Here is a 144179-nt window from a genome sequence, read left to right as displayed (position 1 = left end):
ATGTCCTTGGGGACTGCATCTAACCTTGATATTAGAATTCCCATGGATCTTAATAAGAAGCAAGAGGAGTTGTTTGTCTATATTAGTGCACAATAGTTTTCCCCACAATCTAGATCTATTAACTGAATATAATTGTTCTTAACTGGTGTGATTGTAAGTGATCTACGTGGTGTCATGTCAACTTTGGACCTTAATGGCATATGGAGCAGATATGTACTATTCAGCCTTGATGGGAATGCACACCCCAATTTATATTAGAAGACACAACCATTCATTTCACTAGGATATGGATGAGTCCAACGATGTACGTGCAGATGTTCATCTGAACCTGCAAGTGTTGTATACACAGAATACATTTTATCAGTGGATTTTAAAGTTGAGTCTATATTCATTAAGAGTGTGTGTGTGTGTGTGTGTGTGTGTGTGTATAATGCAAGGACATCAATAAAATAAAACAAAACACCATATACAAGTACCTAAAGGTTCTCTGGCACAATTTCAGGAGGAAGCCCTTGGAATGAAGGAGATGAAAACCCTACACCTGTTTTCAGTTCACTGGGGAAGTGGCATAAAGTACAAAGAGATAGCGAGCAAAATCTGAAAGAAATAGTATATGCTCAGAAATTACCAAGCATGCTGAAATGTGGAAATATTAAATTTCCACAGATGGCTTTTAAAAATGAATGCTTCCAGCTTTTTTTTTCAAAAGCCCAGGAATGAATAGATCATGTGCAACTCAGCTGAACTTCCTTCAGTAATACAACCTTGTATAAGGGCAAAGCTGGTAGGTGGAAGTTACAGTGCTGTCAACAAAACAGAACCTAGGTAAAGCTTTGTTGATGCTAATATGAACTGAATTGTCCTTTCTTAGGAACAAGAGCTAATAATGGGTCTTCATATATTCAAGGAATGTACCAATAATTTTAAAAGAAACTCTTTAGCAATTCCCTTTATAACCAAATAGCACATTAATGCATTGAGTAATAGTGTAATCAAATCCTGCTATGAGACAGAGGAAAGTAATTTTTCTTCTTTTTTTAACCGTAGGAATTTAGCAGCCTCCAGTAATCACATTGATATACACTAGGCTCATGCTTTTTCCCCGAGAGAGAAGCCAAGGGAATAATAACAGATGCGAGGCTGGGTATCAGTCTCATGTGAAATTAAAAACAACATTGACAGTTTGGAGTGGGGAAGGTTTAAATTCAGAAAGTGTTGGAAGATCTAGTTGAAGATTAGTATTAAAACTCATGTGGGGGAAAAGGAGGTGAAGTCTTTTCCATAAATCATCCAGATACTTAATTTGATATCAAACATGAACCTTAACATGTGTCATATAATCTGACTTAATACACCCGGGGCTTATTAAAATGGTGTGAGCCAAAGAGTATGGTTATTTAGACAAGTCTGAACAACTCCTAGGCAAGCAAGGAAACCTACCTTAAATTTGAAATTGTCTTGGAATTGTCTCACATAAGAGACACATAAGAAAGAATTTAGAAGACATGGATTGTGTTTTTCCTCCCACCAGCTTTAACATTTGGAATTTGACTGAACAAGAAACAACATTAAGAATAAGGAAGACAAGAACAGGTAGTGAAGCAAGCTTTCAGCTGAAGAAAGCATATGGCTATACTGATTGTCATGCTGGAGACAATGGAAGAAGACCCAAAATATAGTTTATTAATGCATTCATGTGAATGTTCAAAAGCTAAAAGTTTATTAGAGTGTACACATACAGGCCCTTTAGTGCTTGGCACACATGGTGGATAAGGAAGGGTTCTAGTCATGGGGAGATGTCTAATAATTCAGCCAAAATTATGCAGAGACTCTTTTCAAGGCCGAATCTGCACTGTAGAAATAATGCAGTTTGACACCACTTTAATTGACATGGATCCATCCTACAGAATCCTGGGATTTGTAGTTTTGTGAGACCCTGTAAAACAAGAAATCCCAGGATTCCATAGAATGGAGCACTTAAAGTAGTGTCAAACTGTATTATTTCTATAGTGTAGATGCACCCTAAGTTCACTAAAGCATAGACACGGGTAGGCAACCTTCAGAGGATGGGGATGGCATATTGCTCCCCTCTCCCCAAGTACTTGGAAGATTATATGTGTTTCCTTGTAAAAATAATTCAAGGCGTTTTTGTTCCACAAAATGCCCACAAAATGAGAATTTGCCACCTTTTTGTCCTCTTCCAGGCTATTATTGGAACAGGAGAACTAATTTTAAAAAGGAAGTGACCTGGACATTAATTCCTGCTCACTTGCTGTTTTTAAAAAGGCATCTCTTGAGCCTAAAATGATGCAGGAGGACCTAAAAGCATGGCAAAAATGCTCCCATGGCTTCTAAAGGTGGTTGTGGAGCATTGCCCCCCCCCCCCAAAAAAAACAGTGACCTCTGGGAGGAGGGTTGGGCGCTGTACCTAGTATAAAGAATTGCCAATATGTGTGGGAACACTGGAGTATGTGACTTTTGTGTGCATCCATTCTTCTTGTATATTGTTATCTTTCACATATTTGGATAAATGTCTGAAAGAGGCTAGGAAGTTCCAAGGGTCAACCACATTATGGTGAACAATCTCAAATGCAGTTTTGACATCAAAAAATTATTCCAGATTTATTTTTTTCCTTCCATGATCAGGTGAAATCAGGTGAAACTGAGAGAATTAGATTAAACTGGCAGATTTAGTAGCCTTTCAGTGGTCCCATATTAACTGGACAACTTTCCATTTTTATCTAGCCTTAGTACATGATTTAATCAAGGCATATTACTTTTAATCCATTAATGCAAAGTGATTTTTTTCCTCTAAATGGGACTGATTGAGAAAAACAAGACATCAAAAGAAACTGAAACTGACAGATTTTGTCAATTTCTTATTTGATTTAACCTGATTTAATTAATTGTTTTAATTACTTGCCCTACACTTAAAGAGCACATATACAAAGAAACTACTTTCAGGGGACCCAGCAAGGTGCAGAAGAGAAAGAAGTTTCAGATAATACTGAATGGTTGAAGTAAGAAACATAATTGAGACTTTTGTTTCTCTGGATAAACGTAACAAAAATTAGCCTTAAGCAGTATCCATGTTAGGCTGTTCCCAGGAGAGATTTTAGCTGTGTGACATTTCCTTAAGGAAAGCACTGTCAGCTAGAACAATATATGTTATTGGAAATCAGCAGAGGTCAGTCCATGTGATAATCCTGCTCCTGAGTTGATCAAGACATGTTCAAGAGCCTTGTGGTGGAATTATTTCTTATTCAAGCAAGAGGTATTTCAGATTGCATTAAGTATTTGTTAAACAGAGGTAAGGCAATCAGGTTTAATTGCATTTCCAGAGACTCACACTTTCCCTTTTTTGGAAACACAGTTCAGTCAGCACCACATTGTTCTCAGTATAACGCTTTCAAAAGTCTTCAGTCTATATCAGGACACTAACAGATCTACAGTTTCTCTTGCATCACATCCCCCTAGACGATAGCATTAGACATTCAACATGAGCCTTTTAATGACAGAGGGAAATGTGTGCGAGGTATATGGAGCAAGGGTGAAGAGAGGAGAGAAGACCTATGGTGGTGTCTATTTTCTTTGGGCAGGAGACCTAAATATTGAAATCAGATATGTTTTTACAAAAATCTACCCAAGTTCCTTAAATTTGTTAATGAAGCAGTACAATTTTAAAGTATACGTTGACACTGCATGTGCTTCTGGAGAATATGTTTTAGCTATGAAGTGTGATTCCTAGCTATTTTCGTGTTGACATATTATTCTGTTTATTTACTCGATACACAGTGACTGTATTTTGCATTATGACATAATACATTTATGTTGCTATGGCAGTGCACAAAATGTTGTCCTAGTTGTCCTAGGAAACATAGAAACAGTTCCTGATTATGACTGTCACACTGTAGTTTCATCCAGACCATTCAAGCCTCTGTTCTACAAAGCAGCATGTTATGCTGAAGACTGCGCTACTGAAATAATCTTAGTATTAAAGTGTTATTAACAATTCAGACAATACACGGCCCCTCCATATTGCTCTGAGGCTGCAGAGCTCCTCGGGCTTCTATAACACTTCTGGGAGGGGGCATCCCATTGAATTCCATGTACTTATTTCTGAGCAGATATGTATGAGATTGCCCTATCAATAGCCCTACTCCTGCCATTCTGGAATGCTCCCATGGAACATGGCTTTTTTCCCAGTGTCCAGCTCTGAAGAATTCTCTGAGCCAGACAATTTGGGTTGCACGCCCTGGGATTCTCCCTGTACTATGGCAGTTAGCAATCTCCCAGAACATTCCACCTATAACACCTGGCTCTGATGAAGGACAACTCCAAGCCGGGAGCCTAGAAACTGGCTGTTTGGAGAACAATACTGGCAATTTTCTGCAGCTATCATTGCCCTACAGCAAGGTTTCTCAGCCAAGGTTCTTTGGAGCCTTAGAGTTCCTCAAGAGTTCACTAGATGTTCTGCCAAGGGATTGTGATTGGGGGGAAAAATAAACATTTTTTGAATTATAGATATAATAATTTTTATGCAGGGGTTCCTTGAGTGTTCCTCTGGGGTAAAAAGATTGAGAAAGGCTGCTCTACAGAAGGCCTTCCAGCCATCTGTCTCACAGAGAGAGCTCAGGCAATGGGTATGGGTGACAGTAATATACTGGGCTGGAGACAACACACCATAATAGTTTGAGCATTGGACTATGACTCTGGAGACCAGGCTTTAAATCCCTACTCAGCCATTTACCTGCCATGGAAATTCACTGGGTGGCCTTGTGCAAGTCACACACCATCACACTATCAGCCTCAGAAAACTCCACGATAGATTCCCCTTAGGGTTGCCATAAGCCAGAAATGACTTGAAGTCACATAACAAAAACAATACATTGGGGATGGTGGCAGCAGTGGGGCAATGGAGACAATAGGAACAGTGTTTCTCTTCTGACCGTAGATGATGAGAGATCTTTGAACATTTTTTTAAATAGGAATTTCAGTGAATGTTTTGTTTGCAAACAGGTCTTCTCCCACTTATCCATGTCACTGAGAAGGGCTATCATTGGAAGAAGATGGGCTGCCTTTTACATGACTAGGCTTCTTGATTTGAGCATGAAAAAAAGTGTGTGCACTTCCTGATGGTGTGTCCCATAATGATTTTTTTCATTGGTTCTCCATCCAGTTATGTTGTTGATCTTCACAGTTTCTCAATATATGCTGCCCCAATGTTGTGAAGATCCACCACATTATAATGTTGCTTTCAGCATTGTGCATGTGGGAGTAGGTACAGCCTTTGTTAAATATGTCTGGGTGTGGTACCTGTTCCTAGCTGATATTTTGAATGGATTCAGCATTGAGAATCTATACACAGAGCCCAGCACATCTGTGTTTTCTGGCATGGGATGGTTTACTTCATTACTCGTAGTTTATTACAAGTGAGGAGGATAGGGAATCTGGTCATTAGGGGAGGAAATCCATTGAAGAGATTTTGCCAAATTGAATCATCCAATTAACTGTACAGCATTTAGCAGTCTCAGTGGTATCAGTTCATGAACATATTAGACAGTTCAATTATAGCTAAAGCTGCAATAATATACACCCTTATTTGAGAGGAAAGTTCCTTTCAATTCAGCGAGGCTCATTTCTGCATATTTATGTGCTGGTTCGTGCTGTATATAATGTATTTTTTATATATAAAATTGGGGCTTAGGGAAGCATGGCTTTAACCTTGTGAGATGATCATAAAGAACTTTAAAAGATACTGAAGAAAGTTAAAATAATTCAGTAGGATGAATACAAAGCATAAGATATATTAAGGTCCACCTGTAAGCTATTATACGCTTGCTTTATGAACAATTCTTTTAAACATGCTAATTCCATGACATCTGAACAGTGTTTAACTTTCATGCACCAGGATAAAAGAAAGCTTTTATTTTATAAGTTCTGAGGTATTCTCTGGTCAATGAGAATTGAACTGTATTCCAGAGTATAAAAATGTCTCAGCCAAAGGATTATTTGCCATCCTGACCATACTCTGCTATTGCTTAGTCACACATGTCCCAGTTTTCATGTTTGAAATGTTAGAGGTTATGCTGTAAGAAACTATGCACTTAACTTGTATATATTTGGATGGTACAGTTTATTCTTCAAAGTCACATTTTGCTGCAAAATTCAAGTAATATCACCCCTAAAGGGTAGGCATTCTGCCACATGATGTCATGAACAATCATATATATATGTCATGAAAAATCATATATACCCCCCCAATTTCAGCCTTTTCCCATGTATAGTTTATTTCTAATAAACATAAACTAGCCAAGACAAAAATAAAATACCAACAAATCTATTGCTATTTGTCACTGATGTACTTGTAGACTCAGCTAATGTTTTGGAACAATAAATATGATCTTTTCAGCCTTTTTTCTTTAAACCCTGATGCAGCAAAAGAGAAGCTACATACTCTGATTGTCTGCAGGTTAACCGATATTTCCAGGATATGGCCTCATAGGCTGAAATACCCACAAAAATATGGATGCAGCCATGAAAGCCTTTTACTTCACAAATATTGTACACTTCTTTACCTGACATATCTTCATGGCTGCTCAGCAAATTCAAATGTTTCTGACTACTCGGTCAGTAAAGGCCAGCTCTGTTGTAAAGTTTTGCACAAGAAAATGTGTTTCCATATCAATTTTTTAAAAATGGTACTTATAATACTTGGCATTTGTCAGGCTTAACCAGAGTAGACTCATTCAATCAATTGTTGAATGGTGACTTAGAATCACAGAATCATGCAATTGGAAGAGACCTCAAGGGCCATCCAATCCAACAACCCTGCCATGCAGGAATACACAATCAAAGCACCCCCAACAGATGGACATCCAGCCTCTGTTTAAAAACCTCCAATGAAGGAGACTGCAACCTATAGAGTGAATATATAAAGTAAGGATAGATATTATAGTTTATAAAACTGATGAGGAAGTAGATTTTGGAATGTATATAGAAAGTAGGAGTAAGTCTATGAAGGTGTGGGAAGGTGTACAAAAGTTAGAGTACGCGAGGAAAGGTTGAGTAAAGGAAAGAGATGTGAGTGTGGACTATGAAAGGAGTGTTGAATTAAGGAATGAATTGAGAAGGGAAGATAAGAGAGAATAAGGAATGAAAGAAAAAGGGCAGGTGAGAAAGGTAAGGAAAGAAAAATCAGAGAAGGGAACAGAAGGGAATTGACTGGAATAGAAGGGAGTAGAAGAAATTTGAAGGAAACAGGGGATGTTGTAAATTGTGAAGTGTGGAAGATAATATGCAAGAAATATCTCTTTTTTAAAAAATGAATGAGTTAAGAATTAAGGGTTAGATTATATCTATTAGAGGTCTTTTAGATATATGATTATGTATGTTATGATGTAAGTATTTATTTATTTTGGTTTGTTTCTGTTTAAAATCAATAAAGATTTATTTTTTAAAAAATAAAGGATACTCCATCACTCTCCGAGGGAGTGTGTTCCACTGCTAAACAGCTCTTACTTTCAGGAAGTTCTTCTTAATGTTGAGGTGGAATCTCTTTTCCTGTAGTTTGCATTCATTGCTGCATGTACTTGAAGGCACAGAGCAACAAATAAATGGGAATTGTTCTCCTAAAGCTTCTAGCCACATGTGGATAGGGAGATTTTTGTTCAAATTACTGCTGCAGAAAGAAGTCATAAGCTTTCCTTTTCACACATGGGTTGGTCCTTCATTATTCAATCATAATTTAATTAATGAAAAGGGGGCACATCTATATATAACACATCAAGTGTAATTACATACATTAGGCATAGTCTGACACACACTTCCTCACCTTTACCAGTTGGCACACTGCTTCTCTGTTCACCTATTACATCTGAACTTTGAAATACTCATCAAACCCTGCCTATACAATGGAACAAATATTTTTTTCCTGTGTTACAATTAGAGTATTGATATCCCTGTCTTATCACTTATTCAGAAAAGCCCCTCTAGTTAACTTACCATTAAAGTGTTTTTTTTAAAAAGAGCTCTTTAAGAAGTTACAGAAATTGACTTTCTAAATAGATGCATCAGAATATATTCAATTTTGTACTTAATATATTTTCCCTTCAATGATGTAATGGAATGCTTGGAACAAAATGGGTGCCCCCTAGTGGGCAAATAGTACTAATTAGTTCTAAATGCTGGTGATGTTTAATTTGAGATAGACATTAGTAAAAAGGATTTCAAAACCATTCAATAAACATCCAGCAATAGTATTTCATGCATTGTGATTTTTTTCCAAATGCATCTCATTCAACCCTGAAAACCCTGGCTTCACAATACCACTGGATCATGAACACTGTGCCATGTAAAAAGGACTGAGCAATATAATCTAATTAGCCATTCTAACTTCATACTGGGAATCAAAGCCCAACGTCAGAATTTGTATATGAATACAACTGAGTCAAGCATTACAAGCTGTCAGTATTATTACTGGTAATCATGATGGTAATCATGACAGAGGCTCTCTTCCTGGGCCATACCGCTATATTGTTTACTGCTTTAAATGTTAAGTTATTTTGAATAGTTTATTTTTTTAATTAATTTGTTTAAATTGATTAGAATTTTATTCTGCTCTGAGATCCTGCAATGTAAAGTAAGATATAAACATTTTAGTAAATACATAAATAAATAAATATCTACCACAGGCAAAATCTGCATCATAGAACTAGTACAGTTTGACACCACCTTAATTGCCATAGCGCAATGCTATGGAATTCTGGGATTTGTACTTTTTTGAGATATTTAGCATCTGTAAGGAAACTCTGGTGCCTACTGATCCCAGGATTCCAGAGCATGGAGCCATAGCAGTTAAAGTGGTGTCAAACTGTATTATTTGTGCAGTGCAGATTCATCCACAGTGAAGCTGCCCATTCCCCACTGATGTTCAGATGACTCAGGATCTTATCGCACACAGAAACATAAACGTTCTAGGGACGGGAGGAGGACTCTCGTGTGCGCGCGCGGCCACCCCAAAACGGATTTTATCGCACACAATTCAGTCCTCCAAGAGGCCCCGTTCCGTCCCCCGTCGCGCACCCGTTCGCGTCCAGTCCTGATGGGCGTGATTTTTGCCTGACGGATTACCTTCCGTCGGCAAAAAATGGCGCCCGTCAGGACTGGATGCGAACGGGTGCGCGACGGGGGATGGAACGGGGCTCCTTGGAGGATGTCTGCGTGTGCGATAAAATCCGTTTTGGGGCGGTAGCACGCGCACACGAGAGTCCTCCTCCCGTCCCTAGAACGTTTACGTTTCTGTGTGCGATAAGGTCCTCAGAAAAGGTGGGATGGTATGGGTGGGAGCATGCTTATACAGTAATACAAATCTTGTACTATCTCTTCAATGAGAGTTTAGTTTCTTTAAAGTGGAGGATGAGCATGATATAGCTTGCATGCTAAAAGTCACACTGCTGGCCATTTTTGCAGTCTATAATCTCAAAGCTGGTGTCATGAATTCCAGTTTTGCGATGGTCCAGAATTGAAAAGGGATGCATTTTCATGTGAAATCAAGTTGGGAAAGTTAATGCATTCAGGGATGCATTCAAGGAACTTTAAAAGAAAGCATCAGCTCCCCAGTTTAGCATAAAAGTATGCTTTAGGGAAACTGGAAGGGAGGCTTTAGCACTTCAGATGGCACCCAGCAGGGCACCTTTGGCCAGCAGCAAAGAGGCACAAAGTGGTACCTGGGCCTGCTGAACTTGCCACTGCTGCTTTTGAGTGTCTGATGTGTTTTGTGGTCCAAAAGTGATGTTCCTGTAAATTTCATCATGGCGGGAAGATGAATTTCACTGAGGGAAAGACAAATATCTTTCAGAAAGACCTGTAAAATGAAAGAACATATGTTATGCTTTGTACATATATGGCAATCCCGCATGATGGACGGCCTGAGAATGAGAAAGAAGCTTTCAGAAAGGTCTGCTGCTGAGAGAATGTTAAACAAACACTTCAACCAAGACAACAATCTCTCAACTCTGCTACTGACAGGGGGGAGAAGCTGCAGCTTGGCTAGAAGATTTTGCTGGCTGTCTTCATGCTTTTTATAAGCGCTGATCTTCAACCATCCTCCCTAGAAAGAGGGAGTTAGAGATGGAAAGGTTATGCCTCCCTTGGGAGAGGAAACTTGAGATAATCTGAAATGAAGAAGAGATGGACTCTGGTGAAATAACAGTGATGAGTTGAAGGCACAGTGTACCTACAGATGAGTTTAACAGTTGAGCTCCTCAGGAGTGCAGGAACCTTATTTATGGCAATGCAGCTGGAGGCTAGAAAACCTAGGGATTTAGCAGGCTTTAGTAATGGAAGTTTGCACTGACAAAAAGTTGGCCAGCAATTATCTTACAGGTAATTCAGGCTGTCACAGGGCTGACTTATTTAGACGGGAAACGGCTAAAGCTATCAATTGTATAGGAAATTCAAGGTATGTTTAAGAGCTTGACAACACAAGTCTGCTCTTTGACCAGTCTCAGAATGTGCCACCCAGAAGCCATGTTGTGGCCACTAAACCTACCACAAGTCCTTCTGTGGTTAAGTGCTCCACAATGAGTCAATGAAACCCATTTAGCTTCTTCAAGTCACTTGCCAGGAATAAACTATCATCTTAACCTCATAACAGAAATTAATAAGAACTAAGGAGAAGAAAAACGCTGGGGGAGTTATTATCTGTCTTCCAGATGCGGAGGGTGAGGAAAATATGGGAGGAACTGTATATATTTGGGGAAAAATCATATTCCAGTGGCCATGATCCAGGACTTGACTAATGAATTTGAAATGCTGTGGACAGAAGTTAAACAGCCATCTAGATGTAGATCCATAAGGGAGCTCTTGATCAAGGAATGAACAGGGCCAAAAACAAGGGAAGTTTACAGTTTGAAACCTAGCCAAAAATACAAAACTTTGACTAAATTTGTGATAGTACCAGGTAGTAATATAGAAAATGGATTTTTGTGACAATAAGACATAGGTTAAGAGAGCAGAGATGTCAAGAAACCAGAAGACTGAGGCTAAATGGAGTACCAAGTGGTCATACAGATGAAGGTTCTTTAGCATGTTTGGCATCAGTACTTTCATATGTCGAAGTTTTGGCCTTGAACAAAATGTTCTGAGAGGGAGATTTTCAAAACCCCACCACACTATTTCCAATGGAAATGGTTTATTTTGGCTGATCTAGCAGGGACCTGGTCCATCAAGTACAAAATGCATAGTAATGAGTTGAAAAAGGTCCACTGGTATCTTGCTAGAATCATCCCAAATATTAATGATATGCTCAAAAGTGTGTGCATTTAAATGAGCGAGTGATAGAAACACACATAGCATAACAATCTGCACTGCCAGCACCAATATATATTGGCTTCTGTATTAGCTACTGGTGTGTGTGTGTATATGTATGTGTTGAGCTCTGGTGCCAGAACAAACTACAATCCCCAGAATTCCATCACATTGAGCCATGACAGTTAAATTGGTGTCAAAATGGATTATTTCTGCACTGTGGATGCAGCCTGGGTTAAATATATACCTTTCTTAGTTAATTGCTTTAGTTAATACACTTAATTAAGTAACCTCTCCTGGCCTGATCCCCACTACCCTAATAGAAACATCATTCACCTGTGCTCTGATCACCAGCAGAATGGATCTTTTTCTCTGCATGCAGCTGATTTTTTATTTATTTTATTTATTGTATTTATACACTGCCCTTTAACCCTAAAAGCTCTCAGAGCAGCTTACAATTATTATTATCTTTAATTAGACAGTTCCCTGCCCTCAGGCTTACAATCTAAAAAGACACGACAGAAAAGGAGAAGGGAATGGTGGTGGAGAAGGAGATCAGGTCTAGCTGTTCTTCCCTCCCCCTGAGGCCTGGACCAAGGCAGATGGACAGGAGGGAGGGCTCTTCTTCTTAGCTCAGGCCAGGCCTGATGGAGCTGGGCCTGCATCTCTCCCTGGCTGGATGGCACCAGATGGACTGGAGGGAGGGCTGATGACCAGGAAAGCAGGTTGCAGAGAGTTATAATGGCAATCGTAAAAAACCCTACCTATGTTGTAGTGCATCCTCTGCATGGGAAAAATGAGATTAATTTTGCCAGTGATGTGAGCATTGGTGAATAGAATTTCCATCAAATTTGGGGAAGGAATCAAGCAAGAAGTGGTTACTTAGTTAAGTATACTCAACTTAGGGGTCATTCACATGTTGCCCCCCCCCCCCCGCCCCACTGCTCTCTGGAGCCAATGGCTGCCAAGTGACACTGGGGGGCAGGGGGAAAACAAGAGATGGAGAGACTGACAGAGGGGAAACACAGAGCCACGCATGCAGCGGTTAAATGCCAAGTCTATTTGGATCATTATTTACAATGTCAATGATGCAAATCTTTTTTAAAATCTTGGAAAAAAATCCAGTACCGATTATGCAAAGTTAAGTGTTATTTTTTTGCACCACCTTGCCCCCCAAATTGAATTGAGTGCATTTGAGATACATGTGAACAATAAAGATTCAACCTGGATTCATCCTGGATTCTTTTCATAGTGTGAATAACCCCTGAGTTCAGTATACCTAAGTATACTTCTGTAATAAAATCAATATCTATAACTAAGTAGCTGCTATAGAATACTGGGTGGTGGTGGTGGTGGTGGTGATCATCATCATTATCATCATCTTATTACTATTATTACTGTATATTAGCGTATAGTATATTACTATGTACTAATAATACTCCCTTTTTACCAGAAAAATGGCCTTCAACATTTCCCATACAACAGAAAAGAAAAACAATATATAAATCATTAAAATAAAACAATTATTGAACAGCAGATAAAAGCAGGAAATGCAATAAGTATCAGTGAAAACATTTAAATAAATACAGCTTATCTATTAAAGGGGTTAAACACAATGGTAGGCAAAACACAACCATAAGAAGCAACATGATCAACTACCAAAAACTTGGATGAATGAATACCACAACCATTGACCTGTATCGAAAAACAGTTCTAGGTTGTCGTCTCTTAGCAAAGATTAGGTAGATGTATCTGGTTTCATTTCTGTTTCTACACTTGTTCTAAAGAATTGTCTTCTGATATTTCAAGTTTCTTCCCACAATTTGCCACAATGGGAAATACAGATGACTTTGTACTGCATATCAGCACTTAATTCGTTGTTGAATTCTCTTCACGACTTAGATGTCTGCTTCAAGAATCAGGTAATCTGATCTCCAATTTCTAGTTTGATCTTTACATGACATACATAAAGACTGAATTTTAAATTATGGAAATTTTTTAAAAAGAAATGTTTTGTGTAATCTTGTGTTGCAAATAAGTATTTATCAAGAGGTTTTATACAGGAAAGAAAAATATGCATTCATGGGGAATGCCTGTAAGAATTAAAAAGCAATGACAAACATTGGCAGGCAAAGGCTTAATGAAAGACAAGATATTATGTTAAAGACACAGAATAGCCTTGCCTGTCTAAGAATATGCAGGTGTGCAATTTCTGAACAGGCATTATACTGGGCTCAACGTTCCCCACAGTGTCAAGTCAACAGGTCTGTAAAATAGAATGTCGCAGATTATTCATCACATTTCCTTATGGACTATGTTGTAGTGGCCATAAATGAAATCATTTCATTCTGCAGAGTGATAAATGTTCTGTTTCTGAGAGCCTGCTTTTCAGTTTTGATTTGGGATGCTAGGAGCTCCATCTTTCTTCATTTGGGCCCTTGGCCAGAATCTTCCAGTTTGCATGAATCTCATCCCATAACTTTTAGAAAGTTACTTTTCTAGACTGCACTCCTGTAATTCCCAGCAGCATGGCCATTGCTTATGTTAGCTGGGATACTGTGGGAATTGTATGCCAAGAAAGTAACTTTTCCAAGCTCTATCTCATCTCACATCACAACTGGATCTCTCTCTCCCCAACCCAACCCAATATCGAGTCATTTAAATGAAGTAAAAGTGTTTTGCGTTCCATTGAAATCTATAGGAGAAATTCATTGTAACTCATTTATACCATTAATTTCAATGCGACATAAATGTAGTTAACTTTTTTCCTAAGGAACTACATCTCATAGCCTCGAAAATCAGGTCTTACTTACATGGTGACTCATCATTCTGGATTGAGTCCCATGTCAATGGGATATGTAAGTTTATATTATTCTGATCCTTATTTCCAATTCCAACCTTACCCTCAAAAATAAAACAAAATTCTGCTGTTTGAACTAAAACTGATTATGCTAAGAAAAAAACTGAGTCCATACCACTGAACACAATGCATGTCAAAATTTACCATCACATTATCAGAAATAATTTATAGTCCCTTTGACTGAAGCTGGATTCACACCAGAATGATCTGAATGAAAAGCCACCCATCCTTTTTGTAAGCCACTCCATTATTTTTCCATCTTTTAATGGATAAAAATATGCTCTGGGCTTCTCCTTTGCAAGTACAGCTCTTCCTCTTTGCACAGCTGGTAGGTCAAGATTGCACCTGTCTTCACCCTTTCTCAATTGACAGCCATTTCACTCCCAACCTCTTAGTCTTTCTTCAGTGGAGTTAGCAATGGATTGCTTACATTTTCCAGACAATGCCTTTAAAAGTGATCTTCCAAACCATCTTTAGCATATGACTGTTATGCATAATTTCTTTTAAAATATGTGAACTGGAAGTCCCATCTACAACATATCCACCTTGCCTGGTCCAGCAAATGGAATTTAAATTACAGCAGCACTTTAGGAGCATTTTAGACTCCCAGCTACATTAAATACATCTGGTGTCATGTGGTGGGAATGGAGGCTGTTAAGAATTCGGCAACAGCTTGATCCTCAAAGCTCTCCACTGGTGCCAGGCCTGTTAAACTGAGTGGGGCCAAAATATATGGCAAACAACCACAAATGACACCTTTGGGACAGTGGAGTCTGCAGCTGTGGCCATCCACAGCTGGCAATTTTTGCTAAAGGCTCAGCAGACTGACTGAAACTGTGAGAATACTGAGATGCACACTGGATAACCTAGGTCTAATCCGCACTGCAGAAATAATGCAGTTTGACACCACTTTAACTGCCAAATCAATGCTCTGGAATCCTGGGGTTTGCTGTCGCATGAAAGGTCTCTGACGGGTAGGGGAAGATATCTCACAAAACTACAAATCCTAGAATTCCATTGAGCCAAGACAGTTAACGCAGTGACAAACTGTACTATTTTTGAAGTGCAGATTAGATGACTAACCTAGAGGTCTTTCCCAATCAGGTGCCATCCAGATGTATTTTATTATGATTCCCATAATACTGATTAAACATGATGGCTGTGATCCAACACTCTTGAAGGGTGCTAGGTTGAGAACCGTGGATAACACTTGCTAGTTCTTCAACCATACACAGTCATACAGAGACTGTCAATCTGTTTTTCAGTGAATTGCACCCTGCTGTACTCTAGATCAAGAGATTAAGGGGGAATACAGACTTCCTCATGCCTTATAATAAAACAGGGCAATACCATGGTGATGTCATCACGCCACACAGTTGGGTGAGGATCAGGTGTGGAAGGAGGGAGGCAGATAAGAGGCTCCTGCTTTGGGGGAGATTTGTTTCCAGAAGTCGAGCCTGGGTTGGGCCTCAATGGAGCAGAGCCGGGAGGAGGCCAAGGGCAGGTGGCAGGGGACCCTCGTCTGCCACCCTTGGAGCCCCCTGGCCACAGGGATGGAGATCACCAGGAGCAATTTTAAGGATAACCTCAACAAAGTTTATGAATCTATTGAGACTTCTTGGCTATCGATGAAGAGTTTTCAGGAATTAGTGATGGATCATCCGTTAGTGAATTAACCAATGGCTTTGACACACCTCAAGAAAGGTACCAGAAACTTAAAAAGCATTCCATGGACTTTTCCAGTTCAGCCATTGCACTTTTAAGTATGATTGTATCTCACTATATGAGCTAGCCTGGGCTCTGAGACCCTCAGAGGAGGCCCTTCTCTTTATCACACCATCATCACAAGCACGGTTAGTGATGACATGAGAGAGAGCCTTTTCTGTGGCTGCTCCTAGACTCTGTGCAAGGAGACCAGAACAGCCCCTTCTTTGATGGCCTTCTGCCGACAGGTGAAAACCTTCCTCTTCAGACAGGCATTCAAAACAGAATGCTTTTAAAGAATGACCTGGGGTACTATATTGTTTTAATGTATTTTAAACATTTTATCTTTTAAGGTATTTGATATTTTAGCACTGAATTTGTTTTAATTATTGTAGTAATTTAATCCTATTTTAATGTATTGTTTTTGTATGTTTTTAACTGTATGGTGTTTTTTAATGTTGTAAGATGCCCTGAGTCCCAGTCTTGGGAGAAGGGCAGGATATAAATAAATATAATAATAATAATAATAATAATAATAATAATAACTTGAAGAATCTAAATACATCATGAAATCATTTGATTTCTACATCTTCCCCAAACCTTTCAATAGAACATCACCAGATGTCAAGTTTATCTTGTATAGACTTTTGTGCAAAACAGGGATTTGATTTTAATAAAGTTTTTCGCAATGGAATCTCTTATTTAAATCAAGAAGAGGAGCGCAGGAGCAGTATGATGAGAAGTGTTCTCAGACCAACAGAGTAAGAAGCTTGTCCTACATCTCTCCCAACACCACCACATGCCCTGTGACAATACTGGAGCACCGGAAGAAATTCATTGACAAAGTGGTAGAAAGGGTAGATGCTCTCTTGCAGAATAAAGAAAACACAAATTTGGAACTAGAGCCATGCATAGGATTTCAGAGGAACCTAAGTTACGAGACATTAAGTTGGAAGTATCAAAAAGGCATCCATGCAGAAACACTGGAAACAGAGAAGAAGGAGTGATACATTATTGTCAGCAAAATGAATGAAGAAGAACACAAAAGGCAGAAGCAGCAGAAGCAAGCAAAAGAGCAGGAGGAGCTGAAGGACACAGTGGGGTTCTCCCGATTTATTTGTGCTATTGTCATTTCCGGCAAACTTGTGGTTGCAATCTCTCTCTCTCTCTCTCTCTCTCTCTCTCACACACACACACACACACACACACACACAGAGAGAGAGAGAGAGAGAGAGAGAGAGAGAGAGAGAGAGAGGAGTGTCATACCATGAAAATAGACTGGAGGGCCTGGCTAAGGTTGTCCAGTTTTCCAACCTCAAATATGGGCTTGCCTTTTCTGTTGCCAGGCCAGTCAAGACTGGCTGGTACACCTGAGGCAGGTCTTAGAAGGCTCCTCGTGAGAATTTCAGACTCCTGCAAGATTAAAGATCTTGTCAGGAGCCCAAAACTCTTGAGAGAAACCCTTTGTGTGTGTGTGTGAGACTTGAAGTGAACTTTATATATAGCACTGTGCTACACACTACTCAGCTAGCTACCTGGGCCTGTAGAGCTGAGTGTGGGAAGACTCGCTGGAAACAGGTGCCTGCTGGTTTGCAGCAGATTGATTCCCACAGTATTTGGTATGTAATCTAAGGACATTTTGCTGTTTACCATATGTTGGGAGGTCACTCTGTTGTGACCACAGCTGGCATCTGCTTTTTCTGATTATACCCCCATCAAAAAGCAAGGATCTGGGTCTGCTCTGCCCTAAAGATTAAAACTTAAGCAATATACCTGGGCTCTGGGCTTCTTTCCAGATTGCCAGTGCCAGGCCCCAGATATTTGTACCGACTCAACCCCCTCAGTCAGCCCTAACCATGAATGCATATAAAGAGGGCGACACATTACACTCAGTGTTCTTCTTCCTGGTTTGCATTCATTGTAACTTCTGAATGCAGTTATATTTTATCAGGGTACATACAATTACCCATGCAATTGGTATCATTTTGGGAATAGTATGCTTTCTGACTTTGAGAAAAGAGGCTATAAGGAAACAGCATGTATGTATGTTGAAGGGAGGAGCAAAGATAAAGGGTAGATTTCTGTTCCCCATCCTCTACCCCCTCTATGTGAAGTCATCATAATATGCAGGGATTGTTGGATCTAAGAGAAACAGTGCAATTGCCGTAGGACAATTTTTTTGCTCCCGAGGGACGACGCAGCAGCCAAACCATGCGGCGTCCCTCTGCACCAAAAAGAACCCGGAAAAATGGGTTCTTTTAGGTGCGCATGGCCAATGCAACAAGTGCACCATTGGTACACTATTGCATGTTGATAACGCGAGAGCAGTGCCGCAATGTGCAGATGCTGTGCTGTACTTGTATTATCATGGTGGGCCCCATGGGGATGGGAGGCCCATATGGACTAGGGTTTGGGAGTGTGCAATCAGCGTCAGGACAGCACTTCCCATCCATTTGTACCGGGCAAAATGTTAAGTCAACACTTCCTTAAATCCCATGTATTCAGTCGGTCTATTCTAGTTGGAATTGGTGATTCAGTTCAGAGTTTGAGAGTTTTAAACGAGAAAAACTGAACGAGATAGAAACTGAAACAGATAGATTTATTCATTCCAACTCAGAACTGTCTAGTACTTGACTCTGAAAAGTATATGATTGAATCACTATGTATTCAAGTAGGTTTGTGGTGCTGAATTAGGCTATCCTCTTCTTTTTCTTGAAAGTCTTGTCTTCTTTAATACCTATTATCCATTGCCTTTCTCATGCAGGGAATAGCTGTACCAATTCAGTTAGGCCAATGGAAAGAATTTCATTTTGTTTTTCATTTTGGAAAAATTTTCTAAAGCCAACAGATTTTTTCCAATTCTGCACAGAAAGGTTTACAAAATTCAGATATGGGAGAAAGTGAAACATACAGTCTTTCCTATTTTTATACTGAATAGAATAGAACAAAACTGAAAGGATGAAGAAACTACTGCTTATAATGCAGCCACTCTATTGATGGAGCAACATGAGAGCCTCTCCCTGTATAAAGGTACCCAAGGACTGAGATCTGGAGGAGCCATCCTCTATGTCTTATCAGTGGGAGTAATGTACTGTATAATGATGTGGGAGAGAGCCTTGTCTGCTGTAGCACCCTGGTTATGCAATCCCATCCCTTTGGAAACCCAATCATATCCAACACTAGTTTCCTTCTGGTTCCAAGTCAAAACTTGTCTTTTTATTAAAACCTTTGGGGCCTAATGCTTTCATCCAAATTTGTACACATATATAGTTTTAAACTTTTGAAACTTTTGGAATAGCTCTGTGTTTTTAGAATGTTTACATTATTTTAATTGGTTTAAATTTTAAATTGATTAATTTGAGTTTATTATAAGCCAGCCAGAAATCTTAGGACATAGGGCAAGATCCAATTATTTTAATAGACAATAAGTAAATAAATATCAGTACATCACTTTCACAGCGATGCCAGATTCAAAGAAATGAAGAGAGAGAGATGTTTAGCTCACACCATTTGAACACTCTGTAGTCCTATAGAAAAGATAAAGTGCTGTTATGATGAATGTTGGTCAGTGTCTTTCCCAGCCCACAGTAGCCCCTTGCATATGTTCTAGGAGAGATCTGTGCACAGTAGCCTATTTCTGGGCACTGTTCTTTTCTCTCTGGACTGAAGCCAATGTGTTTAGGCTTGAGAGGGTTAGATGTTGAGGCCAAACTGTCTGTATTGTGTAATCCAAGAGTGCATCTAGTGAATGCTGCTCTCTAGGCCCATTTTGTTTCCATCACTTTGATACACTTTTTGCAGGTTTTTGATTAGACAGGATTATGTTGCAGTCCTGCTGTTGCTGGGAGTTGTTTCATGAAAACAGATACCAGAAAGAAACCTGAATCAGGTTTGAAAAATGTGGATCAGATTTTAAACATTGGGTAGAAGCCTCTTTTTTACATTGGTTCCCTGACATGTAACATTATGATGATGACATTTGAATTGTCCAGTCCAGGATTTCAAACAACACATGATTGGCTCATGTGAACCAAGAGTCTAAGCCACTACAAAATACAATGAATGGGAATTAAAAACAGAAAGAGACTGAAACCAGAAAGACAACTCTTGAAGAATGCAAGACTAAATCTTGAAAAACTGATCCAAAACCACTTACAATTTTTACAGGGGAGACACAGAAGATCATGTTTCATCAGTTGCCTCTGCTCAGTCTGGAACTCTTGCAGTAAACATCCCTTCCCACTTTGACTTTCACATGGTTAAGCTCAATGCAAATTGTTAAGTTGCATCCGTTGGAAAAATGATGGGTATACTGTTGGACATAGTGCTGGGCCTGTGTGGTGATGGGGGCAGATGAACTAATTTTGAAGGGAAAATGTAGATATTCCTTGGATGCCAGAAACACTGGTCTTAGGCTTTCAGTTTTGGATAGAAATGCCACCTCCTCATTTCAGATCTTTCTGTAAGTTGATAGATATATTTTGATTTATCAGCCAATAGCCCTTAAAAGGCAATCTGAGTTTATCCTTCCTGCTCTTTTTGGTCACCTTTTACGAATTTTCTCTAACCATTACTGAACAAACCTCATTCATTATAATGGGACATTTTTATCTCTCAAGTCATATTTTGTTGCAGACTCTACTAAAATGTAGAGTGAAGGCATTCAGTGGGATTGTTTCTGGCATAGCTATAAATGATGTTCCCTAATTTCTCAGCTGGCAATGCTCTCTGTGCTTGTCTGTTTCTTGGGATTCTTGACCTTCAGGCTGGCTCTGTTTAATATGTCCTTGTCTTACCCTCTTGGTAAGAAGAAGAGCCCTCCCTCCAGTCCATCTGCCTTGGTCCAGGCCTCAGAGGGAGAGAAGAATGCTGGACCTGATTCCCTCCCCCCTCACCATTCCCTTCTCCTTTTGTGTCGTGTCTTTTAGATTGTAAGCCTGTGGGCAGGGAACTGTCTGTTATCCCCTCTATTGTAAACCGCTCGGATTCCCAGTGATTGGGCGGTATATAAATAAAACCTATTATTATTATTATTATTATTATTATTAGTTATTTGGACCTCTGGCTTCAAGTTACAGATTCTAGACTATCTGAGACCCTGTCCCTGTGCCTCTCTCATCTCCTATGAACTTGCAGGATTAATCCTGCATACATTGGAGTGGCTTGATTTACCTGTAGCTGCTTCACCTGTGATAACTTGTAACTCTAAGTGGTGGCATAGGCCAAAAGGGGTATATTCCATGGTATTTTTCAACTCAAAATTAAACAATGAAGCAGAAGTGGCATGTTCCCCTTGTCCATAGATTTGGACGAAACAAATCTCATCCACTGTGAGGTGTTTTTGGTTGTGTGTGTGTGATATATGAATATACTTGCCATCCCCTATGCTGTATATGGGGCTTCATATTTTCATATCTGGAACCAGGCATATTCTTAAGAGGTATTGCCCTCAAATGCTGTCTGAGCCATCCCCTGCTTTCATAGATTTCTCTTCAGGAGTGGTAAATATCACCCCTCTTCAACCCATTGGAGGGAGGAGAGAATTACAGTCCTCAGCATCTAGACTGAAAAACACTGTACATTATACATACGTATACTTAACCCAGACCTTAACCATAACTTTAACACTTTGTACTTTATAAATCTCATTGGGAACAATAAATATCCCACCACTTATTGAGTGAAAGTGTGGCAACAAATAGTGAGGTAGCAAATACTTGCTTATTGACTACAGTAGGGATTCAGAGTAAATATGCCCATAATTGAGCTAGAAATCTTAGAGGTATAGAGAGACTGAAATTGTTTGTAGTAAGTGATTAGAGCAAGTATGTTTTTCAGGTAGTGGCTTTGGGCCAGTTCACACATTACAAAAATCACCTGGGAAGTTGTACAAATTCCCACATGGAGATCATCATGTTTTACATGTTTGTAAATCACTGTGTACACATGCTGCATTGTACATGTGTACGTACGATTATCACATGTGGTGATCTACATGTGGGATTTGTGCAATTTCCTACACGGAAATGACTTTTCATGTAGGATTCTTGTACTCTGTTGGGTGGTCATTATTCACAAAGCACTTAGTGTTTGGATAGAAAATATATTAACCACAAGAGGGTTAGGAGTCTGTTGTAATGACTAAAGGAACCCAATGCTTCAATGTTCTCTACAATAAAGGTTATAAGTTCAACTGCTTAAGTGAGAATAAATTCATTTTAAAGACAAAACTAAATAGTCTATGTTTATCCATGAGAAAATACACTCAGAACTGTGGCCAAAGTTGTGAAATTGTGATGTATTCTGAAATCTCCTGATTAGGCAAACTGTTAGAACAATATGATTATGAAGACAGAGGAAAAAAGACTACTATGATGCTGAAGCTGCAGTATCCAATCTGATTAGAACAGTATTTATTTATTTGTTTATAAAAATATTCATATCCTGCTTTATATGCACAGATATCTGAGATGCATGCAATAAACCCAATATGAATAACTCAAAACAATTTAAAATACTAAGTAGTAAAATAAATACAGTTATAAACATTAAACAATATAGCAAGTTAAATAGCTAAAGCCTATGTACATGTTCTGTGTAGAGGAACAGTGGCAAATAAATGTAGCTAGTAAATAAATAAGAGCCGGAGTGGCATAGTGGTTTGAGTGTTGGACCACAACTCTGGAGACCAGGATTTGATTCCTGGCACGGCCATGAAACCCACTGGGTGACTTTGGGCAAGTCACATGTTCTCAGCTTCAGGGGAAGGCAAACTTTTGAACAAATCTAGCCAAGAAGACTTCATGATACGTTCATTTTAGGGTCATGCTAAATCAGAAACGAAGGCATACTACACACACAGTAAATAAATACAATGTAGATATTTTGGGGACTACATTTTAACTTAAATGAAGTTAAAGTGGTACCACATTTATATGATCAGTACAATTAGCAATAGTAATAGCAAGTACATTTCTATACCGATTATCAAATTAATTCGGTTCAAAGTGTCTGTGGGCTCATCCAGTCACACCACATGGTTCGCTCTAGTGATAGGTTTCTGTGCTGTATTTATTCCACCCCTCCAATGAATGCTCCATTTGCAGGCTTCATTGTTCTTATTTTTTAATTTTCCTCTCTGACTTTGGTTGTTCCTTTTTAAAACTGACATTGTAGGAATGACTGTCTTTTGATTCTTTCATAATGTGGTTCATAAAGTGCTTCATTTCATTTATGAGTGTCTCCTGGTGATATGAACTGGGGTGTTAGTTAATTTCCTGACTTCTCTCCTCATTTTTAGATCTGTTTCCATTTGTACTTGGTGTTTGAGATCTACACACTTTCCATCTCCTCTGAGGACACCTGTTTCATTTAAAAAAACAAACAAACCCTGTTCACACCACTAAGACAGCAAGCTGAAACACTCTTGCTAGTCAGTGCAATAATAAAGAGCTCACAGTACTCCCACGGAAGCCTGCCCCATCCAATTACATTGGTACAACTACTGTGGAATTTTTATCTTTATGATGACTCCTCATTTTTCAAAAAAATTCCCTTTATTAGCAGTAGATCATCAAGCATAAATGATGAACTGGGAAGCAGGGCTGGTGGAGGAGGAGAGTTCATATCTTCTGTGAATTTTTTCACCCCCCTCCTCAACTGAGAGAGACAGTCCTGAATTGAAGTCAAAGGCTTTCATGGCCAGCATCCATGGGTTTTTCGGGCTATGTGACCATGTTCCAGAAGAATTTATTCCTGACGTTTCACCAGCATCTGCAAAACATCAGGAATAAACTCTTATAGAACATGGCCACATAGCCCCAAAACCCACGAAAATCTACAGTCTTGATTAATCCTCTGCTGTCCCAGTTTTTCAGAAGCTTTTACAATGTCCTGGTTTCTCTCCTACCCTCCCACTTCCCCCCTTTTCCTCATTTTACTCCCATTGGTATGTACTTACCGTATATCCTCATCTAAAAGTCTAAACATTTATGCCCAAAAATTGACCTCCAAATCCCAGGTCAACTTATTTACAGGTCACTACGGTAATTTGATAGCACCTCTTTCAGATTTCCTCATGCAGTTTCTTTCTCTCTTGAGCCAAGCAGAAAGAGTCCTGAGTGATTGATTGATATTGCTGTTTAAGAGCCCCTCTCCTGCCCTTGCAAAGGCTAAAATGAAAGCTGAATGCTGAAGCAAAAAACCTCAGTGATAGTCCCTCTTGCTGCACGCACATATACACCAAGTTTTACCCTCAACCTATCCACGGGTCATGGCAAAATCCATAATTTTGGCCCCAAAACCTGCCCTCGGCATGAGGTTGACTTATAGTCAAGTGTATACGGTAGTTAAATGCAAAAGTAGTTTGCACTCAGCTCAATGGAGGGAGAGGAAAAGAGGGGGCAGCATCATGCCCTTCCCTCTAGATGGCTGCAACTTCTCCAAGCTTGTGTGTTCCTCCTATTTTACTACTATTTCAAAAGCAAAGTGCTGCAGTTTCTCCTAGCTTGTATTTTTTCTTCATCTATTACTTTTGCCATCTTGACAACACACTGATGTTGCTTGGCCACATGTGTCCTGGTTTTACTGCATATCCTCTGTAAAGGTTTTAGTTCTCTTCACTTCTTGCTGGAAAATCTTTTACTCTGTGTGTGTGTGTGTGAGAGAGAGAGAGAGAGGGAGAGAGAGAGAGAGAGAGAGAGAGAGAGAGAGAGAGCATGTGTGTCCATGTGTATTTGTTGTGAATCTAGCAGCATATCCCCACAAATAAAATGAAACAAGCTGCCTATATGAAGCACACTATTGAAGGTTTGGGACTGGTTGTATATTTTTAAGTCTGGAGAAAACTGTAAGCAGTATTTGGAAGGTAAGTGACAAAAAAAATAATAATTAAAAGTTAGAGAATGGTGTGCTACAAATCACCCAATATGGTACCCTCTAGATGCACCTTAAAATGAGAAGAATCAGATTTGTGACTAACATTGAATGTAGCCGCTATCTTGATCTGAATATAGGCGATATATTGCTGAGACTGGCTCAGTTACTTTTTTGAACTACAGCTCCAAAAATCCATCTGCCAGAATGCCCCAAAGTAACTATTCCAAATTCTGCTGAAAAGATATTTATATATTAAAAATAGATGTATTCACCAGAATCCTTCATGACCTTACACACTACAACTATGATGCAATGTAGTGGTTTCCAGCCAGACTCCTCCAAACCCACTTACCAATATTTAGCCACTGGGATCAATGGATCCATTCCTCTGTTGCCTGAGAAATGGCTGCCTGATATTCCCAACCCACATCCTGTGAATGATCTCTGGTACAACAGCAGAAAAAGGACATGGGCACAAATCTCCATCATGCCAGAGATTACTTGAGCAAGGGGGTGATAAACATCAGGCAGCTATTTCTTCATCGACAGAGCAATGACACCCCCCCCCCCATCAATCTCAGTTGCTGATTACTGGTAAGTGTGGTTTGGGGGAGAATTTCACAATCTCTATGTAGCCCCTAGTCATGAATAACTAGCAGTTTTGAATGCGTAAGTTTAGGTCATATATTTGTAACTGTCCAACAGGATTCTGCCCATCTGTTCGAGATACACAGCCACACTGAGACAGACACATAGGCCCTGTGCAGACCGGCCTTAAAGGCCAGCTTGGGGGCGGAGTTGGGGTGTAGTCTCCACATTATGTTTGCCCTGAATCTGCCCCCATGGTGGCATGATGCTGCATGGTGTTCCACACGGCATGCGGCATCACAGCCACACAATGCAGTGCTGAAGGAGTGCCGTAAAGCCGCAGCACCATGGCTATCGCATCCTTTGCAGGGCACCAAAAGGAACCACTTCTTGCGGCTCCTTTTTGCTCTCTGCAAAGACCAGACTGGGCCCTCAGCATGTGGTTGCCACAGCCCCAACCTGGCATAAATGGAGGCGGCTCAAAGCCGCCCCTTAGGGCGGTCTGCACAGCCCCATAGTCTTTGAGCCATATCCAGGTGAATCAGAATAGTTGACAAAGGACAGAATCAGTAATTGAAAGAAGACCCCAGTTAAAAACCATTTTCTGGATATGAATCTTACAAAAGGGTGAAGGGAAGAAATAAAACCCATCTTAAGAGTATAATGAAATAATGACATTTAACCAGTACACCAAATGCTAACATTAAAGGGGCCTATCATGCCTCCTGGTGAGGTCATTTATTGATGGCAGTTTTCTGTCAATAAAAAGTTATGGGGCCATTCCACTTCACTGATGGGAGAAGGACTGGATGAGAGTGATGCCGCAGGACATCATCTGATAATCTTCCCGCAATTGCCTAATAAGGTCGGGAGTGTTCTGCTTCTCTTCTGTCCTTTTTTTGCCATTTGGTAATCTCTAAAGGCCTATATGGCTCAGGTGCACTTTATCTGAAGGACAGTCCATGGAGGATACAATGTATAGGATTCCACATTTATCCCAGCACATATACACTCCAACTGTCCTATATTCTCCCAAGAGAGCCTGCCCATGTTTTCTTTTAATTTATTTATAATATACACATAGAACAAAAAAGCACAAAAAGTGTTACCAAAAACAAACAAACAGACATATACATTAAACACTCTTACTTAAATCTACACATACAACTACATAATTATAACATATAGCCTGCCCATGTTTTGAGACCCTTTGCCTTCTCTCTGTTCCACCACACAGGGCCTTCTCAGTGGCTGCTCCCAGGTTTTTGAACTGTTTCACAGAAACATTGTACTGGACTCCTCTTGTTATGTGAAGTCAAAGGCTTTCATGGCCGGCATCCATGTTTTTTTTGTGGGTTTTTTGGGCTATGTGGCCATGTTTTAGAAAATTTTCTTCCTGACATTTCGCCAGCATCTGTGGCTGGCATCTTCAGAGCCAGATGCTAGCAAAACGTCAGGAAGAAAATTTTCTAGAACATGGCCACATAGCCCGAAAAACCCACAAAAAACCATCCTCTTGTTATCTTTCTACAGACATGTGAAAACTTTGTTTTGGATTGTTTCAGTAGGCCTTTGAAGATTGCCCAAGATGAATGAGATTTACATAATGTGCTGTATTGTCTATTTTTTTTAATGGCTGTGTTTTAAACTCGCTGTAAATGTCATTGATTGCTTAATTTACATTTTTAACTTCTGTATTGAGGTAGTTTTTTGCTATGTTTATTTCAGTTTTTGTAAGCCATCTTGATTCCCATACTGGGAACTAGGTGAGGATTTGTTTTTTTAAAGTCTGAATGAGGTTAATCACTCTTACCTTGTAGGCATCTCTCTTTCTCCTCACCTTATACCTATGAAAGAATGAACCAAGAATACAAGTGGAAAAAAATGGACACTTTAATATATTTAATCTTATTATACATTTCTTTCTAAATTACAAAGTCAACAAGTTGGCAAGTATAGTTTGCTACAAAGCTTTTTGTATGAAATATCTTCTATAAGAAAATACATCTTATTAAACATTTCCTGTAAATAAATTACTTCATACTAGATCTTGCAGGATAATGAGAGGAAGGACACGCAGAAGCCATCTGATAACATTTAAATGAGTGGGGAGCTTCACTCTGTAACAGTTGTCTATGCTTAGGGGACAGGAGATTCCTTCCTATAGTCTCACAGAGGCAAAAGGATTTGAGATGTGCACATCTATGGATTTAAAGACAGATTGGTCATCCATGAGAACATCTTACTGAAACTCTGCACTTGTTAAGCCTAGTCATGCTTTTCATGGAGCTAAAATAAACCAAACACAGCTCCCTGTATCAATCTGTCAAAACAACAACCTTCAGTAAGATGCAGAATTAATTTTTTACTTCTCACTGTTTACATAGGACTTCTGTATATAGTTGCCCCCCCAAACTCACGGATCTGAGATCCGTGCCCTTGAATATCTGTGGAGGGGCGACCTCTGCTATTTTCATTGGCCTGTGCACATGGGGGCACACCATTCAAGCCTATGGGGTTTGAATATGCCTAAGCCTCTGTTTTTGTGAGGGGGGGGTTGTAATGGATCCCCTGCAAAAACGGAGGGCCAACTGTAGTCTAATTATTATTATTAATTTTTTTTTTAAAAAAAGGTCAAACATAATGACTCAGGCTTAAAAAGATATACAGTTTGCTCCTGCCCTCAGCTAGTAGCATGAAGTAATCTATGGGCAAAGTATGCTTTGCCTACAAATATTATTAATGAATGAAAACCTGTCAACTTTAGGTCAACTGTTTTAGCTGAGATGTAGTACCATGAGGTTACAATTTAATGGCACAGTGAGTGTATAATACAGATTCAACTATTTAAAATGAGCGTGCATTTATATCTAAAGCAATTAATTTATCCCTAAGGTGCATTCCTGCCAAGGATTTCCAGATGCATGTTTCTAAAAGTTAACACATTTCTGGAACTGCTTGGGGAGACACAATAGATTGAAATTTTTGGGATGGATAATTGGAAAGGATAGAGTGTCTCTCACCATATTGCTTCTCTATTGTCTTTCCAGGTTATTTTTCATTTTTTAAAAAAAAAATCTGTCCAAGCTTCATCAATGCATTCAATGCCCAGTCTGCTCCCTCTACATCATGTATGCTACTCTCAGTGACATGCCACTTATGAACATTTGTTGGTACAAAGAGGATCTCATCTGAGGTCAAAGCACATGGATAGGTTAGCACTATGCTATAAAACAATTTTGTTTGTATATCTTTCCTTGCATCCCATGCAGGATGCCTGTAACATAGACACAGCACCCTCATCGGCTTCTTGTCTTCTTTAGGAAGAAATGATGATGGAGTGATTCAAACCAAATTTCTATTTTAGAGCTACAAGGTATTCTTTAGGTTTCTATTTGGAAATGACTCACTTATTCTCCTTATATCCAGATATATGAGGGTTTTGTTTTTGTTTTTAAATGAAAGATAAAATGTAGTGCATGGCTTCTGTTTACTGAGCAATTTTGAGTTACAGATATTAATTACAACTAAATCATAATTTGTCATGATGTATTGCTGCAAGGTATCTTTGGATGGCCAGGACAGTATGGCTTGTAGAAAACATGTTAGCTTTTATAAACTGGTCTTGAGGCTTCATTTCTGCATGATCCTAGTACTGCAATTGGCACATTGTGGCAAGAAGAAAAACTGTAGTCTGACACTAAACCCAGAGTGACACAAAAATTAAAACAAAGAAAGAAAAACATCATTCTTTCAACCTGTCAAGCATATTGCTTGGAGAGCAATGCAACCCTTCCATTTCTTCTTTGCTCTTCAGCTTAAACAAATAACACATTTGAAAATAAGTGACTATAGTAAGAGAAAATGCAGATGTGCTGCTGGGAGGGAAAAAAACAAGATAGTGAAACGCATCATTCATTTCTGACAGTCTATTAATACTGTTATGGAAACAGTAAACCTCTAAAATCCACGTGAATCTGAGAGCAAATGATGCTTCCTAAAATAATCATTATTCCTAAAATGTAGTTGAAATAAAGTAATGTATTCACCATTCCTAGGTTATTATAGTTCACCCTTTGGTGAGATTTTCTGACACAGCTCCAGATTGATCCTGATACCTTCTCTGTTCATTTCATTTTCTTTTCACCAGCATATGATCCTTCTGTTTTGGGGTCTCCATCTCAACTATAGAAGATCTATACTAAACACCCTGTTTAGTTATTTATTTAGACATTATTATTTAGCAATATACAGTCAGTGGATCCTGGATAATTTCTTTTGAGGCAAAGCAAAAGAGTTCGCAATAGAAATGGTCAGTACCCCAGTATTTACAACTAGCATTTCAATATCCTGTTCCTTTCTGGATACACGCATGGACAGTTTTCTTTATCTGATAAGTTCCATGTGTCTTAGGAAACAGAAGCCCTTGGCTGTTGTAACTGAAGATGAAATAAAATGTATGTTGTAGTCTAAATATTTATATCAATATTTGAAACTAGACCATCATCCCTGCTCCATGCCACCACTGAAGTCAACACCTATCTTGGTTGTGGTGGGTGCGATTGCTGTGCAGCTGATATTTTCCCACCTCAGTTTCCTCTTGCAAAAACGTGTCTCTTTCAAGTGACAGTCTCAGATTGTTAAAGGGTAATATTAACAGTTACAGATATGCATAGTAATTTATCTCCGATAGCTTCAGTTTAATAGGAATTTCTTTGGTAGTTGTTCTGTATTTAAGAATACGTAGTTAGCACAGTCCTTTGGCAAAGCACTGCTCTGTATTGCAAATAAATTCTATAGCATTATTTTACAATTGTCATAGAAGAATCTAACCCCCAACTAATGTGGAGATGTCATGAGGCCATAAGCTGATCATGGTTAAAAGCTTTCCCACAAACATTTGGCATCACTGGTAGAATGACACCACATCGCCAAGAAAGGTCAGCTGCCATTGTTTTCAAGGCAGAAAAGGCAGTTGTTTGGGATGACGCTTCTTCCCGTCACAGTGGATATTTGGCCCATCTAGTTCTTATTTACAATCTGTGATCCATTATGCTGCAGTGTCTGCAGTACTGATCAAGGATCTTCATAGCAGTGATAGTCTTCAGAATCACCATCAGATCTTCTGGCACACGTGAAGTCTTGCTTTTGAAGAATATGTGGCATCTTTCCAGATTTTGCAAGATAGCCCTTTGGCACAGTCACAGCGCTGGAAAATCTCCAAGCCATGGGATCCTTTCTTGCGCTGTTTAGTGCACACCTCTCCCTGGTGCAACACAGGCTTACAAATTTTTGTCCAAAAGTGGCGGGCACAGCAAAAACCCTCACTGCAGTCAGAAGACCTTAAGCAGGGGTCTCCTTCATGACCTAAAGAAAACAATCACATAGAATTAGTTAATATGGATTTATTTATTACAAATAGATCACACCTTTCTGTTTAAAATGGCACTCAGAGCAGCAACAACAATAACACTGGAATAAAACATAAGCCATAAAAACAGATTAAACTTAATTTGAAAATTAATTTGAAAAACAATGAGAGGAAAAAATAGTTCTCATCAGTTAAAACAGTTAAATACCAACTGTCTGTTAGTCTTGGTTACTAGTGGGATGGAAACTAAGAAGGGGCCAAATTAATTTCCCTCAGCAGGTCATTCCATAGGCTGTATGTAACCAATAAGTAAGTTCAAATGAAGAGCCAATGAAGGGTTTAAATATCAGTTTTCTACATTCTGACAAATATAAAGTTCCGTACAGTTCAGATGTTTTCTGTGGTTCATTCAGTTTGTCAAATTTAGTTTATGGTACAGGTTGAGTGACCCTTATCTAAAATACTTGGGACCAGAAATGCTTTGGATTTCAAAGTGTTTGGGATTTTGGAATATTTGCATATACATAATGGGATATCTTGGAGATGGGACCCAAGTCCAAACATGGGATTAATTTATGTTTCAAATACACATTGTACACATAGACTGAAGGTAATTTTACACAGAACAGTTTAATAATCTTGTGCATGAAAAAGTCTGTATACATTGAACTGTCAGAAAACAAAGGTATCACTATCCCAGCCACCCACATGAACAATTTTGGATTTGGGAATATTTTAGATTTTGGAATTCCAGATATGGAAGATCAACCTGTATTAAAACTAACTCTTGCAACAGAGTTTAGTGTGGTACTACCCCCCAGACACCATTGGTTGATTGCAAATAGCAATATGTCCATCACTTAGGAAGTGCATTTAAGATTGCTGTTCTTACAGAGGTGTCCTATACTTACTTTCTTAAACACTGCTTTGGGTTTACCAGATTCACTAGCAGTACTATTCTAGTGAATTTGGTCAAGGCAAATAGGTCAATATCATTTTTTATCTCCTTTCAAAGTATTTAACAAATTTTGCAAATCATGTAAGCCAAAGAAAACTGAGGTTTTAAAACATATGATGATTCTTTTTAAAAGATGATTGTTACCTATCCCAGTACATGGAGTCGCCTGGATCTGCTCTTCCCCATAGAATTACATAAATGGAATGGGTCAAATCTAGTCCAATACTGTGCCATGCAGGAATATACAACTAAAGCACTCCTGAAAGATGCCCACCCAGCCTTGTTTTTAAACCCTCCAAAGGAGAGTTCACTGCCTTCTGAGGCAGTCTATTCCACTGTTGAAAAGAACTCACATTCAACAAGTTCTTCCTAATGTTTAGGTGGAATCTCTTTTTTTGTTATTTGACTCATTGGTTTGTGTTCTAGTCTCTGGAGTAGCAGAAAAAAATTTGCTCTACAGGACAACCCTTCAGGTATTTAAATATGACTAATATATTATATGTCTATCTTCTCTTCTCCAGGCTAAACATACCAAGTTTCCCTAAATCATTCCTCACAAGGCTTGATTTACAGACCTTTTACCATCTTGGTTGCTCTTCTCTGTACGTGTTCCACCTGTCAATATCCTTCTTGAACTTTATTGCTCAGAACTGGACATAGTATTCCAGATAAGATCTCACCAAATCAGAAGAAAGTGACACAGTGCGCCTGTGCCATATGCTGAAGGCGGGCAACAAAAGAATGAATGGTGTGCGCACCTGTGGTGCACGCGCTCTGCCGTGCTGTGAGCATGAGCCCCATTATATTGAATGCATATGCATTTTTGCATTACAAGGGGGCGGGGGGTCTGGTACGGATCCCCTGCATAATGTAAGGGTCCATTGTACTAATAGTTTCCTCGATCTGCCACTATATTAATGTTGGTACAATTTAGAATCCCATTTATGCAGCCTCCTTGTGTACTATCTCCTAGAGTCAGGGGTGGAAAACGGGGGTAGAGCCTCAACCACTTTTCTGTGCCTAAGATTGTTTGGAGGCCACATGGAGTTCATCTCTCAAATGTGGATGACCACAAGCACCCTTCTTCTGGTTTCAAAAGAATGAACAAGCAGTGACGGAAACAAAGGCGGGTTATAGACCGCCCATTTGGGGCGGTCTGCACCCGCCCCTTTCCCCGGTGTATCGGGGCCTCAGTGTGCAGAGCGGCAGCCGCTGAGGCCCCGATCCGCCGCTTTTCAGGCTGCGGGGAAGCAGCAAAACGCCGCTTCCCTGCAGCCTGAAAAGGGGTGTCCCTGGGGCTTCAAGCCCCAAGGACACCCCGCGGCGGCGGGGAGAAGGAGAAAGGGGCCGCTTGGCCCCTTTCTCTTTTAGTCCGCTGGGCACAGCCATCTGAAGGCTCCGCCCAGCAGACTAAACCAGGAAGGAGCTCCGAAATGGAGCTCCTTCCTGCTCCGTGTTTAGGGCGCACTAAGCGCCCTGGCGCGGAGCAAGGACATCACGTCCGCGCTGCCCCATCTAGAGGCGGCGCGGTCGTGACGTCCTCACGGCGGCGGCCGTATGGAAGGGCCGCCGCCGCCGTTTAGTGCGTGACGAGCACGCACTAGGGTTAGGGCGGTGCAGAAGCACCGCCCTTTTGTAACCCTAGTGCATGCTCGTCACGCACTAAAGTGCCAGTCTGTAACCGGCCAAAGAAAAAGGGCACATTTTCCTTGCCTTATTTCTCTGGGCAGCCAGGTGTGTTGGATCCAGAAGAAAGCATAAGGGTATGTACTTGTGTGCCATGACAACGGTGAAAATATACAATTACCACCCACAAAAATGAAGAAAAAGGGGATACCACTTTACATAAAAAACTGTTTGTATTACAAATGTACACAGAATTGCTATAAGGTGGATTGGCAAACCATTCATTTCACCATAAGGGATGACAAAGAAATTTTCTGGATTTGCATTTCCCAATGAAAATATTCATTTCACAGCTCCCAACACTGGAAATGGGACCAAGCACATCATGCCTTGCATATCTGTATGTTGTTAAGGCTTGTGGTACATTTTGGTGAATAAAAATGCACACAATTGAGTGCAACCCAACTTCACACATTTGAAAAATATGTGCAGAATTTTTGTCAATGAGAAAATGCATATATTCAGAACAATGCATACAAAAATATGTATTTTGCCAAAACATGCACATGTGCAGTAGACAGCAATACTGATAAAAGAGTAAAGATACAATGGCTAATGAAACTCCAGGAAAGACAGGAAAGCTCTCTAAGGGATACTAAGCTAATACAGAAAACTAAGATAGTTTCACTTTTAGTAGAAGTGAGAGAATAAGCAGGTGGGGAAAGCGGATGTGGAAAGATCCCTAAGAATGCCAATTTAAATCTCAGAGGGTTTAGAATAGGTGGATAGGAGACAAGAAGACGTTTGGTGACTCAAAACTACTTAACCGTACCACTGCTGTTCTGTCTAATATATATTTACATAACCCTTTAAACATGAAGTGTTATTGCATTTTCAACATACTAGGAAAAATGTGTACAACTGTCAGTAATTATTCATAAAGACCAAATTGAATAAATGGACCAAATAATGTGCTTGTCAGCACGAAATCCAAAATAATACAGTAAAATAATCCATCACAGCAAGTGATAGTTCAACAAATATGGAAGCAAGACAGCAACTGGAATACAAACAGATATATCTCTTATAGATTCTGTCTCACTTCCATATTTGCTAAGCTACTGTTTGCCATGACATACTGTTTTACCATACATTTCCATGAGTAAAGGGTGTGAAAAGTATCACAACCTAATGCAGAACTGGGACATGATAAGAATGCCAGTGGAGCTGGACTGGACAGCCCTCTGATAACCATTCAAGTAGATGACTGTGTTCTGAAATAGATCTGAATCTTGATGGTTTTTCCAACTAAAGCAGATGCAGCGAATCATCTGTTGAGTGATAAGTCAAAACCTATGTAAATCCTATTGATTCCATGTGTATATCAGTAGCTTTCAGGCCATGAAACATAAGAAAACAGAGAGCACCAACAGGGAAGATGACTACTCAAAGCATCTTCTCCAGCCTTCTTCCTTCCTCCACCTAAAAAAGGAACTGCCACAGAGTCCACAGGATCCCTTTTCAGTACATGGGAGAGAGGAACCTGTGCTGTTGTGCTGCCCACTCAACCTCTGGCCTCCCTGTGTTGGCAGGGAAAGTCTGAAAAAAAGCTCTAACTACACACTCAGAATTCCTAGGGCTTCCAGTCACATGGAATCCTCTGATTATATACAGTCAAATATAGTTATACCTCCTCTTCAGACTGTCCATGTCAACATGAGAAGGTTGCGACTGGAGTGGGTGAAGCTTCCTCTTCCTAGTAAGACACTGCATGGTCAATGTGTGATTCATGGGACACTTTGATGCACTAATTGTTTTCTGTAATGGCAATGTAATGCATTTCATAATGTCCCCTTTGAAGAAGACTGCCACAAGATGGAATACAATCTTACCTTTCAAGTGTGTCAGCTTGGTTTGTCCTTTCCCTAGATTCTGCCAGCCCACGTCCTTGGTAGGATAGTGATTATTTTTCTTGTTGCGAGGTACTTCCAGGGCTGGGATATGGGGTGTGAGAATACTCTCAGTCACTGGTATACAAATACCTAGATCAATGAATACCGTGAGTCAGAATTGGTCACATTATGGCAAAATGTGATTCCATCCACCACCCCCAGAATGGTACCAAGAAAAGGTATTTTCATTCACTTGTCAGCAGACCATTTGATATATTTGACATTTCAGTCAAAATAAAGGTGGGGCAATATTATTATTCCCATATTGCAGCTGTGAGGAATGAGTCTCATCTAAGGTAACTTGATTGCTTGTGGCTGAGATGAGTTTTGAAGTGAATCATGTTCTTCCTAGCTCATAATTTTTGCAACGCAATCTTTTGCATATTTATTCAGAAGAAGGGATGTAAATCTTCATAAACTTCATTTTGACAGGTCAGAATGAATAATTTTACCATTTTTTCCTCTTTGTTATGAGAAAGACAGACCAAAAACTGTGCAGTTTTTGAAAACTGGTTGCAGTTTGGAATTGACACTGTGCACAAAAATGACAGTTTCTGCCAGAAAATGCATGAGGAGTTTTGCACAAAAAAATGACAGCTAGCATCCTGTTAGTAAGAATGTTATAAATTATACTTTCATCCTTGTAACTTATTCACATTTATGATTGAAGAGCCATTGTCATGATGCCCCTGAAAACCACCTTAAAAGTCAGCAAGCCAAACCAAGGGATGGAGTTCTGCAGCGCTGGTGAGTAGGGAACTAACGGATGACACATCCTGCTTCCTGCCAACAAGCAGCTGTATACTAGTGAATTGCTACAGTACCCTGCAGATGTTACTGGTTTGGCTGGTGCACTATCGCTCACTGCCTGGAGGTAGTTAAAATATAATCCTTCAGCACCCTGCTTGTCAGCACCTCAGAACTCTGTCCTTTGGTGTGGCTGGATGCATTTTAAGGTGAGTTTTTGGAGCCAGACCTAGAGAGGGAGCATAGCCATGACACAGTGACTATTTATTAAGTTTATATCCTCCTTTTCCTAGTATTGGACCCAAAGTGATGCACAATACATTAAAAAGACAATTCAATTTTTAAAAACATTAGTAATACAAAAGTTAAAATGTAATTAATCTAACTTAAGATCTAAAACAATAAGCTAAAACAGCATTAAAAATAAATTTAAAACATAATAAGTAAAATAGAATAATTACACCCCCTCTCCATTGAGAACCTCTTATCTATATGTGTAGCCGGCATTTTCCACACAGCATTTTCCAAACAAACAAACATTTCTAGCACAGAAAACCAGCTCCTTGCCCAGAAAATGTTATTTTCTGTGCATAAAAATGTGTTTTCTGTGTGCTAAACTTGTTTTCTGGGCAGAAAATCCCCTTTTCTGTGAAAAAAGAATTATGCAAAATAAATCCCAAACTGCATATTCTTGCTTATCTAGGATTCAACTTTTCTGGGTTTCCTAACACCTAAAATCTGTTTCAAAACTTTAAAAATAAATATATTCATGTATTATTTACACCCCTGTTCAAAAACATGTCTCTCTAAATCCAGTAGGGCTTATTATCTGGTACACATGCGTAAGGTCATGATAGCAGCCCAGTGCTTCAGACAGTGATAGCTGTGGCTGCATTATATAACTTCACACTGTCCCACTAAGTGTCTTACAAAGATTTCCCTGCATAAGGAAGATTAGAGGCCAAAGTGAAATACTCCTTGATATATTGATTATTTATACAGAGCACTTTTGATGTGTATTTGATGTGAAACAGCTCAAGCACAGTAAGCATCTCATTCACTAGTTAGTTCAGAATAAAGTCAAAAGTTATCACAAGTCAACTTCTGGCCCCCTTGAACTCCCAGGTTTTGGAGGACTACAGTTTCCTCCTCTCATGTCCTCTCTCTGCATATCCTATATCACAAAACATTTTATTCTGAAGCCCCCCATTTACTGGGAACTCCAGAATAACTAGCCTGAGGACCATGCGAAAATACATTTTGCCATATTAATTTATTACAATGCATGAAAATAGTGCAGATACCATTGTTGCAGCGGTTTCCAGGGCAGCACATTCCATCTCTGTGACAGCGTTTCTTTTTTCTCCTACAAATCATGCAGGCAGATATTGCTTGATGAGGACTATGGCAGTATTTCCCAACTTCACATTCCTTGTCATTGGTACAAGGGTAAGCCTAGAGATGGGGTAAGAGAAGAGAAAGTAATTATTTGACTGCTTTTGCTGCAGATAAAGTGAAAGATGTGGAGGAAATAAAGGGAAGTACACACAAGAGTAATTTGAGAGGTGAAAGCTACTTCAGTTCTGAGTAATCGAAAAGGAAAGAGTTACTTTTAAAACTGAAACTATGGTAATAATTTAGGGTCCTTGCACCAGTAACTCTAAGTAATGATTTGAAAAATAACTTTCCATATCTTTGTAAACCTTTAATGGTAGTAAAAAAATCTGTGATAATTAAATCCAAAATCCACAAAAGAGTGATACCTTTATTCAACCAGCCAAAACATACAAAATACATGATGCAAGTTTTCGAAGCTCTACTGGTTTCTTCATAAGGTAAAGTTGTTTTTAAAAAATCATGCAGGAGAAAATATATTCTAAAATGATGATATTAGTCACAGGCTTCCATTTTCTCAGGGTGTTGTTATTGTGTTGTTCTGTGGAGGGATACCTATGCAAACAGGCCTCTCCTCCTTCTGGCCATGTGGCACTGGGAACAAAGCATTTCAAAGTCCAGGAGATAAAATTTGAATTCCATTAGCAATACAAAAATGTACTTCTAATTGAAGTTTTAATTAACTTATAATTGAAGTATTGCTAATGGAATTCAAAATTTCCTGGACTTGGGAATGCTTTGTTCCCAATGCCACATGTCCAGTAGGAGATGGACATTTGGCTGAAGTCTCTTGGCCATTTCCTACAGATTATGTCTTAAAAGGCAAAAATCATACCTCAGACATTAGCTCAGTTCATATTTTGTGCTAAACATTAGTTTAGGATCATTATAACAGTAAACTTTGAGCTTGCATGTTTCCCTTTTTATTGAATCATAGAGTTGGAAGAGACCACACGGGTCATCTCTGTTTTGTTTGACTGCAGCTAATCATACTATCCAACCTCACAAACAGTGATTGATATTAATTATAGCAAGCTTAAAACAAGTCAGCTTAAAACATTGGTCTTGATCCACTATGACGTCACAAAAGTAGGTATTTTTGTACACAGTTTTTTAATGTACACAATTCTGTATGCATTCATCCATTTTCTAAATGCACATTTTTGGATGAATTTTTACAAGCACAACAATGTACAAATTCCCAGGACACAAGCCTCAGAAAATGCAAAATAAATAAATAAATAAATAAATCCAAGTTAAGATAAGTTCCATTCCATTGGCAAGCTCAGGAGCCATAAAATGTATAGAGAAATGCATATAATATATATTTACTTTCTATTGCTGCCTGTGTAAGTGGAAGAAAAATTAAGCTAAAAATACTGAAATTATACTCTGGGTTGCCTTTATTTCTTTCATCATACTAACAACTATACTGTTTCCTGAAGAACATTAAACACTATATAAAGTCCTTCTCCTATTTCCTTTGATGCACTCATACATCTATATAGCCACATTCACATTTTCAACACCACAGTTGGTAATAAAGGTGATATTTCCTGGACAATCATAAAAGATGTTGCTGGCTAACACTGCTGCATCTGATTAATCCTTATAAAATTATCTTTTCAACTACATAAGCAAATATATATGAAGTTATCTCATATTTTATATTAATTATTTCAAGATTTTCAACCCACATGTTCTTAGGTTACTAGACAATCTTCATAATTTAAATTCAGAAGGTTATCATGCTCCTCGGGAAAGCAATGGTTTAAAAATACATATGGAATTTTTTTAACACCATGAAGCTATTTCTCCTCGCCCCTCTGGCAATGGTTTGTTGCTATCTACACTTTGCCTTTCAGCTTATTCAGCATACCTTTACCATCTTAACTTTACCGTTTTATTTTATTTATAAAATAATTAATATAAGATATGAGATAATTAATTAATATGCCACCTTTCTCCCAGAAAGGGAACCAAGGTGGCCCACAAATAAATACTTTAAAAACTTATTACAATAAAACTATCAAAACATCACATAAAATCAATATAAAATTATAAACAATAAAACCACAATAAAAATGTTAACATCTTTCAGAGTCCAATCACTAAAAACATACTAAAATATTACACTGGCCATGATCCTGAACACTTCCCATGCTTTTGTGGGTCAGGTTGTTATCCTTGCAAAAGCAGGGTGATAAAAGTCACACCTTTAGAGAGAACAGGCACAATCTTAAGCATAGCATAAATATCCACCAGCAAAGTTATGTTATGGAATTCCTACCCAATACCAATGTAGTGCAACCTATGTGGATCAGTGTTCAGTATGGTCAACACAGTGGCGGAAAATCTGTTGTGCAGTTGCAATGCACAATACACAAAAGCAATGTATAGAAGCAATGTGCATTCACATGCTACTCTGTGTACTTGAATGTGCTGCCACATGTGCAGTGGTCCCACATGTGCAGCTCTACCTATGCTACCATCAGTGGGATACAACTGTTCTACATTGTTTTTTAAAAATCCACTCTGCATGAACAGTGCAACCTATGCCTTTGTATGTCACTGTCATACAATTTCTCCCTAGATGGAAGCTACTTTGCTTACCTAATTATTTCTCTAAGTACCTCAGGAATGACCCCAACATTTTTGTTACCTGGGGAAAAACACTAAATCAAAATGTATAGTACTAAGGTATTTTGGCTCATGTACCAGAAAATCCCAAGTGCAACTTGACTAACAACAACAATGCTTTCTTTATTTCTTATTCTCCTTTTCCCAAGGCTCGAGGTGGGATGATAGTAGAACAGTTGGGTCTGGTGCTGATTATCAATATTTCCTATTTGACAACTTTCTCCAGCCGAATGATTTGTGGAAGTTATCTTCTGAAGGCAAATCATAAAAGGGAAGCAATCTTTTCCCATGACAAGCCAAGCCGTGAGAACTTTGTATTCATAGCTCCTCCTTTGGCTAGAATGGAACCTTTTCTGTTCATAATCAGTTAAGCACCAACATCTAGCCTTTGCTTTATCTGTAGATAGAAATGCATCTTAATATTCTCACATAAATTTTCCCCTTCACCAAGGAGCCATGTTCTGGCAAAACATGATAAAGCTGAAACACTTATCTGAATTTATTGCTGTTTCTTTGATCTAGGAAACTTGGCATGAAAAATGTCTTTCTTTTGATAATCCCAGTAGGGCACATCTTAATTTAAGGAGAACAGGAAACACTACTAGGGAGAGTAAAAGATGCTCAGTAGGAGCATTTGAAAATGTACAAAATGGAGTGTGATTTTTTAACATGATCTAATATTCTGCAGCTTCTAAAGTTATGGGCAAGAGGGTTTTTTTTTCCAACTTGTACTTTCTTTTTAAAAAATATTCTTGTGTGAGACAGAATGAAAATTGGAAAAACAGCCTCAATTTTCCATTTTAGAAAGCCATTAATCTGTGTCACTTCATGGCTTTATCTTCTTCTTGTCTTCCTTTTCCTTCTTTCATCTCTTCCCCCCCTAAACAGGGTGGAGTTTGGTCTGTATTCCAACTATCTGGCCGTAGATGCTAAATTTAAGAGAACCAGCTGTTCCCCCCCCCCCCCCCCCCCCCAGTATCTGAAACTATTGGGATTAAATTAATTTCTGAGATAGAGATGTTCTGTATCTTATGTAGTGTCTTGAAATCAGCATGTAGCAGAAGAAGACAGTTCATAAATCACAGGCCAACCATCCAAACTACATATCATGTGAAGGTAGTGTTTGTTTTCTCATTTTTTAAACCTGATCATAAATTAACAAGAGTTATCCTGCTCTCGTCTGATGAGTTCAGAGTCTGGAATCCAGAATGCTTTTTGGATAGGATCCCCAGAATCTCCCGGCTGGTGGACATGGTGAATAGAGGGATTCTGGGAGATGCAAGGAACTCTCTTCTTTGTGGTTCCATAGTTATTAGTGTTATGTTAAGAAATCAAATCTTTTGATTTCTCCATTAGGTTTTAAAAATTAGATGATTGTCAAATATTCAACATTGACAAATATTATGTAGAGTGACGTAACTTTCCAAGCTCTAAATATGAAATCTCTTCTTCCACCTTCCCCAACCAGGATCAAATATTTCAGTACTGAGAACTGGATATTGCTACTTAGAGGAGAAGCAGATGGTGCAAATGGTCCACACCAGACCCGCATTGCTGCCACTTGCCACAGGACCGTGGCAGCTGCACACTCCTGGCCTTAATCTGGGCTGCCTCTACAGTCTGGAACCAGTTGCCAAAAAGAAGCAGTATTTTACTGCTCCTTTTTGGATCAGTTTTTTCAAGATGAGGTGCACCCGGGTTGGCTTATGGCCACGTTTGGGGTCTGTGTCATCTGAATGCCACATTCAAATCCCTTGGTATTATAAGCACAACTTAAGATACTATGCAGCCTGACGGCGGCCCCTTTATGCTATACTGGCTTATGGATCTGTATCTTTCTTGTAATTTTATTTTATTTAGGTCTTTAAGATTTTACCTTCAACATTCATCTGTATATCTTGAAGATTTCTGCAAGCAAGGTCTGTGCTGTTACCTTATTGGGTACATGAACATTTTGGAAGTTTGCAGATATGATGTATACAGTTGCAGAATATGTTGTATTGTTTCTGGGTTGTTGGGCTGGTGCATCTTCTTTACATTTACAATTAAAACATTGTAATAAGCATTCACAATATTAATTTACTATTATAAAGTAACCATATAGAACCCAAAGGAGTGGTACATCAATACACAGCATGCCATCAGAGGATGTGATGAAGTGAAAAATTACAGCATTTACTACTCTACATTACATACATCTGTGCATTCTTTGACAGTAGAGTGCAATATGTTATTTTCCTAGTCTTATTCAGGCATTACTTTCCAGTCTGAGTCAATACACAAACAGGGGGAATGGCTAGACCCATCACCTCCATTACTGGTTTCATCACATGGAAAACAACATGCCTGAAAAGGATACATTCCTGTCCACAAGGAGTAACTCCATGCAAACCCTGATTTTTCACCATCCTTGTGCAGATTCTCAATCCAAACAGCAAATTCTCCTCTTCAGAGTTTTCATCTTCCACATGAGGAAAGCCACGATGGAAAGGAACAAGACTAGGCATCCCTTTCTTCTCATCCCTTTCTTGATTCAAACCAGGTATGGTGCCTGAGCAGAGCTCTTCCCACTGTATAATTCTGTTCTCCATCTCATTCTGTATGTCCAGGAAAATGGCATATGTTGCAAGTAGAGCTGGCCCTGCCATAGGCATGTAATTCTTTGTTAATATCATCCTCAAAGGAGAAATGAGTCTTTTGCAACTTTCTTCCCATTCTGAGAAAGTCTTCAAAAACTGCAGTCTTTAAATTCTATTTGCAGTTCAGGACTTTTTCTGTACAACATTTCACACATGGTTTTTGGGATGTCTTTTTATTTAATACAGAAATTTATTTTATACAGAAAACAGTATAATTTTTGCACAAATCTAAAATGTTGTACTTGGAGATTTATTCTGAGCAAAATTCACAGATTTTTTATGTGTGCAGATAACAGCATTTGCTGCGTAGGAAATGTTGTCTGCTGCACAAGAAATGCTGTTTTCTGGCCAAAAAGCAGTGTGTGAATTTTGCACAAAATATATCCAGAACTGCAAAAATTCTTATCAGTCCAGAGTTGTCCTCATAAGGATTTCCCAATACTCAAGAAACATGTTTTGACTATTCTTTCAAAAATATATATTTAAATATTCTTCACATCCTTATGGTCTGCCATTAGAAATAGTGATGTCATTTCCTCACGCAACAGAATGCAGGAAAAATGAACAGAGTAGCCCGCCAGCAGTTGCTTTCTGTTAGAGTACAATGCTTTGTTTTGGATTCAGTCTTCCATAAAAACTAGCCTTCTGTCCTCAGGTGGGGTGAAGGGTGATGTCCTATAACCAAAGTTGAAGAAATGTTCAGCTCTTACCCTTGTCAGCTTTTGCTCGTGGAATTTGTGTTGGTTTGGGGATCTTGTCCTTCAACCCAAGCAGTAAAGTCTTTTGGGTCAGGCCCAATAAAAAATTGGCAATGCCTATGGAGGAGTAGAAAAAGTCTGCTGCTATAAACTTTATAATACTGTATAATCAGCATTAGAAAGATGGCAAGCTCTACTTGACAGAGGAAGAATGTTTCTTGAAGCCTGTCTTTCTTTTCTGTCAGATCACTTGGCATAAATAGTTTTGAAATATTTATGGAGAGACAAAACTCCTGCAGAAATAGATATTTGTGAGACAGATGTGTTGGGAAATTAGTTCTGTTACAAGTTCTGCTAGTGGGAACATCTAAGCTTTTGAGCTCCACAAAGATCTTTTCCAACAAATCCAAGTGCTATTATTGCAAGTATTTTAAAATGGAAAATAGATTGGTTCATTTCACTGCAGACTAACTCTTGCTTGCATCCAGGACTTCTGGCTTTTCCTTATGACTTTATAATTTCCCCTGGGTACCCTTATGGTTCATTCAAAGCCCTTGGTATTACAAGCACAACTTAAGATACTATTTTTGGAGACTGCTTTTCATGGCCAGGCCTCCTCATGACTTGGCTGGCACATTATATTCCTTGAGGAACAGTCCAAGAAGTACATGCCATGGCACAGAATGAGAGAAAAACTCCCAAGAGATTCCCTGAAAAGCCTTCACTTCATATCTCTCAATGGTTTAAAACAATCAAATGCTGGAATTCTCTTTTTGCTGTTGTAACATTAGGAGTGCTTGTAACATACTAAAAGTATAAATGCTTTTCAGCCAGAGTGAAGGGAACTATATACCATAAACTGAAGGTTATTTGACCACATCCTGAAAGTCAGATCTAGGTGGATTGTTCAAAGGGCTCCTCATGAGGTTCATCTACAATGTAAAAATAATGCAGTTTGACATTTAAGTGCTGTGGCTATCCTATGGAATCCTGGGATTTGTAGTTTTACATAGTCTTGAGCCTTCTCTGCCAGAGTACTGATGCTTCACAGCTACAAATCCCAGGCAGCTAAAGAGGTGGAATTGCAGTATATCTACAGTGTAGATGCACCCAAGGATAGAGATGGATGAGTTCCGTTCCAGTTTATTTGTATTTGAATTTTTTTCTTACAAATCTCCAAAGCCTGTACTGGTATCCTATTGTATTCATCCTTATTACTGATGAATTAGGGTTGCCACCTTTTCTTTTTCAGAGTGACAAATCATTTTTATCACCCCAGATGGCATGCAGGTCCAACATAGTCCTTTCCATGGTAGAAGTACCTGTATCTATTGAGTTTTGCCATTGCGGTGGGGACACTGTTTATTTATTATTTCATTTTATTTCATATTATTGAGTAACTTGCCAGTATTCACAAATCTCTTCCTATCCAGAATGGACAGAATGTGAGAAATACATGTTTTCTCTACCTGGTCAGAGATTAGATTGCAAATCACTCCACTTAAGGTAACATGTGCTGTAGCATGTAAGTGTGGAAGGATATATATTTTCCCCAGTCTTTCTGAGCTGAATTTAAAACAGGGCTGGTCCCACAATTAGGCAGTGTTTGACGCCTTTGGCAGCAGGTTGTGGTGTTGTGAAAGGGCAGCAAGTTATTTATTTTTATTGTCAGAGGTGAGCTTGTCTGTCTCAGTCTATCTCATGTGCCAATATAAATTGGCTGGTTTTGAGTACTGTGACCATTTATTTTGCTGTGGGGGCACCATTTATGTTATGACCTCAGGCAGCAAAAGGTCTTGAGCCAGCCCTTATTGGAAGGTCCAAAGAAAGACTCCCAATACATCAGATTATCACAATGATAGTCTTTTGCATGATTTGCATTAACCTATGAAATCCAGGGTCCCAATCACCTAGGGGCGAAGCAGATGGATGGCTTGGAGGGGCCTCCCCAAGCTGTCCAGCTGCAGTCATCTCCCAATTGGCCCAAGACTGTAGCAACTGGACAGTCCACTCTTGAAGTGATCGCAAATGAGCCACTGCCAGGAGTGGATTTAATCTGCTCCTTTTGCCAGTGGCTTTGGGCCACCTTAGCTGGTCTCAGAGTGGAGTCTGGCCACTTCGGGAGTGTGCATCATATAAATGCCATGCCCCTGAAGTGTCTGGAAGCCATTCTATTTGGCCCATCTGTTTCAGGCCATCAACAAATATTTGTTCCCATGTCCTACTGAACAGACTGCTGCCACATTTAATTAGATGTGATCTCAGCCTTTCTTTCAAGTCTTCCATCCAGGGAGAGGCTAAGGATCAGGGGCCCATTCACTACACAATGATACACCATATTCCACTTTAATTGCCATGGCAGAGAGATGGTTTCTGTGAATCCATGATCTGGATCAGCCTCAGTGTCAGTCTCTCAAGTGAAACTAGCTCAACTCTGATGGAGTAGAAAGGAAACAGCATGCAATTATTTCTTTTTGTGGCAAACTGTACTGGGGTTCTATGGCGGTAATAACCAGTTCAGGTCTTGAAATTTTTACTTTTTTGGACAACAACTTCCAGAATCCCCCAGCCATCATTGCCAGTGGCTTTGTTTTGTACAACAAACCTTATATTTTGTGGGGGAGGGGGTTCTGCTTCTCTTTAGCAGTGTCCAAAAACTGTTGTGTTGGATATAACTTAATGGTTAGTTTGCTTAAAGGGATTTTAAAGAAAGAAATAATGAATTAGTGTCTTATTAAAAGGAAGAGCAGGTGGTGCTTAAGGGCCCCCAGAGAGCAGAGTTAAAATGTTGATTAAGTAAAAGTAACAAGTGAAAATGACTCTGGTGATCTCAGTTTTGTCTCTAGTGGACATTTATTCCTCTCACAAGACTACATTGCTTCTGATAAAATGCAGTTATTTCCTGTTTTGGATATATGGAAATAACATACTATATTTGTGGGTCAGCAACTAAATGGAAATCATTGTGGTTAGTCTAACTCTTATTAGCAGTATGTGATAATTACTTGGATGCCTGTATCCATTACTTTGACCTAATTCCAATTCCAAAAGAAACAAAAAACAGAGAAAAAGCAAAATAAAGATGAATTTATGTAATAGGTTGCTGGAAATTAACAAGCTAGTGCCATGTTTCTTGCACAGGAACACAGAAGGCTGCCTATTGCTAATGACAGTATTGGTCCTTCTAGCCCAGTATTTCCAATTCTCACAAGCTGCAGTTCTGCAAGGTTTTGGGCAGAATTCTTTCCCACCCCTACCTGGAGATACCATCCAACAATGAATCAGGTTCAGTCCTGTTTAGCATCCCAAATCAGATGAGACCTGGTGTGCTCAGGGATGATATAATGATACTAAAGAAGTCGTGCTTCACTGGAGATTTGAAGCTGCAGCCTTGGGATCCTCAACTGGTCAGTCTTCTCCTTCAAGTTTCACCATATGGATCCAAGACTTAGCCTGTAGAGAAGTCAAATCACAGGCCGATTCAGAGGCCTATCTTGTGTGTGAATGCTGCTTTCCCATCATAAACTTGAAAGGCTTCCCCAGTAGTTTGTGTAGAGACACAGCTATATAGGATCATGAGACTACAGAATAAAGCACCACTTCTTGGTGAATTGCAGGCACTTCTTCCAGGTGATTCAGCCTCTTAAAGCCCTGACAACCTTTTTTAAAACGTCACATTGTTCCAGCCCTTTGCTGTGACAATGTCTTCCTAGAACCCAGCTAGCAGAATTATATGAGATCTGGTTGATCCTCACTAGAAATTACTATTTCAATAGTACACTGAGGCGCGGGACAGACTGCTCAAAAAGGATGGTCTCCTGGTGTCTAATTTTGGTCCATGAGGAAGCCGCAGCCTCCAGACTGCGGGACTTCCCTGCGGACCAAAAATAACCCGCAAAAAGCGGATTAATCTTGCAACGCCATTATGACGTCGCAGTGCGCCAATGGTGCACTTGCAACATCATAATGGTGCTGTGACATGCGGACGCTATGCGTCCGGCATGTAGCAATGGCAGCACCCATCTGTACATGGCACCCCCATTCTGATGCCCTCGTCACATGCGAGGAGTGAGGGGCGTCTAGAAGCGCCGCCCCTCGCATGTGACAAGGGCGTCCTATCCTTTCCGTCTGGACCAGGCCAGACTTCCTTCAAACACATTTGTCATTCAGTGATGTACCTCAACTTAACCTAACCATTGAAAAAGAACTTTGAATGTCCAGTACGCTGTTACGAGGAGGGCTTATTCTGTCTCAGCCCCTAGACTCTGGAACGCACTCCCTAATGAGCTCCGCATGTCCACTTCCCTTGATGTTTTCAAGGAAAACTTGAAGACTTACCTTTTTCGTCAGGCATTCCCCCCATGAATGTTGGTGTTATTTTTCTCCCCCTGAATGTGACGTTTTTCCATTCTGTCAGCCTTGTAATTGTATTGTTGTTTTTATCTTGTTATTTTATTGTATATTGTGTTTTTAAATTGTTTTTACTATGCTGTAAACTGCTATGATCCATGGAATAGCGGTATATAAATAAATTTTATTATTATTATTTATTATCTGTATGTCCTTTTATTTGCCCAAAGGGTGAAGGTCTATCACCATCCCTAAATCCCCTTCCTAGCATGTTTTAATGCTTTAGAGCACCGACAAAATAATTCAATCAACTTTTTAGAAAGGTCAGATACCGTGCCCTTTAACTTTAGCAATTTGAAATTTAAAAGACATTTAAAATAATAGACTGGGATTTTTTCTTTAATTTTTCAAATCTCTCTGCAGCTCTGTAGGCTATGAGAAAATATCCAGTGCGACAAGAAGACGTTTGATTTTATGTCATCTCTGAATGCATCACCAAAGACTCCTTGAAAGACCAAGTTTGTTCTTACACTTTGTTCTCCATCCAGTTTTTTTTCCACTAGTCTTTCATCTCCTTCCCACCCCTGCCTGCCAGTTTTCTTTTTAAATTTAATCTCTGTTATTTATCATCATTCCCAGGACCTCCTCATTTTTGAACAGCATAATTTCTTGTAGCGAAGGACAGTAGCTCAAAATATAAGCATAATGTACCCTCCGAGATGTGGAGGCAACTTTGGTCAAGTGTTCTAAGTGTGTCCAACACCTCCTCCTTATTCATTCATATTCCTATTCATTTATGTGCCTCTTCCCCTGAACTCCATACTACCTCCCAGAAAACTGGGACAATGAAAGGCAAAAGTGACTACTCCATCTTGTTGCTCTTTGCATTGCTTTCTTGCTTGAAGAAGGTGAATAGGCAATGACTGCAAAAATAACCATCAACAACCATTACTACAGTTGGCTTGCCATAGCCATGGATTCAACAGCCATGGATTCAATCAACCATGGTTTGAAAATATTGCCCCACACACAAAATTCCAAAGAAGCAAACAGCTAAAATGCTGTTTGAAAACACTGAAATTCAGGACTGTGCCAACAACTATCAGGTCATTGAAATCCACAAACACCTGGACAACTTCAACAGGAAAGAAGAAACCCTTAAAGTGAACAAAATTTGGCTACCAGACCCAAAAAACAGCAAAATCAGGACTCAGCTAATGCAAACACAAAACCACCCTGGACCAGGGGTTTTCCCAGCAGACAATGATCACTAATTAAGCAGAAACTAATCCTCCCACCCTGAGGCCTTGCCATCAACAACAGAACAATACACAGATTTACATGGAAATCAGTCTTCCCTGCCTAGGGAAACACAGTGTGTGTGTGTGTGTGTGTGTGTGTGTGTGTGTGTGTGTGTGCGCGCGCGCGCGTGCGCGCACGCGCACGCACACACACACCCCTCTCTTCCATGCCAGCATTCTCTGAAGATGCCAGCTAAAGATGCAGACAAAATGTCAGAAATAAACTCTTCTAGAACATGGCCATATAGCCCGAAACCCCCCCCCCCCCCAAAATGTTAATGTCAGTCATGAAAGCCTTCGACTTCACAAGCCAACCTTTTTATCACACTATTTTACTATTTTACCACACTATTGTGTATAATAGCATCCATGGATTTTCATATCAACCCGAGGGGGTGGGGGAGGTGAAGGAAGTCCTAGAACCAAACCCCAGCAGATACCAAGGGACTACTGTACTTATTTTTCACTTACAACAATTATTCATCAGTGTCTTTGATATGTTACGTAGGCCTGATACACATGGGCATAAAACAGCATACCGCTGCCGATTCTAGGGTTCCAGACTACGTGGCAACTGCATGGTCCAAACCCCTAGAATGTGTGGATGCCATCATCATGGTGGCCTCCAGTTCACACAGTGCCACTATGATGACGTGAGTGACACACAGCATCCGCATGTCTGCAACATGAAGAGATGTCATAAGGGCTGCAATGCCGCAGATAAGTTGCCGCAGCCCTTATCACATCTCAGGAAGAAGCTGCTCTAGGCAGCTTCTTCCTGCCAGCAGATCACTGGCAGGGCAACTACACAGCCCCGCCAACAATCCTGAGGAGAATCATCTTTCTCATCTGTAGGGCCGGGGTGTATGGGGGCATGAAGCCCCAAGGACACCCCTTTTTTTGAGCCATGGAGAAGTGGCATTTTGCCACTTCTTTGTGGCCCAGAAAATGCCAGACTGGGGCTGCAGGGCTGCCGGTGAGGTTGTCCTGGCCCCAATTCAGCGCAAAAATGGGCGGATGCAGGCCGCCCCTTTTGGGCGGTCTGTACAGGCCATTATTAAGAAGGTTTGCAGAAACAGCCAATGTCCATTCCCTTTTGCATAATGAGACAATATGCTCACACACTGGCAGATTATATAGTTGGTTATTGTGTGTGTGTGTGTGTGTGTTTGTGTGTGTGATTATATAGATTATATAGTTGGTTGCACAATGCTGGTATTCAGCAGAAGGGTGCTGTAGTGTAACCACTGATAATGATAAGAGTGCACTACACAAGCACAATGTAGAATCTCAGCTCTTGATAAAAGATAAAGTGAACACCCAGCCAATTGGATCCCCTTCAACAACAGACCAGCTTACATGCTAAAGGATTTCTTGAATAAAACGTTGCTTGTCAAACCTCTTCACCTTTTGTGTGAAAACAAAAGAACACAAAAGAAAAGAGCAGAAAAGAAGGGTGGGTACGTGGGTGCGAGGGAGGAAGGATTTATCTATTCATCATGAAGATGTGTCCCAAGAGAATATTCATCCTAAGAGGGGCAGGAAGAACCCTGTGAACAGCAGGATGTGAGTGATGGATACGTTTTTACGGATGGGTACATCTTCATAATGAAATCCATGTCACTTATTAGGAATATGGCAGTAAGCTATATTTCACTGAGACCAAGTTCAATAAGATTCTATCACAAGAATAAAGAAAATCAAAGCAATGGTTATACATCAAGGGTGGGAAACATGAGGTCTTCCAGATGATGTTGGATGACACACCCAACATTTCTAACCATTCGTTTCCTTGCTAGGGTTAATGGGAACTGGATTCCCAAAACATATAGAGGGCCACACAGATTTTTCTACCCTCTATATGATTATGATGCAATCTGAATGGTTCTAATCTGTTGTTTTCAATACAGCATTTCAGTTTTCAGTAGCATGAAGTCTTTTGTCTAGGACTTTTATCTAGTTAGATTTAGGTCTGAACACGCCAAAAGGCCCAATTCCCCCCCCCCCCCCAAATTTTTTTTTGGTGTCCTATTTAGACAATGCATAGCCCAAATCCCAGTCCTGGCGTGAGCAGTCTAGACAGTTTTTGGCATGTTCTACATCAGAAGTGAAATATAACATCCTTAAAATAGTTTTTAAAATATACCTCTTACTCCAGATCTTCCAGTAAGATTTGGAGCTCTTTGCAGTGGTGGCAGACATGCCATGTGGTTCAATGGCACACTGATGCAAATAGATGCCATGGCATGGGAAAGGAGGGCCACAAAACAGGAGCAGCTGTGGGGCCAGGATACTCTGGGCTGACCCCCCAGTATCCTGGCCCATGCAGACACAATCATAGACATACAACCATGGAAAAAGCTACAGTAAAAAGAAACTTACCGTAGCCTCTGGCCCCACTTGACCATATATATTTCTGAGGAACAGAATGATGGGGATGCTTTGTGAACAGGCAATGCAGATGTGAATATAAGAATATAGTTATGAAATCATAAAGAAATTGTGAAACCTAAAGTTAACAAAGAAACTTTCAGCACCAGTAGGGAAACATTTACATTAAAAAGACATTGGGTTTATTATCTTATCTAGTCTCCAAATAATTGAGAATAATATACCTGGTCTTCTCTCCCCCACCTTTATTTTCACATCCCAGTAAGGCATTGTTAGGCTGAGAGATACTAACTGACCTAATGTTATCCAGTGAGTTTCAAGACTGAGTTAAGATTTAAATCTAGTGTGATATTCACACTCCTGTGCTAGCCATTCCCAAATGTTGTGTTAGACTACAGCACTCAACACCCCAATTCTGATGCTTGCTGGGAATAATGGGAATCACAGTCACCCACAGTGGCCAACAGGTTTGAGATGGCTTGATCATACCATCTTGGGGTGGCTACTGGCAATCAATGGCAATAAAGTAAGTATGGGCCCAAACAGACAGGCCAAAATAAAGCTGCTTTGAGTCACTTTGGAAATACGCTGTTTAAATGACACACAGATCTTAAGAGGCCAGAAGCTGCATCAAAGCTGTGTTCCAGTCCTCACCTCCAAAGTGACCCGAAGCAGCTTTATTTTGGTCTGTCTGTTTGGAACCTAAAGTAAGTAAGTAAAGGCCAACTGAAAGGCATTACAGGTGCAAAGTACACTGCAGGAATAATCCAGCTGGAGACCGCTTTAAGTGCCCTGGCTCATTGCTAGGGACTTCTGGGAACTGTAATTTTGTGAGGCATTTAGCCTTCTCTGTCAGAGAGCACTGGGGCCACAATAAATGACAGTTCCCAGGATCCCCTAGCATTGAGCCAGAGCAGTTAAAGCAGTCTGAAACCGGATTATTTCTGCAGTGTGTCTTGGACCACAGTTCCAAACAAGAGCCTGCTGTAGCTGTGAGTAAACATCACAGGGTGCAGATTATAAAATCAGGCTGTTAATCTTGTTTTTCTGCACATGACAAGGAAATTTAGCCAAAACACTCTTTTCTTTTACTTTTAGAAAATAGGCATACATGATGAAAACTAAATCTTGCCTTTCTGTGAGTTGTAACCTAGGAATTCTGTAATTCGGTCTGTAAAATATAATCTCTGATCTAGTCACCATTTGTAGAAGGTGTTCAGAGGTTTCAATCTGTTTTGCTTTTTCTGCTCAATCCATCTCACAAAAACAACACCCTCTTGGTCTTATTTTCTTGATCAGTAATATAGGGGCTCTCCAGACCTCCTCAAAGGGGTGGGCTGGAGGGGCCCAGTTTTCCTCTGGAGGGATGCCACAGCACTCAAACCATGCGGCGTCCCTCTGGACCAAAAAGAACCCGGAAAACCCAGGTTCTTATTGATGCACAGGGTGCACTGTGACGTGTCCACGACGCAAGCATGGAGCCCGGAGGTGTGGACGTGGCACCACGTTTGCATCCTGCACGCGTGCCCCATATGGATGGCACTGCGTAAAGATGGTGCTGTCCATACATTGTAGGGTTCTGGAGCATGCGGATGCTGCACGCTCCAGAACCCTAGAATAGGCCCCAGGCTGTTGCAAACCAGCGGTTTGTACCGGGACATAGATAAATGACCACTCAGAGTTATTTTTCAAGATCCTGTTTTTAATCTGAAAAGTATTTTAGTTTATCCATACATTTCTGTGCCTTTCTTTCTTCTAACTGACTGGGCAAATGGACATTCAAATCTCTGTTCTCCTTCTTCTGATGTTCTTTCTATTATCAGTTTTATCAATACGAGCTGTTATTTACAATTGCAGTTACAAATGTGCAACTTAGATGTATGCCTCTTATTGTTGTTGTTGTGTGCCTTCAAGCCATGTCCAATTTATGGCAACTCTAAAGAAACCCTATCATGTGATTTTGTTGGCAAAATTTATTCAGAGCGGATTTGCCATTGCCTTCCTCTAGGGCTGAGAAAATGTGACTTAACCAAAATAACCCAGTGGGTTTCCATGGCTAAGCAGGGATTTAAACTCTGGTCTCCTAGAGTCCTAACCCAGCACTCAAACCACTACACAAGAGTTGATTCATATTCATGATTATTTCATATTCACAACCATGCCAATAGTGTAGGGAATATGTACGGAAGAGGGGCGCCCCAAAGAAGAGATACAAGGACTCCCTGAAACAATATCTCAGGCTTGGCCAGATAGATCACCAACAATGGTCCTCCCTGGCCTCGTATCAGGAGGCATGGAGACACACTATCCATGATGCTGCAGCCATCTTCGAAAGCTCACGCCGAACGAGCCTCGAAGAGAAACGACAACGCAGAAAGAACCGCAACCTGGAAACATCACCCAAGGAGACTTTCTGCTGTGCTTTCTGCAACCGGACCTGTTTATCCCGAATTGGCCTTTTTAGTCACCAACGCGCTTGTACAAAGCGCGGGATGAGTCCTTCCTGAATCTTCATTCGCGAAGCAAAGCCAGAGAGATGTAGGGAATGTAAAAGTCTCCCAGTCATGCTTTACCAAGCACCAGCTACTACAAGCAACAGTGGTCTGTTTTACTGTTGATAAATCTCCAGTGCAAGGAGGAATCACAACAGATATCCTGCTTCTACTTTCACAGAAGCAGATTCTATTTCTGATTGATGCCAGGGTTGCCAGGGGTCAGGCCAAATATATTTAACTAAGTAGCTAATTTAGAATGACAGCTGCCATTATAATTATTACCATTACTGCATTCCAGTGGGCATTTCCTTTTAATCGTAGTGTTATTTTCATTTTTTACTTGTCATCCTAGGGTATCCTATGTTCAGCCAGGTCTAGGGAACATGTGGCCCTCTAGCTATAGGACTGTAACTCTCATCAGTCCAAGTTAAGGAATTATGAGAACTGAAACTCAACATCTGGAAAACTTTACATTCTCCATACCTGGTGTAGATGTTTAAAACACATTCAGTAAATTAAAATACATAAATGCTTGCCTATAACAAATGACACATTCTGATCCCCAGTGCAATGAATCTCTCAATATACTTTAGCTTATGCTCTGCTCTGTTTAACAATAGCTTTTTGGTCTGTTTTGGTATTTTTGCTTTCTTCAAACAATATTCTTTCCATGTTTCATGTAGGAATCTCTTCTTTCTTTTGGATGTCTTGGAAGCTCCTAAGCATTAAATCATTTCTTTTCATTTCATTTTTTAAAGCATAAAATCCTCTGGGTCTGGCACAACATGAAACTGAGGACTGCTTCTTTGTAGAATAAATATCCATTAAAAATTGGACTCTTTAAACACACACACACAATGGTCATCCTTCTTGTCAAGTGGGTGGCCCAACTGCCCATTCATCCTATTGTGTGCATTCTCCTCTCCTCAAATAAAGCTGTCTGTAAGAACTTGACATTCTTGTTGTAGTTTGTCTGACCAAAGAAAGATTTTTGTGGTACAATTTCATTCACATATGATGTTTGTTAGCCTTGGGGAAACAACCTTGAGAAAACAACTTCCTAATCACATAGCATTATCTTCTTGACAAGCATTTCTTATTTTCTGTTCTTTTTTCCTCCTTTCTATAAACCAAAACCTCTCTAAGAAGACAAAAAGGTACTTAATATTTATTTATTTGAATTTATACCCTGTCCTTCTCCCAGGATGGGATGCAAAGTAATATATAGAGCTGAAACAGATGGTAAAAAAGAGCCAGCTTCCTGGTCAATTGAGGGCATGTTGTTCAGACAGCAGCATGCCCCCGTTCTACTGGGAAGCCGCACAGTCAACTGCATATGTCATGGATCCACAGCATTTCAGCGGTGCAGCATTTACACATGCTGCACCAAGGAAACACTCAAAAAACACTGCCGCCACAGCAAAGGCACTCTTTTCCTGGTGCAAAAAGGAGTGGCTTTCTACCGCTCCTTTTTGTGCTGGGAAAAGACCTGGCTGGGGGTATGGGATGCGGTTGCCACAGCCCCAACAATAGGGCATTGGCAAGATCCTCCTTGCCCACCATCTGTTTTGCCCCATAGTCATTTAAAACAAAATAAAGTTAAAATCTTATTTTACAAAGAGTAGCAAAGACTTAAATAACATTATTGTTTAAAAATATGATTAAAAACACGCATTTACTATTATATTTACATTGGCGTTTTCCAGACCGGTGCTTTGCGCCGGCCTGGATACGTGCTAGAGTTGCCTCAAGGCATCCTTTACAGATGCCCCTCAACCCTAGTACGTACCTGCGGCGTGATAATGGTGGCACACTGTGTACACGGGTGCTGCCATTATGACATCACGGCCACGCCGCAGCCAAACAGTGCAGCGCAGTGGTGCCCTTTCAGTGGTGCTGGAAAAAGCTCCGAAATGGAGCTCCTTTTCATCGTGTGTATCGCTGGCGCAGCCTTTACACGGCCATGCCAGTTATATGGAAAAGAAATGGGCTGAGCAGCCCCTTTCTCTCTTTCCCCGCAGCTGTTGGGGTGTCCTTGGGGCATGAAGCCCCAAGGACACCCCTTTCCAGGCCGTGGGGAAGTAGCGTTTTGCCGCTTCCTCGAGGCCTGGAGAAGTGGCAGATTGGCGCCTCTGGGGCTGCTGTTGTGGATGCCCAGGCCCTGATCTGGCAGGGAAAGGGGTGGGTGCAGGCCGCCTCAAAGGGGCGGTCTGTATCCTGCCTATATTTACTAATAAAAGATAAGAAATACATCATACCACTTCATACACACTAATGCTACAAAATATGAATCTCAAAGGCTACTTGCTAAATAAAATACCTTCTCCCACCAGCAGGAAAGAGCAGGGAAGGGGCCAATGAGATCTCCCATGGAAGGCTGTTCCACCGCCTGGGAGCAAACACAGAGAAGGATCTTTTTGTTTTCACCAAAGGTGCCTGTTAAAGTGGTAGGACTGAGAGAAAACCTTCCCTTGCAGATCTTAAAATTCTATTATAGCCAGTTATCATCGGTGATAAAAATTAGGCACATCATTTGAGGCTTTATTCCCTTTAAAAACCTAAATTAGTTATGAATTGGCAAGTAGGTGAACAGGCAGGGTTGCTTTTTAAATAGATACATTATCATTTGGGAGTGGTTTGTACTCAACATATACGTGCACATGGATCTGCATTAGGAATTCTACCAAACATGCAAAATATATTACATACATCTCCATATTTTCATGTCCACATACAAACATTTACTTGTGATTCGGAAGCAACTTGCTATTCACATGTTCTTTAAAGCTATTAAAAACAAAAATGACTATAAATACTAAAAATAAATGTTATCAGCAGAATAACTGAACTGGAACCCACAAAACATATCTAAAATTGTACATTGAAGCAAATGTAAGATATGCGATATAATTTTAAGAAATACCGTCCTAACCATATGATGGGGGAAAGCTAGGACTAGATCACAGTCTCCTGCCAACACTTCCTTCAGTGATTAGTAATTCTGCATTACGAAAAGAGGCAGAAGTTCACAGCAGGTGATGCAACTGTGTATGAACTCTCTTGCCGGTTCTGAAAACTGTTGTAGAACGTAAACCCCAGAGAAACATCGACTTCTCACTTTCATTGCCCAGGGCATAAGTACAGCTGATAGCTTCCTTCCAAACACTGGTAATTCCAAGTTTTACACCTTTGGGACATTCAAATGAAGGGGAATGGTTGCTACAAAGTCAAACGTCTTCCTAATGCAGGAAACTGCTGCTGCTGAGAAGCATGTCCATAAATCCTTCTTCAGCACTGAGTGTCAGATGTCATGATTCATTAGTAATGATTTGTTATAGTGTAAGACATCTGTCTCATATTGTGTGTGTTACATACTAGCGAAACTGAATGCTTTGAACGCATGGACAGAATTCACCTTTGCTTCTTTGATAAACTGCCTGAAGGCCACTGTCTTTAATACTCAGGCAAGGTTCTTGAAATGCAATGCCCTTAACACAGGAATAGTAAGGCAACAAATGTCACACAGTCTCATTAAGGCTGGCCCTTCTTTTCTGCACAGTAGGGCAAGTGATGCGTCAGTAGATGCTAAATCCTGGGGAAGAAATAGTGAGACAGAACTGTGTATGATATGGTCTACTGTATGTTCTCTCTAATAGCCTGCTGACCTTAGGTACAGTGGAGAAATAAAATTTAGCTGCCAGTCTGGACAGGTTTTGTAATGGAATGGGAATGGAGTGGGGATACCATTTTGCCTTTCATTTCAGACCTGCAAATAAGATGTTCTGAGCGGGGAAGGGGGGTGATGCTTGGGGCAAGTTTCTAAATCCATTGAGTCCAAAGTAAAAATATACTTAAGTATGCCATTTACTATGGTAAGAACTGGCTCTGAGCAGTGCTTGTTCAGCTATCTGATATGGGACTAGTACGGTTTTCCTCTCCAGTGTGCCAGGGACCATATTTGTGACCACTGATCACAAGTCTTTCGTTACTGATCACTGCTAGGAGTGCACCAATATTAAAATCACTCCACTGGATGCCAGTGAGTTTATGGACAAAGTACAAAATGTCAGTTATTACCTTTAAAGCCCTACATGGTTTAAGACTAGGTTACCTACCGGATCAGCTCCTCCCATATAATCCACCCCATACGCTCAGGTCCACTTAGCCAGGACTAAATTGCTAATTGTTAGCCAAAGGACTTTTTTCTTCAGCTGCCCCTAGACTCTGGAATAACCTGCTGGGCGAGATTCAACAGTTAAACATGCTGTCTGAATTTAAAACAGTATTAAAGGGACTGAATAGACAAGCCAAAGTAAAGCTGCTTCCGGTCACTTTGGAAGTATGCGGTTTAAATGACACATGAATCTTAACAGGCCAGAAGCTGCACCAAAGCTGCGCTCCAGTACTTAGGACTGGAGCATGACTTTAGCATGGCTTCCAGCCTCTTAGAAGGCATGCAGCATTTACACAGCATACCTCCAAAGTGATCCGAAGCAGCTTTATTTTGGCCTGTCTGTTTGGGCCCAAAGATCTACCTCTTCTAGCAATCCTACCCAATCAGTTTTAAACTATTAATTTTGAATTGGTGTGTTTTTAATTTTATGTCTGGATATTTTAATGTGTCATATGTTTATGTGTTTTCATCTATGTTGTATCCCACCTTGTGCCTTGGGGAGAGGTGACTAAGAAATATTATTTATATATAACACCCCAATAAGACCAGGATGCCTAGCCAAAACTGATTGTGTGACTGTTTGATGTATATTGTTTTTAAGGTTTTTAATCTGTATGAAATTTTTGATGTATGGTATTGCATTGTATTGTAATATGTTATAGCTATGATATGTGAACCGCTTTGATCTGGAGGAAAAGTGGTATACAAATAAAAGTTTTATTATTTATTTATTTATTTCCTGGAAACTCACCATGGACTGGCAGCTAATAGGCGCCCCTTAAGATAACAATTTCTGTGGGAATAGCTCCTCTGTTACCCAGTTGCCATAAAAGTGTGTCTCATATGTGATTCAGAATTGCAGGATTTCTGCTCCAAGTTATGTTCTATATCCATTACGACAAGCCAACTGATGTAAAGAAACTTCCTGTTTTAAATTTCCCCTCCAGCCTCACCGTATTCTATACACATGTGTACATTGAAATGCTTGTAGGTTACATACTCACTGAGGAATGCACAGTAGTGTCCATATCAGCAATATCAAATACAGCTTAAGAATAGCTTTGGAGAAGCTCAAAAGAAAAACAACAAACAGCGGTTTTAATAAGAATCCATTTAGTCCTCCCCCTCCCCCCCCCCCCCCCAAACAACTGCAAAGCTATTCAGGGCAATACTTGCAGAAACTCTGGAAAATAATTTATTCTGAGTGTTCAGTCCAAGGCTTATGTTATCTGTCCCAGTGGGATGAAAATGATGCAAATGGATGGGAATATTGGAACTGACCAACAGAAGACCTCCCCCTGCAAAAGTCAAAACTAAGTCATTAATTTACTTTGAAAAGGAAAAGGCTAAGAAGTCACGATCTGTACCTAATGTGATCACTTGCATTGGCTTCTGTTGGATAGTTAATGACTTTTTAATGGTTCAAGTAAAACTCATTCATGGCTGCTTATATAATGGACCATAAAAATATTGCAGAATACAATGTCCAGAGACTGGGAACATTATATTTCTGGGACCACGAGTCCCCAAATTCTCCAGCCAGCATGGCCAGATTCTGTTTGAAGTAGTCCAAAAATCACTTTTCCAGTGTTTTGCCAATCCCCAAAGAAATCATAGATGAAAACTTGGATATATGTGGCCAAGCAGCACTAAGATTGTGGTGAGGATGGTAAAAGCTATTAGTGAGAAATAACACACAAGCTGGGAAAGGCTCTTTTGCTTTTTCCTGAGCCTACAGACAATAACAAGATTCTGCCTCTCCTTTCCTCCATCCATGACTTAATTGTGTGAAAACTATGGCCTGGTACACACTGCTAATTTGCAGTGGCCTGGGGCCTTACTAGGGTTGCGTGGTGGCAGAGCAGCTGCACGCCATGCAACCCTAGTTAGATTAGGCATCACCGGACAGTTGGAGAAGCCTATGGTGCCCTATCAACAGTGTGAAATGGAGCTCTGAAACTGAGCTCCTTTTCGGTGAGTGCATTGTTCCCGTGGCAACCAAATGACCATGGGAACAATGCTGAGGAGAAAGGGGCTGGGCGGCCCCTTTCTCCCATGGCTCTAGCTGTCCGGGTGTCCAGGGCCATTTTGCCGCTTCTCCGTGACCCAGAAAAACTTCGGATTGGAGCAGCAGGGCTGCCAGTGAGGCTACCCTGGCCCCAATCCAGAGTGAAAAGGGACAGGTGCAGGCCACCCCAAAGGGGCGGTCTATACCACACCTAATGTATGTTTGCAGTTTGAATTCAGTTTGCAGCAATTGTAGCAAGATGTGGACAAAGGGGGAGGAGAGCATTTCAAAAAGTTGGATGACAGGCTATCTGTACCAAATTGAGACAATTGGAGGATAAAGTAACAACAAGTACAAGCAAATATATTTCCACTAGTATGCTAGAAGTGATTGATGCAGGAGTCACAATGTTCACAATGTTTTGTCCAAAGCCTTTAATTTAACCACAATAGACAATGAATAGCACCTACCCAAACAAAAATGGCCCATGATGAGTTCTTAGAGAATAGGCTATTCAACTAGCTGTCCACTTTTATGTAAAACTGCTTCTGACATAATAATAATAATAATAATAATAATAATAATAATAATTTCTTCTTGTGATATTTTATTATGCTGTACCACCTTGAAAATGTTCTATAGATACCACAAACAGCTAACAAAATGAGTAAATGGGTCTTAGAGCAAACCAAGTCTGAACTTTCACAAGAAGGAAGATGACTAAACAGAGGCTGTCATTCGTTTCACAGATGAAAATGGGACATGGAGCCAAGCAACATCAGAGTGTGATCAAGATGGCAAAAATCATTAATGAGGAAGAACACACAAGCTAGGTGAGGCTGCAGCAATTTACTTTTTCCTGAGCCTTCTGGGAAGGTCAAGATTCTCCCACTTATCTCCTCCACCCCCCATGCTGAGTAAACTGAGTGCAAACTACTTTTGCACTTTTAACTAAATCTGCAGCAATTGCTGGGGACAAAGGGGGAAAGTGGGGGAGAAGGAGAAAGGAACTGGGACATTTCAAAATCAGCTGGACAACAGAGGATTAATCAGGACTGTCCCTTGCAGCTCAGGATAGCTGGTGGGCATGGGACCTAAGCAAGGCAGTTGAGGATGAGGACTTTTAAATGACTTTTACTCTTTTTTGTTATTCTTGTTTTTGTTTTTATTGGTGTGTGCCTTCAAATCATTTTTGACTTATGATGACCCTATCACCGGGTTTTTCTGGGGCTGAGATTGTATGACTCCCCCAGGTCACCCAGAGGATTTCCATGGCTGAGTGGGGAATCGAACCCTGGTCTCCAAAGCCACTCAAACCACTAAATACCATGCTGTCTTTCTTATTCATAAGTTTACCATTAGTCAAAGTTGGCTGGATGGTAAACAACAACAATAGTTTTATCACTTTTTTATTTTCTATTAACGTAATTTCTTGTGATGACATGCAGATAAGGAGGTTTTAAAGTGAATGGTAAGGCAACTTTATTCTAGTGTGGATAGAGATTTGCCTTACACTGAATCAGATAGTACTACCTGCTCTGATGTTTTTTTCTACATTCTGCAACCAGTAATTATCTTGGGTAAAAATGCCAGACAACAATTTGTGACTTTATACATGGAAATGCATGTTCTATCGGCCATTGAGCTAGAGCAGGGGTGGGAATCATGTGCCTTTCAGATGTTATTGGACTGCATCTCCTAGCATTTTTCACAATTGCTTATGCTTACTACAGATTTGGGGACTTCCAGTTCAGCGACATCTGGAAAGTTACATGACTCATAGCCTAAGTTGGAGCATGCTCCAACAGCCGTTGAGCTATCTGTTGTGTTTATTTTCCACATAAGGTTGCCAGGATTTCTGGAAATCAGTATGGGATGTGTGAAGCAGGCCTGAATAAGGCCACCTCAAATCTCAAGAGAGAATGGCCTGAGAGATTTCACAATTCCCACAGGACTTTCCCACAAATCTTATGGGAACCCAGAGACCCATGAGAAACTTGTCAGCTGTGAAAAGATGAAAACTTATTCTCCTATTTGACATCAACCCACTGGATGGACAGTGCCAATCCAGCCACAATCCCAGCAAATGGACCCTTGGTTATGTAAGGCCTGGTTGCTGCATAAAGACTAAATGCTTCAGGATCAATCTGTTGGGTGCATGATAGGAACTTCCTTTCAAATATATAATTTGGTGTGCCTTGTGTCACTCTGATACAGTGCAAGAGTCTAGGGCCCCACCTAAAGGATGCACTGTAGAAAATGGGGCACATGTGAACCCTCTTTCTACAGATTAACTGCCTAGGGTAAAGAACAAGATGCTCCACCTCATCCCAAACTTTCAATGTACAAAATCAAGTTGGGTGGGCAATGGAACCTTTGGTGAGGGAACAGTATCACCTACTATAGTTGAAAGCAGTAGGTTAGGAGACGCAGAACAAATTCTATGGCACAACCTTTCCTTCCATAACTTGGTCCCATTTCCCAGTATTAAGAACAGTCTACATCTGCCTAGTGATAGGGTAACTCTGGGTGGATCTACATAAGATTTGCTTCAATGCTGAATATTTCTAGATTTTGTCTGATGTGGCATCGTAAGACAGGAGCATTTCTACGTTAAGGAGCTCTTCCAGAAAATATGAACATTTCACATTTTCTGGAAAACAAGGAAAACGTATCCTTCCATTCCTCTTTGCAGCTTCTTCTTTAGGTTTGCTTAGCACATTTCTACAAAGAGTTTGTGCTACATGTAGGTGGAGAAGTTGTATTTGTGTGGTGGAGGGGGAAGGAGAGACACACACAGATACAGACTTTCATCCCTATGAATATGAAAGTATGTACCATTTAAAACTCGCAATATGACTCTTGGTCTGGATAAATACATTCTTCCATCCTTTCTCTACGTATTATAGATTAAATGTAATGTCATCATTGTCGCAAGCACATGTCCTTGGAATTTCCATTGGCTTCAGTATAATTTCTCTTCCAGGTAAATGGGATGAGGATCACAGCCTTAGGAAAATTTTCATTTCATTTCCTTCCCTCTGTTTGAGGCCATTTTCTATGTATTTTTCTTTCTTTTATGAGCTACCAAATTACATATGACCAAATGTACCTATTTAGTGAAAATGGGTTCCATTAGTCTGTAACTTTAGCCAAACATTGTTTTCTTTTGAAGGAAGATAATGGAGAACAGGTGGGGATGTTTAGCATCAGGCTGCTGTTTCTAGAATTACATATCTTTTGGGAGTCACCAGCAATCTCTGAAAGCTGTCAGGAGGGCTCGGGAATGACTATGATCCAGAGCACATTATGTACATAAAAAGCCTTTTTGAACATTTAAGTAGGTGAGACAGGAGGAAACTAGCTGCTGGCCATAGTTTTAAGTGTCCTTGCTTCCTTCTGTGCCCCATGGTCACTTGAACTAGCAAAAGAAGCATGCCATTGCTAACATCCTTTCAGAAAAATATCTCCCAAAGTCTTTGGGCTCTTCCAGTTGATTGCAGAGCACTGGATTTCATTTACAGTGGAATAGAAAAAGAGTTCGCTAAATGTGACTGCATGCAAAACCACTGCAGAATTAATGCAGCTTGACATCGTTTTAACTGCCATGGATCCATCTCAGGGAATCTTGCGATTTGTAGCTTGTTTTGGCACCAACATGCTCAGACAGAGAAGACTATATCTCACAAAACTATAGATCCCAGAATGTAGGCGCATCCTTCTTTGACTGGGCCAGCCAGAGCTTGAAATTGCTTCTTTGAAACAAAATAGCTACTACAACAATAATCTCTACCATAATTCCACATAATAATAATAATAATAATAATAATAATAATAATTTGTATCCCACCTCTCCCTGTATTGGATTGAGGCGGGTAACAACAAACATAAGAACAATAAAAATAGAACACAACAAACCCCAAGTAAAAACATAGCAAAGCATATAAATCCAATTCCCTATCTCCCTCCCACCTTAAAATAGCATTAAAAACAATAATTCCCAACTGGAAAGTGAACATTCCGAGGAGGTCAATTTGGGAATGCCTGCCAGAAGAGATCCATTTTTATTGCCTTCTTAAAGGCCTCCAAAGATGTTATATGGCGGATCTCTTCCGGCAGGTCATTCTTTTGGAACAGCAACAGAAAACGTCCTCTGGGAAGTCAATACCAGTCTGGTTTTCTTGGACTGCAAGAGATTCTTCCCAGAGGACCTGAGAGTGCAGGAAGGATTGTATGGGAGGAGGCATTCCCTCAGGTAAACTGGACCCAAGCCATGCAGGGCTTTATAGGCTTATACTGTGCCCGGAAGCTAATAGGCAGCCAGTGTAGGGATTTTAAGATAGGTGGTAATAGGATCAAATTTCGAACTCCCTGTGACCAATCTGGCTGCCATATTTTGAACTAGTTGCAGCTTCCGAACATGGCATGAGGGTTGCCCCATGTAGAGCGCATTGCAGAAATTGAGACGAGAGGTTACCAGTGAATGTACAAGCGTTTCTAGGTTTTCCCATTCCAGGAAGGGTCGTAGCTGGCGTATCAGCCGAAGCTGATAACAGGCACTCCTGGCTGTCGCATCCACCTGAGATGACAGCTGAAGCAATGAGTCCAGGAGTACCCCAAGCTACGAACACAGTCCTTTAGGGGAAGTGTGACCCCGTCCAGAACTGGAAAGCTTATCACTATTCCCGGATTAGGATTGCCTCTGTTTTACTTGGAATCAGTTTAAGTCTATTTTCCCTCATGATCTTAAAATGACTGTTCCAAATGCTGGGGCTGGCCAGTAAGGTGAACACCTCAGGTGGCAAACACAGGAGGGAGGCAAGTGACAATGATGGTACAGGTATACCTCAACTGACAAAGTAGATGTTTCCCAGACACTACTGTATTAACAGAACATTTGGTACCAGAGGCAGAAATAACATGGAATAAATTGGGATCGGTTCCTACACCACAAAAAGAAAAAAGAAAAAGAAAAAAAAGTAGTTCAACATTTTCAGAGAACTTTCATTCAAAATTAACAATATGCACATGTGAAACAAAACAAAACAACCAGATCAGGGAGGCCTTACATAAATAGACGAAAACACATCCAAGACCACATGAAGGCATCCAGGGATGCCTTTTTCTTTCATCAGCCACCACTCCTCTTCTGATTCCCATTTTGGTGGCCAAACTTATACATTTGTCCTTCTTTAACATGCTCTTGGGTAGCTTTTGAAGCAGGCCTATTTGCTGTCCCCAGGGGCACACTAGGGGTGTGTGGGCCACATTGGGTGAAACCCTAAGGAGGGGTGACACCACTGTTTCCCAAATTTTTGCCTTTGGGCAGAAATGGACTGTGCCATTCACCCACATCCCTTTAAAACCTTGGAGCTCAGCAGAAAAGAAGGTATGAGTGAGGTGAGGCTCAGTGGGGAAGTGAACAAAGGAGAGGCTCATGTCTGATTTTTAATTTTACTCTTTTAAAATTTTTTTTAAAAACATCACCTCTTACCAAAATTTCACTCTGATCACATGAAACTATATACATGTAAATACATTTAGGTTGTGCCTACGATATTGTAATTTAAAGGTATAATTTTAATTTTGCTAGTTGTTTATGTCACAGCTACTGCCATTACATTCAGAATTATATGGAAATTATGATTTACGAGTAATTAGTACAAAATATTACTAAGGATTCTGTATGGTGTGGTATGGGAGAAGGTCAGTGGGGTGGGGGTGACACCATGAGTTACCACAATGGGTGACACCAACCCTAGTGACTAGTACAAAGTCTTCTGGCTTCCTCTTTACACTCTGTGTTGTATATGTGTTCATGTATGTTCGGTAAGGGATACTGGAGGCAGTTGCTGCTTACTTTGCCTGTTGTACGCAGGAACACACAACTGTAGTACAGTTGGCTAGAGAACAATCCCATTACACTGTTTACTGGCAGACTCACTGCTACAATACGCCACTTTCCCAGCCTTCCTTTACCAACCCCCCAATGGCAACACTGTTTAGAAACCACCAACTAGATAGAGGACAAGGAGGAAAACTTTAGATGTGCATAAAAAGACTTTCTAAAAGAAAAGAAAAGAAAAGAAAAGAAAAGAAAGTCTCCTGTTTTAGCTGTTAAGTGGGCTTTGCCTGTATTGGCATGAGAGCAAGACTGTAAACTATCAGATTAGACTCATCAAGTTAGACCTCCAAAAACCCTACGTCTAACAGAAACAAAATATGTAATAAAAGCAAAACAACCAAATTGGTTCTCCAGCTGAGAATACAAATAGAATTGGATCAATAAAAGCCAGCAACATCTCTGCTTGTCATGCTTCTCTATGACATTAAGGCATATCAGCCAATCTTTCTGTTAGGTTTCATCACATCATCACTGTCAGGACTAAATATCACACTCACCAACATTTCACAAAGAAAACTTGGACATGTACATTACAACCATATTGTGCCTGTTCTGTGCCTTATTATTATTTTACTCATTTAATGGGTTTAACTTTACAATTTGTAAAGTTAAACTCATTAAAATTCATTAAAAGACTATATGCAAAATACAAAAAGGCAGCACAGTACACCATTAGAAGTCCATCTGAGTCACTTTCTATGCTATTCTATTATTATTATTATTATTATTATTATTATTATGGCATAAGAATATTTTGACTTGTCGCAGAAGAAGAGCAAAGAGGAAGCCATCCTACCCTCCATAAGGAGGGAGTTCCAAAGCCTGGGAGCAGCCACCAAGAAAGCCCTCTCCCTTGTTCTGATCAAACGAGCCTGAGAATAATACCTCTTGATAGTACTTCGATGTTACATCTATCGCTTATCATTGATTTTAGAGGTGCATTAGGTTAAGATAAGATCCTGTTCAGACTGCAGAACTTCTATTATTCAACACCACATCAAAAACAAAACAATCCAGATGTGTTATGGCAAACAAAAATAATTAAACATCCAATTGACTTTGACTTCATTGACTAAATAATTTTTTACAAAACAAGACAAAAACATTTTTGTTCCCCCAGCACCATGTAAAAAAGCTTTTTTTTTCTAGTTCAAGCATTGTAAAATGAAGAGTCGCAGTTCCAACAAATGTCTGAGTTTCAGTAAAACAAAAGTTTATGATAAATTACAACCTCTCTATTGAATCTACCGATCATACATCATTAAATGTGGATGGAGAATATAAACATGCATGGCATGATTATAGCTTTTTGGCATAAATAAGTTGTAAAGATTTAGTTCAGCTGGTCTTGATCAACATTTTATATGATTAATCATAGAAAAGTAGGACCAGCTATATCAGAAGGCATGGTGAAGTGACTGCTTCAGGCAGCAGCTGCTGGGGACTGTCCTGATATCCCCCCAGCTGTTCCCCTGGATGTCTCAGCTGTTTCTGTCTGTTGAAAGCCAGAACTATATATGACACACTTGTCCTGAGCCCCCCTGAATGAAGGATGGGCATTGTGGTGAGTGTAGGTACCATGTTCCTGCCCTGGGGGCCTCTGGAAGCCATATGGACTGTCAATATGTGGACATTATTTTAAATGGCTTTTAAAATACTTTTTAAAAAGTATAATTAACTATACTTTAACTAAGTATACTTAACTAAGTAGACGATCCATAATTCCAGTCTATAATAACTAAGCTCCTAATAAGTAATGGCTGAGATCCCTGTGGAAGTGGTTGGACATTTTTATCTGACACGAAAAATCTACATGCAGTTTCGGTTTGGCGTAACCGAATTGCACAGATTGCGTCACTGTACATGTAAATGAACATGTGCATGTGGTGTACACCCATGCACATGTTGTGAGCATCCAGCATCCAGCTGTGCATTTGGTTCCACAACTTTGCCTTTCAAGCACAATCAAGGCATAACTCTGCATGTGCAGATTTATGCTCTTGGCTGTAATCTTATTACCAGGCAAGTAGGTATAACAACAGCAATAGCAAGTACATTTATATATGGCTTATCAGTGGACTAGCACCCCCTAAGCGAAAGGATGGAGGGCTGAGTGGACCTTGGAGCCCTCTAGGACGTACAGTGTTGTGGCTCCAGTACCAGCATTTAGCCACTGCGCCACCAGGACTCTGTGCTACTGATGGGGTGGGAAGAATTGTCCCTGATTGAGCAGTTAAGCAGAAGCTTAATAGCCATCTACTCAAGTAACACTTAGACCAGGATGTTGTCTGCAGCAACAAAGCAGTGTTTTGGGGCTAAATTAGGGGTGAGCAAACTGCAGTCCTCCACACATTGTTAGAATCAAACTTCCAGCATTCCTCATTGGCTAATGGGATTTCCCATCCTACCAGATGTCTCTAGCTTTATACTTTATACTTCTTAGACCAGTTGATTTTTTGTTGGGGGGGGGCATGCTTTACTCTCTCACTGATATCATTGGGACTTGAAACTGCCAGGCTGTGGCTAAGCACACCTGTTATCATCCACTGCCTGTATGTTTACAGTGACTGGGGGTAGATTCCATTTTCTCTCTTTGCAGTACACTTGAGGAGATGCCAGGAAATTACTTAGAAAGCATCTTTTTGTAGGCAAATGCTTTGTATCATCAGTATCAGATTTAAGACAAATTGCAGTAGGAAAGGAATCATGAATAGGTGAACACAGAGAATGGAACATATGATTTTGGAAAAATCTCACTGTAGCATTCAGAACATAACTCTCCCGTTATTCATCAAAGAAATGAAATAGTTGATTCCCAAAGCCTGCATGGTCAAATAAATCTGTCCTGAATTATATAATTCTGACCTAGCTGGAAAACAGTATTCTCTCCCCCCCCCCCCACCACCGCCGCCCCCACATGCCACAATTTTTGTTAAGGTTCTGATACGCACTCACAAACAAATTGTTTTTTTTCTTTTTCTTTCCAGGGCTATGGTTTTGCCTGTAAAGAACATGAAGTCTCACCTTGAGGCAACTGCTCTTTGCAAAGGCTGTCCCTGAATTGGACACGGCACTTCCAGACCTCACAGCAAGCGAAAGATCTGTATCCAATTTTCAAATGAAAGACCACTTCATTAAACATTTTTGAAAGAATGGAATGGCTTTGCCAATGTTGGGCAATGTACAAGCTTTTTTATCCTGTTTCAGCGTCAGCAATTATTATTTATTTACATGTTGCTTTTGGTACAAAAACTGTTGATGGAAAAAGTTTTCAGGCTAGAGGGGCAATTCTGATTTGCAGACAGACTTACTAACTGATTTGTTAGGCCAAGGAGACAAGTTGGTCGGCAAGCATTAATTTTCATCTTACATGGATACTGTTTGTGACAATTGGCCTGAATCCAATTGTTAATCCCAAAAAGAGTAGGCCCACTGAATTAAAGGAACTTGTGTAAGTGTTGGTTTACCAACTTCCTGTTGATTCAGTGGATCTATTCTACTTAACACATAACAGTTTGATTTAGTCCTCAGTTCCCTTTTCTGGTTTAAGAGACTGATAGTCTTAGCAGAGCAAATGATGGCTCAACATTCTTCTGTTTGAAGGATTGTCAGAAGCCAGTCCTCTTCTTTAATGGCTGACCAATCCATATCCAGTTTAACTATGAGAGAGAGAGGGCAGGTATACTGACCAGCTGTTCACAGTCTTCCATACTACAATTACTACTCTTTAATTTACAACAGTTATTTCAAAACCAGCATCTATGGATATAAATTACAAAATCACATTTTATCCAAACTGTCACCTTCATTTGTCCTCTCTTTTGCTGTGACATATTTCCTCTACTCTAGTAATGTGCCACTCTTATCATCATTGGGAATATATTTATTTATGTTTCTATTTGACATGCTTTGGGTTTTATTGTCATTATGAAATAGTGCTAGGTTCATATATTGCCTTGAGCATCTGGGTAGGTGAGGCATAAAGTCAATCAGTGTTTTGATCCATAAGTAAACCTGCCATAGTAGCATGGTCACACTGCCTCCATACCCATCCTGATCATGGTGGTCATTATTATTATTATGAATGTTTTAGTTAAAATGTCTTAGCCTCATTCTTTTACAAATTTTGTCATCCTTTGATTTGCTTTCTCTCTTATTGCAGCTTGTGCTTTCCCTGGTTGTTCAGCATGTGCTCCCCCTAGCCGACTCTAAGGAAATGTGCAAGTGCTGGAAAAGAATTTTAAAACGCACACTGCAATTGTCCAGAAATTGTCTGGTTGAACATAAACACAAGAAACAGAGTAGTGTCTTCTGTATATTAAGGAAAGGGCATGTCTGAAGGCTGCCCTACTTTTATGTTGTGATTTGATATTTAATGTTGCAGTTTAAATTCACAGAGATAGTAATTGCCTCCTGGCTTTTAACAAGACACTTTCAAAAATCTCAAAATCTGTTGTTGTTTTTTTTACTACATTCTAAATATCTTTAAATATTCTTAAATTAGTGTTTTTAATTGTGGTTAACTGGCTTCAACCTTCACCATCTACTCTCACACCCATATGTAGTGATGGAAAATACAATGGTATGGACAATTCTAACTTTAGTGTTCAGTTATGTATCTTTTCACTTCAAGATCTTGTCTAGTTCTTTCATAGCTGCCCTTTCCAAGGAGGATATGAAATAAATAAATGCCATATTAAACTATTTAATTTCTCTCTCTGTGTGTAATATTTAAAATTGTCTTTTTCTAAGTAAAACAGTTATATCTTTCTTTGGCAGTGTCTATTTTCATTTGTCTTTATCAATGTGAGACTTTAAGAAACACATTAGCACATTATTGAATTTCACTGCTTTCATCAAGGTTAAAGAGGAAATCCTATATGCAATTACCTGTGGGAAGCACCACTAAACTCAAGGGAACTTACTTCCAAGTAGATAAGTCTGGGATTGTGATCTTAAGCAACACATGTTCAGCTCACACACGGAAATCATATATACCTCAAAGGTTTTCATTTTGCCAGGAAAAGTTCAAATTCTATTACTTTTTAAAAAGCTAATACATTTTTTAGTTTTAATTTTTAAAAAATGTACATGGACCAATGTAGTATAATGGGGGGGGGGGGGGTGGGAAGATGTGAGAAAAAGACATGTACAAGTTCCCACTTAGCATGAAATGCACTGGATAATCTTGGGCCAGTCATTTTCTCTCAACTTGACCTATGTCACAGGTAGTTGCAAGAAGAACATGAAGAAAACCATACCCACAGTCTTGAGCTCATTTGAAGAAAAAATTGGGCATAATACTGATTACTAGAGAATTAGTATTAAATCCAGAGCAGATTAAAAACATACAGAACATCAGTTTATGTGCATGTGCATGTGTGTGTGGTTTGAAAAAGAAATGAATTACTCTAGAATTCAAAAAGGATGTTGAAAAGCTGGAGCGTGTCCAAAGGAGGGCGACCAAAATGGTGAAGGATCTGGAAACTATGCCTTATGAAGAGACACTTAGGAAACAGGGTATGTTTAGCCTGGAGAAGAGACAGTCAAGAGGTGGTATAATAGCCCTGTTTAAATATTTGAATGGATGTCATATTGAGGATGGAGCAAGCTTGTTTTCTGCTGCTCCAGACTGCGTTATTTCTACACTGTAGATGCATCCACATCAGTTGTTGGGACTGCTGTTCCTGGAAGCCTTCAGATGCAACAATTTACCTCTTAAATAAATATGTTACATATTTCCCTCCCCTGGGCTGTTTAATATTTAAAAAAAAAACATTTTTGAGAACTAAGAGTTCCACTCTTTTTTTATTTGTTTTGTTTTTCAGTAGTCCATGTGGCCCTTTCAGGGTTTTGGTGCATAAAGGCGAACTACCACACTTGCCAATCCCTACTCTAACTATCATACCTCCCTGGCTTATTTTGTTACACATATTTTCTTCAATTTTCATTGCTTTTTGCCAACTTTGCTACTACACACTGATGTCTAAAACCTGTCATCTGGTGCAGTCTGAAGCAGTTATTGCTATTTTATATGTCTGGGTCTTTATTTGGAAAATCACATAACCATGTTGTCCTTAATAAGGTACACAGAGGTAGGCAGTTGTGATGATGAAAGCCTATTTATGGATGAAATTGCTTACAGTTTTTCAGTTTGTTGGGGCCTATGGAAAAGAGGGAATGTCTTGTTCAGTTTTGACCAAATGAATATGGGTGTATGTTTTCTGAAAGTAATTTAAAATTGGGTGTGGACTGGGGTTGATAGTACTGAAACATGGCAGCTCAAGAGGTTCCAGAAAAGAGGTTTACACTTGAACAGCCCTCGAATGGTAATTCATTTGTTACTTTTGGTGTAACAAATAATATTGATTCATTACTTCAAACATGCTTTTGAGGGGTCACTTGTGGTAATTTGGGGTCACATTTATTTATTCATTTAATATCCTGCTTTTTTCCATGATTTACATTTTAAATTTTTTAGTTTTAAATTTCTGATTTTTCATTGAGAGACATTTGTATTGAAAGAGAGAAATTCATTGCAAGGGGACAACATCCAGATAGTTCTTACGTTAGTTAAAATGCAATAACAATTATATTAGTAGCCAATTTTGCTACTACATATTGATGTCTAAAATCTGTCCTCTGGTGTAGTCTGAAGTAGTTATTGCTATTTTATATGTCTAGGTCTTTATTGGGAAAAATGTCTTAAGCCAGCCATAGTTTCAACATTTGTTATGGTTTAAAATATTTAATTGACTAGTATTACATTTTAATTCATATTTAATATTTTTCCTTCAAATGTTACTGCAAGCTCTTCAGTTATGAATTTAAATACATAGATATCTTCCACATGCTTTCCCTAGAATAAATTATATCTATGAGTCAGAAAATATAATTATGAAGCAACCCAGCTACTGAAATATTGATGTCTTCAAGATGAACTTGAAAGTAACTGGTTACATGTAACTTCATTATTATTTTTTTAGTTGCTCGAGCTTTTTTGTAACAATGGAGAGGTTAGTTCATTTTTGTAAAACATATAATGTTTTCCAACTATTTTTACAGCATTTTAGAAGCATTTTTGAACAGTGGTATTGTGGTATACTTCCAGGTTCAGGCCCTCATCATCACAATTAATCTAACAACACTCCCATAGAGAGTCCAAAAGTGGCAGGTACTATGTATGTGTATCTTGCAGTTTTTATCTGCTCCAGGAACAAGTCTTTTGTAAAGCTAATGAATATAAAGCTAATGAATCTTACTCACTCACTACTAAACCACCTAAAAATACCTTGGACTTTATTCATACCAATATCTATTTCCACATTTTGCTATTGTGGGAATTTTATCTAAAAACAAGGGAAAATGGCAATCATAGTCCTTGCTATAAAAAAACAATCATTGAGCTTTGACCCTAATATGCCACTGTTCCCTTACAACTCTGGTTCTGAATTCATTTTTTTCCAAGCATTAGCCATTCTCTTATCAATTCTCATTTTTTTTTTTTTTTTTTGGAAAAGCAATGAAAAATGTCAAAAATAATGGGTAACAGAATGGCCAAGATCCTATCTGAAACTGGCAGAACAAAAAGTCTTGCTACTTACACTGTGATCCTCTTGCTTATACTGTGATCTAGGCAAACAGAAGCCAGTGAAAACAAAGACATGAAGAAACTTGTGGATGGGATGGTACCCAGTAATCATTGGAAGTGTTGCTCAGCCTGGCAAAGGTACTATTCAAGGAGGTACTGGGCACCTCCCTACTCATTCTCAGAAAAAATAGCTATGCTGGTATAATCCCTGGTTACTTTATTTGTTAAAAATCTTATCAACTAATAAACAATGGCTGAGTGAGGCCTTAGACAGGCTGCTTAGTTAAGCATCCTTTAAAAGTAGCATATCTTGGCCCAACTCCTGTTGTTTTCATCCCTCAACAATCTCTAGTGCAACAATCAAAATCCATGTCACAATTCTTCATAGCCCTGGAGATTGTTGGCTGGAAAAAGATCCAAAACCACAGTCTGCTATACCTAAATTGGCAGGAGAATAGATCTCTGTTGCTCACAGCAGCTGGTGGCCATTAACGTCTTTTACAATCATGGCAATAGTGCCACAATTGTGAATATGTAGTGTTCATGAATAGGAATTGGTTATGGTCCTGTAACTCTTTTTTTATTTATTATTTATTTATTTATTTATTTATTTATTTATTTATAAATACATCTTACAATACAAACATCTAAAATCTCCTATCCCAATTGAACCTACATTAACATAACACCTATACACATAACACTAAAACACAAACACAAAAACAAAAATACATCATTCCATTCAGTCGCATACATCTAACATAATACATAAAACACTGTGACTTCCCTTGGTCAATCCTTGGACCGTTTCATTTTTCATTATTCCTGCATATCTTCAATTTCCTTTCATCTTTCTGTTTTCTCTTCACATGAATACATTGTTTCTACTCCTTATTACAAATTTAACTTCCGTTATTTTCCATACTTCCATACTCATCTATCTTTTATCGAATTTTATCAATTTTTCCTCGTTACTTTTAAATTTCATTTTGAATGTTTGGCCATTTTTTTCCTTATAAATACATACAATTTTTCCCAATTATTTGTATCAGAATTTTCCCTTCCTTCCAATTTCTCTGTATCCTTTTTGTTTTCAATTAGTCTCTTTGAAATTATATCCGCTTCCATCATATCTAATAATTTGTTCATCCATTCCTCAGGCTTAATGTCTTTTTTAATTTTCCATTATCTGGCATATATCAATCTAGCAGCCGTCAACATATAAAAGATCATTTTGCCAAATTGTTTTTCCACGTTTTCTACTATCATATTAAGTAGTAAGACTTCTGGCCTAAATTGCAATTCTATTCCAATTATTTCTTTAATCTCCTGTTTTATCATTTTCCAAAATTCTTTAGCTTCTGAGCACTTCCACCACATGTGAAAAAGGTACCCTTTTCCTTAACACATTTCCAACATTTATTTTGTCCTTTTCCATATATTTTGCACAATTTATCAGGGGAGAGATGCCACCTGTATATTATTTTCAGATAATTCTCCTTTATATCCTGACAGGTAGTATATTTAAGTCTTTTTTCCAGGATATTTCCCATTGTCTTAGTTCCAACAGTTTTTTACAATCCTTGGCCCACCTTATCATATTTTCTTTTATTATATCTCCTTCTAAATTATATTCCAGAAGTTTTTTATATACTCTGGATAACACTGCCGGTTTCCCCCCCAATATAATTTCTTCTAAATTTGTCAGTGTTCTGGTGAAATTACTTGTTTTTTTGTCAGTTCTAAATCTAGACACCAATTGATGGTATAAAAACCATTCACATTTATGTCCTTCTGCTCTGATTTGTTCTAATGGTTTCATACCAAAGTTTTTTTCTATTTCCTTTTAATATCTCTCCATATGTTAACCAACCTTCCTTTTTTTGAGAATCTGTATTAAACAGTGCCTCATGGGGGGATAACCACATTGGAGTAGCAGAACAAATCCATCTTTTGTATCTCTCCCATATTCTATACAATGAAGCTCTTACAAAATGGTTTTTAAAATCTACATTCACTTTCACTTTCCCATAAAACAAATACGCATGAAATCCAAATCTAAGGTCCTGTAACTCTAAATTACAAATTGGTAACTGCAATACTGAATTCCAGCCACCATCATTTGATTATCTTGAGATACATCTCTTGTTTGTTTTGTGGATTTCATTGAATGCTCCCCTAGTTTTTGTAACCCCTAGTAATGGCAGTGAAAGTCAGAGCAGTGGTACTCATACTGGTGGCCCCTGAATCAGTGCCAGTCCCTGATTCCCACGGCTGTTGGTCACTGGCAAGGTTCTAGAAAGAAAGAAGCAATTGTAGCCAATCAGCACAAATATGGTGCCAGTCCCTGGGACACTGTAAAAAATAACTGCTAATCCTTCATATCAAATAGCCCAAGAAGCACTGACCTAGAAGATTCTGGGCAGGAGGTGGCAATAAATTACTTTTTTTTAAAAAAATGTAAAGAGTAACAAATAAATTACATATAATGTAATAAGCAATATTATACAATTTTTAAATAATGATTTATGCTCTGATCAACAAAAGATTAGCGCTTAGTTTATAGAGGAGTGCATATACCTATTGCACAAGTCAGTACAGTGGAATATTTCCCACACAGACACACATAACAGAGGTCAGGCAGGGCCCAATGTTATTTGTATTATGGGAAAGAAGAAACGAAAGCTCAGTGTTTTTCAAAGCAATGTAGGAGGGATGTGTACATGCACTTGATAGAAACCATGAGTTATGATCATCAAAGGACAAGGAAGATGTGGCTTTTGCCACATTTGTTACAGTTTGCAACACCATTATTTTCTCTCTCACACCAGGGGGTTTTGTTTGTAAGGCTCCTGCCTATTCAAAAAAATCCATCCCTCAGGGGATCCTTTTAAGGAATTTTAACTCCTTGCAACAATGGCTCAGAATCAGCCCCTTTTGGAAGCACTTACAAGCAGTGTGGGGAGGCAGTGCAACCGTCTTGGGAGAGAGAAAGAGAGAGGCTTGGAGAGTTTAGGTTTTTCAATAAAGTATTTCTGTAAATAAAAGCTGGAAGGAAAAATGCCATGAGGTTGGAAGTCTGCAGCTGGGAGGTTGAGGAGGTGGAGAGGGATTCTGGAGGGAATGGCGATTATTTCTTTTCTTTTCTTTTTTTAAATTAACATATGTATTTATCATGGCTCCAGCTGGGAGGGGAAGGGCATAGGACATTTTTTTTATTTCTATGATTATTAAATATATTTATTAAATCACAACTTGTAACAGGAAACTGCAGCTGTGGGAGGGAATGAAGAGAGTGAATACTTCTTGAGACCATATGCAAGCACTTGCTTCCAACCGGCATAGGAAGCCAGACCTTTCTGATTCAACATCAAAGTGGACAAAGGTCTACTTCAAATCCATAGTAACCTTTTATTAGCATTCTTAAACTTCCTGCTTGCTCTAGACGTTTTAAGTAAAACACAAAAGAAAAACATGGAATAATATTCCTGGAAGGAGACTCAGGCCATTCAGTCCGGCCTCCTGACTATAAGGCAGGGACCCCCCTTAACTAAATATCTCCCAGCCTACCTCATCAAATTCACTTCTGGATAAGGATGCAAGTGTTCAACTGTTTTGTGGTTGCATGCAATTTCTGCAGCTTTTTCTACCACTGTTGGGAAAAGTAATACTGTATTCCTTCATGGTCTTCACCCAATATTCAGACACCCAGAAGTGTTTCAGGATGGGATTTTTGCATAAAGAAAGTGTGCGGTGTGTGTGTGCAAAATCAAGGTGTTTGTGCAAATGGGGTTATTTTGCACAAACATCACAAATATTGGTGTGAAGAATAATTTCAGGATACAATTTGGAATGTGTGAACACCACGTGAAAACGTACAAAACTTTACATTGTATATTGATAATGCTAAATAAATAAATAAATTCTAAGCTTTGTGTTATTCCTCCTGACCATGTTTCCTAAAAGTTAGAAAACCTATTTTATTTTATTTTAGTCCAGGTTATAAATAGTGAATATCCTTTCTATTCCTGCTTCTGAGAGTTCTGCTGGATGGCAAACTAAGGTGGAGACAATCTTCTGCTGAGTCTATAGAGATAATGGGAGAATCCGATTTTAAGTTTGGAAAACCTTGACCACTATTGCTAATCTTTACAAACACTTCCCTCAGTGTTTCTCAGGTCTTTCACTTGAGGAACACAGACATACAATCTGCATTTGCTAGAAGAATAAGTGGTTGCGATTCTGATCAGTTCTATTTGAATGAATAGCAAACTGTTTCCAATGTAAATATATAACCTAAAAAACAAAACAAAACAGAAGAAACTGGGGACCTCTAATGTTTATTCAGATGTACGTTCATCTAACAGTTCTACTTTAAGACCTGATTTTCCAGCCAATATGCACGCAAAGAGAAAATAACTTCAAAGATTTGTATATATACACCAAGACAGATGAGAGATTTCCCCCCACTCCCAAATCCAGCTCTTCCCCACTCCTTATAAATGGTTACATTCCTGCATTTCAAAATAGCAATGAAGTCTTGCTTACTTACTATATGTACTTGCTTACTGTATATGTTCACAAATAAATGTTTCCGATGTTAAAGGAAAGGTTTAGTTTCCATTTATTTTTTGAGCTTTTCAACTTGGACATTTTATACTATGAGCTATGGTTAATATGTATATACATATGGAATGTAGAACTCCTTTCCAGAAAAGATACATTGGTATCCACCTTTCTTACCAACCTTTGGTACTAAGCAGAGTCTGTCCTTTTAAATTAGGTTGGGGGTGGGTTAATCATTGGTATTGGATTCAATTTTATCAGATAGTTTGATTTTATTATCTTGTTTAGCTGGTTTGATGTAGAGATTTGGTTCACAGCTCACAATATTGCTGCTTTTTGTTTTTCTTTAAGATGGGTAGTTTTGATTAAACAGTGTCAGGAAACCCTGTAAAATATTTAAAAGGTAAACTGGTAAATTGCAAGCTTCCAGTAAAGAGAGTTTACCCTTTCTTTTTGTCCACCCAAAGTGAAACTGGGAGAAGCTGTCAGGTTGAGAGCCACAAAAAAAAGCTTTGAGGGCCACATGTAAGTTTTTTGTGTAAATGAAAGATTTGGTTCTACCTATATTCTAATTTTTAAAGGGGTCTAATTCTGAGTAGAGTAAGCCCATTTAATTAATTGGGTTTCATATGTGGGGACAACAACTAATGCAGAAAGATAAAGTAAACTACTACAACGACCAACAGAAAAAAAAATAGAAGACAAAAGCAGAAAGGGAAGAATGAAAGATCTATTCCACAAGATCCAGGGAATCAAAGGAAATTTCAAACCAAGGACCGTGACGCTCTATGACATTAAAAATAACAATTCAGGACAAAGAAGGAATTAAAGAAAACATTGGATGCAATATACAGAAGAATTATATAAAAGTTATGATAAAATGAATGATACATGGAATGAAGAGCCATATGAAGATGAATTCTAAAAAGTGAGGTTGAAGTTGCAGTAAGGAAAATGGTGAAAAAACAAGTTACCAGAAACAAATGATATCCCAGTCAAACTACTGCAATACATGTTGAAAGAGTCTACTACAGTACTAACATATGTCAACAGATAAGGAAAACAAAATGGATTGGAAACAACATCCCCATCCATTGAAAAGGAGACACAAAAGACTACAGCAACTATAGGACCATAGCACCAATCTCCCACACAAGCAAAATTATGCTCAAAATTTTGCAACATAGACTGCAATAATATATGTAGAGGAAAATATCAGGAAAGAAAAGGCACTAGGAACCACACTGCAAATATACGATGGCTAATGGAACGTACAAGGGAATTCCAAAAAAAGTCAGCATGTGCTTTAGAGACTATAGCAAAGCCTTTGACTGCATAGATCATGAAGAACTATGGAATGCCCTTATAGACATGGGAGTACCAACATATCTGGTAGTCCTAATGAGGAATCTATATCTAGGACAAGAGGCCACTGTCAGAATAGAACATGGAGAAACCGAATGGTCCCCAACTGGCAAAGGGGTCAGACAAGGCTGCATCTTATCTCTCTACCTGTATATGCAGAACGTATTGTAAGAAAAGCAGGACTGGAAATAGAAGGAGAAGTCAAAATAGAAGGAAGTATTATCAACAATCTAAGATATGTATATGACACCACAGTACTAGCAGAAAACCTCCTTGACCTGGAACAACTACTAAGAAAGATCAAGGCAGAAAGTGCAAAAGCAGGCTTACTGTTGAAAATAAAGAAAACAAAAATTATGACCATGGAGAATCTACACAAATTCAGCCTAGACAATGAAGAAATAGAAATAGTAAAAGAATTCTCATACCTGGGATCAAACATTGACAGAAACGGGGACTGCAGCCAGGAAATCAGATGAAGATTAAGAATGGGGAGGGCAGATATGAAAGAATTAGAAAAGATCCTAAAATGCAAAGATATACAACTCAGCACAAAAGTCAGAATCATTCAAGCCATTATATTTCCTCTTACCATGCATGGATTTGACAGCTGGACAGTTAAGAAAGAAGACAGGAGAAAAATCAATTCATTTGAGGTCTGATGCTGGAGAAGAATGCTGAGGATCCCATGGACAGCCAAAAAGACAAATAAATGGGTTCTCCTAGAGCAGATCAAGCCAGAAATCTCTCTGAAAGTTTAAATGACAAAACATAGGCTGTCGTACTTTGGATACATCACGAGAAGGCACAATTCACTGGAAAAAACAATAATGCTACTAAAGATGAAGGGAAGTTGAAAGATATTAAGGTTGCATGATAGATGGATGGACTCTATTAAAGGAGGTCACGGATATAAGTGTACAGGAACTAAGCAGAGCAGAGGAGGGCAGGGGGTCTTGGAGAAGTCTCATCCACAGGGTTGCCATGGATCAAGATAGGCGCTGGGGCAGTTAACAACAAATGTGGTGACTCACCACTCAGCAATTGATTCATTGGGATTACTTTAGTTGTGATTAACCAAGACAATTATGACCAATATTTTCACTACTTAGCAACAAACATTTTTAAATGGCTGTATATTTGGGATGAAATTCATTACTAATCTTCTTCTCAAAGGGAATAATACATAAATTAAGCAATTTACTTCACACTGCAAAATTGTCTTTAAAAACCACACTGGCCTGTTACAGACTGCCAAAATAAAGCTGCTTCGAGTCTCTTTGGAGGTATGCTATTTAAATGATGCATGGGTCCTAAGAATCCGGAAGCTGCACCAAAGCTGCACTCCAGTGCTTAGGAATGGAGTGTGGCTTTGGCGCGACCTCTGGACTCTTAGGACCCATGCATCATTTAAATAGCATACCTCCAAAGAGACTCGAAGCAGCTTTATTCTGGCAGTCTGTAACAGGCCACTGTTTTTGAAGACTAGTCAAAGTTCAGTACTTACTCTGTACAAAATTCACCTGTGGTTGTTTTGTGCAGGAAACAGAATTTTCTACAAAGAAAATAATATTTCTGCATATAAATATTAATTATCTGCAGAGAAAATACAGTTGGTCTTCCTTATCCACAGATTTTTTTATACACGGATTCAAGCATCCATGGCTTGAAAATATCCAAAAAAGTATAAATTCCAAATATCAAATCTTGATTTCCTCATTTTATATAAGGGGCACCTTTTGATATGCCACTGTATTTAATGGGACTTGAGCATCCACAGATTTTGTTATTCACGGGAGTTCCTGGAACCAAACCCCAGCGGATAACAAGGGCCCACTGTACTGTTTATGGCATAACTATGTTGTTCTCTGTGCAAAACAAGCGAGAGTTTTGCACAGAGTTAAGTCAAGAATTGTGAAGAGTCTCATCTCTCTATGATTCTTCTTGTCAAGGTTTCTCAACACTGAAAAATAACATATGTTTTTCAACAATTTTTGAACATTTTAATGTATTCTTTCTGTCCTTGAATGATCTTATGAGCAAACGAGGACTTTACATGTTACAATTAATAATGCATAATTCATTCAACGTTATCCATCCATCATGGTATACATAACACCATATGGCACAAAGCAAGCAAGCAGTAGTCTTTGGGGGATGTATTGCAAAGTTCTATACAGGTGGAACTACACTGGGTTTCTCCTCTTACCCCCTCCAGAATGTCCTTCTTGATGCTGCAGCCCACAATCCATGGCCATGTTCTGGTTGGTGGAGAAATGAGGTTAGTTTTGGAGCAGCATCTGTCTCTGGAAGTCCTGGTGACATCATATGCCAGAGTCTCCAGAGGCACTGATATAGCCAGATTCTTCTCTGATGTTCCTGGCTCTCTATTGTCCACTAAATAGCTTTTGTTGTTGTTGTTTGCTTTTAAGTTATTTCCAATTTATGACAAACCTAAGTTGCTCCTAACTTGGGATTTTCATGGCCAGATTTGTTTAGAGAGGGTTGCCTTTACCTTTCTCTGAGGCTGAAAAAGTGTGACTTGCCCAGGGTTACCCAGTGATTTTTCCATGGCTGTGTGGGGAATCAAACCCTGGTCTCCAGAGTCCTAGCTCAGTATTCAAACCACTAGACCATGACTAAATGGCTGCAGCAGCTAAAAGGTGAGTCCTGGGGGGGGGGGGATTTGGTTGTTGTGAGAAGTCAGTAGAGTATTCTGAAGTGACCAAAAGGGGGGGGGGAAGGATGGGGGAGATTCATGTTGTTCTATGTTCAACTTTGTAAGTCGCTAACAGAATACCAGCCATAATTAGTGTTTTCATTCTTACCTGGGGATCCCATTTAAATTTGAATACAATAGCTCTCGAGAGCCAATGTGGTTCAAGTCACTGCTCAGCCATAGAAGCCCACTGGGTAACCTTGGACAAGTCACACTCTTTTAGCTTCAAAGGAACAGAAAGGCAAACTCCTTCTGAATAATTCTTGCCAAGAAAAACCCATGATAGGTTTTGTCTTAGGCTTGCCATAAATCAGAAATGACTTGAAGGCACACAACAATACTAAATCAAAGCTTTGCATGGTACAGGAGTAAAAACATTCTTCTACAATGCAAATTGCATTCTGCAAGCACAGATATATTGTCAGCTCCCACAAGATATCTTCCCTTACAAGTCTGCTAGCAAGTTTAAAACATTATAAGAAATATATATTTCTGAATGGAGAAGCAAGAACAAGTGTGGCATGTTATTTGAAGATGAGACTTTGAGTTGAGAAAGTCAAGTTCAAGTCCCCATCATGTCACTGGGATCATTCTGAGTGCTCTCTCTCTCTTTCAGTATGACAACACTTACAGCATATTTAAAAGAGTGAAGAGACAAAGGAAGAACTGGAATATCTCTTCATTTTGTTGCAAGTACGTCTTGTACCATTTTCAGATTTATATTCCTGGCTGCCAGAGCATTACTAACTCTTCCCTCCATGGAGCCTGGTTCAAGAACATGAAATGGAAATTCCAACATTTTTTCTGTTACATCTCATGTGAGGGCTGGCTTCCTCTTTATTAGATTGCTGCTTGTTATTGTGAAGGAAACTTCATATTGCATGTTTTAGCTCCAGGATGTAAAAATGTTCCATTTTTAGTTTTCTGTAACAAATCAAAGTTACAAATCACAGTGTTTGGGAGTCCATATGTTGCAAAGATCAGCTTTCAGTCTGCAGAGGAAATACTTGAACAAGTTTGATACCCCCTGTATCACTAAGTAAGTGAGGTCCAAATATCTTTATAATAGTCTGATATACCAGGCTGATCCCACAGCAGTTTTCCGTGGAAATGATACCCCAGAACTCTGTATTTTTATTGTTAGCCCTTTGCCCTCCCTATCATGAAGCTCAAATGCTGATTGTTGAAAAGTGAGCCATGGAGATACTATGCAGCAAAGGAGGGGAAATCAAAACCAGAATGTTGGCCATTGTAAATCTGCATCTTATATAGTCAAAAGATTTGATTCATCTCAAATCAGGGAGTCCCACCGCACACACTGCTTCTCCCACTGGCACTGTATTCCTGGTCAATGGGAAACCACGTAGATGCTTCCTTGGAGAACAACACGGTGCCGGAGCTTCTGGAGGGCTAAAATCAAAACAGACGCAGAGAGCTGCCTGTCTGAATTGGCACTGCTCTTCCAGATGGAGAACACATGAGGCACCATTTCGTCTTTTTAACATTAGCAAAGCCAGGAAGGGATTCATTAAAGAAAAGAAAAGCCACAACTCTGCTTGTAACATCCTTGCATCCCTGTCCAGTTTTATATAGAAAGCATTAGATCAACGTAGGAATAAAGGATTAGGGATTGCTAGTGAAAAGGCTAGATCATGCAGATGAAATGCATCCTACACAGTAATTGCCTTTTCAGATCAAACTATATGTCTCTAGGTCTCAATTTGGCAATTCCTGAACCATGTCAATAAGAGTCTGTAGTTTCTATATATAAATTACTCAAGGCATTTGAATAATTATGCACCAAGTTATGCAAAATGTAAAATGTTTTTATTCCATTTTATAGTTCAAACACAAAGGAAAACACACACACAATGGCTGTTTTATAACGGAAACTGTGTGTTGTAGTTTTACAATGACCAGAAAGTCACACTGATGAGGTACAGAGAGTGCTAAAGTGCCGTGTTCGCACTGTGCTAAGGTTACGGGACTGTGCAGCAAACACACAGTCCCTAACCCTAGCACGTACCGGTGGTAGCATAATGGCGGCGCCCCGTGTACACGGGTGCCACCTCTGCAGATTGCGTGGCTTCCCTCCGGAGGAAAAAAGGCCGCTGCCGCTCCAGACATTTTTACAGGTATGTACCAGGTCAATGAGACCTAAAATTCTTATGAAAGCATATTTACTGGTATACTTGTAAACTAAATGAGAATAGCCATAACACCTATATGATTATACTCTTTTAAACTGGGATTAAATTACTGAGTTTAGTTACTCCTGAGTTACTGAAAATTGTATGACTATCAAAGGAAAGGAAAAAAGAGCAAAGGAGATATTGTTCATGAATATCATGCCCACATAAACTTGTGATTAAAAAAGCCTGCATTTATTTATTTATTGTTATGAATAATGTATATATTGTCATCCATTCATGAAAATTGCATTCATTTTATTTTTCACTCATAAAAGATTGTATTCATATCACCCATAACTCTTGTCATCAGGGAGGGGGAACAAAATAGCAAGTGATTGATAGGTCTTATAGACATGGGTGCTCCTCCATAAGCCTTCCCTCTACCAGGGAAACAACAACAACAACAACAACAACAACAACAATTTATATTTCCCTCTTCTCCCTTTGGATCAAAGTGGGATTACAACAAGTAAAAACGTCATAAAATACATATAATTCAAAATACATTAATCAAAAGAAGAGATCAAAGGGGAGGGGTTGTTACACTATTGCTCATAAACATAAGGATCGAGTCATCGTAGTAAGATATTATTCAAAATCAAATTAGAGGAGAGAAGTTGGATAGGCCCGCCGGAAGAGATCTGTCTTCAACAAGGCATGTTTTGCTGCCAGGATAATAGATTAAACTACAAACTGCACAATTCCTAGCAGCAACTCTGAAAAATGAAAGGACCTCTGTATACCTCCCATATTCATATTAATGTCTTCTTCCACTTGCTATTTCTTCTCATTCTCTAAAGTATGTTTACATTTAGTAATGGAACTAGGGGACAAGCAACAAAAACCTGCAGACTTGGTTCAGAGGTTTGAACACTGACTTTTTTTTAAAAAAACTGATTGATTGATTGATTGATTGATTGACTGATTACAGCTTTCAGAATCCCCGAGGCAGCATGGCCATTAGTCAATTTTTTTCCAACCTCTGTGCAAAGTGTGTAAACAGAATCAAAGTATGTTGCCTGCTCAAAATGGTGTTGAGCAGGAGTGCTTGGCAAACAACCATGGCTGCATGGGTACTGCAGAAATAATCCACTTTGACACCACTTTGACTGTCATAGCTCAATGCTGTGGTATTCTGGAAATTGTAGTTTGTTGTGGCACTGAGCTCTCTGACAGAGGAGGTTAAATGTTTTATAAAGCTACTATTCCCAGAATTCCATAGCATTGAGCCACAGCTGTTAAAGTGTTGTCAACCTGGATTATTTATCTAGTGCACATGCAGCTTAAGTGGTTTCAAAAAAATCTCTCACCCACTGTCTTGATTACCTAGATCCTCCTGAATATAATATTTTTGCTGAACATAATATTCTTGCCGAACCTTACTATTATTTATTTATTTATAAATCACTGTAGATTTACACAGCACTGTACATACAATCAATTAAAATGAAATAAAATAAAATAAAGGCATGATGGTGGCATACACTCTACAAATAATATTTGTAGATTATAGAGATAGTCAAAACACACTGCAGAAATAATCCAGTTTCAGGCTGCTTTAACTGCCCTGGCTCAGTGGTAGAAAATCCTGGGAATTGTGGTTTATTGTGGCACCAGAGTTCACTGGCAGAGAAAGCTAAATGTCTCAGAAAAACTACAGTTCCCAGAATTTTCCTAGCATTGAGCCAGAGCAGTTAAAGTGGTCTCAAACTGGATTATTTCTGAAGTGTATTTTGGACTAAGTGATTAAAGTCATATCTCTTTTCCTTTTTCTGATAAATACACTGTGAGCAAGGTTCGTTTAACTTTTAACCTGGAATAAGCTTTTAATTGATTTTTAAAAATCATTGTATATGCCACACCCTGTTTGGTGCATAGGTAGCGCTGTCACTTAATCATCAAATGGATCTTCAATGTTTATAAAAAGTTACATATAAGGCAGAGAGGCAGGCCAGGATTGAGTCACTTCACACATTCTGGAAGTGATACACAAGCAAGTTTAATGTTCATCTGCTGTTTGTCAGAACCAACTCTCTGGTTCTCCACAGGGAGTGGTCACTAATAAAACAGATGAGATCCTGCATCAGCATACCTGGGGAAAATTGCTCTATCTATTGTGTTAGACTGTCTTCTGATCCTCCGAGAGGAAGCACTCCCCATGTCATGATAGTGGGAGTTTGGGAGAGTGTACAAATAGCAGCCAGCTGTATTTTTGCAGCCAGGCAATGAAAGGAGATACAGCTTTCCAAGATCTCCATGGAAAGGAGAGGCTGTTTTCTTGGTCTCTCACCTGCACTCCTTTCCTTCACCACCACATGGCTCTGGGATGCATGCTCTCTGCCTGGGGGCCGGTGGGTGGGGGGGGTCTACCTTCCTCATAAAATAGAGAATTATTGAAGACGGTAGTGTATACCTCCTTCTGCCCCACCTATAAAATGACAGATATGGGGGTAACTCCAGATTATGTATGTTACAAACAGGTTTCTTCGTAAATATAGCCCTGCCTGGTAAATGTGAATGCCAACAACCTAAATCCTTCTATATTAAAAGGAGATACTGTTTTGATTATGCAAGTGGAAAAAACATAATCATAGGAAACTTTTTTTTAATCATAGAAGGTATACACATAGCCTTTAAAAGCCCAGGGGTAGGGTTTTCAGGTGAAATAAGGCAAAGGTTTCCTGTAGTGTTTGTTTGTTTGTTTGTTTCCCACTTTCCTCCCAGAATTGGGATTTGGGGTGGTTTATGGTTTAAAAGAGCAACACAGCTAAAAGCATGCAAAAACTGAACACTAAAACATTATTAAACTAGTTGCAACATTGAAATACTTCAAATCTCTAGATAAAATAATATAATGCAATTAAAAAGATTAAAAGCTGTTAAAAACAGTACAATTTAAAAGAATACAGCAACCCTAGACCATTCCTTAAAAACTTTCTGTATTAAAAGCCTGTTGGAATAAAAAGGCTTTTTTGCCTGTCAACAAAAGGACAGCAGGGAGAGGGAACAGTCTGAACTCCCTGTGAAGCGAGTTCCAGTCTAGAAGGAGCAGCCAAGAAGGTTCTCTCTTATGTCCCCACCAACCATGCTTGTGAAGGTGGTAGAACTGAAAGAAGAGCCTCTTCTGATGATTTCAGGGCCTGAGCAGACACATACAGGAACATTTGGTCTGCCAGATAGCCTGGTCCTCAGCTACATAGGGCTTTATAGGTCATAAATAGCATTTTGAATTGTGCCTGGAAATAAACTGGGAGCCAGTGGAGCTGTTTTAACAGGGGTAGTATGTTCCCTGTAACCTGTCCCAGCTAGCACTCTGACTTCAGCTCTTTAAACCAGCTGGAGTTTCTGAACACTCTTCAAAGGCAGCCCCACGTAGAGTGTGTTACAGCAGTCCAAACGAGATGTAACAAAGGTGTGCACCACTGTGGCCAGATCTGGCATCTCAAGGAACAGGAGCAGTTGGCACACAAACTTTAAATGTGCAAAAGCACTCCTGGTGACTGCAGAAGCCTCCAGGTTTCAAAGCTGAGTCCAGGAGTACACCCAAAGTACAAACCTATGTCTTCAGGAAGGGTGTAACCCCACAAACACAGGCTGAATCCCTATTCCCAGAGCTGCCTTTCAATTGACCAGGGGCATCTCTGTCTTGTCTGGATTAAATTTCAATTTGTCACTATCATCCAGTCCATTACTGATAACAAGCACAGGTTTAAAAGCAAGAACTTTAATAGCTGTGCAGAATTTCAGCTAGTGTTTCTTGTCATGCAAAGAACCATTAAAAGCAAAAGAACTCGGTCCCTTATTTCATCTGTCAACCCCAGCCCAAAGTTGCCTCTACACCCCAGTAAAGTAAAAGACCATGACTTGCGGGGTGTATTTTCTATAAAGGGGATTTTCCTTCCCTCCTCATTATGGAGTAATAAGGCTGTGATGTACTTGCTATATGCTTGCTGTTTATATATTATGGTATAAATTGTATTATGCTTGTTTCTGTTTGCTGGTAAGTGTTACATCATTAGACTGGATTTTCAACTAGGTTTTTATGAAGCCCATTCAAGTCTTAGTTCCTTGTATTTTGATATCTAAAGCTCCAACTGAGACTTCAGGGCACACTACATCTATTAATACAAGAGACTTCACTACTGCACATACATGCACACTCCATATTGGTGGACTGTCAATCTGTGGATTTGACCTGTGGATACTACTCCTTAGAATTCAGTGGTGGTGCATGCATCCATCCATCCTGATGTGTCCGCACAGGTATCACCACCACTGAATAATATGGGGTGTAACTATCCACCTATTTTGCCATCTGGGGGGGAGGGGGGGCGGCTCTGGAACCAAATCCCTGTGAATGGGAAGGATTCACTGTATAACAAAATGAATCTTCTGAGAGAGTTGTGAACCCAGGAAAACTGACTTTTGGTAAGCAGATTTATTGCTTTCACACATTAACACTAACTGTTCATTGTAAAGACCTGTATCAGCATACCTGGGGAATGATAATAATGTACATCTTTCTCAACGCTATTACATTCTGTCCCACTCCACAACTTTATACCTGAGGCCTTTATGCCACTCACTATAGCAACTGAAGTAGTAGATTTGTATTCATGAAAGCCAATAATAAAATAAAAACCAGTTAGTCTTAAAGCTGCTGTCACATCCCCCCCCCCCTTCCTCTTATGCTGCAAGAGACTAACAGGACTACTTAGTAAAAAAGAAAACAGACTAAAGCTCACTTTCAATTTGTTACAGCTGCTATTTGAGGACCCCCTGTGGGGAAAAATATTATAATTTCAAGAGGATTCTTCTGCTTAAATAGCCATTTACTAGGGACGTTCTAGGAGATAGAAAAAACAGGGAGGAAAAACAAGCCCTAAAATTTATAAGGACTCCTAAAAAGCATTTTGGAAGTGCTATGTTAATTCAGCCACTTGCAGAAACATTTTACTGACTTAAGAAGCACAGTCTTTCCAATGAAATTTTTAATATAAAGTGAATTTTGAACCTAATGTTTGACAGACAGCTGTTGTGCTTCAATGAACACATTAACCTTAACAAGATGCACATGAGGTAAAATACATCACTAGCTTTTGCTCTGGGAATTGGAGAAAAGAGGGCTAGTTGCCAGGTTTGCTTTGCTCCTCCTCCTGGAGAACAGTAGAAGCCACTTCAGAAAAACCCACATTTCCATAAAAACATGTACCTTAAATATAGTCCAGGAAAGACTTTCTCAAATAGTGCTAGCCTAATTATATTTCCTTGTAAATAACATTTGTTGCAAATGGACTCCCTAGCTCCTTCATGACCACATCCTGGTCTCTACTGTTTTATGTCTTATTGGCACACATTCCCTAAGAACCGTAAGACAAAAAAGTGTTCAACCCACAAGTGGATGGTAAACTATTCTATGTCATCCATTGGTGGATCAAAACCTGAGGGGGGACTCCAATTGGTTGCCCAAGTCACGTGGTCAAACATCTGCTCCTTGACTGGCTGAACATTTCCCAACACACTAAATAAATATTTGTGCCAAAATTGTGTGGGGTGTATGTGTTTTTGCAAGACATCTGGGATTTCTACACACCTGAAGGCCTCCTTCCATATGTTCACACATAACTAATAATATTATCCTACAACAGCAGTGTAATGAAATCAGCTAGCTTACTTGTGGACGTATTTATGAATTGATATTACAGTATATTCAGGGTTGTTTGTCTCCTTGGAGAGCCATCCTACCTTCTTAAAAGTCCTAAAGTCCTATACCAAATCCCTATATCAGTTACAGTTCTTCCCCAAGACAGATATTTTATTTTTGGTACATCTCTTCATCAAAAAGACAATCTTATCCTCTTCCCATGAAGCTGCATTTCTTCAGTATACAGTGGTGTGTGTGTGTGTGTGTGTGTATGGCACACCTTCAAGTGGCCTATCGACTTATGATGACCCCGTTCAAACTTTCGAATAAAACGACAATCCAAAGTTATGCATGTTTGTTGTTGTTGTTGTTGTTGTTGTGTACCTTCAAGCCATTTCTGACTAAGCTGATCCTATCATGGGGTTTTCTTGGCTAGATGTGTTCAGAGGAGGTTTGCTGTTGCCTTCTACAGAGGATGAGAATGTGTGACTTGCCCAAGTTAACTCAGCAGGTTTCATGGCCAAGTGGGGAATCGAACCATGGTTTCTAGAGTCATAGAAGATTTTCACATGGCATCGTTATATTGTTCCTTTATCATCCCAAAGTGTAGTGGAATCGTCTTAACAGATAGACGATTCCAAAAGATTTTCACATGAGGCTGTTAGTGTTCTTAAAACGTGGATATATCAGAATTCAAATGTTTTGAAATCGTTTTGTAATTATTGCTGAATTCTGATATATCCACGTTTTAAGAACCCTAACAGCCTCATTTGAAAATCTTTTGGAATCGTCTATCTGTTAAGACGATTCCACTACACTTTGGGACAATAAAGGAACGCTATAACAATGCTGTGTGAAAATCTTGATAGTCTGATATTCACACCACTACGCCAAACTAGATTACCAGTTTCTATGCAGGTCATGAATAGGTGAAGCTTTACCTCTGCATCCCCCAGATAAATCAAGCTCACATTAATACTGATGTGGCAACAGCAATGCTTTATATGCTTTCTCTGAGCCAAGCTGTTAGGGGATCTGCTGGATGAGTCTCTAGCAGATTACACTCAAAAAGGCCATCATAGAGAGCACCAGTGTGAAAGCACCTGTGGTTAGGCTGATTTGGGCAGATCACTCATTGGCCTCTGGTCTATGACCAATGGTTTGTCCACCTGTGCTTCAAATAAGTTGAGAAGGCTGGATAGCTTTTCAAACCCACCATCTCCTTCTCAAATAGAGATTCTCCCATTGCTTTGTAGAGTACGTTTCTCAAGAGTGGATTCCTTTCTGATTGTATAAAACAGAGAGTAGGAAATAACACTAGACAGCAATATTTGCATGCCATGTACACACATTAATGTTTTGATCTTCACTGTCTCTGATTAAACATTTCCCATACATTTTCAAGCACTATGAACAAAGCAACATACCAGTTATGGTAATGTCAAGGCACATTCAGCTCCTTGAAGGAACATCTCCAGCCAAATATTTGCCTAATATGCTGAAGTGTAGATACCTGTGCCTCCAGCTGCTGGACTTTCTCTTCAGAGAGGGCTACCAACTTGCACTTGGTACAGGTGAAGTTCCCCACATCTGTAGGCAAGAAGACAAACATCCCACAAACTGTTGCAGATGACTGCAGTAGCTCCCTCACTGTCCATACTCAGAAGTCTTAAGGAGGCACTGAAACAGGACTGTGAGCTTCCCGCTCAAAAACTGCCTGTTAAACAGCTAAGTAAAAAAAATCTCTGTTGGACGGACTTGTTCCCCAAGCTCTGTCACTGAGCTCAAGAGACTGGGTCTATTGCTATATAGAGAGCTACTGACTGCTACCTCCTTTCCAAGGCAAGTCTATGACTCTCTTCCTCTGAGCAAAAACTCTCCACAAGCCCCTAAAAGGAATAAAACAGTTAAAAGTAAAATAAAAGTCCCAAAACACAGCTCCCAGCTCAACCTCTGCTCTACGCCTCTCTTTATTGTGAAATTTCACGTGCTGTTAGGTGTGTGCCTCTGGCAAAAGGGAACAGTTGCCCAGTATAGCCCACAAGCTATGAGGTGACGGATGGAAACTGTCCCCCCCCCCCACCTCTTTTGTAAGGTGTCAGTAAGCACATATGACTATAGGTACACATTAAGATATGCTGCAACCTTGCTTTCCAGCTTCTTCCCTTGGTCAGAATCAGATATCAGTGCTGGGAGCAAGATTCAGCAGAGACACACACATATTGAATAGATATGTGTGCTTATGAGTTGAGAGTTATGGCCACAGTGGCTGGGGAATTCTGGTAGATGTTGACCAAAAAAGTACATTTCCCAAACAGGATAAAGTACAACTCAACATCAGTTTTGGACTGCCCCAATACAGAAATGACTCTACCCACTGTGCTGCCAGTAGAGCAGAAAAAGCTAATCTCCCCTTAGTCCCTGAATCTAAAAACTCAAGAGCACACTATGGGAAAGTAGACTGCAAAAGCAGGAAGAAATAATCCAATTCCCCTCTCCACTGTAACTGACTGGATCCATTTGTTATCCATGCTGAGAAGTCAACATTGCAGCCAAATCCCATGCTTGTGCGACATGTGATGCTTTGTTAGACCCATGGAATACCAAGTGGAGGCAAAATGGCCTTTGAGTGACCTTCATCTGGTTTGAGTTGTGAGTCTTTCTGCTCTAGTAGAACAGAGACATGTAAGCCATCATCATTTCAATTTTCACCCCATTTGTTAAGAAATATAACCTTTCAGGAAAAAAAAGTTGATTGTTTTTTCTCCCAAGTTTCCTGCACAGAGAACCCCATTTTTCTGCATAAGAGCTCACGTTTTTTCCTCTAATTTTTGAATAGCATGAAGTCCTGGCATCTGAAGAATGTCATTACACTCAGATTCTTGTCACATCCAGAACGTATGGGTGCTTTGGAAATCTCCTTTTTAATCACTAATTTAAATATTTGTTTAGTTAGTTATTATTTTATTTACTTCATTGATATGGCACCTTTCTCCCAGGGTGGGGCCCAAGGCAACTTCCAGAGAAAACTATTTAAAACATAAACAAGTATATTTTGCATTCCCATTCCTATTCCATTACATTCCCAAATATCCTATGATCCCTGAGCCACACTGCTTCAGGCTACCTTCTTCATTGGTTTGAATGGTGATCTGAAATATGGGCTTGGGAACTGTTACAAAGCTATCACATTGTGGCATCAAAGTCTGAAAGTTGTTGTGTGTTTTGCCACCACTCCACCACCATTGCAGCATTACATTCTAAAAATGGAGTACCATTTTAAAAGGGAAACGATCATCATGCCAATCGTTCAGTCATTTCACAGCATTCCTGGTTTGAATTACAAGAGCATCCAATCAAGGATCATCTTATCCTAGTGGGTTTTGTACATGGCTCAGCCAAGTAGGGCTCTGATCTTGACTACAGGCTGGTGCTTATTATAGTAGAGATGATAAAATACATCATGGTATTTTCACCCCTTTCATGTTAGCATATTAAAAATACAGTAAATCAAAGGGAACTCCATATGACAAGGAGGATCAGGGGTGGGGTGGGGTGGGGTGGGCTTAATACAGATGCCAAAAATAAGCAAGAAAGTTTCATAATAAACACCTAGATTTTATAAAGCAAAATGCAATAGTAAACAGTTCTCACTCCTCATCTAAAATTATAATTGGTTCTGGCTTGCATCATTAAATTTTGCCTAGGTCCCATGGTTAAGGAGTTGGTATTCTCTGGGCTGCTAATTATTTAAGATACTGTGGTTATATATTTGGCATTTGAGAAGGCCTGTTATGGCTGTGCCCCAAGATCCTGTGGTCAATTATTTACTGTTCTTCAGTTTTATTTGCCCACTGGTATGAAACACCATCTAGTGATTGTTCGGAGGATGTTACAATTTCCATTTTAATGGGTAACCTCCAGCTCAGGAAAATTTGGTATGCAAATGACCAGAAGAACCTTTCCAAATGGAAACATTCTGGTTTGGATTTAAATTCTCTGCCCTTAGAGTTTTCATAGAGCTCAGTGGCTGAATAAATACATGATTTTAAACACTTAAAATAATCAAGAAATTGATGCACATAGAAAGGTCACAGATTATGTAACTCCTCAAAGAACTCTGCCTCCCCTCCACCCATTTTCTTCCTTCTCAAGGTTTTTAATGTCATCCTTTAATCCTACATAGTGCCTTCCCAATCCAGGCACAATTAACCTTTTTGTGGTTATTCCATCATCACAAGTCCTTATTAACACAGTTGAATACACTCCTTGCTTTGAACTTGTTCTGTCACAGAATAGCTACAGGCTGGAGTCTGAAGAGCTCTATGCTATAATGATTAGTCAGGGCATATGTTTATTTGTTTTGTTTTGATTTTTATGCATTGCATATGAAACTGTTACCTCTAGGAATGTGAGACACATGACAAGTCTGTTCCCACTTGTCTGGAGAATGATATCTTGTAGGAGTCAATGCTGGAGTAAAGGCACTTGGTCTATGACTAGGAGTATCCAGACTAGGACTATCTGATCAAATAGCCACTCAGTTGGTGGATTTTGCACCAGACATGGTATTTTAGCCTGACTATAATGTGTCATAAAGAGTAATGAATTGTCTACACTGGGGTGCAGCTTACAGAGTTCTTCACCTTTGTCTACTTGTGTAATAAGATTGATGGGGAAAGTAGTTAAGCAACATCTAGAGGACCACATTTTGCCCACCAGTGTGATTTAAGCTCTTTGGGAAAAGCATAAGAATAAAAATGTAATGAGTATCCAGAACCCTCACCTGTATGAAATGAAAGACTTCCTCAACTTAACAACCATCTGAAAAATGGGATTTCTCATATCAGGTGGTCTACCTGAAAAAGTCAGAGGCAACAGGAGAGAAATTTGATTTTCATCAACCTTCCTGGTTGCCTGACATAAAGTATGTGAATGGTATCAGACTCAGTTATGTTGACTTCTTTGAGGTCTGCTATTTAACCAACTTTGCTGGTCTCCAGCTCTGAATGTTCCAACAAAACTCTACCCAAAGCACCATAGAATCATAAAATCACAGATTTGGAAGAGACCTCAAGGGCTATCCAGTCCAACCCCCTGCCATACAGGAACTCACACTCAAAGCATCCCCGGCAGATGGCCATCCAGCCTCTGTTTAAAAACCTTCAAAAACACTCCATCATACTATAGGAAGAGTGTTCCACTGTAAAAACAGCTCTTACCATCAAGATGTTTGTCCTAATGTTGAAATGGAATCTCTTTTCTCTGTAGCTTGCATCCACTGCTCCGTGTCCTAATCTCTGGAGCAGGAGAAAACAAGCTTGCTTCATCCTCGACATGACATCCCTTCAAATATCCAAAAAGGGCTATCATATCACCTCTTAACCTTCTCTTCTCCAAGCTAAACATACCCAGCTCCCCAAGTCCCCCCTCACAGGGCATGGTTTCCACATCTTTCACCATTTTGGTTGCCCTCCTCTGGACATGTGCCAGCTTCTCAACATCCTTTTTGAACTGTGGTGCCCAAAATTGGACACAGTATTCCAGCTGAGGCTTATCCTAAGAAGAATAGAATGGCACTATTACTTCCCTTGATCTACAGACTATATTTCTATTGATGCAGCCTAGAACCACATTGGCCTTTTTAGCTGCTGCATCACACTGTTGACTCATGTTCAACTTGTGATCTACAGGGACTCCTATTGTAGTGGGAATGACCTCCTAGATTCCTTTCACATATAGTCTTGTTAAACCTGGCGTCCCCCATCCTATATCCATGCATTTCATTTTTTCACCCTAAGTGTAGTACCTTACGTTTCTCCCTGTTGAAATTATTTTGTTAGTTTTGGCCCAGCTTTCTAAACTTTTAAGGTCATTTTGAATTTTAACCCTGTCCTCTGGGGTATTAGCTGCACTCTATTTTTTTATCCAAGTCATTGATAAAAATGTTAAATAGCACTGGGTTCAGAAAAGAACCCTGTGGCATCCCACTGGTCACTTCTCTCCAGGATGAAGCGGAGCTACTGCTGAGTACTCTTTGGGTTCAGCCAGTCAACCAATTACAAATCCACCTAACAGTTGCATTGACTAACCCACAATTTTACTAGCTTGTTTGCAAGAACATAGTGCGGGACCTTTTTGGGTTTTTTTTAAACTCTTCTTTTTAGCAAATGAGGTATTCAAATGTAATGATGGATAACAAGACCACCAAAGATGATCTCTTAACTATGAACAGGAAGCAAAAAAGGAAACAGCTACACTTTTAATCACCATGTTTAGAAAGAATCCCAATAGATTCTATCAACTCCTCAATATTAGTTTTCTTCCAAACAAGTTAAAGGACTTTTGGGGTTTTAATAGTTACACGGCAATAATCAGAAATTCAGATAGTAAATGTTTATCTAGCTTGCACATGCACACTATTAGGAAGGAGCCTACATGATCAGTTGAGGTTTCCATTCAGAGGAGAAAGAAAGAAAGACAGAAAGACAGACAGACAGACAGACAGAAAGACATTAAAATAGGCTGGCCAAAAACTAAAGAATTCAGAGCTCCTGTACCTTTAATATCTGTGTAGAGGCAGCTAACAACTTGCAGAACTTTTATAATCTAGGATTCAAAGATGTAGCTCTGTTATTCTGTAAAATCAGTATGTGAAAAGATCTTGTGACACCCTTAAGACTAACTGAAACTGGTGGCATGAGCTTTCATAGACTTAAGTCTACTTCCTCAGACGCATTCACCAAATGCATGTGAGGAGTTTTCTGCTGCTCCAGAGACTAGGACCCAGAGCAATGGATGCAAGCTGCAGGAAAAGAGATTCCACCTCAACATTAGGAGGAATTTCCTGACAGTAAGAGCTGTTCGACAGTGGAACAAACTCCCTCGAAGTGTAGTAGAGGTTCCCTCCTTGGAGGTCTTCAAACGGAGGCTGGATGGCCATCTGTCGGTGATGCTTTGATCTTGATTTCCTGCATGGCAGGGGGTTGGACTGGATGGCCCTTGCGGTCTCTTCCAACTCTGTGATTCTATGATTCTATGACTTGAGCCTATGAAAGCTCATGCTGCCAATTTCATTCTTTCAGTTAGTCTCAAAGCTGCTATAAGATCGAGTCACATATTTATAATCTAGGGTAACTAAAAAGCTTCATAAACAGAACACGACATGCAATCACCATTAAAATCACATTTCCACACACACACAAAACCATAAAAAAATGTCAAATAAAACATTTGACAAATAAATACATTTTCAACTGTCACTAGAATGACAACCGCATGAAGAACAACTGAGTCCTTACTGAAAAGAAGTTCCATTGTCAAAGTGCAATGACTGAGAAGGTCCTACTATGTCCCATATGATACAATGAGAAACAAAGCAAAAGATAAAGATCATTAATTGGGATCAGCAGCGTTCCTACCTTTGGTGTCACCCAGTATGTGAGGGCGCAGACCTAAGGGCACATTCACCCTTCTCTTTCATAGTAGTGGCAGCCTTCTCCTCAAGTGAAAGTGTTGCTAATGCAAAGCAGGGATGGGCACACTCACCCCTTCTCAACCCACAGTGGGAAGAAGGCCTGACTGGGTGTCAGCCATCTTCTGAGATATCACCCAGTGCAGGCTGAATCCCACCCCATGATGCCACTGCTTTGGACAGAATATTTACTTCAATGTGGGTGACCTTGATTTAGTCCTATATCCCATTGTTGTTGTTGTATACTTATTTATTTGTATCTCACTTCACTCCCAAAACCAGGAGACAAGGTGGCTTACAATTTAAAATAAAATTAAAACTAAAAGCATATAAAAAGTGAACATTAACATAGAATTAAACTATTCACCGAAATAAAACAAGCCCAACCTCAATTTATAAGAATATAATGCAATTAAAAAGATAAAAAGCTTTTTTAAAAGTCCATTTTAAAACAATACTGTACTGCACACCAGAGCCCAGTCTTTAAAAGCTCTGTTTTTTAAAAGCCTGTCGGAATAAAATGGGGTTTCCCTGCCAACAGAAAGACAGCAAGGAAGGGGCCATTCTGGCCTCACTTGGAAGGGAGTTCCAGATTCTAGAGGCAGCCACCAAGAAGGCCCTCTCTTGCTTTCCCACCAATCATGGTTGTGATGGTGATGGGTCTGTGAAAAGGGCCTCTCCTGATGACCCTGATAATCTCAGGCTCATACAGGGGGATACAGTCTGCCACATAGCCTATATCTGAGCCATATAGGGCTTTATAGGCTAAGCACTTTGAATTATGCATAAAAACAAATTGGCAGCCCGTGGAGTTGGTTTAACATGGGTGTAATAGGTTCTCTGTCCCTTGCCCCAGTTAATAACCTGGCTGCAACTCTTTCGATCAGCTGAAGTTTCTGAACACTCTTCAAGGCATCCCTATGTATAGCACATTACAGTCATCCAAATGAGATGGAATTAAGGCATGTAGCACCGTGGCCAGATCTGACATCTCAAGGAACAGGCATAGTTGGTACACAAGCTTTAAATGTGCAAAAGCACTCTTGGTCACCACAGAAACCTGGCCCCCAAGTTCAAATCTGAGTCCAGGAGTACAGCTAATTGTGAACCTACATCTTCAGAGAGAGTGTAACCTCTTCTAACACAGGCTGAATTCCTATTTCTTGATATGCCTTTCTAATAAGCAGAAGTATCTCTGTCTTGTCTGGATTAAGTTTCAATTTGTTCTCTCTTATCCAGTCCATTACCAATGAGGAGCAATGGTTTCAAACCAAGACAGCCTCCTTGGACTGGGGTGAAAAGGAGTAGTACCACTGGGTATCATCCCCATATTGATGGCACAAAACTCTGGATGACCTCCCCCAGCTGTTTCATGTATACATTAAATAGCATTTGGAACAAAAGAGAACCTTGAGGGATCCCACAGGCTGATAGCTAGAAGTCCCCCAGCACCACCTTCTGGGTTCAACCTTCCAGGAAGGAAAGGAGCCACTGCAAAACAGTGTCTCCAGTTCCCATCCTAATGAAGCAACCTATTGTCAGTGGTATCAAAAGTGATTGAAAAGTCCAGCAGAACCAACAAGAACACATTCTTTCTGTCCAACAGCTAGGCCTGAAACCAGATTGACATGGATCTAGATAATTCATGTCATCCAGAAACCTCTGGAGCTGTGAGGCTACCACATATTCTAATACCTTACAAAAATGTAAAATGTGCAAACATGCTACATTGGACACTGGCTGACAATTATCCATTATAGAGGAATTCCAAGGTTGTTATTTTTTTTCAACAGTCTCCACAACTGCCTCCTTTAAGCAAGTTGGAACTCTATCTTGTTGTAAAGAGGCACTGACCAGCTTAGCCAGTCCTCTCCTAGCCTGTTTAATAAGCCAGGAAGGTCAAGGGTCTAATACAGGGGTAGGCAACCTGCGGCCCATGGGCCGGATGCGGCCCGGCGAGGCCTTGGGACCGGCCCCAGTCCGATCCTGCCGCCGATTGCCGCCAGGGCCTTTGGCGTCTCGCACGAGGGGCATGGTGGGGTAATTTGTCTATAGAAGCCTCAGAAACATGCATTTATCTTAACATTTTTTAAAAAATCAGCAAATTTTTTCGCGTTTCCTCCATTTTTTATTTTAAAAGTGCCCTCCATTTGAAAATGTTGTCCTACATTTGTCCTGGTTTATTTATTTATTTAATTTTTTTAAAATTTATTTAATTATTTATTTTTTGGCTTCGGCCCCCCAGTTGTCTGAGGGACAGCAACCCGGCCCCCGGCTCAAAAGGGTTGCCTACCCCTGGTCTAATACATATGTGATGGCTCTCATCTCTCTGAGGATCCTGCCCACATCTTCAGCCTGTCCAAACTGAAAAGAATCCAATAACACTGGACAAGCAGGAGCCAAGGTTACATCCACTGGAACTGTATCAACTACAGCATCCAAGTCAGCATGGCTCTGAGCAATTTTATAAGTACCATAGACTTGCCAGGCAGCAAACTAGAGAACTTTTAACTCCATACAGGTTCCACATCTACTGGATCTCCCACCTAGTCCTTCCATGGTTGTTCAAATCATCATTCCATTTCTTCCTTACTGGCTGTGGATGCTGCTGCTATTACTGCTTCTCATCATACTACTACTACTTTTGTATATGGTGTAATACAGTTACATAAGTGGCATAAACAGGTTTCTACTTTCAAGGAGATTGCCAATACCGTAAAACATATATTGTGAAAACAACAGAGGGAGATAATGAAAGGCAAAGGTCAGTAGATCCAAGCACTAGAGCACTTCAAAATTTATCAGTACACTAAACAAAATCAGTTACTACTAATAAAAAGATAGACAACTAGAGTCAATAAAATAAACGGCAAGGGTTCCGATCAAGGAAGTCAGTTTCGTGTTGTCCAGTCTAGGGAATGTATGAAGAGAAGGAGTATGGAAGGTATTTTAAGTATAGGGGAGGGGGAGGGGGGAGGGAAGGGGATGATAGAGATGAATGTTATTGGTTTATGTTATATGTTATATGTTATATGTTACATGTTATGTATGTGTACTTTATTTGTAATAAAAATTAAAAAAAAAATTATCAGTACACTAAAGTGTATGACTAGCAAGAGAAGAAGGAGCAGCAACTGTGGAAGGGGTGTTTATGGGACACCTCAAGTTGCTCCTGGCTTGAGGTAAAAACAGAGCTGGCCCTACCATTGAACAAAGTGAGTCACTCACCTGAGGCATCAGATGCTGTAGGTTCAGAGGGGCACTAAGGAGTTGGAAGATACAACTCTGTCCTTGACACCCTCCTAAGTTTGTTTCCTGCCTTGGAAGATAGGGTTCTTGCCAGCACTGAATTAATATTCAATTGCCTATACAGCTGGTTTCTGGAAACAGCATTGGTGGCAGGCTTGCAATCTCAGGCAGCAAAATGTCTTGTATATCCCACAGGTCAAGCCATTGACCTCAGTGAGCCCTACAGCCAAAATATTTAGTTTGGGTATCACTGAAGTAATTCTAAATGGAGACTGTGAAATAAGACTCCCACTGAACATCTTATTGTTTCCCAATGACCAATGTCTTTTGATTTATGTAGCCCGTAAACTGAACACGTTAACATATTTCTCTCAAATATATCAGAACAGACTGAGGTGAGTGAGGGACCCAAAGAAAGAGCGAGAAATCTACTCAGTTGTTCTGCACTCCTGTAAGTAGCCATGCTTAATCGGGAACTGTGGCAAGTGGTGACATGTCAGTGGGCCAGTGATTTTAGTTTTATCGCAAACTTTAAATGTGTTATCCAAGGTGCTAAGCCTGCTTGGGGGATAAAGTCTGATTCTTTGGATAACTCCATTAAAGTTGGGATAAAAATCCAGAATAAACTCAACATTCACTGACATGGAAACCACCATTAACTGCCATAGACTCTGAGGAAACCTCATGAGTCAGTGGAGGCAAGTCTGAAATATGTCTTTCTCATCCAGCTGTTTTGTTTTATTTATTTATTGCACTAATATCCCACCTTTCTTTCAAAATAGTGTCCAAGGTGACTTCTAACAGTATTTTTTTTAAAAAGTGAAAACTAAAATATTGGTTACAAAAGTTAAAAGAGAATTAAATAACAATATTATTTTTTAAAAAAACATGATTAAACCAATTAAAAACACTCCTGCATAGAGAGCCAGTAGTTTTGAATGTTGGATTATGACTCTGGAGACCAGGGTTTGATTCCTGCTTGGACATGAAACCCACTGGGTAACCTTGGGTAGGTCACACTTCTCAGCCTCGGGGAAAGGCAATGGCAAACCTCCTCTGAACAAATCTTGCCGAGAAAACCCCATGATAGGGTTACCCGAAGTTCGCCATAAGCAAGAAATGACTTGAAGGCACACAACAACAACAACAACAACAACACCCTGACACTCAGATGGAAAAATATCCCTGTTCAGATCCTGAACATAATACATGAGGGTAAATAGTACATATGGGATGGAGCGCACATGCTAGCTCTACCCATAATGCTTTTGCAGCTGCCTTCTTGCCAGACTCCCAGTCTTTTCACATTCAGTACAAATATCTGAAATTAGATTCTAAGCAAGTTCAGTTCAACAAGTTTTGCTCTTCTGTGTTCCGGGTAAACACCTGAAGGGTCTGCAACGTGTTAGTGACATACAAGAGTGGCTATTTCGACATTGCACAATGGCCATGTTCAGCTAATGGCAAGACAAGCTGAGTTGCTCATCTAGAACCACTGTGACTGTAGATACATAAAATGGTATATCATACAATGCAAATGCTCAGTGGGGCCTATTCCTGAACAACTATTCCATAATGTTGCTATTCTGTATGGAGTTTCTGTAGCACTAGCCTGATGTTAACTCAGCTAGCATATATTTACATTATGCTGTGGCAATGTAGGATTGCAGCAATGTCTTCTAAAACTGTGAAAAGTTGGTTTTTGGAACACAGCTCCAAGAGTCGCCAAGGCACCAGGATCAATTCTGAATGAGAGTTATAGGAAATGTTTAGTTCACTATGAAGCGATATAGAAATGTTAAGTATTGTACTAAAGTGGTATTCGAGAGAGAGAGAGAGAGAGAGAGAGCGAGAGAGAGAGAGAGAGCACACCCAGGAGCTTTTAATACGTTTATATTCTGCTCATCCAACGAGTAGACTGTTGAGCTGAAACCAATGGGAAGAGGAAGATTATACCATTTCACCCTCACAACAAGCCTAAGAGATATGTCTTCGCCCAAGACCACCAGGAGAGTTTTAGGGTGACCATTTACAGATAGCTAAAAAAGAAAGAAGTACTTCACCAAAAGAGAAGATGTGGATTTGTATTACTGTACATTTGTACTGTACTCACTATCAATATGTGCCGATGGAAAAATAGATACACTAATTTAGACAGAAATGTTGGCTGGCATCCTGTTAGTCAGTTAAGATAGCACAATCTAGCCTTATGACCAGATAACTGTTTCCTATTCATATTTACTGTAATGGTACCATTGCCACAGTTGTAAATGCCCTCCAAACCCATCTTAAAGGCTAGTCAGCTATTCCAAATGACAGAGTTCAGCTATACTCGCAGGCAGGGCATTGCAGGATGACATGATCAGTCCCCTCCCACCAAGGTATGATGATGCAAGGAGTGGAAGCGGGGGCCCCTTCAGGGTTCTGTTGCAACTCTGTTGCAATATCATGCAACATACTGGGGGAGTCACATCATCCTTAAGGCCCCCACTTGCCAGCACTTCAGGGCTCCATCACTTGGGATTGCTTGTAAGTTGTGCTTCCAGAGTCAGATCAAAAGATGCAGAATCTCAGTAACAATGTATTAATAATAGGAGAGAATAATGTGACTAGATGAAATGAACAACTCCCTAGTGGCAGCTGGTGGTTCCAGCATCAGTGGGATGTGAATCTGCCACTAGTCTTTATATTAATTTAGTCCAGGCTTTAGTCCCTTGAAGTTTAGGGTGCCACAATTTGAATAGTTCCTTTAAAATCTATATGAAAGTGCAGCAGATTCATCATCCCACTGACACTGAAGCCACCAGTGTCCACTGCTATTTGTTATGATTTGGTGAGTTGTTTCAAGACCTCTGCTTTACTTTATGATTCTTTGTCTTTAAACAAAACTTGGACTGAAACCAAGGTTGTCTCCAAAGACAGGGTTATTCCTTCAATTAGAGAACTCTCTGATATAAAGTAAGACACATGAGCCACCTTAAAGTATATGGTAATCAAAGGATTGCATATATTAGGGAACGTCTTAGAACCTCACCACTCTTCCATTCCAAATTTGGTTTTTCTTTTCAGTTGAGATGCTTATTCCCAAGTGATGGTCTGCGAAGAGCAGGTGCCTATGTACTCCATGGTTTCAGTTCCATCCCCAGCAAGAAATATTTTACCAGATCCTATATTAATGAAACACTTGATATTCTTAGATGGGAATATGGGAACACTGTGCAAAAAACTTTTGTTTTAGGGGGCAAAATGAAATGCTGTGAAATATTCTATTGCTCCTTCCTTGCCTTATATTCTTTTTTTTAATTGTATACATTTGGCAGGGCTGTCTGTTTTATTTTTATTATTATTTTTGAACCATGTTTAATGATGCCATAATATAAATACCAGGAGTATCCTTCTCATTACCTAGACTGCAAGTTGATCTCCCTTCAATTAAAGTTCATGATCTTGTACCCAAATAATTAAACTTTATAGACACCCAGAAAATAAATTATCATTTTGAAAGGGCAAGTATGAATTTAAAATTTATGACAGCTCTGAATGGTAGATGATAGGACTAATGAGAATCCAAGAAGGTAAAGAAGTCTGCTTCTTATTTTGATGAACAGTATATATAGGCCTAGTCCTTTAAAAATCTATTTTAGCTCTGTATGTAAATTTCTGCCTCCAGCAAGACTTGATGCAATAAAAGGTTCTGACTCACTGTAAGAAATCTGACAAAGTCTAGGAACCTTATGAGGCATGCCTATGGTGTCTCTACACTGGAATGGGTTTAGTTAAAACACTATCCAACTCCCATGGGTCAGTCCTATTTAATGTTAGGTGCACCTAATTCTTTATTTAAAAAAACCCAGCCCTACCATTAGGCAAGAGAAGAAAACTGTTTCCAGTAGCTTGCAATAGCCACACAACCATTCCTACACAGTCCTTGAGCTATATCTTCTCTGCCGTAGGACAGTGGTCATCCCCACTCCTGGTATCTCCTAGGGTGCCCTGATGGCACAGTGGTTAAATGTCAGTACAAACTCAAAAGGTTGTGAGTTTGATCCCAGGACTCCAGGGTTTACTCAGTCTTGCATCCTTCCGTAGGTCACTAAAATGAGTATGCAGCTTGTTTGAGGCAATTAGATTACACACTGTAAAGCTCTTAGAGACTACTGAGTTCTGTATGAAGTGGCATAGAAATGTAAATGCTATTGCTAGTGCTTTGTTAGGGCGGTAGCAGCCAAAAGGGTACACTCAGCCCTCTCTTTTGCTGCAGCATGGCAGAGGTCTTCTCATGAGGAAGCCTCCACTACTGTACCAAGCCAGGAGGGCCTGACCAGATGTCCCCCCTTATTGATGCCACTGCACAAAGCCTATCCTGTACCGCTACCTTACTGACTTTATCTACAGTGGCGTATACTATCCTGTGACCAGCTGTCAAAATTTTTTTCCAGCTAGTTGTCAAGTTTGCTTTTGAAGATCAAAGTGGGGCAGGGGTGTCCTGTCATTTTTCTCAGGCAGCAAAATTTCTTGTCTCTATACAGTTAGGCTGTCTCTTTCCAGGCATTAACCTTTTTGCATTTTTATAGTTATACATTTCCTTGTTCCAGGTTTGTGGGATACAGAATTTTCTTTTAGAGAGAGAGAGAGAGAGAGAGCTCAGAGAGAGAGGATCAACAGATAGAGATACAGATGTGCTCTCCTTAGCATGTATCTTTGAACTCACACATAAGCCAATATATTTTATGTAGTATGCATGGAAAAAAATGGAAGGACACTGGGACACAGTTGTGAAGTGGCCAAGTTTTACAGCTGCTAAAAGACAATTGCAAACAGCATTTAAAAGGTGAAGGAGTTCACAGGTGCAGCAGCATGAATATACTATTTAAGAAAAGAAAAAGTTCCTGGTCATGGGTAGGATAGGATGGGACATTAGAAAGGAAATGGAGAAGTACAAGATTTTTACCCAGAATCTAGGCCAGTTACATGTCTTTTTAAAAAATCAGGCACTTTTCCCAAAAAAGAGAGCTATAATTGTTGTTGTTGTTGATGATGTTAGGCTGAATTGCACATTTTATTGTAGGTGCACACTTAGGATTTTAAAGTGAAGATCTAAAAATGTAATATATGAATATGATAAAGAAGTATTTGAAAATGCCTGAATAATACAGATATACTTGCCACAGAGTTGGTATCAGCTATAGTTCCCTGTCAAGAATATGCACAGTGAGAAACTTGTTGTACAGGGTGTGAAATGGACCACACACATACATGAAACAGCAACGCAACCTGTTGTAGATAATAGAATGCACAGTAAATTGTGACCCATCCTTATGTGAATTATCAGTAGCAGATCACATTCTAAAAATTGCCAAACACACCCAAAATTTACTAATGAAGTGTTAGGAAGGCAAATTAAGGAAGGCAAATTATCAGCTTAAACCAATGCACATTGTACACTGATCTTTCATGCAGACTGATGTATTTTAATGCATAGACCAGAATCACTCCGAACGCACTCAGTTAATCGACAATGGCATCACTTTTTGCAACTTTCTAATAGCAAACAAAGCTTTGCTATTTGTTTTGTGCATTTGGGCTCTAATTTCTCCTCAAAAGTGATTCTGTTTCAGTCTAAAGAGGGAAACGTTTTAAAAGCTGTAATTATATGAAATGAAATACTGTAAAGAAAAGCAAAAAGGGTGTGGGAAAACAGGGAGAAAGGGGGAAAATAGATCTTGTTATCTTAATAAGAAATATTTGCATTCCTCAGAACAATGAGGAACAAGTTAAAGAGGACTACTAATCTAATCAAGGTTTATTTAAATCATTGTTATTATGCTAATTATCCAGGGTGTATGAAACCACTGAGAGCCAGTATAGTGTTATCCTGGGACTCTGGGAGACCAGGATTTGAATCCCCGCTAAGCCATAGGAGTTTGTCAGACAATGGAAATTGTAAGTATAATTCAATGGCAATCCGAATGCAATCATGGGGTTTAACGTTATTGCGTGATAGACTACCACAAGCAATTTTGGGCAATGGGAAGTCAGTCCGAATGCAATCATGGGGTTTCACATTATTGCGTGATAGACTACCACACACAATTTCAGGCAATGGCAAGCTATTTTCGGGCAATGGGAAGTCAGTTCGAATGCAATTCGAATTCACATAAATTCACTGAACTAGCTAATTCACATGAATGCGTTCTGGCCCAACTTTCTTTTCATTCGAAATTAAGAGAAATTCCTCCTGTGTGATAAACTCCACAGAAGCACACTGGCTGACTTTGGGTAAGTCATACTTTGGCTGCCTCAGAGAATGGCAAAGGCAAGCCCCCTCTGAACGATTATTGCTTCTTCCCAATAAACAATGGGAGGGCCATCTTAGGGTCACTGTAAATCAGAAATGACTTGAGAGCACATGACATCAACAAAACTGTTCTGAAAGGCAGCAGATCAGCAGCTCTGGAACTATGAAATGTCATTGAACCATTCACAAAAGTGTGCATTCTGGAGAAGTGCAGTCAAAATCATTTTTGTTGTGAAGAAGCTTGGCAGAAGTTATGCCTGAAAGTACTTGTGCAGTAATTCAGTCCTGATGTCAGTGGAACTTGATTTTCAAGTATGTGGCCCAGGTAAATGAAGGACACATATTTACTGGGGGGGGGGGGGGGGGGAGACTCCAAAACAATTGTGTACTATATCACTTGTCTATCTTTACGCTATATATAATATATGGCGAGCCAGTGTGGCATAGTGGTTTGAACCTTGGACTAAGACTCTGGAGACTAGGGTTTGAATCCCAGCTCAGCTATGTAAACTCAAATCACATTCTCTCAACCTCAGAAGATGGCAGTGACAAACCCCTCTGAACAAATCTTTCCAAGAAAACCCCATGAAAGGGTTGACACAAGTTAGAAGTGACTTGAAGGCACACAACAACATATATCATATATAAAACCCCCCTTCCCTCTCTGTATACTTCATAAATATATAATAAAGCATTGTTAAGTATCAGTTTGTACATTTAAAGAAATGAATGGCAAAATTGTGTCTATACAGCAGATTTTAAACTAAATCAGCCTTTCCTGATCTGGTGTTCTCCAGATGTGTTGGAGAATAGTTCCCATAATCTGCAACTGGTGTGTGCTTATTGGGTGATGATTATGGGAACACATCTGAAATGTGTCAGGTTGAAAATGGGTAGTCTAAATTATCCCCACAACCCACTGCTATATATAAACTAAAATATATGAACAAAGAAAAATAAATGCCAAGGGCACTCCAACTGTTGACATATAAAAATTATAATGTTGATTGTAGCAGCTATGATAACTGCCACTGCTACTGGATATCTGACATCCAAATTATATAGGCAGTATACAGAATATATAAACCAACCAATCCTGACCTGGTGTCCTTCATGTATATTGGATTACAATATAGTCCAATATAATCCCTAGAGCACTTCATGCCCAGGTGCCTTGCAATTTATAGTAGAGAATCAAGAGTTAAGGATGAGAGAAAATTAAAACATGAGTATGAGTTATTGGCACTTAATAACAGGAAGTTAAGTAGTAGCGAAGATAGTAAGTTACAGTGAAGATGAAACTTCATGGAAGGCTTTGCTAAAAAGTAATCCTTGAAGAACATGAAAGAACCTCTTGAATAATTGGATCTTGGGTTGTAGAGTTGAAAAAGACCTCTGTCTGAGATTCCTGAAACCTTCCAAAAGTCAGAGAGGTCTATACTGAGACGGATGGACTGACAGACACAATATAATACAGCTTTCTCTATTCCCAAGTCATTTGCCGTATATAGAGCATGTCATTCCAACCACATGAGGCAGCATGGTGTAAGGCATGGAGATGGGAGAACAAGACCAAGAGAGGGGATAGTTTGTCAAGGATGGAATACAAAAACTGTCCCCTTAATTTTATTGTGTGTGATGGTGGGTGTTAACCTTTGTGGAAACTGCCAGGAGAAGGAAAATATAACACAAATTATTAGAACAATATGCCCTATGGGTCAGACATGAAAATATTTTCCTTGTCATGTCTTTTCCTACCCTAGCCACCAGCAAAGCAGAATCACGGAAGAACAAATAATCTCAAATGGGTGATAACAGTTTCATTGATTTGAAATCAGGTAGTCGCAGAATTTCTCTTAATTCCATCATTGCTATCATCACCACCATCTCCATCATCTTCTCCCAAACGTAATGAATAAAACCAGAATACTCATTATTCTCACCCCCAACTACAATTGCAACACACACAGAGAGAAAGATATTACTGTCCCCCATATCCACTCAGTATCAGATTCAAATCTAAGACTTCTAAAAAATTTGTACTTCAAGATCTTGCCATAGCACTTCCATTCTCAGTCAGAGCTGAACACTGAAAGACTGGGATGTCACAGGTTTCTGTTTATGAGGTTAAAATATGCCTCCCATACTATGCCAAAAGCCAAAAAGATACCCTTTTGGGAGAGAGGATTCCAAAGCCTCCAAACTCATATGTACGTTTTGCTTTTCCAAATACTATGTTATTGCTCTATGAAAGTGTGTGCTTCAGAACTGTTAGATAGATATTATTATAAAGTTCTTCTTTTGTTTTATTGTTTTATTTTGGAGGTCCAATCATTTAATCGGTAACCTGAATGACTTTGCAAGTTGTTGGTCACTTTTGAAAGAGATCCCTTGGAGATAAGGAGGAAGTGCACCCAATGTTCTTTCGGTGTTGACTGAATGTTGGTATTTCAGTTACAACACTCCTGTCTGCCTGGTTGTTGTTCCTATCAGAGTGCTGGATCTCAGCAGCCTCAGGGTTTCTGAGTGTATGACAATCCTGGAACAACAGGACTGAAACAACATGCAGGCATCTGACTAACATCTCCAATTGTTCTTTTCCCCTCCTGTTTGGCTTTGTTCACACCTGAAACTTGTATTTGCTGTGTTTGCATATGTTTGGTAACCTTGCCTGCTGCCCCTTTTGGATACCTACACTGTATTTCCAAATGGTAGAATTCAAAGATATAGCCGTGTTAGTCTGTAGAATCAGTGCGTAGAGAGATCTTGTAGCACCTTTGAGGCTCACTGGAAGAAAGAAAGACCAATGTCTTTCTTTCAGTTAGGAGTCTCAAAGGTGCTACAAGATCTCTCCACTGTATTTCCAAATGCTCAGCTGGTTCTTTAAGTTACTATAATGCTAGAAATGTGGAAAGTGAGGAAAAAAATTGTGGGAGGGCAGAATTCTTAATCAGGATAGCAGTGTAACTGCACTCTGTGCAAGTTACATTCATCTTGTATCAAGAAAAGGGAAGGAAATCAGACAGTCTGAAGGTGAACGAACCTCCTGCAACAAGTCTGTTTTATGCTTCCAGTGAATGCTGTTCACCTTTTCCTGGCTCCTGTCTTGGGTGGCCATAGCAGACCTAAGGACAGGGAAGGGTAACTGATGGAGGAGCCGATAAGTAGGGTGAGAGACTCTCCCATTTGCTTGTCAAGAAAATGTTCCCCTTGTCTCCTCTCCTCCCTTCTGGTTCCTCTGGATTTGATCTGGAACACAGCATTTCTTTGGAGACATCAGAGGCTTGGGTTCCTCACCTTCCATTCAGCATCTCACTCTCTGCGATGCTACAAATCTGGGTGCTGCAGAAAAACTGGGGGGCAGCAGAATCTTTATTTGGAGGAGCACGGCCCTCATTTGCCCCACAGCTAACCCCAGTAGTGCTGGGAAAGGGAAGTTAACCCACCATTTTCCTAATCATCTAGATGGGGTAAACGGGGAAGACGGAAATGTATTGTGCCCTGTATTGTGCCCTTCTTCCTTCTCCCAACAACAGCTTTGGTTCACATCCTTTTGATTCAAGCCTCCAAAGCTTCATCAAAGAGGACGATGGAAGTTTCTATTAAAGTCACGCTCTTTCAGCCTCAGAGAAAGCAAAGGCAACCCCCTTCTGAACAAATCTTGCCAAGAAAACCCCTAAGATAGCTTCATCCTTAAGTCTGAAATGACATGAAGTCACACAACAAAGACAATATTGCAGGAAGAATTCCCTTGCCCAGGCTCTCTGTCCAGCTCCAGATTTTCCTTGTTCTCCAAAGCTCCCCTTGAGTTGCAGACATTTGGGGAAGGGAAGAGGGAATCGCACATGTTCAGACATTAAACCCCTGGTCAACAACTTTTCTTTAAAAGTGGAAACCCACTGAGGGTAAGGAATGGAAAGTGGTGGCCAGATTCTCTTGGCTGTTTCCTACAAATCCAGTCGCAACAAGGCAGAAGAGAGCTGAATCTGGTTGCTGGGGTCTCCCATTGCCATTCTTAACCCACGACTGGAATGACTGTTCTATTAATCGGAAACACATTGAGAGCTCGATTCTAATAGGCGCTTGGAAATCATTACCACTGATTTCAGTTAAGTCTGCTTCAGAGCACAGGCTTCATGGGAACTAAGCCCTAGCTATGATCTCCCCAGGAGATTTTTTAATTTACTTGGGGCATTCCTTCTGAATTTTTACACATTCTCTTCATACTAGATTGACTTCATCCCTAAGGGACAAAACAGTCAGGTGTTCAAAATGATGGCCAGAGCGCTACGTACCACTTGTTTCCAACCACAGTGTAAAAATGCCAGCAGAGATCCTGTACCAAATTCTGGGCAGGTTTTGTACAGACAGATCTGAGCATCTTTTCTCCTTCCCTGATCCAGAGCCATCCCTTGAATATAACAGTTGCCTTTGAGGAGGTCAGGATGGTTCAGACTGAGGCAGTATAGCCCTAAGTGCTGAAAACAAAAGGCGAAAACATGGAGCTCATCTTGATCCCTTGAGAGGCAATTCTTGAGTCCCCCAAAAGAGATGGGATTATGGTGAGTTTCCTGAAGGATCTGTCTGCTGTTATAGAAGCCGCAAGGAAGGGAGGTAGCAAGGAGGGTGGAAAGAAGGATGGAAAGGAAAGACAGATCCACACTGCTGTAATAATCCGTTCTGACACCACTTTAACTGCCATGGCTCAGTTTGCTGTAGCATCAGAGCTCTCACACAGATATGAAGGCTAAATATCTCAAAAACTACTAATCCCGGATCTCCAAAGATCTGAAATGGTCTCAACTGCATTATTCCTGCAAAGCAGATGAAACCTTGGATTAGGGAATACAAAGCTTTTCAGAAGATCTGTCCGGGTCCCTCTCTCTAGGGCTGCATCTGGATGGAGAAATAACCCGGTTTGGCACTGCTTGGACTGCCCTGGCTCAAGGCTATGGCATTCTGGGAGTTAAAGCGGTGCCAAGCCGGGTTCTGTCTCCCGTCTGGAGGAGAAAGAGAGCCGCTGCTGGCTTACCTCGCCTTGCCGGTGGTAGTGCTTGAGCCCCTTCCCCGCGGGGCCGAAGAGCTTGCCCTTCTTGCCGCCGCCGCCGCCGCCTGCTGCTGCTGCTGGGGCTGCTGCTCCGGGGCCCAGGCCTTGCGGGAAGGGGCTGGAGCGGTTGGCGGGCGGCGTGGGCCCCTCCTGGGCCTCCAGGAGGCTGCTGCTGCCCTTGATGGAGTTGACTTTGGGCCCCTCCATCGGGGAGCTGCCCTCGGCCACCAGCAGCGCCGCCAGGAAGAGCAGCGGGCGGCGGCAGGAGAAGCAGGAGAGCAGCAGCGCCAGGGGGCTCCGGCGGCGCCGCATGGTCGCCTCCCGCCAGCGCCTGCCTGCGGGGCAGCAGCCAGGGACCCGGAGCTCTCCCCGGAGGCCCCGCACCAGGATCCGGCAAGTGGCTGGTGGAGAGGGAGGAGGAGGAGGAAGCTGCCTCGGCTACATCGACGGAAGAAGAGCAGCAGCAGGAGGAAGGGGCCTCCCCAGCCCCCGGGGCTTCAGACGGCAAGGCAGGCAGGAGGGCCGCCTCCACCCCAGACCCAGCTCCCGCAAGGCTTCAGCGGGACAGAGAGAGACCGCCCCAGCAAGACGCCCTCGCTCTCCTCTCTCTCGCTCTCTCTGGCTGTCGACTAAACAGGGACAGGGATCGCTCCCTCCTCCTCCGCCTCTCACTCCTCCTCCTCCTTTTTCTTCCTTCTCCTCTTCTTCTCTTCCTCCTTCTCCTGTTCCTTCTCCTCCTCCTCTTCTTCCTCCTCTTCCTTCTCCTCCTCTTCTTCCTCTTCTTCCTTCTCCTTCACTTAGCTGCTCCCGGGCATCCCGAGGTGAAGCAATGCAGAGAGAGAGAGAGAGAGACCCAGCGAGAGAGGACGGCAGAAGAGCTGGGTCTCCAAAGGGCTGCTCCTCCTCCTCTGGCTCGGCGTCCGCCCCGTCCAGCCTGCAGCTCCTCCGCTCCCTCTGCCCCGATGGATTATATATAGAGCCTCTCCTCCTCCTCCCCCCCCCTTTTGTACCGGAGACGCTGGAGTCGCCTTTCCCTCCGCCCCCGGAGCCTGGGAGCGACAAGGAGGGGAGCTGGATCAGACCCCCCCCCAGCCCTCCTCCGCCCCACCGACCCCCTCCTCTCCCTCCTGGGCCAAGAGCACTCCCTCCGGGGACGGGTGCAGGCCCTCCTCCCCATCTCGGAGGGGATATATGCGCTCTGCCCATGCACAGAGGCACCCAGTCTTCCAAATGTGTGTGTGTAGATAGATAGATAGATAGATAGATAGATAGATAGATAGATATGCAGAGAGGCACACAGTCTTCCAGAGATAGCTAGCCAGCTAGATAGATAGATAGATGGAAGAGTGTGTGCCTCTGTCCATGGACCCTAGGTCGCCGCCTTCTCAACCCTTTCTGGGTCGGCTTTCCTTTTCTTTCTTTCCCCCAGAGAGGAGATGGCCCTTGTGGGGCGTGGAGGCACCAAAGTGAGCAGCCGCCGAGGAGGAGGAGGAGGACAAGGCCCTGCAAAATGTCGGAGGTTGGAGGACACGAGCAAAGAAACGCTGGAAACACTCCCAGAAATGGATGCTTCTTCAGCCGTGCTCAGAAGGGAGGGCATCTTGGAATGCCTTCCGGACGGAAGGCTGAAATGTATCCTTGGGGGCTGAAATGTAGGACGTTTCCCGGGAAAGGAGGACGCCTGGTCAGCCTGGGAGGCACCACAGGGGTTCCCTCAAGGGATATACAGTGACAGCTGCCAATTGAAAGGGAATTAGGGCCCTTCACTACACACACACACACACACACACACACACAGGGGCCATGATTCCACTTTAGCTGCCATAGCAATGCATGGGATTGCTAGTTGTTTTTTTGTTCTCTTGTCCTAAGTAGAGATTTCTCATCATCTCAGGGTCACCATAAGTGAGAAATGCCTTGAAAGCACATCACAACTGTTTGGAATTCTCAGCCAGAGAGCTCTAGTGCCTCACCTAACTTCAAACTCCAGAACTCCATAGGATGCAGCTATGGGAGATCAAGTGGAATCATACTGCTACAATTGTGTAGTGTGAATGGGCCTGTAGAAATGATGCATTGATATACAGAAAGGATGCTGTTGTGTGTGTGTGGTTTTTTTTTTAATATATTGAGATTGGAAGGAACTTGCTTTGAAGCCTCTGGTGTTTACTTCAAAGTTGCCCTGCAGTGTTGGGGATGGCTGGAAAGGAGTCTGACTGACAGGAAAAAAATACTGAAGGAAAGGAAAATGTATTGTTTTTTTAAGCAGGGGAGCAGATTTTACAGCTTTGTTGAAAAACGTAAGACATTTGGGAAGAAAGGGCCCTTGGTTCTCAGATCAGAGACACTTTCTCATATGGTGTTTGCACCTGGGTCATCCAGGCATCTGGAAACTGTACCCAAAATTGGGGTGGGAATGAAAGGTACATGGATAATGTGGTGGCAAAATTTGGAGTGCAAGGACTCTGCATTGCATTGTGTACAGAAGGGGAGGGCAGACTTCAGGCTTGTGGGATCTACTCTTTTTTTGTTTTTGTTTTTACTAGAACCCTGACATTCTTCATTGGGCACTGGTGTAAAATATGTTCATAAAACATATCTCCACTGCTGTGTTGTTGTGTGCCTTCAAGTTCAAAGACACTTCCTCATATGGTTGTTGTTTCTGATTTATGACAAACCTAAGGCAAACTTATGGTAACCCAAGTATTCCTTATTTTCACCTACAGAAATATGGGGAAATGTAACTCCCCTCTCCCCTGCGCAATTGGAAATGACACTTCTTGCTCATCTGAGAACTTCATCTGCATGTAGCTTATTCTGCTTCATGTGAAGCCAGGCTTTCTAAGACCTCCATCAAAGAAGTACCAATATTACACTACAGTATACTATAGGGATAGGTATTCTGGTCCTATCCAGATGTTTTGGACTACAACTTCCAGGATGTCACTAGCCTTTCACCAGGATTTGTGGTAACTGTAGTCCAAAAAAATCTGGACTGTGCCAGGTTGTCATTGCTCATCTGCTGTAATAATCCATTGGGTGCAACTGGTAGCAACATTACTTTTTTATGACAGTGGCTTTCCAGAAATTTATGCACTTATCAAATAAGGTCAATAGCAACAGGCATACTTTCATCTCCCCCCCCCCAAAAAAAAAAAAAAAAAACACAGGCTTCTCTAATGACTGGCATCCTGTTAGTGACATATTCAAGAGCAAGTCTCCAGAGTCAAGAGCCCTTATCAGATGAGTCTGGAACTGGGGGTCTTCAGCACTGGGCGGTTCGAATTCACGTTATTTCGCACAATACCATCATACCAGCATTCGAATGGCCCAATCCGAACTCACGTGAATGCGCGAGATGCCGAACTGAATGCGTACTGGCTCCTCTTTTTGGAGCGTGTTGGCCAGTGCGCTGATAAGGGGATTGGCAATATCCTGGATTGGGGCTCTGTTCGATCTCAGTGCGAATGGCTCTGGTGTGACTACCCAATCCTGAATTCCATCGCAAGACCCCCAGATTCCAATTTTAACTTCCGGTGGGTCTTTCCTCTTGCCGGTTCCAGGGAAGCGGGGGGGGGGGGGGCGGTTCCAGCGGCCTCCTCCTCCTCCTCCCGGCTTGGGAGCCAGCATAAGCTGCATCCCAAGAAGGGAAGAGGCGCGGGGGGCCGCTGGAATCGTGGTTCCGGCAGCCTCCTCCTCCTCCTCCCGGCTTGGGAGCCAGCATAGGCTGCATCCCAAGAAGGGAAGAGGCGCGGGGGCCGCTGGAACGGCGGCGATCGCCGCGATTCTAGCGGCCCCGCGCCTGTTCCCTTCTTGGGATGCAGCTTATGCTGGCTCCCAAGCCGGGAGGAGGAGGAGGAAAAAAGCATCCCCATTTACTTAGATGGCCATCCAGCCTCTTTGACAGCCGCTGGAACTGGTCCTCCCCCCCCAGAATACATATTCACACACTCACACACACACACGTACAACCGGGCATTGCTAATTTGTTGCAAGGGAAGGTCATGGTAACGTTAAAACCAAGCAGGAATGTAGAGAGGAAACAGAGAGGAATGTAGAGAGGGCACGTTGTATCGCGATTGTTAATGTGCATGAGCTGGCTCTCCAGCTGTTTACCGGGCTGTCATGACGTGACCTCCCCTTTCACCCCGGAAGCGTTTAAGGTCGCAACCCATGCAGGGCACCACTGAGCATGTGCGAGGGGGCCGATACGAATCGGCCAATCCTCATGTTGAGCACCGGTGTGACAAAACATTCTGCACTGAATGCACTTCGCGCGAATGCGTATTGGCCAATTTGAATCATGCCAATTCGGAGGGGCTCCCAGGTATGATGGTATTGTGCGAAATAACGTGAATTCGAACCGCCCAGTGCTGAAGACCCCCAGTTCCAGACTCATCTGATAAGGGCTTTAGTCCAATGCTCAAACCACTATGCCATGCTCACCCAATATACTTTTTCGTATACACTAAAAAAAGAGGAAAAAAACCCTGACAACTCATCTTCCTCCTGTGGCTGCCCCACATGTACCCACATGTAGTGACTGATGGAGAGAGGGGAAGAGCTGAGAAGCATCTGGCTATGAAAGTATAGTCAGATGCATAATTATGAAAGCATCTTCTCAGACTTTTCAGGGGTTCTCTGGAGGTCTTGGAACATGGTGTTGCCATTGTGCATTTGGCTGTAGACATATAGACAGCTGCTTCACAGCCATCCTCCACTCTCCACTAACCATTAAATGGCCATAGAGGATGGCTTCAGGAGGAAGGTATGTCCTGCAAGGCTGCGAAATCCATCTATCTTTCTGTTCAGGTAGGCCTTATAATGAAATCATTTTGATAAGGTTGTTGTATAAATATGAGTCCTGCCAGGAAAAGGGATGTCTCATAGTTTTGCCATGGCAGAACTTGCAATAGGTCTCCCAATGCAGCACCTTAGCTGAATGTCAGACGTTAACTTAGGACGGGCCTGAAAACAATCTCCAGAATATCATGCAGCCTACATAGACCAGTGATGGTTGATGTCATTCATGTCAGTGGTACAGTGAATTAGTCCAAACTCTAAAGGAGCTATTCAGGGTGCAAAATCTTTTGGGGGATAGGATTCAGCACCCTGGAAAGCTCCTGTAAAACCCAGGGCAGATTTTCCACCACACTGACATGGAACCCACCAGCTACCTCCAGTTCGTAGGAGACAAGCTGATGACAGCTGTTACTTAACTTGCACCATTTAAACTGGTACTCAAACTAATATACAAATAACTATGATTTAAAGATAATATTATAAATAATAATGAAACAGTCATTAAATAAGAAGGAGCCAGCAAGGTATAGTAGCTTGAGTATTGGATTATGATTCTGAGATCAGGGTTTGATTCTCAGCTTGGCCATGAAACCCACTGAGTGACTTTGGGCAAGTCACACTTTCTCAGCCTCAAGGGAAAGCAATGGCAATCCTCCTCTGAACAAATCTTGCCAAGAAAAACCCATAATAGATTCGCATTAAATGGGAAATGACTTGAAGGCACACAACACACACACACACACACACACACACACAGATTTTTATACTACTTGAGCTTGTTGAAATTTACACACACTGCATTTGTTTTTCATTGGCAGTTATCAGAACTGGAGAATAGCAGCCAATTTTGATGTATATGTTAAGAAGTATATTGGGTGAGCATGGCGTAGCGGTTTGAGAATTGGACTATAACTCTGGAGACCAAAGTTTGAATCTTGGCTCAGCCATAGAAACCCACTGGGTGACCTTGGGCAAGTCACACACTATCAGCCTTAGAGGAAAGCAAAGGCAAATCCCCTCTGAAAAAATCGTGTCAAGAAAAACTTGTGATAGGTTCACCTTATGGTCACCATAAGTCAGAAACTGCTTGAAGGCACACAATAACAGCAGGTATATTAATTTATTTTACCTAATCTGGTCTCAGTGAAACCATGAGATGTAATTATTAGATCTTTTTGTAACTGGGAATTAAATTTGCAGCAGAATAGAATGCCTGAGCTGCAAGACTGCGAAAGTCAAGGATACCTCAAAGGCAGAGAATATATTATGTTAATCTGACTTTACAAAAGCAAATACATAAAGACAGGGAAGAACAAATGTTCATTGCTTGACTTGGGGGCAGAAAGCCTTTCTTTTACCCAAAGCAATCAACCAAACTGGTTTTCTTAAAAGGCCAGAGAAGCAAATGAGTTTTAGAATTCTGTATGCTGTCCAATGTAATAAACAATTTTGGGAATGAAAGCACGGGAGAAAATGAAATCAAGTGGCCTGGTAATTTTTATTTTTTTAAAAAACACAACAACCTTATATTTTACTTTTCTTCTAATGAGCTTAAAATGGTATGTGGAAAGCTTTATCTCCTTGAGAACTCTGTGAGGTAGGTCAGACTGAGAGACATGACCTGCATGGCTTAGTAGGAATGAAAGGATGAATCCCTTAAATTCCAGTAAAGTACATTACTGGATAGCCTAAAAAACAAAAAACAAAACAAAACAAAAACAAAACATCTTTGTGACTTCTCAAAACACAGTATTTTTGTTGGAAGATTCCAGATAAGACTAGTAGAGTTTACAGCAATCATAACTGAAATTGGATCATTTGACTTCAGATAGACAAAGGTGTGACATAAACATGTGCAAATCATACTACTCATTCAAGGTGAATTATTTGCCATAGCATGATAAGAGACATTCTGCTGTCAGCAGCAGAAATGGGGTTGTTATACCATTACAGTTTCATACTGTGCATTGCCCATTGCACTTATGTACTGTAGGTACAGTATCCATCGCTGACAGATGTTGTGCAATGTTGCTGTTTGCATGGTATTGCATACTGTTGGCATAGTTTATTTCTGCATCTGGATATTTTTGCTACAGTGATGTTGGACTGGAAACCAGCGTTGAGTAGATGGGCCGATATTTTACCCATAGCACCTGGCTCAAGCTGCACTGGATCCCAAAGTGCCCCCCCCCCACCACAAAAAACAACAACCATGATATAAAACCCACGGGTGATTGGATATGCACATGTCATATTGACGTTCATTATGGAAGTTGCCTTGTGAGGCCTGTCAATCAACAAATACAGAAAACCACAATGCCTTGGGGGTCTCCAGAAGTGGTAAAACCTTGGCTGAGATCCTGTATTGGAAGATATATCACACATGCATGTCATGTGCTTCTCACCCAACCTCCCAACCCCCTGAATCTTTACTCTGCTGCATCTACTCAACACAGCCATTTCCTGATTGAGGGAGATTGATGGGAGTATTGATGAAGCAACCAGTTGTTTTCCCATAGGTGGACACACAGAAAAAGGCATACTTCAGGATCTCCCAGAGGTCATCCCCAGGTCTCTGAGAATAATGCCATTGCTACCTCTCCAGCTATAGGAATATAACTGGATGCTTCTCTGCCACTCCATCTACTCTCCAGCAGATAGGAAATGGTCATATGGGGGACAGCTGCAGCAGAGAAAATAGAGGGATGCTTTTTGGGTTACGAGAATTTTGGTCATTGTGTGGTCAGTACAGAATTCTGACCTCAATGGTTGTAAAAGTGGGCTACAATAGCGAATATTGAATTTGCACCATCCTAATTCACTAACAAGATGCCAGCCCAGATCTTTTTTGAAAAAAAGTGGCTTGGTGCTTGGAAAACTGGATGTTTGGAGGCATGGGGAGCTGTAAAAACATGGCTTTGGGGGCTATCTGAAGTTCGTGCCCATACTTTGCCCATATCTCAAATAGGCCCTGTGACAGGCCTTCTTTTAAGCTGTGTGGTTTATCAATTGTATGATCAAAACACATTTTTAGTGAGTTTTCTAGGTCCAAAGCAGTCCTTTGGGGCATAGGGAATTCCCTTATCTTACATGGCACAGTTGTTTATTCAAATTTTTCAGTGTGCTTTTAATAGACAGGGAAATATGGCTGATTTTAAGGGAAGGAAACTCCATGTGCCTTTAGGATTCATGATCTTAAATTGATTTTGGACCAGCTGAGTCAAACTACTTTCACAATAAGCCTCTTATGTTGGCCAGTTTCACTATTATTACATATTACTGTGGGTGAAACCGTATACTGTTATACAGTATCATCACAGGGGACCCCCTGACCAAGATCCTGCATTGGGAGATATATATGTATACAAGGCATTACTAAATGGGTGAGGGGGATGCGGACCATACCCATTTTGGGCAGAAATGGCATGTGGCATTTGTCTGTGCACCTTTAAAACACTGAAGTTTGTATGTCTTTTTTGTTATTTATATATGGAATAAATAAAATGAAAAAAGAAAGAAAGAAAAAAGCACTGAAGAGAAGGTGTGTGTGGGGCAGGGCTCAGTTGGAAGAGAAAGTAAGGGTCCCAAGTTTTTTTTCCAGTGACATCTTATCAAATTTTCACTTTAATCACATGAAACAATGTAAATCCATTTATGCTGTGCATATGATATTGTAATTTAACGGTATAATTTTAATTTGTTGTGTATGTCACAACTATTGCCACTACATTCAGTGATGTACAGGAATTACGATTTATGAGTAACATTCATACATAAATATTGCTAAGTGTTCTGTATGGTATGGAAGAAGGTCAATGAGAGGGTGACAGCATAAGTTACCACACTGGGTGATGCTAACCCTAGTGATGCCATTGTACATATATGTATATGTATGTGTCCTGATGCTATTTTCAAAAACATACCCTTTGGGCAGTGCAGCCACCGTCCAACATGAACATTTCTGTGTTGCTAGAAAATAGGGGAATGAGTAGGGCCATGTCCAACTCTTTTCCTGTCACAGCACATCTAGGTACAGGAAAAGAGCTGGATGCATCTTCACTCATCCCCTCCTCTCTGAGAACAGTGAAATGGCCATGTTGGGAGGGAGAACTACAGAGCTTAAGAGGTAGCTTTGAAGGGACCTTTGCCTATTGCGTGGTCAGAAAAGACCCGACCTTCCCAACAACTGTAAAAGTCAATAGCAATGATTCATGTAATTCATGAACAGGTTGCTAGCACTTGCTTGTATATATGAAACATGTGAAATCTGCCAGTGATAGGGCAAGTTATGATCAGAGATGTGTGAATCTCACAAGTCTGTTTCCACGAAATTCCTTATTTTCCCACCTTTCTATTTGGTTTCTGCTGCTTCCTTGCATTATATTTATTTATTTATGTATTTATTTAGTGAATAATTTATTTTATTTCCTTTCTTTGTTTTTGCCAGACAGTACTTATTTTTTTTTAAACTGAATTTTTGTATGCATGCTTGATATGTATGTATGTATGCTTTGTTTGCAGGCATCCACCCACTGACTTAAAGCAATTTTGTGTACATTTTTGAAACACAAGCATTTTTCTATATGCACTTTTCTATTATAAACACTTCATCAAGCATGTTTTTCAAAATCCTGGAATGTGTGTGTTTCTGAACTTGAAGTGACTCTAGTGTTCACTTCCAGGTGGTTCATATTTGAGAAATCTCAAAAAATATCTGATGTAGTGAATTCGTTACACATCCTTAGTCATGATGCATAAGGTTTGTGCAAGGAAAGTGAGCATCACGTGTTTATCCAAACAACAAATTGTCTGAATTTGTACTTCAGTAGCTAAGCAGCAGGACCTAAATACCCCAAAGGCACCAAACCTCATCTGATCTGGGAAGCTAAGCAGGGTCAGCTCTGGTTAGTACTTGAATGAGAGGCATGCCAATGAATACCAGGTGCTGTAGGCTGTATTTCAGGGGAAGAAACTGGCAAAACCACCTTTGACTATTCCTTACCTAACAAACTCTATTAAATTCATAAGTTGACAGGTGATTTGAATGCACATACCTAAGCAGCCATGTAGAAACAGTGAGAATAACTGACTAATGATAGGTAACAGAGGTAATTCTAACTGTGGTCTGCTACAGTAGATCTCTTCTCCTCACTGCTCAATCTTTCCATCTTCACTGTTGTGAGGTTTGCATGCATCTGGTCAGGATCTGCTGCTAAAGTTTTCAGCTGTTTCTGCTAGAAAGTAATAATATCTGTATTTGTTCTGATCTAATCTCTCTGCACTGCTGGGAATATGGAACGCCATCTTTCCTTCAAATATACTTGGAAAGCAATACTTTGCAAAGTATTTTTTTAACAGATGCTCTGGTGTTATTCTGTGGAATTCACCCTCTAGGTCAGGAAATCCTATTCTGGAAAAGGAATGTTAAGGCTCCAGGACTCTAGTTAAACCACTTGATCCATTGTATAATTAAGATTCGGTTGCAAAAGGAAGTAAGTGCAGAAAGAAGTCACCATCTGATAGATGGAAAACACCCTTTCCAAATTCTCCACCACGTAAAAAGTTCAGCAGATTTCTCCTTGATGGGCTAGATTTCCGCTTACAAGGAATTGCTATCCCCCCTTTCTTTTTAGATGAGGAAACATTTATAAATAGTTTCCCCAAAATATCCATCAATAGTTAGTGTTCTGGGCAGGAGGAGAGTGATATTGTTTTGGGCCAAGAAGACCTTTGTGTAAATCCCTAAGCATCTATCTCATGTTTTTGCATGTATATGCAGTGGGCCCTTGGTATCTGCTTGGATTTGGTTCCAGGAACCTCAGTGGATAGCAAAATCCATGGATACTCAAATAGAATGGCGGAGTATAAAGATGTCCCTCATATAAAATGGCAATATCAAGGTTTGTTTTTTGAAATTTATATTTTTGAGCATTTTCAAGCTGCGGATGCTTGAATCCATGGATAAAGAATCCATGGATATGGAGGGCTGACTGTATTATGCTCTGTTACTATTCAGAATGGGGAACATTCTGCTTTTTCTTTATATAACAACTTCTAAAAAATCATCAACATCTTCATAAATTTCATGGGACAAATTTCAGCTTAAAACAGTTCAAATACAGAGGAAAGTGCAGTTTGAGGGGGAATTAAAGTGGATCACGTGCTGCTCCATACTCCTGAAATTGTCTCCTGAACACTCTCAGACTGCTTTTAAATTTCAAGTAAAATGTTGTTGTTTTGGAATTTTAGTTTAATCTTTTATTTAATATTTATTCAAAGTATTTTTGTATCGCCTCCCATTCCACAGGGGTTCATGAGGTGATGAACAAATAAAAAACAAAACAAAGATTTAAAAAACTTTTAAACTTATTAAAATTCTGTTTTAAAACTCCTAAAAGCAGTCTACAAACAATCCTTGAATCTAGTTTTGAAAGAGTTAAAACAACAATTTCAAACACTGAATGTGATGCACTGTTTTGGCTGTCCCCCTGGAAACTTAAAAGAGATGGAGCCAGCCTAACTTCCTTGGATTGGGAATTCCACAGTTGAGGCACTGCAAAGCCTGAGTTATGAATGCATAACCTAGAGTCACACTCGCTTGACTGTTTCATAGTCATGATCCCTACATAGTCTCTAGTTTAGGGGTTACATAGGGACTGTGTGAGTTCCCCATTCTCCATTTACCAAGAAGGAGCTGCTGTGATCAATGGGAGTCTGTTCTCTGTCAATCAAGAAGGAGCTGGCTAATGGTCCCACACTACTCCCATGAAATATCTCTGATATGAGGGGGAATTGCAACAGAGGTCCTGCTTCAAATCATAGAATCAGAGAGTTGGAAGAGATCTCAAGGATCATCCAGTCCAAACCCCGGCCCTGCTGGAACACACAATCAAAGCATTTCTGATAGATGGCCATCCAGCCATCTATCAGAAATTTAAGACCACCAAAGAAGGAGATTCCACCACTCTCTGAGGGAGTGTGTTCCACTGTTAAACACTTCTAACTGTCAGAAAGTTCTTCCTAATGTTGAGGTGGAATCTCTTTTCCTGTAGTTTGCAACCATTGCTCCATGTCCTAGTCTCTGGAGCGGCAGAAAACAAGCTTGTTCCATCCTCAATATGACATCCCTTCAAATATTTAAACACGGCTATCATGTCACCTCTTAACCTGTGACTGTCACACTAGAGATTGCTCAGTGGAGAGAGTGGGAACATAAGCCAGCTGCTTCTTGATCGAGAGAGGAACAGATCCCTGTCAATCACAGTTGCTGCCCCCCACTCCTGGAAGCTTCTTCCCCCACAAGCAAGAGTCATCACTTCTTTAACCAGCTTCAAAATGGAGTTGAAAACCATCCTGTTCAGAGAAGCCTTCCCAGGCATTGCATAATTGTTGCTTGCTATTTGGTGTTCTTTTGTTGTCTGTTTATCAAACCATTTCCTGTATTGCTATGTACTGTATATGCATTATCCTACGTGAGAGTATGTATTTTCCCTGGAAAATGATTAACCATCCATTAAGAACCCAAGCCCTCCCTCCAGTCCATCTACCTTGGTCCAGGCCTTGGAGGTAGAGAGGAACTGCTGGACCTCTTACCCTTTCCCTCCACCACTCTCTTCTCCTTCTGTGTCATGTCTTTTTAGATTGTAAGCTCGAGGGCAGGGAACTGTCTAACTAAAAAGATTGTATGTACAGCACTGTGTAAATTTACAGCGCTTCATAAATAAAGGTTAATAATAATAAGCAGGGACTGGAGGAATTGGGATGAGTTTCACTGTGTAGCACTCTAACTGTGGTGTTCACATATATATAAAAGAAAGGATTCCAACCAATAATAATAATTGTTGTTGTGTGCCTTCAAGTCATTTCAAGAGTTATGGCAATTCTAAGGCAAACCTATCATGGGGCTTTCTTGGCAAGTTTCTTCAGAGCAGGTTTGTCATTGCCATCCTCTGTGGCTGAGAGAGTATAACTTGCCCAAGGTCACCCAGTAAGTTTCTATGGCTGAACCAGGATTCGAACCCTGGTGTCCAAAGTCATAGTCCAACACTTAAACCACTACACCACACTGGCTCACAATTGTTACTATCCTCTAATACCTACTTGCCATCCTTCTACACTTCTCTAGTCTGATTTCGTTTTCCCTCCCTTAAGTACTCATAACTCAAGTCATTTCACTGCCACTATTCTTAATTTCAAAGCATATAAGGTAATTTTCAGATCCTGTATGTGTCTTTCCCCCTTTAAAGAAAGAAACACCACTTGCTCTTAAAATTAAATCTGTTTTTAATTCTGTGTGAAGTTTTGGAGACAATGAAAGACATATAAAAAATAAAGGTGTATTGTTAAGCAATGCTGGGGCTTTTTATGGTTCCAACCAGCTGCAATGAATTTCTGCCATCCTGTGCAGTGTCTCCTATAAGACAAATATAGTAAGAGATTATCCTGTTTAGTATTCCCCCTCTAGGGCTTCCTTGGCAGTTTGTTTAATTACCTTTTAGAAAAATATATGGTGGGGGTCATAAAGACATTCCCTGGTTGGCCATAATAATAGCAGACCAAACAAAATGTTAAGAGAACAATATCTGAGAATTTTTCAAGTATCCTTGTCAGTAATCTTCTAGCCAGTGCAATGCCATTTACTCTCTGAAGTTACTTGAATCTAAAAACAAGTTTTCATATTACTTGCAGGCATTCTGAAGTACAGAGTTATCTATCAGCAGCCTTGGTGGTGGGCTGATGAAATCCATGTCAGTGGTGCAATGAATCCACTTCGGTTCATTGCCTTGGAAAACTCTTTTAAAGCTCACACCAAATCCCAGAGTAGATTCACTAGCCCTTTAACATACCACTGGCAGCCTTAGGAAAGCTAGAAAATGAGCACTGAAACAATGCAATGGCTTCTTTTGATGGGATCCTTACAACAAGTCAAGATTTAGGCAATGGCCATAAGTTAATTTTGCATTTGTTGCTTCTCCATGTCTCTTAATGCACTCAGTAAAGTATCTTTTATACAGAATTTTGTTCCATTTGGTATAAAATAACTACCTGAATTAACATGGTTCTTTCTGAATTGCTGAAACTGCAGTCTTTACCATGGAGTAAGTTGCATTTGGTGTATTGGGGCTTAATTCTGAGCAGACTGCATAAGTGCATATTGATAACCAGCCTCTATTCAGTATGTATGCAGTATTTTAGAAGACTGCCATGTTACTCATACTCTGGACTGGGCTCTGCTATGGAGATTTGCTGATTAATTTGCTGATTTTTCCTGTTAGTCAGTAATATGCATGAAAGCCAATTCATCATTAGAAACATCCTCTTTACTAAAATAAACAAATAAAAAATTGTGTGTGCGTGTGTGTGTGTGTGGGGGGGGGGGGGAATGATTGTGAAAATTTAGGCATCACTGAACTTTCAGCATTATTCCTGGCCAGAAACCAGGAATTTCTGACTAATGTGTAAAAGAGTACAACCAGCTACGCTCATCCCATACATGAACAGAATTTCACGTGTCAAAGATATTGTGAATAATAAAACAGTGACATTACTGAAAGCACAAAAAGAAGAACTGCCCAATGTCATTCAACTAAGAGGAGTAATAAATTGACTAATGACTCATAATTGTCAGTGTAATCCAATCCCCAAACCATTCAAGCAGACGCTCTTGCCTTGACTTTTGTTTATAGTCAGATCTATGGGCTAGCGCAATGTTAAGTCCTAAATACCAGTTTAGAACCATCTATAACTCACTTAGCATCAGGAACTAGTCTTATTGAAATGAATGGACTGAGGTGGCTGACATTCAAGTCTTCTGACTTAACTGGTTCATGGATTTCAAGGTTGTGAGAGCTTACATGGAACTCAGTAAGTGTTCAAAATCAAGTGAACACATAAAGTACTTTGTGGTTAGTTGTACAGCCTTGAGCACAAACAATAAGATCAAGACAGAGTGGTTGCTTCATGGCAGATATATCAAACACTATAAGCTTTGCATAGCCAAGCTCCAATTCATATTAAAAGGTTCAATGTGAAGAGATATATGACCCCAAGTCTTTCTTACAAAGTCTGCCACAAATAAAACCAACATGTTTATCTCCTAACAACATTTAGACAATAGTCTGAGTCAACATTGGTAGTTCTGACTGTGTCTTGAAGAGCAAGGTAATGATTTCAGTCCTCAGAAAGCAAGATTTTACTTGTTTTCCTCCTTTACACCTTCTTTACCCTATCTGCATTTCTCTGTGCTTCTCCCTGTTTTCTTGGTTATTGCTTTTCACAGTTCTCTCAAAGAATAAAATGAATGAAACATCAGGAAAAGCTGACTGAATGGCCTGTTCAGGGAAGTGGCCCATATGGGTGGGGAGAAAGGGACCAATTTATGTTAGTCTAGAAAGATGTCATTTAGGAGGCAAATTGAAGTGTTACTACAAGTTTTAGAGCATTTTTTAAAAAAAAGTCAGATCCAAATGAGGAAAACAGAAGGAAGCATGAACTCTGGCAGGTTAAATGAAAAAAACAAAGCAAGAACCTTATAATAAAGTTAGTCAAGAGGGAATTGTTTTGGTGTAACCAGCTTAAAAAAAAGACATAAAAATGAACAATAAGAAAAAAATTAAAGTAAGTTCACAGAACGAAGCATGCCAGAAAATCTAGGGCTAGTAGACCACTAAAGTATTGACGTAAAGCAGAATGAATTGCTTGTATTATTTGCAATATAAGGATACAGTTATATAAGACTATTAAGAGCCTTATACTTTATTTTACAGTACTTAAGCTTGATCACTTCAGTATGTGTTCTAATTGTTGTGCTTATTTAAGAGAAATTCATCAGTAAGAACAAAATGATCTTTCTTTTCTGCTGGAAAAAGGGACAGCAGGCAGCATGTGGTCCTTGGAACCTGTCGTTGCAGCCCTTGGACCTTTCAGAAGACCTCTCCAGCCCCACCCCCAATTTTAAAAATATATTTAGGGCAATTCCCCCCCCCCCCACCAAATGGACCAATTACCTTAAAATGTAACATATTTCTTCCCATAACCCTGCAAAGCCCCCCAAACCTACCCAAAACAGCAAATAAGATGGGGAAATAGCCAAAAGGAGCCAGAATGACATCTGAAAATGACATCACTTTAGGCACACTGAAACCATATGAGCACTGAGAGGGAAAAAAAGCCTCCACCAACTCTGTAGTTTCCTGCTTGTGCTGTAGAAGCATCTCTGTCTCTCTTTTTTTGGTACAAAAGAAAGATCTGAGAGAGTGAATTGACTTGGGGAACAGAAAAACAGCTTTCAGGCCCCGTACAGACCAGGACACCACTTTACTGTCCAAGAATCCTTCTACTTGCAAAAAAAAAAGGCGTTTTCCCCATTTTTTACCAGATTTCCCACTTCTACATTAGCCATTCCAGATAGACCCTTAGGTTCTCTTGTCCTGCTGGAGAGATTTTTCAGGAGACATGGGGAACTGCAATGGGAATACCAAAGCATAAGAATTCCCTGCTCATGCGTGTTATTGAGCTTAAACAATACTTAATACTTCTCAAGAGATTCTGTGAATCTTAATTTCATGTTTCTGGAAATCATAGTGAAATCAATGAACTATGCCTATGAATGATCAACAGCTTCACAAATCTGGACTAAAACTCAGGGTGGGAAACCTGGTGTTGTTTGTTGTCATGTGCCTTCAAGTCATTTTCAACTTATGGAGGCCCTACAATGAACCTCTTATAGGATTTTCTGAGCAAGATTTGTTCAGAGGAGGTTTGCCATTGCCTTCCCCTGAGGCTGAGAGACTGTGACTTGCCCAATATCATCCAGTGGGTTTCCATGGGAAACCGAGCTGGGAATCGATCCCTGGTTTCTAGAATTTCAGTCCAACACTCAAACCACTATGCCATTCTGAGTCACAGTTCTGGGAAAACAGTGGAATAATAATAATGATAATGATAATGCCACACTGACATTGGAGCTATTCAAAAGAATGTCACTTGGAAAATCAATTAGTGCCCAAATCCACTCTTATATATAGGATGTCCAAGTGCCTAAATCCACACTTATATATAGGATGTCTTTGGGATGAAGCAGACCGTGGCTGGCAGCAGCCTCTGGCTGCTCCCGCCCTGGTCAGCCCCCATTCGGCATAGGACTGCGGCAATGGGACAACCTGCTCTCAAATCAGGCCGCTGCCATAGTCTCAACAGGCCACTGGCAAAGAGCAGACTTTCCCCGTTCTTTCTACTAGTGGCCCAAGGACACCTTAGGTGATCTCAGAGTGGCTTCTAGCCACTCTGGGGGAATGTGTCAGCTGCACACTCTGTCCTGGAAGTGGCCGAAAGCTGCACTTTTTGCCCCATCTGATTTGGCCTTTGTATGTCTGTTTCAGCCATTTATATTTCAGCTGTCTAAAAACACCTGATAATAATTAAAATAGTAAATATATTCTGATGGGAAGACATAAAATAATTTTAATTTCAAATAACAAGAACAAAATGGTTTCAGCAGTAAATTTGAAAAGTATATTAGATATGAGTATGAAGGAGGCATCCAAGATACAAACTGAATACCCTAACTTTCCCCCCTGATATCACAAGTCTAGTGTAAAGTTCATCTTTGCTTTCTTATAGGATCAAATAGTTTGGCTTTTTTCATTTTTTTTAATATCATCAATTGCTGAAACAACAACAGCTGAGCAGGACACTGTTACAGCCTATTCATGTACCACATTCTTACCAGTTTCTGCCATAAGCAATTAATGAGCATGACGAGTTAGTATTTTGTTATTTATTATAATATTATATTATTTATTATAGTATTTCAGGAAATAAAAATGGAAGAAGCACTGAAGCACCGGAGCAATTTCCTACAATCCTATCTGATTTGTAGAATTCAAATACATGTATGTTAGTCTGGAATATCAATATGCAAAGAGATCTTGCAGCAACATTGAGACTGTTTGAAAAAAGCTGTAGCATAAACTTTCCTACACTTGGTGTACTTCCTCAGATGCATGGAGTGAAATCTTATGCTACAACTTCTTTTGCAGAGTTATTCTCAAAGGTGCTATAAGGTCCCACTGCATACTGTCTGATTTGTGCCTTTCAGAAATCTCTCCAGTTTTAAACACATGCCTCAAATTCTGATCCAGAAGAAAAACAAGATTTTATTTTCTACCTTTTACAAAACCAACAACTGTAATCCAGTCTCATGGAGTTTGACCAAGTGGTCTTAAGTTTATAAACCATCATGCCTCAATGAATATGTTAGTCTTTAAGGTGCCAAATGACTTGGTCATTTTTGGTTTTACAGACTAACATAACTATTCTTCTGGAAATATTTTAAGGCTGTTTGATGGAACTTCAATTTCCTATGGCAAACAAACTCCTTCACTAATTCTCTCTTTTGAGAGATGCCTGAGAAAAAGCATGGAACTAAGATTTTACACCTGTATCTATGTCAATATTAAATTTATAAAAGAAAAACTATCCTCCCTCCATTGCTTCCACTCATTTCCTATAGCAACATGACCATTGTCCCCAAACCATAGAAATCAGATCTCTGATTTCACTCTTTTGGGGAAAAAAAGATTGTTTTAAAAACAGAATTTTCCTTTTTCAAAAGCCTTCTGTCCACCATGGCAAATTCATACCCAGCTCCCTAATCTGCTCCTCACAGGGCATGTTTTCCAAGCCTTTGACCATTTTGATATATATCTCTACTTGGCTGTCTGTTTGTATTATAGCAACACTAACTAAAGTGGTTACCACCAGTAAACATAGCTATTGTTTCCAGGACATAGTTTCAATAGATATGAAATGAATCAAAACAAAATGAACTTAATGTTTGACTAATGCAATATTGCTAAAACACTTCCAGCCCAAGTGCTAAGATTGGCAAGGGAGGGCTTTCTCTCAGTCCCACCACCTTCACAGGTGCAAATGGTGAGGGATGAGAGCCTTCTCCATGGCTGCCCCCAGACTGTGGAACTCTTTTCCACTGGAAGTCAGGTTGCCCCCCTCCCTGCTCTCTTTTCACTGGCAGCTGAAGACATTTTTACTTAGGCGGGCTTCTGATGGGTGAATTATGTAGTGTTGTGTGCTGTTTTAGTGTTTTAATAGTTTTTACTTTTAAAAAATGATCTGAACTATGCTGTTTTTAACTTATCTTTTCATATTAGTATTATTTAGTTGTTCCTTAACCTTTTAAATTAATGTTTCAGTTTCATCTTTTTAAATCCCATTTTGGGAGAAAGGCAGGATATAAATCCCATAAACAAACAAACAAACAAACTGAATATAGCTGTTCTGCTCCAGATAAAAATGTTGGTCCACTTAGAATCATAGAATCATAGAGTTGGAAGAGACCACAAGAGCCATCCAGTCCAAGCCCCTGCCATGCAGGAACTCTCAGTCAAAGCATCCTGACAGATGGCCATCCAGCCTCTGCTTAAAGACCTCCAAAGAAGGAGACTCCACTACACTCCAAGGGAGTTTGTTCCACTGTTGAACAGTCCTTACTGTCAGGAAATTCCCCCTAATGTTGAGGTGGAATCTCTTTTCCTGTAGTTTGAATCTATTGCTATGGGTCCTACTCTCTGGAGCAGCAGAAAACAAGCTTGCTCCCTCCTCAATATGACATCCCTTCAAATATTTAAAGAGGGCTATCATGTCACCTCTTAACCATCTCTTCTCCAGGCTAAACATCCTGTAGGGGAACATAGACATATGCAAGACACCAGCAGGATTGGGTCACTTTGAATACCACTCATGTGCATGTGCACACACAAGAGATTAATGGATGGTAGACAGTTGATAGACAAAATGTATGTAGACAAACACACTGCAATATTTTTACAAGCATATATTGTTGCAATAAAGGCAAGCAAAGTCAGATTAATTCACTGCCAATTTGAAAGGAGAGCCTCTGCAGATCCAATCTGCTGTGCTTTTATTCCATTTCAGAATGTCTAAATGCTAACTTTCCTTTCAATGATTTAATTAGCCAGTCCCTCTGTACTGTATGCATATACCAACTCCAAAAGTCTGGGAAACAAAAATGAGGAACGTGTGGGTTTTGGCTTGAAGATTAGCCATGCTTTAGTAATCTGGTGTGCCAAACTGTTTCTTATTAATGGATCATGCAAGCACTCCTCAACTCTCCCTCCCCGCCCAGTCTGCCACTTTCCCAACATATCAATAGCAAATGTTCTGTGAAATGCAACTTTTTCTGATGGAGCCCACCCTGACTTTTATTGTGTGATCTTAAGCCACCATCAAACGTTAATATCAGACCGAGTGGAGGCTTTCTGGTATTGTGAAAGGAAGCCATTCTCTTTCTTAAAAAAAAAAAAAAAGCATCTCTCTCCCCCCTCCCATCCAAACATATACCATGCAATTGGATTTGTTAGGATGTTGGGAGAAGCTGACGTGAACCCCCTTGTTTCTTCATTTCTCTGCCACAGAAGGTTTGTCAACTTCACCTGGAATGCAGATGTTTCCCTTCTGTCCCTCCCCCATTTCCCTGTAGAAGCCTATTATGGCCACATCCCACTGACACTTTTACGGGGGCTATATCTATGGGAAGGGGGACAAAATGTGCTCTCCCCCAGTAAGAATTCTGCTCCTGATGAACATTTTCTTCAAATCCAATTTCTAGCACTGGAGAGAGTGAAGCACTGAAAATCTTTCACACCTAGAACTCTCTGAAGTTTTCCCATTCTCTTGGTCACTTCATCTGTCCCTTTTCTTTGGATGCCTAAACTACATTTCTAAATGCTCAACTGAAATTTGAAGTTACTGCAGTGCTAGAAATTTAAGGAAAATTTCTACAGGAAAATTTTATTTGGGAGAACAGAATTCTTGTTTTGTGGTCAATTCCTTCATCCCCTCCCCCCCCCCCCCCCCCGCTTTAAAGAGCTGTACTTCTAAATGTTTGTTGGCTGTGCTGATAAAACAATAATGGAACAGAGTGAATTGGGGATTTGTGTTATTCTTTTAAAAATCAGTATGGTTGAAAACTGGTCAGAAATGTCAGCTGTTTGAGAAGGTGAGCCTACATCCAGTACTTAGTTCTGAACTCCATTACTGAATCAGTGGAACTTATATATACATTGACTTACAAATTTCCCATTTGCTTCAGTGGGCTTGCTGGAGTATCACAGAAGTAGGAATCATGTGGTTCAGCACTTCTAACAGCTTGAGCCAGCATAGCCAATTGTGAGAGATAATGGGGGTTGCAGTCCAGCAGTATCTAGAGCACTACTTGTATCTGCCACTGACTTCCAGTAGGAAAAAAAAATGAATATGTTTCATTGGAAAAACAAAAGCTGCTTACTTGAAATTGTTAACTGAAATGTTTGTGACAAGTGAGGGAACAACAGATTCCAAGATAAAGCACCCAAGAGATTGTCAAAGAGTATGGTTAATCTCAGTCTGGCAACTTTATAAACCAAAATAGGGAACAGGAAAAATATTTGCTTAGCCATTTTTTAAAACAGGGGGGATGATCTAAACAAAATGTTGCACACAGTCAGATCTGGACAGAAAAATAGCGCTCCTTCATAGAACCATTCTTTCCTTCAGGGTCCACTGATACTGAATGCCTTCATTAGTGACTTGGATCAGAAAAGGCTGATTCCTTAAGTCTTGGAAGTAATAAAATTTAGCATCAATCTGTTTGAGGATTATTTGTTTGTGCCCAAGAAAATACTGTAGCAGCAGTAATGCAGGCATGTTCCTGAAGAGTATCGGAAATGATTTGGATACCAAGCTGGTCACACATGGTCATAGAAGATGCAATTGCTATAGAACAGAACTGGAAACCTGTGACAGTCCAGATGTTCTTGGAATCCAGCTTCCTTTGGTTTGGGCCAGCATGGCCAAAGGACAGAGTTGTTGAGAAAAGGCATCCAACAACATTTCAAGGGCTACATACTGCCAAATGTATGTAGAAGGAGAAAGGGACAGAACCTTCCAAGGCCCCAAACCATCTCAGAAGAAACATATACAATGTTGGACCACTAAGGCTGCCCTGGCCCCAATCCATTGCTAAAAGGGGCAGTCTGTACTGCGTCCTAGTCTCCAGGATCATACAACACTCAAACCACTGCATCATGCTGGCTCTCACCTAAATAAATAGTTTACTATACATATTAATGGGAAAAAATCCCACCATTAGCTCCCCCACTCCCCTCTCAGAAATCACCTTCCTCCAGTGGACATCCCCTTCCATAACCATGTAGTAGCCTGAGGGGAGTGTAAGATGACATTCTCCACTGGCAAATGATGTCAGACTAAGTTGCCATCACTTGCCAGGACCTCAAGGAATAATGGCCATGGAGTAAGACCTGAAGCAGCTAAAGTGTGATTCGTGGAGAAAAGTTGATTGTTGCACAAGGTCAGTAGAGAAATCCAACCTCAACGACAACAATGACAACAATGACAACAACACACTTACAATGCCATAGATCCAATTGATGCTGTTTTAAGGATTCCAGTCACACTGTATTTAAGTCCTGTTAAAATGTTTCATTTTACTGATAGGTCCCAGTTATGTTTGCTTTCTAAAGGAAAAGAGAAATGTATCAACCATAAAGTGTCAGCCATTTCTTTTTCTGAACAGTATCTGTTGAAAGGAAGCAGAATGATAATGGTTATGTTTCAAGTTCTGTTTTAATCTTGCTTGATTCAGCTAAAAGAAAATTGAAAGAGGAACACATGACCACCATCACCTCATGTCAGTAATGGTGGGAAGAATATTTTAAAATATTCAAAAAAATGTTGAAAAAATTGTTTCTTGAGTACTGGAGAATCTGAAAAGGAGAATCTTTGATTGATGAGAATGTTTGAAGTTGAGGATCTGATTGTACACAAATGTTGCATGGTGTGTATTTGTGTGTAGAAAGCAATATTTTATATGCAGAAAAAATTACTTTTAAAAATCATGTGTGAAATTTGTGCAGAATAAGTCCCCAACTGCAGCATTTTCTGCACAGAAAAGCAGCATTTTCTGTGCAGACGATAATGTTTCTGCACAGAAATATTATTTTCCCTGCAGAAAATACTGTTTTCTGCACAAAAGGTGAAAAACTTGCACTGAATAAGCCCTGAAGTGCAAACAATCTTTCTCACAGTACAGATTTCTCACAACTGGAATTATGCATTGCTTCCTTTGAGAATGAAATCATCATCACCAACAAGAAAATTAAATGTCCCTACATGACAGTAGGGTGGAAAAACTGCTCCAGGTTTTAGTTTGAATATTAAAGGACATTAAAGGTCTGTGGTCCTGGACCCTATTCTAAAAATAGATTTTCTAGTTTGGATAACCTCTTTAAAGTTCAAACTAAAACCTTGAGCAGATGCATTATTCTACTAACTTGGGACAGACCCCCCCCCCCCCCCACACACACATACCAATATGTCACAGTATGGTACACATTATTTGGTGCATGGGACCCTGGGAAAGTCCCTACTACTGCCCCAGAATTTTACTTCTTGTTGGTATATATTTCTGAAAAGTTGTTTGTCTACTATCTATGCTTGAGCTGCTACAGAATGTTTCTAGAAAGAGACAGATTCCAAATACCTCTGACAATGCATGTATAGGGAAAGCATCAGTGTAACACTATTGAGTTGTTCACAGAAGTCATTCATCACTGCTAAATGCCTTATAAATACATTGTCATCTAAAAGGCCATATTCCAGGCATGAATAATTAACATGGACTTTCAGACATATGAGGCAGAGTCTAATCAACCGACAGTGGCCATCAGTCTCTTACTGATACACATTGCTTGCCAATTTCAAAGTTCTTCTTATACAGTAACACTGAGGCACTATTTAGTGATTTGCTATTAAAACTGGGCCACATCTTCCTATTTCTACATGACTAAGCCCGTTTCACATTTAAATGCAAAAAACTGTGGCCATCACATCTTCTCAGATGTTAGGTGAATATGGATAATTTTGAACCCACATAGTGCCATCTATTAAGATATAAGTTCCAAGTAGAAGTTTTCCCCATATAAGCCTGCCCAATTCTTAAGATCTTCGGGGGGGGGGGGGTGTCTGTCCTGCCACTGTCACTGGCACATTTGGTGAGAACATAAGGAAAAGACTTGGTGAGTCCACCCGGGTTGTGGAATTCCCTTCCATGGGGAGCCAGGTGGGCTCTCTTCCTGCCAGCAGGCAATTTTTGTTTGTTTGTTTAGGCCGCTTTTGTTTAGGTTAAATGTCTATTTCAGAAGATCTTTTAAGTAGATCCTCTATGTTTTCATCATCATTATATGATAAAACAGATAATAATTTATATAACTATATCTGTTATCATTATTGTTGTGTGCCTTCAAATAGTTTTCAACTTATGATGGCCATAAGGTGAACTTATCATGGGGTCTTCTTGGCAAGATTTGTTCTGATGGGGTTTGCCTTTGCCTCCCTCTGAAGCTGGAACTCTCTCTCTCTCTCTCTCTCTCTCTCTCTCTCACACACACACACACACACACACACACACACAGCATCATTGGTTTTAACTGTCCTCAAATTTCAAGGACTGTGTTTTCAGTCTGGGAGTGCTCCTAGGCTCATCTCTCCAGATGACAAATCAGGTAAATGCAACAGTCAGGAGCGCTTGTTATCAGCTTCGGCTGATACACGAGCTGCATCCTTTCCTGGAACCAGGGGACATGGAAACCATGGTACACCTCATGACGTTACTTCTGCAATGGGCTCTACATGGGGCTACGCTTGAGCCTAGTCCAGAAACTCCAGTTAGTTCAAAATATGGCAGCCAGCCTGGTCACTGGAAGACCCAGAAGTGACCCATTCTAAAATCACTTCACCGGCTGCCTATTGGTTTCTGGGTGCAGTACAATGTGTTGGTTATAACCTTTAAAGCCCTACATGGCTTGGGTCCAACCTATTTACGGGACCGCCTCCTTCAGTACAATCCCCCCGTGCACTTAGGTCGTCTGGGAGGAACTTGTTGCAACCTATAAAGACTAGATTGACTGCAACTGCCCAGAGGACCTTCTCCTCCACTGATCCCAGGTTATGGAATGGCCTGCCAGAGGAGATCCATCATATTGCCAGCTTAGACAGTTTCAAAAAGGCTGTCAAGACAGATCTCTTCCAGCAGGTCTTTCCTAAAGAGTAAATCCAGCCAAACACTGAACATAACTTTCTCTTTGAATACTCCATACCCATTCACACACTGTCTATTTTAATTGGATTATTTTTAATGTTTAACTGTTTAATTCTTGTTTTAGGGGAGGGAGGGAAATGGGGATATTGGGTTTTTGTATGAAGTTTTAATCTGTAAGCTGCCCCAATTGTCCTGGACAGAGGGTGGGGTATAAATAAAGTTTAATTATTTTATTTATTATTAAAAAATAATTAATGCTTTCAATATCATTTTTAAAAAAATATTTATATTATCAAATTGTTTTATAAGTATTTTTTTAATTTATTTATAATGTAAGCTGACCTAGGTCACATATTGGGAGAAAACAGGGTATAGATTAAATTAATGAATGAATAATTCCCACTATCAAATTTAGTTTGGCTTGCAGAATTGTTTACTGGACATTTCTCCTAAAAAATGTAATAATGATATGCATGTCTTTCCCTCAAAACTGTATATGGCAACAATAGCAGGTCTTCCTGTAGTCAGAAATTCAAAATCGTTAGATATGCCTCAGAATTACAAGATGGGCTTTAAAATCATCAAAGATAGTGTGTTTCAATTTTTCTCTAAAATGATGAGGACTAAAAACTTTGGGGGATTTTATCAGAGAGCCTTGGCAGGCAATTCAAAGATATACATACATATATACATCTATATAAATATATGTAGATATATATGCTCTATATGAAATGTTATACACAAATACAGCCTATTCAGGCAGGGTGTGTGTGTATTAAATTCACTTCTGCTTCAGGTACATTTTGCCCTTGATAATGAAGCCACCATTAGGGTGCCTTCATAAGGCAGGGAGTTTCACCATTCTGCTGTCCTAGATCAGTTCTAATTTCTTTCTGCTGTTATTGTTGGCCAGTGTGGTTTTCACTCAATTTTAGACACATTGAATTTATTCTTCTCTGGCTTCATTGTGTGACAATAACATGTGACTGACTCTCTGTACCTTCCCCCCAAAATAAACAAACTGTAGATGACTAGTCCAATATGATAATAATCAGCATGGCGTGTGTCTGGTCTCTAAGCATTTGTTTTCCATGTGCATTTCCTTTAAATGTCAAATATCCCATTTCCAGCACAAAATGCCACTTCCCAGGCTTTAGATTCCCATGGTATGTCAGCTAATTTCCTATCAAGGAAGGCACCAAAGGTTATTATTTCAGTGAGCAGCTTAAATATATTTTCTTGGAAAGCTCAACTACCAGCCATGTATTGAGATCCAAAATTTTATTTGTTCCTTACATGTACATGTACATGTGGGATACTATCTCAGATAATAATCTCAGGTAATCAAATAGGGAATTATCTCAGATGAGAACAGCCAACTATCTTCAACAGGAATGACATTATCTTGAACAGGATGAAACTCTATAGATCAGTGGTAACGCAAGTAGAAGTTTCCGAGTTCCATTTTTGCCTTCTTCAATGAAAACATTATCAAAAAACAGAGCTGACGTGGCCAACTTTGCTAAAGACTTTGAAGCATTCCTGCCAATCAGAGTAGACCATAGATTTCAACCTTGCACATTCTAAATGTCTTGGTCTTTACTTCCACAAAGTGTCAAACTTGAATGGTCAATTGCTGAAGATCCTAGGACCTGAAGTCCAAAACAACTGCAGGACCAAGCACTGACAACCACTGGCATAGATAATATTGGACTATGGTCTGCTTCAAGATAGGGGAACTTTGTAGAACCCCACTGATTCCTTCTACTTTCCATCTCACCAGCTTGAATGGATGCAGGAAGCACTGAGTTACTGTACTGGCAGAGACTATCTCCTTTGGAAAATGAGGTTGCCTGGGAGATATGCTCTACAAAACCCAGCTGTACTGCTGAAAAGGTTCAGGCCTGAATGAAAATAACTCCATTACCTCATGTTACTGCTGCATTTCAAGTCAAATGGCCCATTTTCAAGGGAAGCCTCTAAACATCCTTTAAGCTCCTCCTTGTCCTCTGTAAATCTTTGGGGTGATGTCTCTTTTTCCTGCAGGGACGGCTCTTGAAAGTATAATCAGCCTGAGCAGCCAAACAAGAGATAAATTAAAAGAGACTTTTTATGTGTGTGTATGAAAGAGAGTGAGAAACACACATACGCACACGCGCGCGTGCACACACACACACACAGAGAGAGAGAGAGAGAGAGAGAGAGAGAGAGAGAGAGAGAAGGAACTGAGTTTTCTCTTTTTTGCTACAAAAAGTACTCATATGGAAATTCATATCCAATACAACTCCCTTCAGTTGCATTACTCATTTGTACCTGGGCTCTAAGCAAGCTATTAGAAGAGAAAATGATGGCCTAGTGGTTCAGCACTCTCCATTTCTCACATGGTTTTGACATAATGACTTTGTCTTCTAACTCCTGCTTGTCTCCATAGTGAATGGTGTCAGAGATCTATTTATCAACAGGGGAAAGTCAACAATCCATTACATTGTAGATAGTGCTCCCCCACTGACCACTGTACTTGTGGATCACAGCCAAGGGATAAAGCCATAGGAATCACTATTTGTTTGTTTACCAGAAGCCAGATTAACTGCACATACACATACAGCTTCCCTTTATGGGCCAAAATCCACACATGTGTGAATAAAAAGCCATAAACATGTCAGCAGTGTGGGGCTCCCAGCCCCTCTTTTACTTAGAAGAGTGAGAACATCTCCAGAAACATGCAAAGGTTCCCATTCTGAATTCTTCCTGATTGGAGAAACCTTGATTGAGTAGCCTTTGTGTCAAAATCTATTACAGTCATTTGCTTTGCTGACTGTGTGATTTTGGCAGTATGTCCTTGTGCTTGTAAAGAACATCTTTTTGTAATTTTCTTACTTATGGCTGCTTCATGATTTTGCACTAAGTGACACTGCCAGAGTCTAAGAACACTTGTCTTTTTCCTGATGCTGACTTCTTAGAAACTGGATTTGTGCATAGAGTCACATGGTTAGCATTGCAGCACACAACAAGAGAATGTGACTTATCCACCTACCAACCTGGAAGCAGCTGAAAGCCTGATCCTATGCATACTGAAGTCATAACATATGAGATTTGGTGGAAGAGTTCTTGTGCTATGTAATGGAACTACAATATTTCAAGTAGATCCAGCCATTACAATCTGACCTAGCCATGTTTAGGACAGAAAGAACTTTGGCAGATATTTGAACAACATAGTGAACCTGAGTGTCAGGAAATGCTGATAGAATTAGGGATTTATTCTGTGTGGAAAAACTCTACATAGCATTTTTTTGCACATAAAACAGGATAAAACATTTATGTACAGGAATATTGGTTTCTACACTTAAGGTTTTCTGTTAAGACAAGTTTCCTACAGGGAAAACATGTTTTTCTGTGCAGAGAAATGTCTATGCAAAACATATGTTTGTTTGCACATAATAAGTTCTGAATACCAAATGGTTTTCAGATAAACTGTACTGTTTTTGAAAACTTTCTTGTAGCAGGGAGACAATTAAATAAATGATTTAATATTTCCTGCAATAATGAAATTTACAAAGATTTACAGCACTAGTCAATGTAGACATTTTTGTACCACCATCATCTCAATTGTCCAATGTAACAATCATTCTATTGCACTGTGTTGTATTGCAAGGTAGTTTATTTATACTCCACCTTCTCCTCAAATCAGGGGCTTACAAGATAAAAGAAATGAACATTAAAACACACATAGATAGAAACATATAAAATATACATTTAAAATGCCATTATTCTGTCTATAGGATTACAAAAATAAAAAAACATTTACAACATATCCATTAAAAAGCAAGTGATTAAAAATGTACAGCACTCTCCCTAGAAGCCAAAATGACTAAATTAAGGCTGTCATACTTTGGCCATATGGAAGGCATGACTCACTAGAAAAGACAATAATTCTTAGTACAGTAGAAGGCAGCAGGAAAAAAGAAAAACAGCATTACCAATGGACTCATTCAGTCAATGAAGCCATTGCACCGAGTATGCAAGACCTGAGCACAGCTGTTGAGAATGGGTGCCCTGGAAATGTCTCATTCATATGGTCAGCACAAGTCACAGTTGACTCGAAGTCAGTCAACAACAGCAACAAACTCTGAGAAAAGCCCTATTCTTGTAAATTAATCAATTCTCAATGGCCTATCAGAATAATGAGGTTTTTACCTGTCAATGGAAGGACATCCATTCTAGCTTCTCTAAGAAGGAAATTCTAATGTCTGGAAGAGCCCTCTCTTGCTTTACAACCAAACATGCCTGCAAGGGTGATGGGATTATGAGAAGCACTCTCTTCTGAATCTCTGAGTTGGATAGGCTTACATGGGAGCTATGGCCCCTCAGATAGCCTAGACTCAGGAAACAAACTACCACTTTGAATTGTGTCTGGTGGCTGGGACTGCTGTTGTGATGAGGAAATTGTACACTCCCTTTAACCAGTCCCAGTTAGCAATCTGGCTGAAGTTCTTTGAACCAGATGAAGCTTCTGGACATTGTTTAAGACCAGCTTCATGTAAAGGATTTATAGTAAGACACATGGTTTATAACTACATGAAATTTGCAATTGCATTATATGCAATACATGAAAAGTGTATTTCATGTCACAGTAACCCAAAGAGGACGTAACTAAGATTATTTGAATAATTCCATAACCTCTCTTTCTTCATGTCTATTATTCAGTGGACTGGGGGTAAGTGCAATGATAAGGAGGCATTCAACTTTTTTTCTCCCTACCACAGTCACTCTTTCAAAAGCTCCTCTCTCCAGACACTATATTTGTATTTCAAGGGACACACACTTGGGGCCCACAATACTTGAGCACTTAGGTGCTTGCGGTTCTGCCCTGTTATGTGCTCCAAAACAACAACAACAACAACAACAACAACAACAACAACAACAACATGGCCATGGAGACTACATTATGTAGTGGAACACCTGCTATTAATCCTTGCTTTCTCAGCTACATGTGACATCTAGAAGGGAAAAGAATGGAAAAGGCAAGAAATTTTCTCTTATGAGCAGAAAGAAAAAGCAGCCTGGGAAAAAAAAAAGGGGGGGGGGGTGGTTACAGGCCAAGGATGTAAAATTTGTTAATGTAGTGTCAATTTACACCAACATATTTCAACTGTGTCCCATAGCTCTACAGCTGATTGAACAATGGATGCACAATAGATGAGCCTTGAGCTCACCTATTGTGCAAAGAAATGTTTGCACAATAGGTGAGGTATTGTGGGAAATAGGGGGAAATTTCTCTGTGCGAAGGTTGATAGCTCCTCATCCTCCAAGTCAAGAGTGGGTAAAAGAGGCATATGTGTGCTTGCAAAATGATTGGCTGCATTGAGGGCCACACATATAAAATTTCTGAGAAAGCACAATCGTTGGAGGAACAATTTTTTACTAAAGTGCAAATAACCCAACAGGACTCCAACCTTAGCTTGTTGATCTTGTTGAAATTTTAGCAAATGACCAGCCTGAAGGAGAGCTTTTACAGGTCTCCCACCCACCCCAGTCTTCCCCTGCAGACTGTAGTCTATGCCAATGTATTTGGTTTTAAAAAGGGGGAAACGGGAAGAAAGGAAAAAACAGAAATATTGAGGGAGATGGGGAGGCAACATGCAACTGAACATCACATGTACTTTGACCCTGGTGGGTCTGTGTTTCTTCACAATGAACCCTGTGTGATTGTCTTCCATGGTAGATGGAGCATGTAGAAACAGTCCTCTGTTTTTTTCTTAGAAGCTTTAACCACATTCTGCCACACATGTTCAATTTCTGAAAAGGAACACAAACTCCTGATGCTTGTGTAATGGATATATTTCTTGAGCTTTGATCTTTCTGTGTCTACATTTTGTGGGGTTGTTTTCAAAAGCACTTGTCCTTTGTCTCTCCTTACCCATTTGTCAAACATAATTTCAGCACAGAGGGCTAAAATGCCTCCTGGACAACTATATTTTTGGTAATGTTCCTTTAATGAAAACACTATTCAAAATGCCTGTTTGTTATGAGTTTGGGAGTGATTGTTATCCATTGTCCACATATGGAGTACTGAATAGCCACACTGCAATGAGAATGAGAAACATGAGTTCTTTTGCCCCCACCCATCCTGCTTAAAAGTGCTCAGAAATGAGTTTCAAAAAGACTAAATGTCCTTAAAGAAGAACAGAAATGTCACTAGAATTGTAAGGTTTACACCTAAATTTTGGTTTCCACATACTCTATACTAGTCTCCATATGTTGTGATGCACTGCATTCCTGTTGAAATCATAGTAATTGTTTCTAAAAGAGCTAGCATGGTGTAGTGGTTTGAGCATTGCACTACGACTCTGGAGACCAGGGTTCAATTCCCTACTTGGCCAAAGAAACCTACTGGGTGAGTGAGTCACATATTCTCAGGCCCAGAAAGCCTTGTGTTTCTTTTTTCTTTTATGTACATGCATTCTAAATTGGACTGGGTAAAGTATGAACCTCCAGATGTTGTTAGACTCAGCCTCATCTGTCAAAGCCAGTTGTATGGAATGTGATGCCTTCTAACATTTCACAGATGAAAATTGGGACACATGTGGTCAAGCAATGTCAGAGTGTGGTCACATGGCAACATTTATTAATGAGAAAGAGCAGACAAGCTAAGGCTGCAGCACTTTGCTTATTCCTGAGCCTATAGGGAAGGACAAGAATCTACCCTCTTCACTCCAGTCTTTCCTGCTGAGTTAATTGCATGCAAACTGCTTTTGCACAGTTTGCAGCAGTCAGCTGAGGACATAGTGAGAAAATGGGAGGAAGAGAAAAAAAGTGGGACATTTTTAAAACAGCTGGAAGAGTGGGATGACAGAATCAGGATCTGTGCTTTCCAAATTGGGAGAGTGAGGAAATATAGCATGCTAGGAACTCCAGGTTCACTACATCTGGAAGATCATGACATCTAAGCAAACAAAAATAACAATGAAGAATTAAAATTTAATTTATATTTTCCTGCCTCTCCCAGATGGATTGAGGCAGGATTACAACCTGATAAAATATACAAATCACACCAATAAAATACAATAACATTTTACAAATAGTTCCTTTAAAACAGATTCTATCA

At 40.1% G+C, this 144179-nt stretch overlaps 1 pseudogene across 1 annotated transcript; it reads right to left on the bottom strand.

Moving 5' to 3' along the window:
* Window positions 1–28636: 28636 nt before the first annotated feature.
* Window positions 28637–122132, bottom strand: LOC149313074 (dickkopf-related protein 2-like; annotated as a pseudogene). Its single transcript, XR_016281465.1, has 6 exons — window positions 122057–122132; window positions 120136–120216; window positions 112120–112394; window positions 37298–37448; window positions 35187–35336; window positions 28637–30706 (listed from the first exon to the last, which is right to left on the bottom strand). The product of XR_016281465.1 is annotated as a dickkopf-related protein 2-like (transcript).
* Window positions 122133–144179: the final 22047 nt, after the last annotated feature.

The sequence above is a fragment of the Sceloporus occidentalis genome, unplaced genomic scaffold (assembly GCF_023333645.1).
Source record: "Sceloporus occidentalis isolate IW3139 unplaced genomic scaffold, rSceOcc1.0.p SCAF_5, whole genome shotgun sequence".
Taxonomy (NCBI): domain Eukaryota; kingdom Metazoa; phylum Chordata; class Lepidosauria; order Squamata; family Phrynosomatidae; genus Sceloporus; species Sceloporus occidentalis.
This window is presented reverse-complemented; position numbering and strand designations above follow the sequence as displayed.